This window comes from Phoxinus phoxinus (genome assembly GCF_949152265.1).
Source record: "Phoxinus phoxinus genome assembly, chromosome: 4".
Classification (NCBI taxonomy): Eukaryota; Metazoa; Chordata; class Actinopteri; order Cypriniformes; family Leuciscidae; genus Phoxinus; species Phoxinus phoxinus.
The window spans coordinates 5,365,100-5,497,062 of NC_136879.1; the positions used below are offsets into that span (position 1 = coordinate 5,365,100).

General features: G+C 41.5%; 4 protein-coding genes and 1 long non-coding RNA gene across 8 annotated transcripts; 2 read left to right on the plus strand and 3 right to left on the minus strand.

The window, feature by feature from the left end:
- Positions 1–2,055: 2,055 nt before the first annotated feature.
- On the minus strand, positions 2,056–43,860 carry stx1a (syntaxin 1A (brain)). 2 transcript variants are annotated; one of them, XM_079608891.1, is made up of 10 exons: positions 43,816–43,860; positions 25,920–25,994; positions 24,919–25,018; positions 20,684–20,758; positions 19,933–20,009; positions 19,729–19,837; positions 12,297–12,367; positions 11,057–11,194; positions 8,590–8,700; positions 2,056–3,574 (listed from the first exon to the last, which is right to left on the minus strand). In XM_079608891.1, the coding sequence occupies exons 1-10, from the start codon at positions 43,843–43,845 to the stop codon at positions 3,497–3,499; spliced, it is 864 nt and encodes a 287-aa protein (XP_079465017.1). In that variant the 5' UTR covers positions 43,846–43,860; the 3' UTR covers positions 2,056–3,496. The 2 variants fall into 2 exon arrangements, with proteins under 2 accessions (XP_079465017.1, XP_079465018.1); XM_079608892.1 differs by lacking the exons at positions 2,056–3,574; positions 8,590–8,700; positions 11,057–11,194 and adding an exon at positions 11,196–11,743.
- Positions 43,861–44,497: 637 nt separating this feature from the next.
- Positions 44,498–53,000, plus strand: LOC306996532. Of its 3 annotated transcripts, none has more exons than XR_013797111.1 (7): positions 44,498–45,270; positions 45,520–45,695; positions 46,124–46,191; positions 49,511–49,575; positions 50,348–50,383; positions 50,520–50,617; positions 52,649–53,000. It is a non-coding gene; the product is annotated as an uncharacterized lncRNA (long non-coding RNA). The 3 variants fall into 3 exon arrangements; XR_013797112.1 differs by having other exon boundaries at positions 44,500–45,270; positions 45,567–45,695; XR_013797113.1 differs by having other exon boundaries at positions 44,502–45,270; positions 45,589–45,695.
- A 10,445-nt stretch (positions 53,001–63,445) lies between these two features.
- bud23 (BUD23 rRNA methyltransferase and ribosome maturation factor) lies at positions 63,446–83,241 on the minus strand. The gene is made up of 12 exons (XM_079611331.1): positions 82,844–83,241; positions 81,525–81,562; positions 81,072–81,167; positions 72,686–72,768; positions 66,812–66,908; positions 66,605–66,701; positions 66,447–66,497; positions 65,515–65,600; positions 65,360–65,405; positions 64,477–64,538; positions 63,917–64,006; positions 63,446–63,698 (listed from the first exon to the last, which is right to left on the minus strand). The coding sequence occupies exons 1-12, from the start codon at positions 83,003–83,005 to the stop codon at positions 63,644–63,646; spliced, it is 963 nt and encodes a 320-aa protein (XP_079467457.1). The 5' UTR covers positions 83,006–83,241; the 3' UTR covers positions 63,446–63,643.
- A 122-nt stretch (positions 83,242–83,363) lies between these two features.
- Positions 83,364–84,988, plus strand: dnajc30b (DnaJ (Hsp40) homolog, subfamily C, member 30b). The gene has a single exon (XM_079610687.1). It carries the CDS (start codon positions 84,301–84,303, stop codon positions 84,958–84,960), a length of 660 nt encoding a protein of 219 aa, XP_079466813.1. The 5' UTR covers positions 83,364–84,300; the 3' UTR covers positions 84,961–84,988.
- Positions 84,989–92,542: 7,554 nt separating this feature from the next.
- On the minus strand, positions 92,543–117,455 carry sh2b2 (SH2B adaptor protein 2). Its single transcript, XM_079610489.1, has 9 exons — positions 117,316–117,455; positions 112,150–113,044; positions 109,329–109,430; positions 109,128–109,219; positions 104,129–104,229; positions 103,438–103,569; positions 101,113–101,318; positions 98,979–99,150; positions 92,543–93,009 (listed from the first exon to the last, which is right to left on the minus strand). Exons 2-9 carry the CDS (start codon positions 113,011–113,013, stop codon positions 92,672–92,674), a joined length of 2,007 nt encoding a protein of 668 aa, XP_079466615.1. The 5' UTR covers positions 113,014–113,044; positions 117,316–117,455; the 3' UTR covers positions 92,543–92,671.
- Positions 117,456–131,963: the final 14,508 nt, after the last annotated feature.

The window sequence follows — 131,963 nt, forward strand, 5'->3', positions numbered from 1 at the left end:
TATCAGAGGTCTTTGGGACTCCCGACTACATCGACACAACGTCGAAGATAGGGAACTGGAATTATACTGTGTGATGAGTGAATATTCTTCCTCAAAGTATATCAGTGACAGACATTGGGTACCTTGTGTTTTGTTCAGGGGCACCTGTGTGTTTAGCTTTGAAGTCTTATAATAATAAAAATCTATTGTTTGTATATAATGACCTACAATATCCAGAGTAAATGCTGGAATACACTACATGATTTTGCCCAGATTCGACAAGTCAGCCTGCCGATTTAGCGCAGTTGGAGTTGACAGATTTAACAGAATATCTGGTAATGTATGATGGGCATTTTGAGCAGATTGCAGAACACATATTGTTTTCATCTGTCATGTGTCTCCTAGCAGAGGTTCGTGTTTCTACATGAGATTGTCAGTCTGCCAGTGTATGATGCCCAGTTTTCCCTCTGCAACCATTTCGTGCAAGTATATGATGCCAAATCTGTTCAGATTTTTAAAAGTCCTGTAGTGTGTTCCAGCCTTAACACATTGCAGAACCAGTCTCTTTATTATCCGGTCCAAAAACATCAGAGCATGCTCAGCGTGTGTCATTCAGGCCAACACACCACCAATGATGACAGCAACTACGACTCCAAGCAGCACACAACAGAAAATAATCACGGTTTTCTTCTGTACTTGGAAGAGTTCAAGAAAGAAAGAAAGAAAAACAGTCCAGGCAGCATGAAAAGTAGAAAAAAAGAGTTACTGTAATGACCCAGACAGACATTTCATTGCATATTCAAAGATTCGTGGAGAGCAGTTTGAGGATGTTGGGGTTTTCCATTAATTTATGACATGCTGTAGATGAATTTACAGATAATGGGACATGCCACGACTTTTATACTGATGTAATCTGTTGCAGTTATAATGTTAGAGATTAAGATGTAAGAGAAAGCAGCCATTAGCTCAACACTGCTCTCCTCGATGGCATCATTTTGAATGTAAGGAGTGTAGCAAGTGCGTAACACTGATGATCCATCATCACAGCTCTCTCCCCAATGGATTACAAACATGCCACAACACAGACATGAAACACACATCAATGCAAAAACACAACACAAACAGAAGTTGGGAAATAAATAGTGCCTATTAAAAGTATTCACCCTCAGTATGAATGGAGCACCAAAATCACAATCCCAAAATATCACTGGGACAAGCAAGCAGTTGATGTATAATCAATCACATAAACAGATCATTTGTGTGTAATAAACTAATCTCAGTAAAAATGCACCTCAGCATAGAGGCAGAACATACAGTGTCCCCCTGAAAGTTTGTATTTTTTTTAGGGCTGTCCGTTAAACGCGTTAATTTAAATTTTATATAGTCAATTTTTTTATCGCGAGATTAACGCCTAGCAAACTTTGTAGTGTTTTTTCACATGCTTTTGCAACAACTAGTAACGTTATTAAAACTACAACACCACACCGGATCTAGCTAGACCAGAAACAAAACAACAGGCGCCGCACACACCTGTTTGGGCTTGCGAACCGGCCAAAGAGTGAACGAGAAGCGCAGCGCCGAGCCGTGTCTAGGACAACTGAGCGCGTCTAGCACATCGGACGCGCACTTTCTCAGTCTATGGCCAGCAATAAAAACGCTAAATGGCGCCGCCGGTGTGTGTACACTTATAGACAATAATGTGTTAGAATTTGAAATACGAGCCGCTGCGCGACGCGGCGCTTCTCGTCTGAACGTTACGTTTTGAGTGGATGAATGATGAGCGCGAGACGCCGAAATGGAGGCCAATAAAGATTCTGAATGGAAAGTTTACTTTTAAAAAGTTGCCAAATGGTTCAATTGACAAGACCAAAGTAATCTGTGTGTTTTGTCGTTGTGAACTGAGCTATCATCGCAGCACGTCCAGTCTGAAATACCACTTAGTCAAGCACACACACACACACACACCGCTGATGCGTTTCTACGCCCACTCGTCAATATCAGTAACGTTACCTCGTCAGTATTTTTTTTCACCCTTTTATTGATGGACAGTGTTACATTGTGTGAGAGATTATTTGCTCCAAGTGAGAATGTTAGTGTGAAATTGAACACATATGCCAATGTTGTTTTCAATAATAAAAAAAAACATTTGCACAAAGCAAGCCGATCCACTTTTCCATGTTGATAAGAGCATTAAAATGAGAAAAAAATAATGGGACAAAAAGAAATCAAGAGACATTTAGAATAGATAAAAATGTGCGATTAATCGCGAGTTAACTATGACATTAATGCGATTAATCGCGATTAAATATTTTAATCGTTTGACAGCCCTAATTTTTTTTTGCATTTGTTCGTTTGGTTGGGAAGTCGTTGGTCAGAGCAAGATGACAATGTACCTTCTCTACAAAACATTCAGATTTTAACTTGACTTCTACAAACTAATGACTAAAGGAAGTGTATTAGTTGTGTTTTTGGTTGTGAATGTCTTTATTTGATGTCTACTGTATATTGATGAAGGTGTTGTAAACTGAATCGTTATACATTCTAATGTAAAGTACTACTAATGTACATAACTATTGTATTTTGTACATGCAACTTAGTTTTATTGTAAATGTAAAAAAAAATATAGCATGCATTGTGTTTATCATGCAATTTATACGTGAAAATGAGTTTTTACGTGCATATGATATGCATGGGTAGGTTTAGTAGTGGTGTGGGGTACACATGTATTATACGTTTAGTGGTATGGGGTGCGTGTGTATTGCACGCAATAAAGTGTGTATCAAATGCACGTAAAAACTCATTTTCGCGTATCAATTGTACGATAAACACAATGTGTGCTATAGAGACACATTTTCATGAGATCAGGCTGAAAAATGAGATGTCATTCATTCCAACAAAATAACCAACAATACAGATCCTGCACTGCACTTACCATATATTCCCATTGACACTTTATGGGAGACTGTGACCACTGCTAAAAATGTCTGATACAGCGAGACCAAGACTGAGCTTTGTGACCATCAGACTAATTGCCATGTTTGATGTACTGTACGCATATAAACCTGATGGAGTCATTGTCTTGCTGGAAAATAAATTTGTCCAAGCATAAAGACAGGAATGGCTTGATACAGCAATGGCAATGTTCTGGAGAGCCCAAGTTCAGTCCAGATCTCAAATTCATTGTGTTTGAGCTCGACGAACAGTGAAGCAAACAGCAGTGGCCAGACATGCAAAATTACTGCAAACGATTGATATGGGTATAATTACTGTAATAAATGATGACAAATGTCTGTAATATAATATTTTTCTTGATCAAAGTAAAAAAAAATGAGAGTGAATACTTTTCCTAGGCACTGTACACTATAGCCCATCTCACAAACCTGCTTTTTTCATCCCATTACACACTTTGTCTTTATTCGACTGAATCTATTGGCTAAATCACAAATAAGAGAAGATGAAAACAGATGGTCCTGAGCTCCAGCCTGGCACAAGCTACTCCCTTAGTAATGTCTCTTGGTTAGCTCAATCCAATGGCTAGAGAGATGATGAGGATGAGAAGACAGACGGACACACAGCTGCCTATCAGGATCAACTTCTGTGGAGGACATGGACAGAAAGCAGAGATCTTCACTTTAGCCCATCAATTCATGATATCTTAGTGATGAAAGGATTACAACCCTTCTCAACCATTTGCCATTCAGGTTTAGTTCACCCAGAAATGAAACTGGACATCAATTACTGCCCCTCGTGTCCCCATTCGATTATAAGTACTGGCACTGGTAAACCACTGGTACTAGTTCCAGTAGGTTGTCGCTCTTTCCTTAAATGTGAAGATCTTTCTTCTTCCAAGCAGGAAACCCAGGTTAAATCTCATCCCAGATTCAATACTCGCATATCTTCAAATGGATAAGGATGTTGGATTACCCAGGGTAAGGTTGCACCAGCGCTTAATAAGTTCTTGCTTAAACTGGAATGTAAAGGCTTAGTAACTGGTTGCACCATTTGTTCTCAAGGCAGAACGTAGCTAGTAGGTCCGTTGCATAATATGATCAAATTATCAGCAGCCTTCAAACACGTGAGCGGAAGTTGAGCAGAATGATGTGAATGTATTAGTGAGCTAGACTGAAACTGGCTAACGCACACAAATCTCATCCAGTCATCAAATTATTATCTGAACTGTTCGTTCATATACACAGGGGAAACAAATGCCATTCCAGAAATCATGGCAACGGACGTTGGTAGGTTTACATATATCCCAGCCACTGCGCTCACTGGCCATTATTATTAATAGACTGAGACGTATGTGTGTGTTATCCAAGCATTAATGGCAAGGAAAGACCCTTATGCTGCGTTACCAAATGCGAATAGAGTGGCAAATTCGCGTCTAGTTTGACGCTTGAACATTTTGAATGCATTCGTGTGTCCAAACGCGGAATGGACGCGCGTAAAAAGCAAGCGTTTGAAGCGAAATTGACGAAATCCGCTTCTTCTGGGAGGGGCAAGTGCTAGGCGGTTCTGTTTGCAAGAAAGGCCGCGGAATTTAAAAATACTACTGTTATTGTGTCACGAAATGTAGTTTTAAGAGTTGTTCAGTCGAGAATGTAGTTGTTTAAAGCTCAAATCGTTTATTTATAAAGATAGCGCCTATTTAAAACATTTGATCTGACGTTTCGGAGTTGTGAGATCCAGGCGATCACCGGGCGCTCAGCGCTCATGTAACCCGCTGGAGCAGCCTTACCTCGGCTAGTCCTCCTGACGTTTGCCGCTGGTAAACGAGAAATGTTGAAATTTACAATCTATAGCTTCGGTTCTATTATATGAAACATATAAGTTAAAATACATTAATGACTCGTTATAACGTAGGTCAAACGACTTCTTTAATTATGTGAGTTTTTCTTCATCTCATTCAGAAATGTAGCCTATGACTGCAAGTGTTCAGTGTCACATTCATAGTTAACATCTGAACAATGTCATTCCTTCTTTCACGCAGCCATTTAGTCATATTACAAAATAATTTATTGAGGACAAACATATAATAAGTTATTGAGGCCAAACATTTAAAATGACATTATAATCTGAAAAGTGGGCCTTCCCCCAGTGAACACGTCACTTCACCACGCGACAGCAGCAAGCGGGCTACGATTGGTTAACGCGGCGCGAATTGAAGAAGTTCAGATTTTTCAACTCGGGCGGCAGACGCGAATTCGCGTCAAACGCGTAAATTCACAAAAAGCACTACATAAAAACATTCGCGTATAACGCAGCAGACGCTATGAATATGAGGCGTATTCGCGTCTACCGCGCCGCACTCTATGCCTCATTCGCACCGCAGGAATTTTTTACGCGCATGACGTGTCTTTGCATTGACTTAACATTGAAAGCACTCACGCCTGACACTCTATTCACGTCCGGTGTGAACGCACCATTATACTTGTGAGCAGCATATACTGTATGAGGAGTTTCTGGGTGTGTACATTTACATTACATTTAGTCATTTAGCAGACGCTTTTATCCAAAGCGACTTACAACTGAGGACTACAGCGAGCGAGTCATCGTGAAGAGGCAAAAATAACGCAAGAAGTGCTCAAAATACAAAGTTCAGGCATTGCTCAGAGTAGCATAAGCCAAAACAAGGGAGGGTTAAAGGAAGAGGGTTTTATTTTATTTATTTTTTATGTCAAGTGCTCATGGAAGAGATGAGTTTTCAGTTGTGTTTTGAATGTGGTCAGGGATTCTGCATTCCGGACGAGGGTAGGGAGATCATTCCACCAGCATGGAACCGTGAATGAGAATGTTCTGGAGAGTGATTTTGTGGCTCTCTGTGATGGTACCACGAGCCGTCGCTCATTGACCGATCGCAGGCTTCTGGTAGGGATGTAGACTCGTAGGAGCGAGTGAAAGTAGGAGGGAGCTGAGCCTGTGGTCGATCTGTAAGCAAGCGTCAATGCGAGTGGTAGCCAGTGCAGAGAGGTGAACAGAGGAGTGACGTGGGCCCTTTTGGGCTCGTTGAAGACAAGACGAGCTGCAGCATTCTGGATCATTTGTAGAGGTTTAGTTGCACATGATGGAAGACCGGCCAGAAGAGCATTGCAGTAATCCAGCCTAGAGATAACCAAGGTCTGGGCGAGAAGTTGTTTTGCATGCTTTGTTAGGAAGGGCCTGATCTTCCTGATGTTGTGCAGTGCAAACCTGCATGATCGAGCTGTCTTTGTGATGTGGTCTGTGAAGGTCAGATGCTCATCAAATGTTACTCCAAGGTTTCTGACCGACCTTGATGGGGTGATTAAAGTTGAATCTAGCTGGATAGTGAAGTCGTGCTGTAGAGACGGATTGGCAGGGAGATGAGAAGCTCAGTCTTTGCCAGGTTGAGCTGCAGGTGATGTTCCTTCATCCATGCCGAGATGTCCGCCAGGCAGCTTGAGATACGTGCAGCTACTGTGGGATCATCTGGTTGAAATGAGAGGTAGAGCTGGGTGTCATCAGCATAGCAATGGTAAGAGAAGCCATGTGCCTGTATGATGAGTCCCAGTGATGTGGTGTAAATGGAGAAGAGGAGCGGTCCAAGAACTGAACCCTGAGGAACCCCTGTAGTCAGTTGATGTGCTTTGGATACCTCGCCACTCCAAGCGATCCTGAAGGACCTACCTGTGAGATAGTACTCAAACCAGTGGAGAGGAGTTCCTGTGATGCCCAGTGATGAGAGGGTGGACAGGAGGATCTGATGATTCAGTGTCGAAGGCAGCAGACAGATCCAGGAGAATGAGAACATGATTTGGAGGCAGGTTTTGCGATCCGTAGGGCTTCTGTGACTGACAGCAATGCAGTCTCGGTTGAATGCCCTTTCTTGAAGCCAGATTGGTTTACATCTAGTTGGTTGGTCAGAGTGAGGAAAGATGATACTTGGTTGAAGGCAACTCATTCAAGTGTTTTCGCAATGAATGGTAGGAGAGAGACAGGTCTGTAATTATCTAAGAGTGATGAGTTTAATGTGGGTTTCTTAAGCAGTGGAGTTACCCGAGCCTGCTTGAATGCTGTAGGAAAAGTGCCAGTGTGGAGGGATGAGTTGATGATGTGTGTGAGTGCTGGTAGAAGTGTGGGAGAGATGGCTTGTAGGAGGTGTGAGGGGATGGGATCTAGAGGGCAGGTGGTGGGGTGACTGGAGAGGAGAAGTTTAGATACTCCTTCGTCGGTTAGTGGAGAGAAGGAGGAGAGAAGGTTTTTGGGAGTGGGAGGGGTTGGACTGGGTTCCTGTGTGTGTGGAGCTGAGAACTGACTGCTGATAGTTGTTGTTTTGTTGGTGAAGAAGTTAGAAATGTTTCTCCCTCACTTCTGCTTCGAGGTCTTGATTGTGGCATTTCTTTGAGGTTTAGAATCCAGTATTCCTGTAATTCTTTTGTCTTTTATGAATTTAATAAAGAACTGTCTCGTATTCTGTCCAAACACACCGCATCATCTACGTCAGGTGACTGTAAATGCGCAAAAACTGTTTCCATTGCAGCTTTGCTAAATATTTCTTTTTCGAATTGTCTGAAAAACACCTCATGCGAGCGTAAAAACTATTTTGCGAAAAAAATAATTTTCAATTCGCAATTTGAAGGGTTATGGAAACGCGGCTACTGTCTCATGTGATGCTGCTGCAGGTTGGGCCACGTGTGATCTGACAACTGATATGATGTCAGGTGCAGGGGGCGTGGCTTCTGGCAGTGTTGAGCCCGCCCTCAAGGAGGGGCCTAGTTTAAATGTTTACAATCAGTAATAAAAATCCTGCATAGTGCACCTTTAAACTCGTTCAGCAAGTTCAGACATGATAGGTCTGCTTGTCCATTTTTTTACATATTCTGGCCATCTTACTTTACGTCGCTCACTGAAACACTGCAGCTTGCAAGAATTAACATTAAAGGCATCTGTCATTGTCCTACTGGACCTTTCCTCTGCTTTTGACATGGTGAATCATCACTTCCTCCTGTCCAACAACCTCACTGATCTGGTCAGCATGGGAATAGCCCTTTGCTGGCTTGAGTTGCTCCAGTTGTAGATGTATTCAAGCCTGATGAGCCTCAGCTCATTGCTCATGTCTTTGGATGAAGGAACATCCCCTTCTGCTCAACCCTGCAGATCATGGAAAACTGGCTGGTTGATTTTCATGTAAGATTGTCTTTTTGCGTATGAGAGGTGGCCAGAGAACGTCGAAGAAACTTTTATACTTTATGTTTATTATTGTGCATTCAGAAAGCTTTTTGCGAATGTGAAAACAAATCTGCATTTGAATAGTGTTGCCAGCACACAGACAAAGCTTCACATACCAGTATAAGGAGTGGGAATGAAAAAAGGCGGGAAGTGAGACAGACGTGCAAATGCTCATGCAGGACGGATGGGCAGGCACTGGCGTATCTTTCACTCACCCTCCGTGTATTACTCTGGTACTTTACAGCCTTTGTGGTCTCTTGCACTGCGTCCCTAATGAAATCCACTGTAAGCTCCACATTATACTCTATACAGTCTATCATCTCTCCCTGACCAGAACAGAAGATGGACGGCACCAGAGAAGGAGGAAAGAAAAAGAGAAAGGTGATTTCACAGGAGTTTAATGGATTGTGGGCTATATCTCACCGTCCTGCTAGTCTTCTGGACTTTGACAGCTGCTTTGGTTTCCTCTTTTGCCTTTTCCACATATTCCTGAGCATTGCAGACATTCTTCTCTATATTGTTTATTAACTCTCCCTAAAAGAAGACAGGAAAATACAGCTCACTAAATCATCGATCTAGCAAACACTAAACACTAAATACAACTTTTGATTTTAATAATATATTAGTAAATGTTGAAATTACCATTAACTAAGATTAATCAATTCTGCAGAAGTAGGCTATTGTTCATTCTTAATTCTTGTTATCTTAAGTAGTTAACTAATGTTAGCTAATGAAACCTCATTGTAAAGTTTTACCAAGCCGCTTCTGCCGCTGCCTCAGAAGACGCAGTAGTCCAGCGCAGCGGCTACACAGTGTCATGATGGAAATAAGACAACATCTCTATTGCAAACCCCTCTTTGTTGCAGTTGTTGTTGTTTTGCCGTATACCTACTAACTTCATTGCCATAGAAACCAATGCAGATATTCTGGAAAAAGGAAGAGCAGCGTGTAAGCCCGGCTCAATCGGCCTAATGGCGGCATCCAATCAGCGGGGAAGGTCTCTGCGGGTTACTGTCTTTCCTCGTGGCAAAGTCATTTGATTAAATGAAATACATTTTCTCAGGTATTAACTCGTTATTTCATCTGACGCCATAAATGAAAAGGTTTTAATGATATCTGTGCATCATCAAATGTGAGCGAGTCTTAGACTATTCTTTTTAACTCTTTACTGAAAATAATGTCCAAGCCAGTTAGAATAAAATCAAATGTTTACAATTTATTATGTCAGGTAAATGTATCAATTCCATAATCAATTCAAAGATAATAGATACAAAACATCAGTTGCTCTGGAATAAAGAGAGAAGATGTGAACCTGATATTATGAAATACATGATGCGGAGTCTCGGCATCCACTCTGCATCACGGCTAATTTGAGTTACAAATCGCCCTCTTGCTGCATTTCATTATATAGACAGTAACATCTTTTCACATGGAAATTTGCATTCAGAGTTTACACCTTTTGAGAGCAAGAGGTCCATCATATTATACTGATTCATGAAGGATCATGTGACACTGAAGACTGGAGTAATGATGCTGAAAATTCAGCTTTGATCAAAGGAATAAATTATATTTTAAAGTATATTAAAATAGAAAATCATTATTTTAAATTGTAGGCTAATAATATTTCACAATATTACTGTTGTTTCTCTATTTTTTATCAAATAAATGCAGGCTTCTTTCAAAAATAGTAAAGTGTTCAAACTTTTGACCGGTACTATTGGCCTATGTTTATATGTGTGTAGCACTGTGGTCTTGTGAGGCACAACATTTACAGTAGTTCCTCCTCATAGTGTCAGGGTTCTGTCACTTGTGTCTAGTTCACTTCTTTGTTTTGTGACAGAGCTCAGACACTCCTGGTTGTGTCTTGTGTTTGTATGAGTGTGCAGTTTCGAGCGTGATTTAATGCACCTTTGAACTGCAGAGAAAAAGTTTTTTGCGACATTTGAAGTATCGACTTGCTAAAGTTATACGGAAATAGATTGTGTCAACATTAGCATAAAAATACAGCTAATTGATATTTCCATCAACTATATCAGTAAACTTTGTGGTGAGCTAAACTTTTTTTGCCATTTTTGCCAAAAAAAATTATTGGATGGAAACCTGGCTTATGTTAACGGTTGTGTTTCGTTTGCCTGCCTTTTTGGATTACCTTCAGAGTGAATTATTAAAGACTTTTGATCCTTATTTCTTATCTTCGTGCATTTTTATACAGCCGAGTTGTAACACACTCGCCTAAAATTATCCTAGCTCACCATGTTATCTTCCATAGAACTGCATAAGTTACTTTTGACAAGAAATGCAACAAGCAATCGGCACAGTAAGTTAGAGAGCTATCACCAAAATAAAACAAAATGTAATAAATCCTCATTACAAATAATTACATCATCACAAAATCAGTCTGAGCATTTCTGCAGAATATGATACGGGCACTGATGGTTCCCCTCTGATATAAGCATATGTTTTAATCAAACTTGTCTGGTAACAATATTGTACTTTTATATTATTATTACATGTCGTATTTATGTAGACTATAGTCCAGAAGACATTTTTTACAGTTTTAAAGTAGGTGTTTAAAGTAGGTGTTACTTGGTAACATTAAACATATAATAGTGCTAAACCATGTCTACAGATGCAAGCAGCTCATCGTAACACGTCAAGAACATTTACCTGTCCAATTAGTGATTATATCTACATATTTTAAGTAAATGTAATGCATGTCTTCAAAGACTTGTCAATAATCATACAAAATAAGTTTTTGCTACAATTCCAAAATAAGTGAACTACTGAAATTATCCAAGTAAAGTAACAAACAAATATGTAAAAATATACACGTGTTTATGTTACCGCCTCAATGGTTCATTTGTATCAGTGTGATCAGCTCTACTCTCACCTGGCTTTCTACCAGCACGGCCATATCCATGAACATATCATGCAGCTCACGGATGTTGGTCTCCAGTTTGATGATTTCATTGTGTTGCGTCTCAATCTCGTTCATGGCCTGTTCAGTGATGTTGCAGTCCATGATGATCTGTGGAGAATTTTAAGATATTAGAAAGTGGCGATGCTGAAGTTTTCCAAACTAAGTCTGCTTCAATCACTAGCTGGTTTACTGAGAGCGCAAAAACAACAACTAAAAACTGCAGTATGTTCTGAGAAGGTGATTGAAAACTCATATCTTACAAAATATGAACTTTTGCAGCTCTAAAGACCCAGCAAATGTGTAAGTGTCTTAGTGTCCTGTAAGGGCCACACAATTGGTCCAATGACTGAACCCAATGGTGTGGCTGAAGGTTTCCTGCGCGTTCTGTCTTTTCAGTGAGCAAAGTATTTAATTCCAGTTCTACTAGAAAGACTCGGGAGATAAATTGATATAACAGCGTATATTTATTAACAGCCCAGCAAGCATGAATTTATAAAGTTCTTTGGCGTAGGCCCTGTCCTTAGAGAGCAATGCGAGGCTAGCGGAATCTGCATATCTGAAGACGAAGGCAGGGGCGCAGCCGACCCCCCTGGAGGTAAGGAAGGGACCATCCTGGTGGTGGTTGGGGAGGATGGAGGTAATTGGCAGCGTCAGCATCTGCGAACTCAGACGAATGTAAGTACCAATCTTTTATACTGTGAGTGTTAGCACATGATTGGTTAGAAGTGAAGTATTAGGTGGCGCGCTGATTGAGTCTTCCTGGCAGAAGCTTTCATTTAACATTCTGATTCCCATGTTATCTTGACCTAGAATTTAGACCACTCTAGGCCATGCACACGGATCTCACGGTCACAAACTCGTTAGTCTGGGTCATTTGACAGAGGTAATTGACTAATATTATTTAGATGGATGACCATGCTTGCTCTTCCATAAAAGTACTTAAGTTGGTCCCAATAGATCTGTCCTCATTTAAAGCAAGACTATCTCTGGCCAGAGGTCATGACCACTACCATAGATATTAGCCGATATCTATAGCCGGTCTCCTAGACCAATATCAATAACTGGACCGTGGCTCACCTTCAGCGAGCTCATAAAAGTAAAGCCATCCATTTCAGCCAATCCGACAACAAGATTATTCTACCTTTTTATTATTCCCAATGACTGACATAGTATCTTTGTAATGACAGTTAATGATGCTGTGTCCACTCACCCCTGAAGTGAAGATGGGGTTGTCACTTTCTAACACGCTCTCCAACTCCTCATTTGTTGTATTTCTTCCGGCTACACAGACAGAAAACATGATATTAATAGCTTGTTTGTGCTATAGCACATAAAGCAGCATAGGTGTAAATGTTTGTCTTTATACTAGATGATGTAAAATAATACTTTCACACACATACAATGTATATTGGAGGATTTTTGTGAATATACTATCTATAGCCGCTCTTCCACTGTGCGGCCAGTGCGAGCCCCGGCTAACAGCGTGCCGGCGGGGCCAATAGCCTCGGATCTCAAGTACCAAGCCCAAAATCAAGTTGCGTTTCCACTGTCGGGCCAGTAGCGCCACAGCGCTACCATAAAACCAATAAACCATAAAACCGCAAAATAAGCATGACGGAAGCAAATGTTTGGTCCTTACATGAGACTTCAGCATCGATATTTGACCAATGTTTTACAATAAACAATGATACAGTGACAGTAAATTTAGTTACAGCCCGACAGGGGAAACACGGCTAATGTGTGGCCTGGGCCTGCTGTGCCAAATAGCTTAATATCTAGTAGTGGATTGACTAGACTTATGTGTATCTGTATCAGAGTTATTAACTAGTGACTTTAGCAATGTGAACCTAGTTTGAGTAACTATTGACATAAACCAGTTCTTTGTGCCTGAGCCAATGTGACTCAAAAGTACCTAATTAGAATGCATGACTCTAACAAATTACATCTCATCGCATGCTGCTAGATATGGAGAAAGTTACCTCCATGCAGCATTAATTTATATTTTCCTGAGTTTGAACAGTCTATCCAAAAGTAAGGTCATGTGACAAACAGGGGTGGGTATTGGCAAGGACTTCACGATACGATACGCATCACGATACATGGATCACGATACGATTTCATCACGATACATCACGATACGATAAATATTGCGATATTCCACACAGTTAACTAAAAATGTAAAACCAAAATAAAATACAAGTTACGGTGTGTGCCATCTGAGTAGTCTTACATCAGATTACATTGATAAATCAGCAGAAGAATTGAGTCAAAGCAATATATTACAAAATTTCCTTTCCAATTTATTTTTTAGCTGCCATAACAAAATAGACTTGAACTTTTAACAATGGACACATTAAAAACGTTAAAATAAAGTGCATTAGATATTTAAAACTAAATTAAAGTGTAGTGCACACACAGTTATGGTAAGTTAACTCACTGAGGTTATGTGGGGCTGAGCTGAATAAAAAAATAAAAAATGGAAATAAAGTGCAGATACTCAGGTACTGTCCATGTAAACAATGAAGTGAAATATGCAGCTTTCACTACCGAAATTGGCGCTCTATGGTGCCCGCCCACGGCCACACCCAGGACAGCAAGTTGAAGGAAACTAATGCCTGGTTCAGATTACACGATTTTAGCCCGATTTTGGCACGATTCATTTGACGTATAGGGTGTCGTGGGGATTCGTAAACGACAATGGGCGTCGGGACGCAAGATTTGATCGTGTGTGTGCACTACTGAGTGAGCGTGCGTTTGTGTGTGTGAGTGAGCGCGAGAGAGTGCGTGTGTCAGTGAGTGAGTGAGCGAGAGAGTGTGTGTGCGCTACTGAGTCCACCCCCGGTGCCTTGCCACCGAGGAGTTTTTTGACTACCCCGGTGACTTCAGCTTGGGTGATGGACGAGTCCACCTCTGAGCCCTCAGCCTCCGCTTCCTCCATGGAAGACGTGGCGGCGGGATTGAGGAGATCCTCGAAGTATTCCTTCCACCGTCCACTGTAAACAGCGTTGGTGGGGCACTGCTTCCCTCTCCTGAGTCGCCGGACGGTTTGCCAGAATCTCTTCGAGGCCAGCCGATAGTCCTTTTCCATGGCCTCACCGAACTCCTCCCAGGCCCGAGTTTTTGCCTCCACAACCACCCGGGCTGCAGTTCGCTATTTCGGTATTTCGAGATTAAAGTCTAAATATTTTGAGATTAAAGTCTAAATATTTCGAGATTAAAGTCTAAATATTTCGAGATTAAAGTCTACATATTTCGAGATTAAAGTCTAAATATTTCGAGATTAAAGTCTACATATTTCGAGATTAAAGTCTAAATATTTCGAGATTAAAGTCTAAATATTTCGAGATTCAAGTCTACATATTTCGAGATTAAAGTCTAATTATTTCGAGATTAAAGTCTAAATATTTCGAAACATTACGAGATTAAACTCGAAACATTACAAGAATACAGTCTTACGTAGAAGTTGCGTGTGTGTGTGTGCATTCACAAGCGTGTGTGTGTGCATTCACAAGCGTGTGTGTGTAAATGTGCTTGTGCAGTCGAACTGCCTCGGACATGGATGGATCTATACAAAATAATAGCTTTTTACTTTTATCTGGGCTTTCAACAAAAGGAAATTCAGGTGCCAATCTACCAACCTGGCATTAGGCTACCATTATAGGACGTTATCAAATATACTGCGCCTGCCCGGAATAGACTACCAGGCGAAAATATTTTTCAGACTGGATGGAGATATCCAGTTTTATGAATGAACAAATTGAATGAAGGGATTTCAATGATTGAATGAATGAATGAGACATTTATATAGCGCTTTCATATGTCTACTGTAGGCCTACACTAAAGCACTTTACAATTATATCATAGAATCCCTCTTCAACCACCACCAGTGGTTATTATATCTGAGGAAATCCGGCCAAATGATTGGATACAGAATGATGCACATAAAATGTATCAAGAACGTATTTACGGTGAAGAGGGAGACAGAACGGTTACTGTTAATGTTCTCGACCTTGATGGTGTTGCCTATAGACGAGCACGAAAACACCTCAAAAACACTGCCACATAAAGTTTGGACCAGATTGTGATACATAATCCGGAGGAGTATGTTTCACAATATCGAGATATTTCGACTTTAATCTCTAAATATTTCGACTTTAATCTCTAAATATTTCGACTTTAATCTCGAAATGCTAGAAAAAAAAATGTTTTTACGTTGCGGTTCAGGGCTTCCGTAAACGTTCACACAAACCAAGAAAAAAAAAAAGTTCAATGTCCAGAAAACATTCAGAAATAACATTTTCATAATATTTACAAAATGATACCAAGAAAAAAAATTCTAAAAAAAAAAAAAAAAAAAGTGTTATTCAAATGTTTACAATGTTTAAAAAACATTCAAAAATAACTTTTTCATAACTTAATGGGAATGTTAGCAGAACATTCTAAGAACATGTTTTTGTTATCTGGGAATGTTGTTCTAAAAATGTATTCTCTCAATATTATGAGAACATCAGTCAAGTACAAATAACATCATAAAGATGTTCCAAGAACGTTGTTGTTCTAAGAACATTTTCACTCAACATTACGAGAATGTGTTTTAACTATGAAAACATTGTAAGACTGTTCCAGAAACACATGGAACGTTCCCTGTTAGCTGGGCTGGAGCATCAACATCTGGGAACTCATTGTGATTTTTAAACAGACTATCCTTTTAAGAACAAATAATCTTTCATTTATGTGTTTAATGCAGAATAAAGTTCCTCACTGTATAATTTACAGATAAACATCAGTTTATCTTTCCTTATGATACTGTAATTCTGCTATAGCAACATCAATCATTTGCATCTTATGCATTTTATTTCTTTATCCATTCATGGTATTCATTTAGTAATTTTCTTCATTGTATTAGATAATTGTTAAGGAGAAATTCCTTAGCGGGTGCCCCGAGATAAAATTTGGGAGGGATAATCTGCAACTCTCACATTCACCGTAAGTGATGTGTGACCAAAACTCACAACATAATTTGATGCCTTAAATCACTAAAATGGGAACATCAAGCTAACAATACTATAAGATCAAGATCAGAGTTTATATGCAAAGGTCAAATGACAAAAAAACTACAAATGGAGCAAATGTTTGCCTAAGACTGCAATTATGGATAATTAAACAAATAAAAAATCTACTGATGAAACTGCTGCCCTTTTTGAATTAAGAACAGATAATCACTAGCCTGAGACAATGAGGTGACGTACACCATTGTTAATCCTCGACAATCTCTAATTTAGTAGCTCACGGAGTTAATAATGAACAGTCTGACGTGATCACAGATCTCTGATCTGTATGTCCCATGACTCAGATTTGATTAAACACTGAATACACTAAATACAGACCTTCACTGCGGACGTTGTCATGGCATGTGTGTTTTGAGAGCCGGGCGACCCAGCTGGCCAGCTTTACTACATTATTCTGGTAGCCAGTAACAGACTGAAAACACAAGCAGTCTTTCACCCAAGCTGGCAGGATGATTATGGTTCCAGCTTGAAGCCAATGACACAGAAAGGCCCAGCAGACAGATGGGGTCAGCTGTTTCCAAACTGGGGGGCTCTGGGTAATAAAAAGGGGAATGGGATAATTGCGAGTGAGGATTTGGGTGGAGGAGGGATGCTGGAAAACTGCTGTGGAACAGAAGTCAGTCAGCTATAATATATATAGTGATGCTCCAACGCAGTTTTCAGAGCACTATTGTATCACACACTTACTGATGCTTGTATTGAAATGACAACACCTCGTGATAACATAACGTTTGAAGCTTATAACGTCATTCAGTATTAGAAAATGGGGACAGCTGGTTTGAAAAAATTGGCACTTCGCGACCCCATCTGATGCTTAAAAGAGGGTTCACTTCGAGATTAAGACAAGCAAATTACTGTATTTTGAGAGAGAGAGAGAGAGAGAGAGAGAGAGAGAGAGAGAGAGAGAGATCAATGGAGAATGGTGGTACACAAGGAAGAAAGAGAGAGAGATCCATTTCGACATTGGGAGCATTTCGACATGAATACCCTACTAAGGCTAATCATTATAATATTTCTTCTTCAATAATTGTATTGATGTTGATATTTTTCCAGGTTTGATGCTAGCTTTGTACCCAACAATTGGCGTACAACATCTATACGTCCCAAATATTGATGCACCTTAGGGCTAAGTGGGCAGATAGCCCTACACCCCCACCCTATGGTGCCGGTGCTGCAGCAGGGCCAAGCCTAACTTTTAAAGAAAAGGGAGCTGCATGGTCACTGTCGCTGATGGTGCAGCAAACATGGTGGCTTGAGTTGAAATCCTCCTTGTGCACTGCTTCGCCCAACTCCTGAGATAGAAGACCTCTGTACCCTAGGGCGCAGCAGGATCATGGGTCACTTCAGATTCAGCACCATGGCCAAGGACAGACTGTCACCGTTCCAAGTGCCTTGTGATTCTTGGGCCTTTTCACCAAGCCACGGTGGAAATGTCAGAGGAGAAAATGGTGTCAGGATCCAAAGTGATCCCAAAGATGAGAATGTTGAAAACATCCATTCGAGAGATGAGTACCCAAATGACATCAGATACGGGCTCACGACTGGCTGCAAACCTGCTCAAACAACTGAATGAGAGGTTTGTTACACAAAAGAGCTGCCTTGTTCTGGCAACACTTTAAGACCCATGTTTTGAAATTGTTGTTTTTATTAATGATACCTGTGCCCAGACTGCGATATCAATAAGTGAATCCATTGACCAGGCTACACATGACACGAGTTGTGGTCTCATTGGCACAAATTGAAATGAAATCAGGCATTTAAATAGCGCTTTACTATGTGCTACTGTACACCCAAAGCACTTTACAATCATATCAGGGGATCTCTCCTCAACCACCTCCAGTGTGAGCTCCACTGGGATGATGCGGCGGCAGCCACAGTACAACGGCGCCAGTGCACTCACACACACCAGCTATAGTGGAGAGCAGAGAGAGTGATAGAGCAATTCTGTGGATGGGGATAATCTAGAGACCATGATTGGTAAAGGCCAATGGAGGGAATGTGGCCAGGACACCAGGGTTCCACCCCTACTTTTTAGAAAATGTGCCATTGGATTTTTAATTATCACAGAGAGTGAGGATCCCGGTTTAATATCTCATCTGAAGGATGGTGCTCTTTGACAGTATATTGTCCCTATCACTATACTAGGGCGTTAGGACCCACACAGGTCTCAGGGTGAGCGCCCCCTACTGGCCTTAATAACACCTCTCCCAGCAGCAACCTGGTTTTCCCAGGAGTCTCCCGTACTGACCAGGCTCAACCCTGCTTAACTTCAGTGGGCAACCAGTCTTGGGCTACTGGGTGATATGATCAGATAATGTAGATGAGTTTAGATCAGATTAGATAGAACTGTATTGATCCTAGATTTGGTCACATGTTTTTTTCAAACCGTATATCCTCTGCGCCACAATGATTTGTTAGATATGGTGGAGAAAAGAAGTCTGACCACAAGATGTCGCTAATGTGCATTGTGTTAAAAGCTTAGAGCAATGAACCGTTTTTCGGCACAATTTCTCAAATGCTCCAGAAAGCCTCAGTTTCCAATCACTAAATATTTCTACGCCTCCTCTTGCACTGATTGGTTAGATTATCTCAATGTGCTTCTCCAGAACTTTGTAAAAAAGGTCTTGTGTCCTGTCACGCACTGTCTTGCTTTGATAGATCCAAAATAAAGAGGGTTAACGCAGAAGAATGATGAAATCACATTTAATAAACACTAGGAATAATACAGATGAAAAACCAGCCTGAAATGTTAGCACAAGACAATGAACAGAAGATAACTGAGTAGTAATATACACAAGATGACAAGGGGCTAATGAGAGACAGGTGAAGGTGATTAGTTGTCATGGAGAATAACAAGGGTTTCTATGGAACAAGACAGCAATGGAAACCAGGGACTAAACAGGCACATCAAGACAAAATAATATAAAAATAAAGTCCTTGAACATAGACACAGGGTAATTGCAACACTAAATCTGTTCATCATATAAAGCAACCATGTCTCTTCAATTAAGCCACTCCATACATATAGTCACATTTTTTTTCGTGATCTATCTAAATAATGATATATTGTTAAAGTAAATATAGCTAATAACTGAGGCGCAAGATGGCAGCAGCTGATTTTGAATGAAACCAGAGACATTAGCATTCAGCATTCTGTGGTGTGATACAAGACACATGAAAGAAGCAGCAGTATCAAATACTCAGATGAGCGGTTATTATGCAGCAATATTATATATTATCGAGGTATAACTGACCTTGGAATTCTGCAATGTCCGAATCAAGCATTTCTGAGTGCCGTGTAATAAACAGGTTTAAAGGAATAGCCTGTTAATATTATTTAAGACAACGTCTCCTCAATCTCATATTGCATAATATTAATTTTGTTTTATTTTTTGTTCCGTTGATTTTTTTTTCTCATCCAACGTTTTTGAGGAGGCACTTCCTCCCTTGCGTTCTCAGAGAAAACGCACCTGGCTCACGTGTGTGTGTGTGTGTGTGTGTGTGTGTGTGTGTGTGTGTGTGTGTGTGTGTGTGTGTGTGTGTGTGTGTGTGTGTGTGTGTTTATTTACTCACTAATCTCCAGCTGTCTCTGTATCCGTCTTTTACAGCGTTCCCTGTAATCTGATTGTGTTGCATTATATTCAGACATCACCTCCACAAATTTACGTGACAAGGTGGAGTGCTGAAAAACAGAGATATAATAATGTACACATAAGCACATGCATCTGGCAGTCATCAGTGAGCAGCAGACTGATGTGTTGACATGCAGAGTCTCACCTGTGTTTTCCGTATCCTCAGATCAGCTGATGGGCATTCACTGTTTACTGCCTCCTGCTCTATGGTCAGCTGGATGCCTTACAAAAGAGGAGACATCCCTGTGGTTATTCATTTACATGCTCTAAAGACAGTAAAACGTATGCCAAATCCCTCAGGAAAGTGTTATGGTGTGTATTGCTATCAGTGCCATGATGTTGTGGGAGAGATGCATCAAATGATGATACCACAATCGCTGAATGCTAAAGATATGACCGGCTCTCTGTTTCTAATGCCAAACAGCTCATTCATGTGTTCAAGACTCAAGATTAGATTATTGTAACGCACTACTTGGAGAATTTGCTTCAGGGTTATTGAATTAGCTACTGAACCAGCTGAAACTTCACTAAATTAGCTGTCTTCTGCGTTTCAGACACATTCAAAATACTGCTAATTACTTATAAAGCTTTAATATGATACCCAGAATATCAGGAAAATCTACAGTAGGGGCAGACCCTCTTCTGTCTGCCTCATAAACTCGGAAATAGCCTTCCTATAGCACGGTTCAGGATTCAGAGAGTTTAGCTTTACACCAAAGACTCATCTCTTGAGTAAGTCAGCTCACAAGTTGTAAGAACAAAGCCAGTGCTGTGTGTGGCTCACAGGTGAAGAGAGACTGCACTGAGTCATGTGGTAACTGTTTCTCTGATGCTTCTGTGTGTAACATGACTATAGCTGCAGTTTAAATGCATGTTTTTGAGGATGAAGGACTCACTCTTTAACTTGGAGCGCACTTTATTAGCCAACTTCTTGATATCTGTCATCAACTCCTCCAACTCTGCTTTTGCTTCTGTTAGAAAATAAAAGAGAGAGACACAGGAATGTTTATATGCACATCATGTCTGATCTTTAACTACTGAAATATTCCAAAATTACTGTATGTAATAATTTCTTGTTGAAATGTGCGATTTGGCTCAAACTTGGTTTTGTGTAGTTCCCCTCGTGTGGTTAGAAAGGTGTGAATGTAATCATTTTTCCGTGTTTTGGGTGAAAAATTCTTGTTGCAATGTGCTATGTTGCATGTGTCTTGTGTTTAAACACACATATGAAGACAGTTACATTTGTAATCACACATTTGTTTGTGATTAATCATGATTAATTGCACCTGAAATTAAATTTTTATATATATTTTTATATTGTAATACTTTCACTTTGAACCTCCAAAATTATGTAGAAACAACATAAAGACAGTGTAATAGCAGGGAGCTTGATTGACAGGTGATCTGACCAATCATACTTCGTCATCCTCCATTTTGTCCGACAAAGCAGTCAGGAGAGTTAGTAGATTAACATGGGAGGATTTGATCTTGAGAAGCGGAGTGTACTGACATCTCTCCGCGGTTGAAACAACATTCCTTCTGATGTTCATTCATGTTTATTTGATGCTATAAATGAACTAGAAGGAAGAGATGATCGGTTCACGAGCAGCTTTAACTGAGGTGACACAGCAGTGGTTCCCAAAGTGGGTGCCATGACAACTGGCTAGGGGTGCCGCAGAATCTCAGCTTTATTTTCCAATTTAAACAGCCTAAAATAACTATCGTACCATATAATAACCTTTTACAGCATCATTTAAAATCATATCAAAACACCAACATATGCATGTCCAAACGAAAAATGAATAAGCGAAAAAACACTGATATATTTCATACATTTAAAGTTGAAATGTTTATTTACCGCTAATTGGATTGTTCTCGGGAGGGAATCGTCCCGCTCGCTCCGCCCTTTGTAATGGTGCGCGCTCAATTTTATATTTCACGTAGATTTACAGGACAGGACAAATTTATAAGTTTAAACAAAAGAAAAGCAGAAATGTCACAGCCCAGAAGACCGACGGACATCAACCCGGGACCACCACCACCAAAAAAAATTAAATTAGAGGGGTTAAAAATTATAATCGCATTCAGGCGTGGGACAGCTAGCATCTCCGATCCATGTAAAACCGTAAGCCAGGTAGCTTTCAGAGTACTGTCTAATTTTATTAAACGAATACCCATCTATCTCAGAATGAAGTAGGCTAATTTATATTAAAAAAACAAATATTCTCAGTTAATGTAGTCTGCATGAAAAGAGAGAGATGTCAGGCGTTCTCATCTCGGCTCATTAAGTGTTAATGTGACCACGCCCACGGAGAGCTCGCACTATTCAAACGCAAATGATCTGAGGCGATCCATGCAAACGTGTCAACACCCACATCAGCTTGATAAAACACACTGAGTTTAATCAGACTTTGTGTGGAATAATACTCCTGGAAAATGTACCTTCAGAAGTGCTGGTATGCAGCTCATTTGCGGGTCATTGTCTTCTCAGGTGTGAATCACGCCCCCATGCATATTGCCTTTCTAAACAAAAAGTGTTTTACAAAATCTAAATCAATGTATTGTTTTATGTGAATGATTAGGCAGGATGATTTTCAGATCATTTTGAAGTAAAAACTCTAGGCGAAAAATCCCATTAGTCAAAAGTCTTCTGGACACATATTTAGTATGTGCTTTGTGGCCTTATTTCAGAAACTTAAATTTTTCATTTTAATTTTTTTTTTTTTTATAACCATGCATAAACATTATTCTCTCAAAATTACAATGTTGCTCACATATTATGGTAGCCCTGTTTGTGATAAATAGAGTGTAATTACACCTTTGCCATTAATATGTTTATAAGCAACTGAAAAAAGCACAATTGTCAGGGCATGTCAGAACATCTCAAGGACCCCAGAAACACCTTAGACCCCAGAGGGTTAAAAAAATTAATATCATAAGTAACCTGCACTGTCCTGTCTGTCAGCGTGTTGTCAGTCTCCTCTCTGCTCCGCTAGGATAACAGGAAAATGGCGCATTAATTGCATTAAAGCATTAAAGGGGTGGTTGAGTATGATTTCACTTTTCTAAATCGAGCAGAGCGTCAGTTCAGATAGGCCACGTAGCCATAGGCTGCGATCAGCTGTCAAATCGCTCCAACCACTACCTTTCTCCTTTTAGACGGGAGGATATATATATGTGGCATTACTGCTCGGTCAGAAGCTCAAACTGCTCGTAACCCTCCCACCCTCACCACTATAATATCAAGCATTTTTCTGTGCACCTTCTGGCTGTCATCTCTTTGTTTCAGATTACCAAGGCTTCAAGTCCTAGCTGTCATGGACATCATCGCCGAGAGTCAGTCATCCTCCTAGCCAAGCTACAGTATAGACGTCCCAGGAATTACTGCTACGTCTACATGTTAAAACCGCTTTGCTTAAAGTCATTACTAAACTGTCTTAATCATCTGTATATCACTCAAGCTGATGGTTCCATAGGGGGTTAATGCTAAAGCTCTGTATGTCATTAATTATGGAGCAAGAACCCCCATAAGGAACCATACTGCCAAAGATAAATTGTGTTCAATAAACTCAAGTAAACTTTTAATTTTAAATAGCATTTATTTTTGTATTGTATTATATTTTTATGCTATAAGTGGTGTTAAAAATTATTCTGCACATTAATGTGCCAATGTGTTATGATGTGGGATGTGGTGGGCTGCTGTTGGCCAGAAAGTCCAGGGCCACTTTTTGGTCCCAGTCCGCCCCTGTCTCTTGCTATTCTGTATTATGTATTAAAAGAAAATGCAATACACCCTGAAATGTTCTCATAATTTATGCATCTTTTACATTTACCCTCATGCCTTGTGAGATGTATACAACTTTCCTGCTTCTGTGAAACGAGCGTGAGACTGAAGTGCTATGCTATCCATCAACACTTCCTGAGTCAGGACAGAGTACAGTCATTTACTGTGGGTAAATTAAAGAACAGAGTAGTCCTGCTGTGATTGTAGGAGAACACTGGAATTTAGTGTGTCAGTCACAAGAGCACAACCCGACCAGACAAGAACTCAGTGTGACGTCTACAGTTGGAGCACATCTGCTTGCACAGAGAGTGTTTTGGTGCAGTTGTGGCTATAGAGCAGTGGTTCCCAACCCTGGTCCAGAAGCAATCCACGGTTTAGATGTGTGAACATGCTACATTTAGGTACATTTAGATTTTTATGTTAATTTTAAGGGGTTAAGAGACTGAACGCCAGTGGGCGGGGTCTATTGGTGTGATGTATAACTATTGTTCCATGTCTTGCTCTGGAGGCGGGCATATACAAATATGTTTCCCCAATGTGACATCACAGATCCCACAATGTCAAACAATCTGTATTGGGAGCTTTATTTAAAAAAAAAGCTATGTTTATAACAGGGAGGGCATTTTAAGCTATGAAACTTGCAGGATATTTTAATACTACAAAGATCTCTTATATGTCAAAATATTAAGGCACATTTTATTTCTCATGCTATGACCCCTTTAAATACAGCTGTCTTGCAAACACGTCACAATATTAGAAAGGCAAGAGAATGATATAGGAAATTATGTAACCAATGTAGTAACAAAATCTGCATACAAATGCACTAAACATTGAGTAAACATTGTACAGACTTTAACACACACAGAAATTCAACTCGTAATATCTGTTGTTGTTAGACTGGGAAAACCCTGACAAACGTCCAGCAAATTTGAGATTTCCTCTGCAAGTCCGTCTGTCCAAGAGCCCATTCAAGCCCATTTCCAATTTTTCCAAATCAAGGCACCAATCACAAACGTTGATGCGGGCTTTACACGATTACGATCGCTCTGGTTGGTTTTAGGTATATCAAATTGCGCCCAGAGGCATTTGAGCGATGTCCGTTGGTGACGCCCCTTTGGAAATGGGCTGTGAATGAACCTTCCCCAGACCCACAGTTACAACTGAGAAGGGTCTGGTGTCAACCAGGCTATGTTGTCTGAAACCGAGTGAAAATTTCACTTCAGTTCTTACTGAGACACACAGATGTTTTGTAATGGTGAAGCTGAATGACAGGACTGTGATCTTTTCCATGTGTGTTTCTGACTTTATGAAGGATGCTGGTGAAAGACTTTATTGTGAGTGTCTTACTCTCATCTGGGTTTGTAGAGGCCAGGATGGTGCTGTGGTTTCTTTTCACTTCTTCTACTTTCTCTGTCAGAGAGTCAATGAACCCTCGAATCTCCTCTACCTGAGAGAGAAGAGGGAAATCAGAACTGATCAAACTCATGTTGTCATTAACACTCAATTAACTCCCACGTCTATACAAGCCAATCAGACACCCACGTGGTGCTGAGCAATCGTAGCACATTATTTCTTCAACCAATTTCCAAGGATTTAAACTTCTACCTCAGCCTCAATGTTTACTACGGTGAAGGAATAAGACCCAGAGAAAGATCCCATTTCACAGAAACTCAGACACAGAGATGCAGTGTGCCTCCTACATCAAACACAAGTAATCATATGTGAAACCAGACTATCCACTCAATTAAATCTTAGTATGCAAATGTATGCATGTGTGTCTTAAATAGGCTATAACATGTATACAAAATAATAATAATAAACTAGTATATTGAAGCTGCCAGCAAACCCACAGAACTGATATTCATGGCACAAGTAAAGTGGCAATCAGTGTTATTTCATAAACAGAACACAACTGCAGACTTGATTTAAACTCTTCTGTGTGTCTGTTCTATAGCAGTCTTGATGTGTCTAATGTGATGTGTGGTCTTCATTTTGCATTATTATTATTATTATAGTCTTTCTGTGTGTGGCTGATTAGGAAACAGAACCCAGCAGAACTCAGGACATCTGTGTCATGTATTGTCTGTGCAGTTTTGGTTCTTTGAGATTGGTTTCAATCTCTGTGTTTAGTTCTGGGTTTTCTGGAATACCCCCGTTTATCCTGTGTGCCTTTAGTTAGTTAGTAAGTTAGTAGGCTAAGTTATTTAGTAAATACAAAAGACTAAGGCCGTTTGCGAATAGTGCCTCACCTCAACTCTCTTTCTTGCAAACCTAGCCCTGATAGTCTGGATAAGTTTGAGGATTTTCAGTGTATTTCATTAGTAAATAGGCAATGTAAATATGCAAACCTGCTCAAAGAACTCGTCCATGAAACCCTTTTCAATAACAACGACCACCTCATCCGCCTCTTCCGGGTCTTTTCCCTGATGAACAAAAATACAGCTAGTAAGTGAAGTAGTTCAGGAAAATTATGAGAAGAGTGTTGGAGTGTGGAAATCTGAAGTCACTTGTACTTTTGAAACAGCTAATATTGGTGATAAAAGTAATGATCGCTTTTTTGTTTCACAGACAGAGGAAGAGGGAATTGGTCATGGAATTGAGAAAGGAGGTGAAGATGATGATATTCAATTCAATTCAAGTTTATTTGTATAGCGCTTTTCACAATACATATTGTTTCAAAGCAGCTTTACAGAAAATGCATTTCAAAAATATACATACAAAAATACAGTTAGTTAATCATAAAATTTAGGGCATAACATATCGCCGGCGTTGGGTCGTCTCTTCACAGGCGTCGAGTCGTTCACAGGCGTCGAGTCTCCATGAGAGGCTGGATACATAACTGGAGCTGACGAACTCTATTTGAGTTATAGGGACAGGCGTCCCGAGATAACAACAAAAAGGGCAGATGGGAAATAATTAGCGTAGCTGCTGTTCATAATATGAATGCATTTGATCTGATTTAACTGTAGTATAAAAGGTATGAGATGCATCATGTGAATGCTTGGCTAAAGAGATGCGTCTTTAATCTAGTTTTAAACTGGGAGAGCGAGTCTGAACCTCGGACAATATCAGGAAGGCTATTCCAGAGTTTAGGAGCTAGATGTGAAAACGCCCTCCCTCCTTTAGTGGACTTAGTTATCCTCGGTACGACCAGAAGCCTCGAATTTAGCGATCTTAAAGAGTGCGACGGATTATATGGCGATAGAAGATCTCTTAAATACACAGGAGCTAAACCATTTAGGGCTTTATAGGTCAGTAACAATACTTTGTAATTGATACGGAACTTAATAGGTAACCAGTGTAGAGATGATAAAATTGGTGTTATATGATCATATTTTCTTGACCTAGTAAGAACTCTAGCAGCTGCATTTTGGACTAACTGTAGCTTGTTTACGGAGGATGCAGGACAACCAGCTAATAAAGCATTACAGTAATCTAGGCCGTTTCTCAATACCAAGTACGCAAACTTCGGACTTGCGTCCTTGGTAGTTCAGACTTGCCAAGTTCGACTTAGGAGAACGAACTCCCGAGGACGAGAGGACGCAAGTCCGGTTATTCTGCAAATGGGACAGCAGCGTTCTTGATCGCGTCACTCAGCACGCTCTGGCTACTCCGGTTATCTCTTTATGTAGGCTATTTTAGGCAACAAAAACGAAATCTGGTATAAAACAACACTCTGCCTCTTTTCATTTAAAAAAAAAAATCTTAAACACATTAAATGGCCACACAAATGTGGTTCAGGCAACGTGTACATTGATTATCTTCACTGCATATATTTATAACAACACGAAATATAAAACGCAACCCTGCTTCTTTTTGTTTTCATTTTAAAAATATGAAACATTATTGAACATTAAAACTGACATTTAAAAAACAGAGACGGGGTTGTGTCATTTTATTTTATTATACATGTACAGTGAAGAGAATGTATAATTAAATAAATATAAAAAATATTATATATATTTTAAAATAGGCTATATAACTATCAGCCTAAAATAAAATTACACAATTGACTCTTTTTGTTAAATGTCAATTTTAATGATCTGATATCCAGTATAAAAGTATAAGTAAATAAAAATAAATAAAGCAAACAATTTAGTCAAACATAAGTCAGCTTAAAATAGCCTATAGCTCAAGTTAAATAGCCTAAATATATACAATTATGAAACTTCACTTTGCCCTCAGCCAAAACGAGTTGCCATGGAACAAATTATAGATTAATGAGACCAAAGATCGCCCGTTAGATATACACAAGACAAATAATATCTCATGTTTAACCACTAGACTAGAGACACCAGAGCCAGCGGCAAACACCAGAAGCACTAGCCGAGGTAAAGTTGTTCCAGTCGGGGTTATTGAGCGCTGAACGCCCGGTGATCGCCTGGATCTCACAACTCCGAAAACGTCAGATACATTTTTCAAATAGGCGCTATCTTTATAAATAAACCACAGATTTGACCTTTAAACAACTACATTCTCGACTGAAACACTCTTAGAATTACATTTCGTGACACGATAACAGTAGTATTTTGATATTACGCGGGTTTTCTCCTCTGCCATTGACGCTTGCTGGTGGGACGAGATGCATTCTGGGATACCTGTCTGTCTCAAGTCTGCACAAGTCACCTCTACATGCATCCTCGGTAAAAGGGGCGGATCAAGAACACATCCGGGGATTTGAACTGGACTTGGCTAGATGTGAACTTTTGAATTGGGACAGTACTTGGGCAGCGACTGATGACGTTTCACAAGTCCACAAGAACACAAGTACAGACAAGAACGCATATTGAGAAACGGCGCTAGTCTCGAGGTCATGAATGCATGAACTAACTTTTCTGCATCAGAAACTGATAGCATATTACGTAGCTTAGCAATGTTTCTAAGGTGGAAAAAGGCTGTTCTTGTGACATTTGAAATATGATTTTCAAAAGACAAGTTGCGGTCTAGTATAACACCCAGGTCTTTTACTGTAGAGGATAAAGTAACAGGACGTCCATCTAGATTAAGGTTGTATTGTAAGAGGTTTTGTGGGCAGTTTTTTGGACCAATCAGTAATACCTCCGTTTTATCTGAATTTAATAGAAGAAAATTACACGTCATCCAATATTTTATATCTTTAACACACTCTGTCATTTTAGATAATTTAGTGTTATCATCTGGTCTTGATGAAATATATAATTGAGTGTCATCAGCATAACAGTGGAAACTTATTCCATGTTTTCTTATAATATTACCAAGTGGCAGCATGTAAATTGAGAATAGCAGGGGGCCTAATACAGATCCCTGCGGCACTCCATAATTTACTGACGTTATCTTTGATTTTTCCCCATTTAAATGGACAAAATGGTAACGGTCTGATAGGTACGATCTAAACCAGCTTAATGCCTGTCCCTGAACACCAGTGTAATTTTGAAGTCGATCTAAGAGTATTTTATGATCTATAGTGTCAAACGCAGCACTAAGATCGAGTAAAACTAGTATTGAGATACAGCCTTGGTCAGAAGCTAAAAGTAAATCATTTGTAATTTTAACCAGCGCAGTTTCTGTGCTATGATGTCGCCTGAATCCAGACTGAAACTTTTCATAGATATCGTTTTCTTGCAAGAAAGAGCACAGTTGAGCAGACACAACTTTTTCTAGTATTTTAGACATAAATGGAAGATTTGAAATGGGTCTGTAATTTGCTAGGTTATTTGGATCTAATTGTGGTTTCTTAATAAGAGGTTCTATAACTGCCAGCTTGAATGTTTTTGGAACATGTCCTAAAGATAGAGACGAGTTAATAATATTGAGAAGAGGCTCTTCCACTACAGGTAACACTTCTTTCAGTAGTTTAGTGGGTATTGGATCTAATAAACATGTTGTTGTTTTAGATGCAGTGATAAGTTTATTTAGCTCTTCCTGTCCTATAGTTGTAAAGCGCTGTAGTTGTTCTTGAGGGGCGATAATTGAGGCTGAATCATAAGACGCTATCAAAGATTGTACATTTACAATTGTGTTTCTGATGCTTTCTATTTTCTCAGTGAAGAAATTCATGAAATCATTACTATTAAAATGTAACGGAATATTTTGTTCAGGTGATGTCTGTTTATTTGTTAATCTAGCCACAGTGTTAAATAAAAACCTTAGATTGTTTTGGTTATTTTCTATTAGTTTGCGGAGATGCTCAGCCCTGGCTGCTTTTAGAGCCTTTTTATAACGTGACATACTGTCTTTCCACGCGATTCCACGCGATATGTCAGATATCTTTTCTCAGTGTACAGATGAACAGCTGTACACTAAAAGAAATCAATGCTTTTCTGGATGAAACCTTTGGCAGAACATTTTAAGTGAGAGAGTTTTTCCCAGATGTTAACAAGTTCTTAAATGTAGTAATGAAAATACAGAAATCAGTAGGTTTTGATGAACTTTGCAGAAGAAAAAGGTTTAGAATAGAGAAAATTGTAACAAAATTAAGGAGAGGAAAATGTCCAATTAAAGGACTAGTAATTGTCCAATGTTTAATGTCACAAAGTGTGAATCTTCTCTTCTATTGTAAATTGGTTTTCACTTCTTGTCATGGGTGCTGGGATAAAAAGGGATCCAAGAGCAGATTCGCATATAACTCAATTTATTGTGCAAAAAGCAAAGAAAAGAAACAAAACACAAATAGAAATTACAGCCGAGCAACCAAGCGAAGGGCAGGACAGCGGCAAAATCCAAGGGGAAGGCAGGGGTCAAAACCAGAGGTAGATCCAGAGCCTCGGGGGTAGAGGCAAGTCAATAGTCCAAAACAAGAGCAGAAGATCAAAACCAGGTGAGCAAGCCGAAACAGGATTGAGAACAGGGACTGGGCAAATCAGAGGGGAAAAAAAACAAGATTAAATAAACAGACAAGGAATGTTTGCTAGGCACAACTAGATCAAGGCTGGTTTTAGGACAGTAGTAAAACGGACGGACACACTGACAGAGAAGCAAAGAAAAAGAGAAGCATAAGTAGTGGAGAAAATCAATGCAAAAATGGGAGACAGTTGTGTGTAAGAAGAGCACAAGCACTGATTAGAATGAGGTGCAGCTGTGATGGCAGAGTGAGAGAAACTGACAATTAAGACACAAAAGAGTCCTGACAGTACCCCCCACCCCAGGAATACCACCAGGCTTCCCATGATGACGGGCAGATCAATGGTATTCCTCAATAAGAGAGCGGTCCAGAATGTCCCGAGTCGGGACCCAACATCTCACCTCCGGACCGTACCCCTCCCAATCAACCAGATACTGGTATCCCCTGCCCCGACGCCTGGATGCGGGAGCAACCGGGCTGATCACCTTAACAATGGGGTATGGCCCAATGAACTGCGGTGCCAACTTCTTGGATGGCACCTTAAGAGGCAGGTCCTTGGTGGAGAGCCATACCTTTTGTCCACAGATGTACCTGGGTGCCTCAGCCCTACGACGGTCCGCCAATCTCTTGGTGCGTTCGCTGGTTCTCAGAAGTGCTTCCCTGGCCCTCCTCCAGGTCCGTGGATCAGAAAGACGTGGCCCACGATTGCCCGGGCCCTGGCTGAGGGAAGTTTAGGGAGAGGAATGAAGTGGACTTGGCAGCCAACGTGTCACCCAGGAGGACAGACCAGCCTGGATGAGTGACCCCACTCCAGAACCCCTGGCCGAACTGACTCCGGAACAAACAGCAGACCTGCCAGGCCCCCTTTCGGTACCTCTGCCCCCGACTGAGCCTGCCTGACGTTCTTCGATGCCCCAGGTGATGGACCCCACCACACAACCAGGAGAAAGGATGGTGTCTGGCGGAATTGGGTCCTCCGGAGCAGGAAACTAATGTGAGAGCGCGTCAGGCTTAACGTTTTTGGAGCCCGGCCGGTAAGGCAAAGTAAAATTAAAGCGGCCGAAGAAAAGTGCCCAGCGAGCCTTCCTGGAATTCAGTCGTTTGGCTGTTTGGATATATTCCAAGTTCCGGTGGTCGGTCCAGACCAGAAATGGCTCTGCCGAACCCTCCAACCAGTGGCGCCACTCCCCCAAAGCCAGCCACACAGCCAACATCTAAAGATTGCCGATGTCGTAGTTCCGTTCTGTGGGAGACAATCGGTGTGAGAAATATGCACAAGGATGCAATTTGTCGTCAAGAGAGGATCGTTGAGACAGAACCGCTCCGACACCTACCTCTGACGCATCTACCTCCACAACAAACTGCTGGGTAGGATCCGGAGTTATTCAAATAGGTGCAGATGAAAACCGCCTCTTAAGTTTATCAAAGGCCGCCTGAGCGGCTGAGGACCAGTAAAACTGTTTCTTTGTGGAGGTTAATGCTGTCAGATGAGCCGCCACCTGGCCAAAATTACGGATAAAACGCCTGTAGAAATTAGCAAATTCAATAAAACTTTGCAGTGACTTTCTGTTGCCAGTTGTGGGCCAGTCGGAGATGGCCTCTACCCTCGCAGGATCCATGTGGATCCCCTCCACCGAGACGATCTGTCCTAAGATTGGAACTGACTGGTTGTGGAAGGAACACTTCCCCGCCTTAGCAAACAGTTGGTTCTCTAGCAGCCGCTGCAATACTCGTCTGACGTGCTGAATGTGTACCTGGAGGGAACGAGAGAAAAATCAAGACTTCATCCAGATACACAAAGAGAAATTTGTTGATCATGTCTCTCAGCAGCAAGTTATTGAAGAGTGCCTAGAAGACGGCTGGGGCATTAGTCAAACCGAAGTGAAGGACCCTGTACTAAAAATGCCCCGTGGGGTTATTAAAAAGCCGCCTTCCATTCGTCCCCCTCCCTGATCCGGACCAGATGATATGCATTGCGGAGGTCCAACTTCGTGAAGTACCTTGCCCCCTGCAGGATCTCGAAGGCTGATGACATCAACGGCAGGGGATACCTGTTTTTAATGGTGATGTCATTCAGCCCCCGATAATCAATGCAAGGGACCATCCTTTTTCTTCACGAAGAACCGCCAGAGAGGAAGAAGGACAAATAACACCGGCTGCCAGAGACTCCGACAAATACTTCTCCATTGCTGCCCGTTCGGGAGCAGACAATGAGAACAATCGTCCCTTGGGCGGAGAAGTGCCAGGGAGAAGATTCATGGCACAATCATAGGGACAGTACGGAGGAAGAGATGCGGCCTTGCAGTGACTGAAGACCGCTCACAAATCATGGTAGACCTCAGGGACTCGGGAGAGATCAATCTTCTCCTCCTGCAACACAGGGAGGGAAGAGACAGAAGACAAGGCAGACACAAGACAATGGGCGTGACAATAGGGACTCCATGATATAATAGTGTTTTCAGACCAGTTAATGTGTGGATTGTGATTGGTTAACAGGAGTGAGAGGTGAGTGACAAAGAATACTATTTCCTCTCTATGATTACCAGAGTTAAGTTCTAGTTAGTTCTAAAGGAACTGTGGTCTGAGAAATGGTGGTAAGTTCTCTACCATCTAAAGCGTGAGCAGTAAGGACAGGAGAGAGAGACTGAAAAGAAATGGCTCTTTTTAAAGCCCAAGAAAAATCAATAAAATTCCCTTCGGCTCCCGAGTCAATGAGGGCAGAGAGTTGATGGACAGCACCTTTATATGTGACTGAGACTGGGACCATAGAGCGGGGACCAGTAGATGGGGTAGTGGAAGTAGCGCTCGCCAGCATCCCCTTGCTTACTAGTGAGCGTTGGCTTTTGCCGGACAGGAAGAAGCAAAATGTCCAGATCGACCACAGTAGACATAATCCTTTGGACAGACGTTTATGTTTCTCCTCTACAGATAAATGGCACCTGCCCAACTGCATTATGCTTTATCTCATCCTCCAGCCCCTCCACAAACCTGGCCACCAATGCTGCGTCATTCCACTTACTTTAATGCAGCAAGAGTGCGAAACTCAATGACGAAATCCGCCACCGAACGTATCCCCTGATGCAGCGGTGCCAACAACCGCGATGCCTCTTTACCGAGCGTTCAAATATCTTGATGAACTCTGCTTTAAAGCTGGAAAAATCCTTACAACATGCTGCCTCTGCAGCCCAAACAGAAGTGGCCCATTCCCGAGCCTGGCCGGCGAGAAGGGAGATGACAAACGCCACTCTGGCTGAGTCTGATGCGTAAGTGAGGGGTTGCAAAGAGAAAAATCACCTCACACGGTATAATGAATGCACGACACACTGTACGCTCACTGGAATAATTAGAAGGATTGTTGATGCATGGTTTAGGGGTCACAGTAGAACGTTCGGTGGCTGGCGAAAAAGGATTACGTTCAGTCTGCATCTGGCAAACAGTCTCTGTAAGCTCAGTGACTCGGCTGACTAACGTGTCCATGGCTTGATGAGCAGCCGCCAACTCGCCCTGATGCTGTCCCAGCAGCGCACCCTGCGCTTCCACAGCCGAGCGTAACTGCGATTGATCTGCTGGATCCATCCTGGTCAATGTGTACTGTTATGGGTGCTGGGATAAAAAGGGATCCAAGAGCAGATTAGCAGATAACTCAATTTATTGTCCAAAAAGCAAAGCAAAGAAACAAAACACAAATATAAATTGCAGCCGAGCCACCAAGCGAAGGGCAGGACAGAGGCAAAATCCAAGGGGCAGGCAGTGGTCAAAACCAGAGGCAGATCCAGAGCCTCGGGGGTAGAGCCAAGTCAATAGTCCAAAACAAGAGCAGAAGATCAAAACCGGGTGACCAAGCCGAAACAGGATTGAGAACAGGGACTTATGGGCAAATCAGAGGGAAAAAACAAGATTAAATACATATGCCGAGCCACAGGAGAAGAAATCCTCATCGCCAAAAAAGTCCAAAATAGACCGTAAAATGAAACGTGACTAATGTCGGGATAGTGGATCCCCTCCACCGAGACGATCTGTTCTAAGAACAGAACTGACTGGTTGTGGAAGGAACACTTCCCCGCCTTAGCAAACAGTTGGTTCTCTAGCAGCCGCTGCAATACTCGTCTGACGTGCTGAATGTGTACCTGGAGTGAAAGAGAGAAAAATCAGGACTTCATCCAGATACACAAAGAGAAATTTGTTGATCATGTCTCTCAGCAGCAAGTTATTGAAGAGTGCCTGGAAGACGGCTGGGGCATTAGTCAAACCGAAGTGAAGGACCCTGTACTAAAAATGCCCCGTGGGGTTATTAAAAAGCCGTCTTCCATTCGTCCCCCTCCCTGATCCGGACCAGATGATATGCATTGCGGAGGTCCAACTTCGTGAAGTACCTTGCCCCCTGCAGCATCTCGAAGGCTGATGACATCAACGGCAGGGGATACCTGTTTTTAATGGTGATGTCATTCAGCCCCCGATAATCAATGCAAGGGACCATCCTTTTTCTTCACGAAGAACCCCGCCCCCGCCAGAGAGGAAGAAGGACAAATAACACCGGCTGCCAGAGACTCCGACAAATACTTCTCCATGGCTGCCCGTTCGGGAGCAGACAATGAGAACAATCGTCCCTTGAGCGGAGAAGTGCCAGGGAGAAGATTCATGGCACAATCATAGGGACAGTACGGAGGAAGAGATGCGGCCTTGCAGTGACTGAAGACCGCTTCCGTTCTCCAGTTCCGTTCTCATCGCCAAAAAAGTCCAAAATAGACTGTAAAATGAAACGTGACCAGAGATTTTAAAAAACATGAGTTAATGTCGGGATAGCTTTTCCCAGGTGGAAAGACTTAACGCAGGAGAAAGATTTCAAAAGAGACGCTGAAGTTGCCTGCGTTCTTCTCGACAGGTAAGTCAATGTTACAGTCTTAATTAAACAGGCTCTTTGATGAATAGCAGCTATTAGGGGTGGGCGCTATACCGGTATGAACGTGACAACCGGTATTATGTTGTGCCATGATATGGATTTTGCGATACCGAGAATACCGTTTGATATTCATAAATAAAAAATTTGTAGTTATATTGTTTTGTTCAATTTGGTGCTCTTTTACAACTTTTAACACTACTAATGACGACACAGAATCGAGGCTGTACTGAACGTTTAACCTTCTCCTCTACTGTGTCCAACTCGCGGGATGCACAGGCATTAATAATCAAACACCGAGAGCATGGTAACAGTCCAAGTTAATAGAGCACAAACCCGCCTCCTTAAACACAACAGCAAGAAAAGGCGCATATTTGCAAACGCGTGAGATTTAACAGAGCTGCCAACGCATTCCACGCGCCGCAGGAATTTTTTACGTGCGTAACGCGTCTTTGCATTTACTTAACATTGAAATCACTCGCGCCTGACGCGCTATTCGTGTCCGGTGTGAACGCACCATTACACACCACGTAAATGTGACATATCCTATAGCGCATCAGTTCAAGCGGCACGCGAACCGATCATCTCTAGGCTACTAGTAAATAAATACGAATGAACAATGTTGAGAGATACATACAACTTACCGAAATGTATATTCCTCATATAATATCGATCAATCAGTGTTTTTCAACTGCGAAAAGAGGTAAATAACAGCTGGAGAACAATTATGTCACATAACAGTTACCTCAGGAAAGCCAATTAATGACCATAGCCTATATAGAAGGTTAGGTGGCTTGAAAAAAAGAGCTATATAGAGTATTTTGCTAAATATGTGCACTATAATACATATTTATTATATATTTTTTTACTTCATTAAATAAAGTTGTTATAATAAACGCATTATATTTAATTTGAGTAATTCTTAACCTTAAATGATAGGCTACTACCAGCTGATATAGGGCTATCTGTGTTTACAGCATTAGGTTAGGGTTTTTTTTATTGAGAAAATTATCACCCATCTTGTGTACCTAATATTTATCCAAATGAGTCAATATTATCAAATCACAAGAATTTAATTGAAATCGTGAAATTTGTGTCAAGCAATAATACAAAACCAAAGCTTACCAGAAATTGTAGGTACCATGTAAACATTGTACCCCCATTAAATTGTAAAAGATTTTTCATTTCTATGTCCAATGTAATCCCTCACCTTTTTCTAGTTATGTAGGGTTTAAATGCATATTATGCCTGTCATTTAACTAAGGTGGAAATGTGATTCCAAATTTTTTTCTCATATCGCAATATAATATCGATATCGTCCGGACATCGAAAAATATCGTGATATGTATTTTTGCTCATATCGCCCACCCCTAGCAGCTATTGAGTAAAGTAGAGAAGGCGCTAAACACATCTAGCTTCTCTTTTCTGCCTTTGGAAACTTTCAATTCTATCAAGATCGTCTCTTGTAGCTGCCGGGCATCTTTGTCGTCGTGGTATTGACTCTCGCTCTCCTCCTCTTCCTCGTCGTCCACCTCCTCGCCTAGATCCCACCGATCCACTGCCTCTCTGTCCTCTTCCTCTTCCTCTCCCTACTGTTGAATCATCTGATGATGATATCTAACAATGCACGTACTTCAGAAAATATAACGAATAAAGAAGGCATAACTACTAATTACAATAGTTCATGTTTTTCACATTCAGTAATTCATACTGTAAAATTTGTTTGTTCGTTGTGTCAAGTTGCAGTTTGTTTGAAATAACAAACCTGTTCACCCGAAGGATAACTCGATGAAGTGCTATTAGAAGACATCCTGTCATAGCTTTTTGGTACATAACGGCTATAAGCAGTCTTTCTATATGGGAAAGAATGGTCCACCAACAGCATATAGTTCATTGTTTAATGAAGGCTGTGCAAACTCCCCCACACTGATGCCTCTCCTAAGATGCCTTATTTAGATTTTAGCATGCGATAAATTCATTATAACTCCCAAAGCCCCGTTACATGTTTCTGGTTACAAAAACACCTCGAATCCATTTTGATACAATCCAGCATCTCAGCAGATCACTTTTCCAGCCATTTATTCAAAATACAGAGCAAGGAGCCCTCTACTCGGACAGCACGCAAAATACGCATACTCTTTACTCTGTCTGATTATTTGTAAACTCGTGAAATTATATTTTATTAAAAAAGTTTGTGAGGAACATGTTCAAATGATCTCTCCAATCAGCACGAGAGGATGCCTATATGTAGCCGACTCAGCAATGTTCCTCGACAGTTTTCTGCATACCCTGACTCCTCACACTTGGCTGTTTTCCTATCCCAGCCCAAGTACTCTGGGTTCGGGACAAAATACCCAGTTCAGAGCCCTTTCCTCGGACAGCATGCCAGATACACATACTCTTTACTCTTTACTCTGGCTGATTATTTGTAAGTGTGAACTCGGGAACACCATCTAGTGTCCAAGCTGTGCACTTGTATTTGTTTTTTTTCTGTGAACATCTTCTTAAAACAACAATATAAATACGATTCAGAAAATAATTGCATTAGGAGTAGAAAAAATAAAAGAAGAAAAAAAGTAAAGAAAAATAAATTGATGCATGCCGTAGAATCACAATAGCAAAAAATGTGAATGCACAGAATTTCTGCAGCAAATTGGTGTGTTTTAGAAGAGTGTTTGGAGAAGAGAAATAGAGTTGTTAGCAGAGCAAAACCACAAACTACACGCCCTTATGCACCTTCCATTTATGATTAAACTAATCCTTCAAGTGTGTAAATGAATAATCATATCTTGTGCATGTAGTTTGGATCTGCCTTTCCTTTTTTGTGGAATTTAACCTTGTTTCCTTCTCGCTGATTCTCTTTTTGAGTTGTGATCCTCATTCTGGGCCTCTGTCTGATCTGTGACTGAAGACTTCACTTCAACAGGATTCATCTTAGGTAAATGAACTTCGAGTTACTATAGCTTATCAGACTTAACTACTGAATGGACACTGACAACAGCACCAATCCCACATCAAAAATAAGGAACAGTGTGAAAGATGCTCGGGACAGCTGACAGGATTGCTGTCACTTGGGTCATCACAAAAGTATATCATTTGAGCACATTTTGAAGTCTTTCCAATGTAGGCTACACATTCAAGCACAAGACGACACGTTAGAGAACTCAATCCATCACTCACGCAATGTGTGACAATTCAGCTGTGCTTTTTATAATATTAGACACTATGAATATTAGTGGCCACAACCAAAAAGTGAAATGTTCAAATTAAAGTAGGGACTCCAAGGACAGCGAAACAAAGTGAAGAAGCCAAAAAGGTCTTAGACAAACTTTCTACCAGATCACCCTTCAGGAAAAGACCAGAAAACACTGGAACACGAAAGGGAACTGATATGCCTGGAGATGAAAACGAGGAGTCCAGACATGAGCGTTGTGAATGCAGCACATATTCTCTCCGGAGACAGGAGATAGTTGAAAATGAGCCTCCAGTTTCTGAAATGAAAAAGAGGTGGCCGGCTATTTTTTGTGAGAGACAGGTAAAGTCGCACACTGCTGAAAATGGTGTTTAGATGAATATGTAAATACTTTTTTGCAGTGTTGTTTAACATGTTGCTGTTATGTTTGTGTCATTTAATGTAATTACTTTAGATCAGTGCAGAATTCAACAGACTAATGTCGCTGGACCTGAGCAAGTCCTTTTATGAGGGTCTTTATGAGGGTCTTGACCGGCATCTACCAAAACTGCTGTGCCTGTACCGTTCAAAGCGCTGTGCTGAGATTGCAGAAATGAGGACACACCCACCGCTAGCCTAGCTTAGCACAAAGACTGGAGGTAAATGGCTCCAGCTAGCATACTGCTCCCAATAAGTGACAAAATAACGCCAACATTTTCTTATTTACACAGTGTGTACAAATAACAAGGTCACATGAGACACAGCCATCTTCTAACCGTATACTGGGAACTATATTCTCAGAAGGCGAAGCACTGGAGCCGTTTACCTCCAGTCTTTGTGCTAAGCTAGGCTAGCGGTGGGTGCGTCAGACAGAGTTACGGCATGCACGGAGATTAAAAGGGTGTGTATGGACTTATCTAACTCTGGGGGATACGGGGAATAAGCTAAAGTCCCAAAAAGTCAGCGTGTTCCTTTAAATATAATGTAATATCAGCAATAGCACTCTACGGACTGTATTTGTTTCCCTTGGGGACATCTTAAAAATCAATTTGCATGGACTCTCAGTGATAAAACCCATGCATTTGGATGATGATTTATTCATAGTGGAGGAGCAAGTTCATCACATACTAGCCCTTGTAAATGTTGAAATTTCCGTACATCCCCATGAAAAACAATTACTGTCCAAATAAAGTTGATGCTTGAGAGATATTCTCAAAGTGATTGAAATGGGTATTCGAGCACCACTTGTCATAAAAGACATGTTGGTAGCACTTTACAATCGATACTCATGTTGTGTTTAAGTCTTTGAGCTTCAGGTTTGTATGTGTGAAAGCACATTTTGAAGTTTGTCATTTTTTATACAGCACACAGATTCCGAAGATGATGTGATCAAGGGCATGACTCTAGGAATCATCACAGTGGTGGAAGATGTGGCAGACCCCATTCCAAGCAACCCAAGTGATGTGGCCCGTGTACTCCAGGAAGCAGTTGTTCTGCGGGGACTTGGTGACATACCAAATGCGTATGTGAATATGATGGGATTGCTTTATACTCTCAATATAAAATATATATATATGTATAAATATATATATATATATAAAAAGCCGCCACCCCGTTGCCTTTCGGGTTCCTGTGCACGACGGGCAATAACGTAACCCGCTTTGACTGTCGAGAGGGCAATACAGCCCTATGTATCACTCGATTTTATTTAACCAAATGTTTTTTTAACAAAAAATGTTATTTATCTGATTCATCCAACCCTATACTGCACTCTTTTACTAATACTATATTATATTTCATGAGTTTCGTGGTCATCGGATGAATTCTCTAGGAGAAGTGTTTCAAATGCCAGAACATGCGTTTCCATACAACCCATAATAGCCGACTTCCTGTTGGACTGGCGTAGAACTTAAGAGCACGAAAGTTGTTCGGCCCGATGAGATCTATATGTGTACCGAGTTTCATATTATTACATGCAAGCGTGTTTGATGTACGGACAAGTGTTTGAATCCCATTCCAGGGGGCCCTGCCGAGCCCCCCTGCCACGCCCGGGTACCAGCTTCAGCGCGGCCCTGATGGCCGCAGGTTCTGACATTTGTGCAAAGTTTCAAGAGTTTTTGAGCACGTTAAGGCCCCCAAAAGTGCCCAAAAGGTAGTAAAATAATAATAAAGAAGAAGAAGAAGAAGAATCCTAAGAAAAACAATAGGGCCTTCGCCTTTTCAAGGCTTGGGCCCTAATTACCCCAAAAACCTCAGATACTCTTTAAGCCGCGTTTCCACCGCGGGAACTTTCCCCAGGAACTAGGAACTTTGGGGTGGTACTCGGTGTGTTTACACCGCAGGAACCAGGGTCTAAATGAAGTTCCGGGTAAATATTTCCCCCTCAGAAAGTCCCTGCTGGCGAGGTAGTACTTTTTCAAAGTTCAGGAACTTTCGGGGGTGGGACTTGTGCGCTGAACATGCTGATTGGTTGTGTTCACGATGCATTTTGACTGGATGACTCCACGCAGCATTCTATTTTAACCGGCATTTTTAAAAATCTATTGCGGTTCGTGGTTTCATGCGCGAGAGTTGTCCGTCTGCAAATATGGAATTTAATTATTTTTTTTTAAACACAGCTGGACCGACGACGAGGTTACGTATTTGTGTAACAGGAAATTTTTTGCGCGTTCGTCCCAGCCATCTCACATTCATGTCCGCAATACATCACAAACACAACTGCAGCACAATTTTAATCTCCTCCATACTTATTATAAATGTGGCGCTCAAAACTGATTACTGTGCGTCGCAGACTGGGAGGAGCAGACGCGCGCAGTTTATAATCTTCCCGGTACTTTAGACCGCGGTGTAAACGCAGAAAGCAACCGGTCTGGGGCAAAAAAAGTTCCTGGGAAAAAAGTTCCTGGGACAAATTGTTCCGGGTAATTTCGGTGGAAACGCGGCTTTAGAGGTGATTCAGAGGCTGCTGATGAACATTGGAGCTGATACCTGCAGTGCAAAAGTGCACTCACTTAAAAATACTTTGTTAAATTAAAGATGATGTTGAGGTAAGGTGTTGTGTATTTCGACCAAAGGCCTGTGTTTGTGGTGTATTTAACAGTTTTTTCACGTTTCTACAAGTTCTATGTATCAATGGCCTGACATCAATTTTCAACAAGATTTCATGTTTTAAAGTTATTTCACAGTTAAAGGTGTATTATTGATGTGAAAAATCTTAGTGTTAGTTTACCCAAAATGAAAATTCTTTATTTTAAAATACATTTTAACCTCTAAACTTTATGAAATTGCAATATCATTTTATTTGACAGATGAATTATTGTTTTATTTTAAAATAAATGTTCACCTCTAAACTTTATGAAATTGCAATATCATTTTATTTGACTGATTAATTATTGTTTTAATTTAAAATAAATGTTCACCTCTAAACTTTATGAAATTGCAATATCATTTTATTTGACTGATTAATTATTGTTTTATTTTAAAATAAATGTTCACCTCTAAACTTTATGAAATTGCAATATCATTTTATTTGACTGATTAATTATTGTTTTAATTTAAAATAAATGTTCACCTCTAAACTTTATGAAATTGCAATATCATTTTATTTGACAGATTAATTATTGTTTTATTTCTAAATTAAATTATTTTTCTGTAATTTCTATATTCTATATAATGCTGTTTTTAGTTTGTATTTACAAATATTCAGAATTGTTTTGCCTTTCTACTAAGAGAAGTATAGCTATTAGCTGTATTTTACAGTTAAAAAGTTGTAACAAAGAAAAAAATCATGGTAATCCTTTGAATATGTTAACTGAGTTTGCCCTTAACATTTATTGATTTGCAAGGGACAATAAAATCGTTTCTATGGAAAAATCTGTTATTTATTTGGTTGAATGTGCTATTGCAAGTTGAGAAAATATGCCTAATTGAGTTAAATGAACATACATTTTAGTCCAGAATACTTGAAATAAGTTGTTGGGTCAACTATTTTAACTATGTCAACTAAACTTTTTAAGTTGAAAATACTTAGTAGATTAAGTAAATAAAACTTAACTGAGTCAAAGCAAAAAGATAACTAAAAAATGTAAGTTGAGTGCACAAATTCTTTTTTTACAGTGTACTGGCGGTTTTAGTTTCATATTTGAAGTATTATTTCTTTTTATTATTATTATTTCTAATTTCAATATTCAAAATATAGGTTTTAAAACATTAATCTCGTAGCATTATTTATGCAATTGTAATTGCAGTGTAAATACATCTAAATGCTTCAGATGCAACTTCTGAATTTGGCTTAACAAATGATGCATATATCTAATAAGATTAGAAAAAAATGGCCCCTTATTAAAGATAAAAATAAACCTGGAAATCAGTTTAATGTGGCAAATACTGCCCCTTAATGAAAAAGTTCATTTCTGTCACTGCTGTGAACTGACCGCCGCACAGAATATGAAAATCTTTGGGAGTCAGTTGACCACGACCAGCCTAAACCAGCACAAAACACACTCAGAAGAAGAGCCGTATCACAGCGTCTGACACACACTACACACGGTCAGTTATGTCATCCTGCTGTCCTGTAATTCACACCCAGGATCCATGGACAGGTCATAGAGACTCCACGGGATGGCCAACAGCAAGTGTTAATTTATACAATGTGTCACATATGTAATGATACTAGCAGTGACTGCGGTTATAACCCTGAGATGAACTACAGAAGTAAAGCCAGTGTGTCAATACATGAGACACAACCAGATTCACAACAGGACAGAATCACTCTCTAGTCCACTGTTTGTTCAGTGATAGTGAGGAAACACTGGTTAATGATTAATGCGCTCTACTAGATCAATCCATATAGAAAAACACACAGATGAAGCTTCATTTATCATAAAGATCCAGTCACATCTGCTGAGTGAACTTTATTATGTTAAATCAGTTTTCAGCTCTGATGGCGTGGTTCAGTTTTCTACTAGCCTACACATACCAAAAAATATATATATATATATAAATTAACATCAAGGTTTAAAGAACGTGGTAAATAAACATCTCGGCTCTCTTCACATGCAGCAGACTCAGGAATTAACATCTTTCTGTTCAGCTCAACGCCATAAATGAAATCAGTCAATGTGTGAATGTGAAAGTACATAATACAACATGTGCATAGTGCTCATTGTCATATTTACCAACACAACGATTTACCAACTTAATTTTACCAAGTTAAACATCACTATCGATCTAAAAGATTCTGAAATATGAAATCTTCAAAAAAGCAAGTAGTCGACAGAATGAGATATGCGTGTCTGTCCATCACAGCACCAACATAAAGTTCAGTCTGACTGAATAAACTCAACTCATACTTACATGTCTGAGCTCTTGCGTGCGGTCCCTCATGTTTCATTCAGTCAGTCTGACGCGTTTATCGCTCGCTGAGAAGAGCGTCATTATTAAGTGAGGCGAGGCGCGCCCCCTAAACCCTACAGCGCGCGACGCGTCACTCCGCGTACAGAAGCATCAACAATCTATTGTTTTAATCATTTTCTTTCATTATGCAATTATAACATTGAGAAATTACCTGGAAAGCTCTCTTCATTCCATAAACAAATGCTTCTGGCTTGGTCTCTTATTTATAAACACAACTTTTCCCCACATTCATATTTCATATGGAACAATCATAATATTCTCTATAAAAACAAGTCCATATTTTTTCAAAACTGGCATGATAACAATATTACATTAGTACGTGATCTTTTTAATGAAAATGGATGTCTATATACATATGGTGCATTTCTGGATAAATTTAATTTTCCTGTCACGCCTAAAGAATTTGCTATCGTTTTCGATGCTATTCCCACAGGTGTTATTGCATTGTTTAGAGGTTTTGATAGGACTTTGTTTGCCCCCTTACGAAAATTAACCATGGTTTTTTTGTAGTTACTATGGTTTTTTTGTAGTAACCATGATTTAACTATGGTTTTTGTAGTAAAACCATAGTAACTAGTAAATGAACCACGGTTTTACTACAATAACCGTGGTTTAACCATGGTTTTTTTGTAGTAACCATGGTTTGTTTTGTAGTAACCATGGTTTTTTTGTAGTAACCATGGTTTGTTTTGTAGTAACCATGGTTTGTTTTGTAGTAACCATGGTTTAACTATGGTTTTTGTAGTAACTACAAAATGAACCATGGTTTTACTACAATAACCTTGGTTTAGACATGGTTTTTGTGGTAAAACCATAGTAACGATAAAATTAACCATGGTTTTTGTAGTAAAGCCATAGTAACAACAAAATTAACCATGGTTTTACCATAGTAAAAACCATGGTTAATTTTGTTAAAATTCACTCTCAGAAAAAAAGGTAGGCTACACAATGGTACAAATAATGTTCCTCAAAGAACAGTTTTGTACCTTTTCAAAAAAAAACATGATTAATTTTATTAAAATTCACTCTCAGAAAAAAGGTACACAATGGTGCAAATAATGTTCCTCAAATAACAGTTTTGTACCTTTTCAAAAAAACATGGTTAATTTTGTTAAAATTCACTCTCAGAAAAAAAAGGTACACTGAAGTGAAGGTACATAATTCATAGGGACATAATATTGTTCTCACATCAAGGGTACAGTGATAGGCAATTACTGTTTCATTCATGATTGGTTGCTGTGTTGAGTATTTGGCATAGCAACAAGACGCTGATTGGTCGAAATCACTTCAGCTATAGAATTTTCCGAGCTGACAGCGGGAAGCAGGCTACACGACTGCAGCGGTCCAAGCAGGGTTTATTTTAAATATCAAACTTGAAGAAGACCAAATTTAAAGGTGAGTTCTGATAATTTATGTTTATATTTAGTTCACAAGTCGAAAATATAAATGTTTCAGCCACTTAACGTTAATTTAGCGAATTAAATTAGCTTCGCATCAAATGCTTTTTAGCCATTTGACTTGTACACTTTTTAATATTTGTAATGCAGTTATTGACTATGACTAGTATTAGTCATCGCGTATACATAATATGGCGTTTGTTCTCCATTGTCCACTATAACTGTTAACTGTTAGCTTTGCTATTAGGTATAACTTAGCAAGCAACATGAAGCTGATTGCCCGGGTCGCTGCAGCTGTTACTGCATTTTCAAATAGACCGAGAGCGGGAAGCCGAGCACGAGCACCACCATGGCGTCGCCCTCTTTATCCAGAAGAACTTTGGAGCTTGGACTCGAATTACAAGACAAAGAGAAGATTCAAAGGTGGGTTTTATGTTTAACCAAATAAAAAAAAGTAAAAAGCGTTTTATACAGCCACTCAACATGACATTAGCGAGTGTAAATAGCGTAATTAACGTTAGGTAACTTACGAATCTAGTGATATTAGCCGTCTGCAAATATATTTTAAAGCTATTGCATTTCTGTGTCATAAGTAACGTACACATTTAATACGTAATTATTGAAAACGAATGCTTAACCAGAGGTGCCATGTACTTTACATTAGTCCATAATACTGTATATGCAGTTGTTGAAGAACGTGATTGAACGCCACCGAACAGTGCACTGTTCTCTGTGTTTACATGAATGCAATTAACGTTAACGTTACCTGATTCTGCCCTAAGTCATATACATGTCATTCATTTGATCAGAAAACTTTGTTGAAACTCAGCAAATGTGTTTTTGATTTTTAGATCATGAAGATGATGGGGTAAACTGTCTCACTGATCACACATCTGAAAGTCTGACTGCATCCTCAGCTGTGAGTCAAGTATCAGTAAGTTACTATTTTTGCTATCAGTTATTTGAGTTTCTTAATCTTATGATATTATTTTTTTCTGATGAGGTAAAATTTTTAGTCCTAAGAGTTTGTTTGCCATAAAGATGTGATGTAAATCTTGATAAATCACAGTAAAACTGCACTTCAAATGAAATCTGAAAGATTTCTGTCACCTAATTATATTCACATAAAACTCTGACATTTATAAAGTATATAAATGTAACATGCACAATGGCAATGTATTTCTGTATTTTCATTTACATTTTCCATTCTATATGCGCAACATCTGGAGCAAAAATAATAATAATTATAAATCAATAATATAATAATTTGCATTACTACACTATAGCTTTAACATATAATTGAAACATACATCTGAACATTTTTATACGTTTTTAAAAATTACATAAAAAATGTGTTGCAGAAATTAGATGTTTAACATGTTCAAGCAAATATTGTAGCAAAATGATAATTAAGTTATTTTTCCTAGTTGCTTTTACACTCAAAGTTAAGGCGCTTGATGCAATGATTGCATTTTCAAATCCACATTGAATTTTGCTACGTGGGTATTTAATAAAAATTTAATCGTAAGTGTCTTAACTGTGAGTGTAAATGCAATTAAGAAAAAAAAGCATTTAAATTATCATTTTGCTACAATTTTAGCTTGAACATGTTAAAGGCATAATTCACCCAAAAATGAAAATTATTTCATTAATATTCACCATCATGTCGTTCCAAACCTGAAAGACTTTCGTTCATCTTTGGAACACAAATGAAGATCTTAATAATGAAATATGAGAGCTTTCTGATCCCCCATAGACAGCTAAGCAACTACTACTTTATCACTTTAAAAAGTTCATAAAGTGATTGTAAAACTAATCCATATGAATTGAATGGTTTAGTCTAAATTTTGTGAAGACATGATTGCTTCCTTTATGATGAACAGGTTGAATTTAGACTTTTATTCACATAAATATTAATACATTCACACATCAGTTACGGTAAACGGAAGCTCAAGCATGTTCGCTTGACATGCGAGCGCAAATGAGGTTCACTCTCGTGTGTTGCGCAGCACGTTTGAGGAAGAGGTTTGTTCTCACTTGTCAAGCATGTTCGGTTGAGCTTCTGTTTATGTTCGCTGATCATTGTTTAAAAGTGAAGAAAAGACTAAATTAAAAATATGTTCATCATATAAAGCGATCGTGTCTCTTCAGAAAATTTTAACTAAACTGCTCTATTCAAATGGATTGGTCTTACTATCTCTTTCTGAACTTTTAAAAGCGTTAAAGTGGTAGTTGCTTAGCTGTCTATGGGGGGTCAGAAAGCTCTCTGATTTAATTAAAAAGATCTTCATTTGTGTTCTGAAGATGAACGAAAGTCTTACAGGTTTGGAACGACATGAGGGTGAGTAATTAATGACAGAGTTTTCATTTTTGGGTGAACTATGCCTTTAAACATCTCTAATCATTTTTGTAATACATTTTCGTTTTAATTTTACAACTTATAATTTTTTTTAAATGTATGTTTAAATGATATGTTAAAGGATAATTCTGGTATTTAACACCTTGAGTCTATATTGTAGTTTGTTTTGGATGAACAAGAGTGATGGACAACATTTTTTTGACAATGGTTCCTCTCTCGAGTTTTTGACTATAATAGAATTGGCCATGGACCCATTTAACATTGGAGTCAATGGGCATGTCCGAAAATGTCATTAAAACAGCCAATAATGTTCGTTTACAAAACTGTTAAACTCACCGAGTGGTTAGTGGTGTTCGTTGATGATTATAAACAATATATCGTCGCAATATATGATTCCAATCCGTTTATTTTGCTATTGTGGAACTATTTTTTCAACAATGGGATTTTACAAAATGACGAATAAAACACGACAGAAACTGTATTTCGCAACACTTTTTGTTTCTGGAACATCAACTAACATCACTAATCACTCGGTGAGTTGCACAGTTTTGTAAACGAACATTATTGGCTGTTTTAATGACATTTTCGGACATGCCCATTGACTCCAATGTTAAATGGGTCCATGGCCAATTCTTTTATAGTCAAAAACTCGAGAGAGGAACCATTGTCAAAAAAATGTTTTCCACCACTCTTGTTCATCCAAAACAAACTACAATATAGACTCAAGGTGTTAAATACCGGAATTATCCTTTAAAACAAGTGTAGGAAATGGCTAATTTAATTATATTATTGAATTTGAATTGTCACTTTGCCCTAAACATTGCATAGTATGGAAAATTCTAATTTAAATAATACATTACCATTTTACATATTACATTTCAAATAGTCTTTTGCTACCTGTATGCTACCATTCTAAAGAGATTGTAAAATAATTTAAATCAAGCAGTTAAGTCAACATTTTTCTGTAGAGATACGATCGTTTTATATGATGAACAGATTTAATTTAGGCTTTTATTCACATATACATATTCATCAATTCGCACATATACATGTTGTGGTAAACGGAAGCTCAAGCGTGTTTGCTTGACGTGTGTAAACTGATGAGGTTCACTCTCGTGTGTTTCACCGCTCGTTTGAGTTCAGCAAGAACCAATGAGGTTTGTTCTCGCTTGTCAAAGCAAGTGCGGTTGAGCTTCTATTTGGGCAATGTTTACATGTGAATAAAATCCTAAATTCAATCTTATATTAATTCAATTATATAAAGCTGTATAGTCTCTTAATTCAAATGGATTAGTTTTACAATCTCTATGAACTTTTTGAAGCGTCAGAGTGGTAGTTGCATAGCTGTCAATGGAGGGACAGAAAACTCTCCCATATCATTAAAAGATCTTCATTTGTGTTCAAAAGATGAACTAAAGTCTTACAGGTTTGAAACTACATGAGGGTGAGTAATTAATAACAGAATTTCCATTTGTGGGTGTACTAACCCTTTATTAACCTAATTTAAATTTTGAAAGTATCAAAAATATTGTCCATGTGACTTGTTTATCTTATTTTTTAGTGAACATCTTGCCTTTCACCATACAGTAGCCCTAGCTCTACTTTGCACATTGATAAATCCTGATATGATGTGATAAATCCTGTTCACATTGGCCATGCTTAAATTATGCTAAAGTGAAAGCAATATATTTGTGTAAACACAATTTCTCAAACATGGGAACAAGCGTCTATCATAGAAGTGCAAAGTATGGAGGATTTGCACTGTAAAACAGGGCTGTAGCTAACATTTTACTTTTCTGGGTACTTTATATGAAGCTTTAAGTGAATCATTTAAAAATGTTTTTTTTTTTTTGTGAAACTTTTTTCTTCTGCATTTCAGTTCTTCCAGAAAATGGACGTGTGCATGCTGTGGTTGATTTAAGGTGTTTCCAGGATTCCTTAAAGGTATAGTTCAGCTAAAAATTAAAACTCTGTCATTTAATTATTCACCCTCATGCCCATTTATCTTCGGAACACAAATGAAGATATTTTTGATGAACTCCAAGAGCTTTCTGTTCCTCCATTGGGAGCCTACGCAACTAATAAATTCAAGCCACAGAAAGGTAGTAATGACACCATTAAAGTAATCCATGTGACTCCAGTAGTTTAACCGCAATTTTATAAAGCGATGCAAGTGCTTTGTTTTGCGCAAAAAACATCAATATAATTTACCTCTATGTACAAATTATTATTATCTAAAGCACATTCACGGAACAACTTCCGGTCTTTAGTCAACACAATCCACAGTGCTCCTACTGGATTGCAGGTCAGTATTTTCCTAAATAAAATGGTAAAAAAAAAATGTTTTTGCAAAAACAAACAAAGCACCCGCATCGCTTCATAAAATTGGTTAAACCACTACAGTCACATGGATTACTGCAATGATGTCTTTCCAATCGTTCTGGGCCATGAATGGGTTAGTTGCATTGCTCCCAATGGAGGGACAGAAAGCCCTCAGAATTCAAAGCCCTCTTCATTTGTGTTCCGAAGGTGAACCGAAGTGGGAGAGGGAGTGCGCTGTGATTGGCTGGTGTGAGAACCTAGCAGATCTATAACCAATACAAGTTGAATTTGAATCTAAAATCTTCTTCTGTATTGTTAATATATTTTGACATCCACACAGAATTGTGGATAAATTACAAAAATGTAATTTCTAATTATATCTTCTTTAATACAGACAAGAGAGAGTGTGAAACCATCAGCTGTTTGCCAGGTAAATAGTGAAGTCGTAGTGAATACCATTAATAAACATAATGATTAAATGGTATGCACTGTATATCTCAATTTGTTTTCTTTTAAAATCGTTTTTGTGTGTGTGTGTGTGTGTGTGTGTCTGTGTGTGTGTCCAGCCTGCCAAAAAAGACCTGTCCTATCTATACCAACAGGAAAGAAATAATTATTGGACTGGAAGAAAGTGAGTTCTATTGGCAATTCGAGTGTATTAGTGGTAAGTACATTTACAAACCAATTAATCTTTGTCTAAAAAAAGTCAGTATAACTCCCCAAATAAAATATGGTAAACATTAAAGGGATAAATAACTTACCAAAAAATATTTTATATCTGTCGTCATCTACTCTCATGTTTTTTCAGACCTTTATGACTCTGTGGAACATAGGGCTGGATGATATGGGCAAAATTTATATCACAATATATTTATTCATTTCGGTCAATACGATATAATTCCGATATCGATATGAACAATATAAAAGCCTCAGAAAAAACTGCCAAGAACGTCCACAATTAATGTCTGTAGGCCTACCTACAAACTTCTGAAAAATGTATTTGCCAAGTCTCTGAAACCTATAAAACTTTATGATAAAAAAATGGTCCAAATAAATTATTGTTAATATTTTATTTGTATTTAGCCTTCATACAAGAAATGTAAAATCACTGTCAAATAAACATAAGTTAATTACTCATAAGTTAATAAGCTATAGGCTAACATTGATTATATTATTCTTATAGATTGAAAATAAATATTCTTATATAGAGAATATAGAAAATAAATATTCTTATAGATTGAAGTGCTTCAGCCAGGATAAAGAATATGAAATGTGCTCAGAGTTGCTGCAGAAAAAAAAAAAGTGAGCTACAACAAACATGTTGCTGAGGGACATTGAGTGTTGATGACGCACTGAATTAATTTTGATTGATGAATCTGAATGTAGTGTTTACATGAACGCTAAACACGTGATCGGATTGTTGTGCGCGTTTGTCACAAGCTTCAAATCAGAATAGATTTTTGTTTACATGCACACACTGCACAGATATAGTTTACAGCTGTTTGCACATAATAACTCCATTCCCGAATCCACCATTTTTGTCCGACAAAGCAGTCAGGAGAGTTAACTTAGTAGATTAACATTGGAGGATTTGAACTTGAGAAGCGGAGTGTACTGACGTCTTTACGCGGTTAAAACAACATTCCTTCTGATGTTCATTCATTTAATGTTTATTTGATGCAATAAATTAACTAGAAGGAAGAGATGATCGGTTCACGAGCAGCTTTAACTGAGGCGACACAGCGATCTGTCACACACATTAAAGAGCCACAAAACGCTATTTATTGTTTAAATTTCTTGCCAAAATTGTCAAATTTGAAAGTTGAGACTTCGTTTAATATCAAAAGTATGCTGGTCTGTCGGTGTGTTGTCAGTGTCTCTGCTCCGCTATGTGTTTTTCACTGCGTGAGAACATGGAGTAGTGTGAGAGAGCGGCCGGCGTGGCTTGTGGGTCTTTGCAAACGGTCAATTTGGAGACAATGAACATATGAACTGCTGTGCCGTGCTGCTTATATTTATCACGCATAAAAAATGTAAATGTAGCCCATGCCTGTAATCTATATAGAAAAATCGGAAATGTGTTTAAAAATCATATAACCGTTATTTAGAAAAAATATATTGCGATATATATTGATATTGAATTATTGTCCAGCCCTAGTGGAACACAAAACGTGAACTTTGGAAGAATGTTCTGATCTGTTCTTTCCATGTAGGGAAATTTAACAGAGCCAATATTTTTTTCAACTGTAAACGGAATAAAAAATAACCCTAAAATAGGTCCACATGACTCATGCACTGTTTTCCAGGTTGAAACAATACAATAGCTTTGGGTGAGAAAAACCCTTTCTTGATTATCTGTCTGGGTATTTCTCAATTCTTTATTATTATGTATTTAAGATTGTATTGAGTGTCTAGAGCTCTATGCCTTGGTTTGAGTAGAGACATCTGTAACCAACAAATACATTCTCCATCTCTTTTGTCCTTTATTCCAACCCATTTTCTCTTTCGTGAAATTATGTATATATGAGACTAGTACTTTTTGCTAATAATGTATGGGTTATTTATGAAAACACTGGCTGAATGGACATTATTGCACTTGGACATTATTACATGGCTACTCGATAGTGCAACTGACCAATAACAGTTGAGTATTCCAGCTTGTGTGTTAATGTGGTGTGTGTTCTTCTCATTTTAGCTCCTGCGTCCATTTGGGCTGAAGGTCGAGACAGAACCAAACCAAAGCTGGACTGTAATCTACTGGCCATATGACAGACTTCACACTGACAACTACCGGCGTGGATGCTGCATCACATGCTTTTCAACAAGAACTTTCACCTAGAATTTAAAGTGTGGAGTATTCATCATGAGGAGACTCAATGTCTTCATCTCTTGTGAGTGGATATCATTTAAAACATTCTTGAAAGAACTGCTCATTTCTTCTGAATTTATAGTATTTATTGTTCTTGTGAAGTAATATTGTTGTAATTGTGGTAATGTATATACAGTATAAATTGCAAACATGCTTGTGTCGGACACGTGTTCACAGGTTATAGATGACATGTGTATTTAAAGGTGCTCTAAGTCATGTTTATTTGTACAAGATGTTATTTTTGTATCTAAATCATTATTGCAGTGGAACAAATTGCTATTTATTTATTTGTAAATTAGAAACTGAATTTTTAACCATTGCACAGCACCACTTTATCACCAATCATTTTTTATAACTTTGTAGTTTATTGTTTTGTCACATGTGAGAACAAATGCAAGTTTATATTTTCTTTCAGATTATGTAATTTTTGTAATAAAGTCTATATCATTGAATGAGAACTTCTTTCTGTTGTTATTTTGTAGATGTTTGTTGTGACAGAATGGCTTAAATGTAATTTCAAGATAATTTGGTAAAACTGCAGTTTTACTATAGTATTACTACAATATGAACCATGGAATCAAAACCATGGTTTTTAAAAATACCAGTTACTACAGTCATGGTTACTATGGTTTTATTGTAGTAAAACTATGGTATCAAAACCATGGTTTTTAAAAATACCAGTTACTACAGTCATGGTTACTATGATTTTATTGTAGTAAAACTATGGTATCAAAACCATGGTTTTTAAAAAATACCAGTTACTACAGTCATGGTTTGGTTACTATAATTTTACTGTAGTAAAACCATGGTATCAAAACCATGGTTTTCAAAAACCATGGTTCGCACCAAAATACCACGAAATACTACAGTCATAGTTAACTACAGTTTTACTGTAGTAAAACCATGGTTAATTTTCGTAAGGGCCACTCCTCCTGTTCTAGATCCCACTCAAACAATGGTGGGCAAGATTTGTCTAGTTCCATATTCTAATAACAGGTCTATTCGGGCTCTCTTTCAGAAAGATATAGTAACCAAATCGTATGCAATTGTCTATTGGAGCAATTTTGTGAATATTGTGGATTGGAGAAAAGTTTGGTTATTGCCACATAAATATCTTATTGTAAATAAAGTCAGAGAAGTCTCATTTAAATTAATTCATAGATTCTATCCAGTGAAAAGTTATCTAAAAAAGTTTAAACCTGACATTGACATACAATGTGAGTTCTGTAATGAACAAGATGAAACTACTGTACATTTGTTTTGGGACTGTAACTATACAAAAACATTTTGGAAGAGCTTTTGCAGGTATGTTACTGATTTTGTGTACCCTCATTTTTCTTTATTTTGGAAATATGTTTTATTTGGTTTTATTAAAGGAACACTTCACCCATTTGCATTAGACTTTGTATCTTTAGAAACCCAGTCACATTTTCTAATGGTCATGGTTTATTCCCTTATTTTCCCCTGAGATGGGAGAAATAAGGATTTAAGTGTTCCACTTCCTGCTTTTTATGACGCAAAAATCGTCAATTTGCGTCATAAAAAGCAGGAAGTCAAATTTCTTTGAATAAGGGTAAGACTACAAACACTAGCTCATCATTTATCCAGTAGAAGGCGCTGTTCCGCATGTTTTCAACCCGCCCATAGAGGGATCTCACTCACAGAATGTACATATAGTGTCAGCCATTCTTTATTTGGAAGCTAAGCTAAAAGTTTCTTATTCTGTGGAGAAAGCTGAGTAGTAGCGGTGACCATCCTCTTTTTCCCGGACATGTCCGGCCGTCGAGATCGTCCAAAATGTCCAGGATTCGGCTTTTGCTTTCTGCAGTCGCATTCATAACGTTAGTTTACATGCACACCTTTTGTTTCAATCTAACTGAATTCATTCCGATTGGTGAATCTGAATGTAGTGTTTACATGAACGCTAAACAAGTGATCGTTTGATGTGCGTTTTAACATTGCTAGGAAAATTCCCGCTCCTCCGTGAGAGATACGAGACCGGTGCGTCTCACAGGCGCCGGCGCCACTCATCAGTAATCACGCCACCGGGCTCGCATCGTTCTCCGCGGCCGTCAGTCTCGTTCCTGCTCGTCACAGTAAACATGAGGAATGGCGACTGAAGAACGCAAAAGCCGAATCCTGGACATTTTGGGCGACATCAAAATACTGGGCAGACTCACGGAGACTCACTAGTAGCATAGCCTTGTTGTTTACTGCGATCTCTTACCGGTAGGCGTGGCCTACTAGGGCAGCAAAGCAAGTGCATTCTGGGAGTTGTTGTCTTTCATCCCCATAAGCCAAAAATACATTTTCTGGCTTTTCTCAGTCTAGAAGGCTCCAAATTCAAAAATAATTTCACATTTCTTCTTCATAAATGACCCATTTTAAATACACATTCATCTTTCCAGAGGTGAAGTGTTCCTTTAATACGGAGAAAAACTTTGAGAAAGAATTTTACTTTATAAATTTATTACTTCTCCTAGCAAAATTTTATATTCATAAATGTAAATTTTCCAATCAAAAACCTTTATTCAAAGTTTTTCTCATCGACTTTCACCAGTACCTTCAAACGCTTTCTGTTTCAGAGAAGACCAAAGCAAGGAAAACATTGTCCTGTTGTGCTCTCTTCAAAATCCCCCGTTAAATATTGTCGCGTTTTCTTGTCCTAACATGCTCTATTTGAATGTATAACCTTTTATTATATGATTTTATATATTATTTAATATTATTTTTATTGCAGTTGTATGTATATATATATAGTTTATTTTAGTTTTTTAGTTTTTTTTTTTTTTCTCTTCCTTTTCTCCTCTGGTATTTGTTCTGATTATTGTATTTCATGTTGATAATAAAAAAAAATAAAAATAAAAATAAAATAAAAAATAATAATTTAAAAAAAAAAAAAAAAAAAAATCTATTGTTTTAATGCTCGAATAACAATTACATAAAGAACATTATCCGGGGACTACCCGCAAGTCAATTTTACTTTATTTACATGGGACGGGTAAGTCCAGTCCAAGGAGGCTTCCATGTCGCTCAGAGCAAGCGTCACGTGACTGAGACGGACACGGCGATCAGTGAGAGGCACTGGTCACTGTCCCGGCAGATTTGAAAGGCTGCACTGCACGATACTTCATAATGCAAGATCATACTCATGCCGAGCCACAGGAGAAGGAATCTGTGTAGCCAAAAAAGCCCAAAATTTAATGTAAAAGGAAACGTGACCGGCGAATTAAAAAAACAAGGGTATATATCGGGATAGCTTTTCCCAGGTGGAAAGAGCTAATGAAGGAGAAAGACTCTGAAAGGGACGCTGAAGTTTCCTGCTTTCTTCTCGAGTGGTAATGTTACATTTCAAGCTTTTTTCATTGCTTGGTTGTGTAATTCAAGGCAGCATAACAGTAGAACATGTAGCGTATAGTTAAACGTGATGAAGGGCTATTGTTCATAGTTCATCGCTTCTTGGCACATAACGGCTACCGTAGTTGCAACACGCGTTTGAAAAAGCGAGGCGCTAGAGAGCACTATCCGCTTGAATGCATAATACAATTTCACCGCTAGATGGGAGAAATTCCTACACACTGTGTAGCTTTTAGTTTTCTAAGAAAAAGAAAGCTTGTTCTGTAAAGGGAACTAAAGTTCCAGGGTGACACACGGACTGTTTTTGGAAGGTGACACATATGTTCCCAGTAAAGGTTCCTGAAACGTATGAGCTCGCTCTCGGTGTCTTTATTAAGTGCATACACCCGGCATACCTAACAAAACATGGTGTCAGAAGTAAAACGGAGAGGAGAAGGAAAGTAGAAAGACGAACTAAACCTGTGAAGCAAAGCAACGTCCCGAAAAAGGAAGGAAGATGGACGGAGAAGCAACGGCGCAACAGTTAGCTCCACAGCTAGCGCCGCCAGGCAAGTTCAACTTCTCCAATGCTAACGAATGGCCGAGATGGTTTAAGCGATTCGAACGCTACAGAATAGCGGCAGGATTGGATAAACAATCGTCCGAGTTTCAAGTGAATGCCTTTATGTATGCAGCCGGCGACGATGCCGAAGATATCCTAAAAGTGTTACCCCTCACAGACGAACAAAAGAAGTCCTACGATGCGGTTACAGAGGCTTTCACGGCGCACTGTGTTAGCAAGCGGAACGTTATTTTCGAAAGAGCACGCTTCAACAGACGAAACCAAGAGCCCGGTGAGAGTGTTGAGTCTTTTATAACAGCGGTGCACATGCTGGCCGAACACTGTGAATTTGGGGTATTGAGAGAACAGTTAATAAGGGACCGAATTGTGGTTGGCATTAGTGATGCTAAATTATCAGAAAGTTTACAGTTGGACGCTGATTTGACACTAGCTAAAGCCATGACAAGAGTGAGACAGAGCGCAGCAGTAAAAAAACAGCAGCCAGTGTTACGAGGGACAGAGCAAGCGTCCGGACAGGTTGAAACAATACAGCAAAAACACACAAAATGGCGGAAAGCGGCCAATGTGAAAGATAAACCAGAGTCAAAGACATCTGGATGTAGCAGGTGTGGATTTTCAAGGAAACATCTGTGGAAGGACTGCCCCGCCCGTGATGCAGAGTGCAGGAGTTGTCACAAAAAGGGACACTTTGCAAAAAAAAAAGCAGATTGACTGGGGGGGTCCATGACATCTCAGAGGCACAAATGGGGAACAAAAACGAGGAGGATTTTGCTTTCCTAGGAGAGGTGGGCTCTGAGGGGGAGGACGAGTGGATAGAGACAGTGCAGTTAAATGGAGAAGCAACTGTTTTCAAACTGGATACTGGAGCAAGTGTTACAGCAATTCCAAGCAGCAGCTACTCCATTAAAAAGTATGGGACACTGCAACCGCCACTCAAAGTGCTGTATGGACCAGGAAACTACAGACTGGAAGTAAAAGGACGCTTTAAAGGGGAGCTGAGTCACGAAAAGGTAACAACAGAACAAGATATTTATGTTGTTAAAGATTTGACTAAGGCGCTACTGGGCCTTCCTGCTATAAAAGTACTCAAGCTAATAAGGCGTGTCCACACTGTACAAACCCAGCAAGAGGATTTTAAGGCGCAGTACCCTACAGTGTTTTCAGGCTTGGGAAAATTAAAGGAGCCCTACAAAATAGAACTGGAGCCAGGCGCTGTTCCGTACACTTTGTCATCGCCACGCCGCGTGCCTCTACCACTGCGAGAGAAGGTACAGGCGGAGCTGAAGCGTATGGAGGACATGGGAGTGATTACAAAGGTGACCCGGCCCACACCCTGGTGCGCAGGCATGGTGGTGGCACCAAAAGCTCAGCCTGGAAAGATTCGGCTGTGCGTAGACTTGACGCACTTGAACCAGTGGGTGCGGAGAGAGAGACACATTCTCCCAGCAGTAGACCACACACTAGCCATGCTGGCCGGGGCAAAAGTGTTCACGAAGTTGGACGCAACCTCCGGTTTCTGGCAGATCCCGTTGTCGGAGGAGAGCCAGCTCCTCACCACATTCATCACCCCATTTGGGCGATATGCATTTAATCGCCTACCATTTGGGATCTCATCAGCCCCGGAGCACTTCCAGCGTCGTATGTCACAGATGTTGGAGGGGTGCGATGGAGTGGTGTGTCATGCAGACGACATAGTCGTGTATGGGGAGGACATACAGCAGCACAACGAGAGACTGCACCAGGTGCTGAAGAGACTGAGGGCGGAAGGACTCACGCTGAATGAAAAATGTGAGTTTACAAAAGATAACATCATGTTTGTGGGTCATCGTGTTACAGCAGGTGGCGTGACGCCGGATCCAGATAAGGTCAGAGCCATCATGGAGATGCCCGAACCAAAGGGAGTAGAAGACGTGAGGCGAGTGATGGGGATGGTGAACTATCTGGGCAAGTTTTTACCCCACCTGGCGTCATACACCAGGCCAATTAAAGACCTGCTCTGTGGGAAGAATGAGTGGTTCTGGGGAGCGCCACAGAGGGAGGCGTTTCAAAGACTTAAAATAGAACTGAGCTCGCCACGGGTGCTGGCCTCGTATTCAACAACCGCAGAGACGTGTGTGTCGGCGGACGCCTCATCCTTTGGTCTGGGCGCCGTGCTCAGCCAACAACAGAGTGATGGAACGTGGAGGCCCATCATGTTTATCTCCAGAGGCCTGTCAGAGGCCGAAAAACATTATGCACAGATTGAAAAGGAGGCTTTGGCTGCGACGTGGGCATGTGAAAGGTTGACGCCTTACCTCATGGGACTGAAGTTCAGGTTAGAGACAGACCATAAACCTCTAGTGCCACTCCTGAGTACCAAGGCGCTAGATGAACTCCCTCCCAGGGTGCTGAGATTCAGGCTGAGACTGATGAAGTTCACGTTCGACATTGTGCATGTGCCAGGCAAGCGGTTAATAACAGCAGACACATTATCAAGAGCCCCTGTAGAACAAACACTCACACAGGAGGAAAAGGATAACGAGGCAGTGGTTAAAGTTTTTGTGGATGCTGTCATCCAAAGCCTTCCCGCCACTGAAACAAAACTGCAGGTAATACAAGAACGACAAAAAACTGACCCTGTGTGTGCAAAACTCATCAGATACTGTAAGATAGGCTGCCCGGAGAAAAATGCCCTTTCTCCAGAGCTGAGGACATACTGGCCTGAAAGAGCGACACTAACGTTAGCAGGTGAGCTGCTTGTCAGGGGCCAAAGAATTGTCATTCCCCATGACATGAGACAGGATATCCTCAACAACCTCCACAGTGGCCATCAAGGTATTGTCAAGTGCAGAGCGAGAGCACACCAGTCTGTCTGGTGGCCAGGACTGTCAGCACATATCAGTCAGCTGGTGGAGAACTGTAACATATGCTCACAGCACAGGACAGAGCACAGGGAGCCTCTGCTGACCACCCCGGTACAGGAGAGACCCTGGCAAAGAGTGGGCACCGACTTGTTCTTCTGGGAGAAGAAGACTTATCTCCTTGTAGTGGACTATTTCTCACGTTACATTGAAGTTGCCCACCTCAATATTGCCTCAGCAAACACAGTCATTGCAGCTCTGAAAGAAGCATTTAGCCGCCACGGGATACCGGACACAGTTGTGTCTGATAATGGACCACAATACAGCTGTGGGGTGTTCAGAGACTTTTCCATGGAGTATGGGTTTACACACATCACGAGCAGCCCAAGATACCCACAAGCGAATGGAGAGGCAGAGCGTGCGGTGGCAACTATAAAAGGACTGTGGAAAGGAGGTGGTGAGAAACTAAAAGCTTTGATGGTGTATCGAGCCACACCACTGGGGTGTGGTTACTCCCCTGCACAACTCCTTATGGGCCGACAGCTACGCACGACCATACCTCAGCTCCCAGCATCCCTGCTGCCCCGCTGGCCAAACATCAGAGGGTTCAAGAAGGTGGAAAAGCGGTCGAAAGAAAAACAACAACTCCGCTACAACCTGCGTCATAGAGCCCGCCCCCTGCTGCCTTTGCAGCCGGGTCAAAATGTGTGGCTCCCAAGAGAGGAGAAACAAGGGACAGTCGTTCAGAAGGCTACAACACCCAGGTCTTACATCATTCACACAGATGAAGGACAGATCAGGAGAAACCGAACACACCTACGTATGGTGCACCAACCACAACCTCAGGTGCAGCTGGATAAGACTGTTACAACTACAGAGTCAGACAACCAGGGCACACACCAAAATGAGAACACTGACACAGACAATCACAGACAGACAGTGACATCCAACACCCCGTATGTGACAATCTCAGGAAGAGTGTCACGGCCGCCAGAGCGTCTGAATTTGTGAGAGACTGGGGGGGGGGAGTGTAAGAAAAAAAAAAAAAGTAGTAGTATTCTAGAAATGTTCTGTTGTGAAAGGTTCTGTTGGACAAGAATTTCCCGATATGTGAGTAGTGCTTTTAAGGGCTGTTGTCAGAAGTTAGAGGGGGGGATTCTTACTTAAGAGGGGAGGTGTTCTGTAAAGGGAACTAAAGTTCCAGGGTGACACACGGACTGTTTTTGGAAGGTGACACATATGTTCCCAGTAAAGGTTCCTGAAACGTATGAGCTCGCTCTCGGTGTCTTTATTAAGTGCATACACCCGGCATACCTAACAAAACAAAGCTTAAATGCAAACCGTATCCACGCTTGTGCTGGACCAAGAGCTCGGGACATCCACGATGCACACCGCCGGACCAGAGTGAGATTTTGGGCAAATGCAGGTGTGTTAGATGACACACTCCTCCATCTATGTGTTTTTCTGACTCCCACGCTATTTTGCATCATGTAGGGAAAGTTGTTTTGTATTAGGACAGATAACTACACAAATAAATCCCCTAGACGGCTGTGGTAGTTACAGTGGTGGACTGGCCATCTGGAGCATATCTACTATATAAGAGAAGTATCATTCATGTTCAATTTCAAGAGTTTAATGTTCAAGAGTTTAATTAAGAAGTCATGTTTAATGTGATAGTTTCATCCATAACTACAATATATTATTAGTCCTGAGATACTGGAAGAACTTGTGTTAAGTGTGTGAGAGGTTCTGGGTCCTACTTCGCCCTCGTGTTTTCTCTCTCTCATTAAAACCACAGATGTTCGTCAGTGATAGTATACCACGAGCAGGGACACGTTCGAGTGCAGTTTGTTCTGTGATTTCACTAAACTGAGAGTCTCTGCAACAGTGTTGAGCAAGCTGTGCATGTGAACTGTGCAGAACAGCATGATGGAAAGATAGCCCTCTTGTTTAACAAACGAACAAAAGGAATATCCAGCTAGTCAACTGGAGATGTTTCTTTTATATTAAGTACATCTGTACCACAAGATGTTTCAATAATGGTGGGGACAAATTATAGCCTGACCACCTCAGACTTCGTACTTCCGCTCAATTTCATTTCGCTTCTGTACTTAGTCTGAGACATCGACATGTCTCTCAGTTTTCCTCCGGCCTGAAAACAGCCGGCCAATCAACGAACAGAGGGCGGGCTGAGAGCCGTGACGTAGACGCTAAGCGCCAAGTTTGAGATTGGGGAAATCGAAAACGACCGCAGATATGGAGACAAGGGATGAAATTCGCTCTGTTGTGGAGAATATTCCCGGCATTTCCAAACTGAAGGACGAACAAGAAGAGTGTTTGATAAACATTTTGAATGGAGGTGATGTCGATATGTGATATCTAGGTCTCTTTTATCTGTCGAGCTCGAACTGGCACACTTTTGACAGGTCAGTGTCTCCTTTTTTTCCAGTAAATATTGGCCATGTCATCCTGTAATCTTGCAATTAAGTTGCAGCATTTCCGACAGACTCGAAATGAACAAAGAGCTGTGTTTGACAGAACTAATCCTAACTTTGACAGTTGGCTACAAATATTTTCCTGTTTCTCTTTACTGTCAAATAATAGTTTAGAGGCCCCGATTGTGCCGTGGATGCGTAGATTTACATCACATAATCTACAAAAGTCGTTGACAGCCATGTTCACTCCGGTATTTCTCTCGATGGTTTCGTTTTCGCATTATTTATAATGTGTTTACAGTGGCAGTTCGATGCTGCTGATCTGGCGCATAACCAGACGTTATGTGATTGGCTTACGGGTAACCAATGATTTTATACTTCAAACGAGCGCCTCCCCGCAATAAAGAAAACACTTTTCAATGATGCCATGCCAGACTCTGTCTATGAAGCAAAGCGAAGTAGCAGAGTTTGGTATTACCAGGCTAGACAAATTACACATGATCGCGAGAAAATCTTGAGCCTTGTGAATGTCACTGGTGTGTATCACAGTTAATGTGCACATTGACGTCTTTGAAATAGTCATCATAAATTACCAATTCCAGAGAGAGAGAGAGAGAGAGAGAGAGAGGGGGAGAGAGGGGGAGAGAGAGAGAGAGGGAGAGAGAGAGAGAGGGAGAGAGAGAGGGAGAGAGAGAGAGAGAGAGAGAGCGAGAGAGAGAGGGGTGTCCCAGAGGAGAACCTGACAAAAATGGAGGAAGACAAGAAATGTCACTTGCTAGATGAACATGAGGTTTACTGTTCCGGTTTTATGGTGAACTGGTCTCACCAACGCTGCATGTTTCATGTTTCACAAACACACAACGCAACCAGTAGACTAATGTCTGAATTGCAAATCAATGGGCTTTATGCACACCTGCACTACATCCTGAACTTTAGCCAACTTTACTTCCTGAACTAAAGTCCATTAGCCACAAATGATGCTTCAAACGCTCCACCATCATCATCCCCATCCCACAGAAACAGGACTAAATGACTGCAGACCAGTTCCCCTATTTCTGTGGTTATGAAGTCATTTGAGAGACTGGTGCCGAGGGACATCACTGCAGTTTCTTATCGGGCAAACCGTCTGTGTGATGCAGTCAACATGTGTGTGTACTCATCCTGCAACAGCTCGTCTCCATCATCCCAGATCTCCTCCTGACTAAACTAACCAGCTCTGTTCTACTGCAATATCATCGTGTTAACATAATGCAACATCTTATAAATCAGGTCCCACGTGTACAAAGCATCAAACCTTAAACCCCAAATCTCTTTCATTCACACAGTGACAGTTTGTTGTTAGTGAACTGTGAGCTGTTTTTGACAAATATCTGCTGGATAATGCACCACAATGTTTTACATGCACATTTATTAAGGAATCAACAACTGAGAAGATGAAATCTGGTTTATTAAAGCTTCTGTAATCCAGATAGTGATCTTATAAGACAAAGAGTCCATGAATCGTCTCCACGTGGCTTTTCCACTGTTTTGCGCTATATTTCCTCAAAGCACATAGTTCTGGTTTCCTCTGATTGGTCAGAGTGTGTGACTGGATTCAGCGGCGACGCTCGTATGAAGCCGTTGAGGGTCAGAAGTGAGGTCTCCTGTGACGCCCGGTGTATTTAGTGTCGGCTCGAACACCCCTGAGAGAGGAACAACACAACATCCAACAGATCAGACGAGCAACAACCGCTGAACTCAATCAGCACTTCCTAAAAATCCTTAATGACGTGTCTCTGTCAGCAATGGAGGAACAGCCCTGCAGATAAGAGCCGATATATCCAGCACGACGGTGAGAGTAGCCGGTAAATAAGGGTTGAAACAGAGACACGCATTTAAAATAACTAAAGCTGAGACATACTTCCCCTGCCGGCGCCGCCTTTCCTTCTTCTCCACGATCCAGTCCTTACTCTTCTTCACTGACTTTCCTTTCATATTTTTGAAGCGGGACCTTTCATGAGAAAGAGCAGATGGTGAGGAAACACACATCTGGATCACATGAGTACAGTGAGGTCTGAATGAACGCATGGGAACCGGGATTTATAGCGCTGATGAAAATGTGTGAATTCAGCTTCATCGGATTCAAATCAGTAAAGGAACATTTTTGGATGGAAGACATATTAAATATATTTCTACTGGGTGGTTGCCCCGCACGCTTAACAAACAAACTACAGCTAGTTCAAAACTCAGCCGCTCGAGTTCTTACCAGAACCAGGAAGTATGACCATATTAGTAAATATAAATGGATGAAAACATTATAATTACGATAATAAAGAGCACACAAAATTAATACAGTGTTAAACCACAAATTGTAAGTTTGAGAGTGTTTTGCATCATGTTACAGAAGTTTGAGAACCTCTGATGTGTGAGTGAAACATGGCCTCATAAATCATCATGTACATTCAGAGATGTGTGTTTTACCTCTGTGCCGTAAACTGAGCCTGACTCGATACACTTCTGTCCGTCGCCTCGGACTCTAAACCCTGGAGAACAGAGACAAGCTCATGAAGAGAGTCAGTGTGTGTGTGTGTGTGTGTGTGCAGGGCCGGGTTAAGAGTTCAGAGGCCCCTGGGCACAATGACTTGTAGGACCCCCCCTACAGAAATTAATACATGTATGGAACAACATTAGAGAGTGAGTAAATAATGACATCATTTTTATTTTTGGGTAACTGTCCCTTTAAGGACAAGCGGCAGCATGTTTACTATTAGGGCTACTGTCACTTTAAGATCTGCCCGCAACGAGTCTAATATACACGCATTTGACAAGCAGATTTTTTTCTACTGTTCTTTCACTTTAGACATAACCAACTTTGTTTATGTAAACCTTGTGTGTATTTGACAGTATTAGCACAATAAGACTCGAAAGATAACTTAGTCCAGTAACAGGCGCTGTTATACAGGCTTTTAGTGCATGTGCGCGTCGGGTGTTTGCGCTCAGAAGCGCCCGTTAGAACAGCGCTTCAGCAGCGAATTACATGTTTAACAGGCAAGGCTTTAAAGCACATGCAAATAATATTTTTTTATGAACTACAGTGTCCCGTTCCTCTGCATTTGATGTGAATATACGTCTTGCTGTACAGTATGTTGAGACGGAGGCGCCAGAACTGCAAACTGATAGAACGCACGATCCTACGATATTTCTTCAAAAGCAGATCGTGGAGACATTTTAATCGTAATATTTGACGGTGCCCAGGGCCCCTTAGATGTCCTGGGCAATTGCCCAGTTGCCCTAATGGTTAATCCGGCCCTGTGTGTGTGTGTGTGTGTGTGTGTGTGTGTGTTCATACTGAGGCTGTACACACCTTGGGTAAAACACCTGATACACCAGCAAATAAACACAGGAAAAATCTATGGACAAAAAGATTTGCAGCATCACTCAATATGACACACTGAACATATTCCCATTAAATATGTTTTCTGATCAACGGTGGTGGAAATATCAAGCTGTAGTTGGTACTTTTTGGCTTTGCTGCTGTTAGGATAGTCCACGACCAAACCGCCTGTGAAACCGGCTTTCATGGCCTGAGCCGTTATCAGCTCCAGCTGAGAGGGAAAACACAAAACTATTACAAATGCAAATCATAACCATAACAAATCATAATTTCCATTACGTTTTTTTTGTTTCCATAGCAGAAAAAAAGAAGAGGTGAAAAAGCTTTCCTATCTTTCCTGTAGCTCTAACAGTAGCTCAGTGCTTGCAACGCCAACGTCATGGGTTTGATTCCCAGGGAAAGCAAAAATGTATAATATTGTAAATGTGTATGATTTGGATAAAAGCATCTGCCAAATGCATAAATGTGTAAAAAAAGAAAATATGGCAGACCAGAATAAGAGATAACGCTTTTTTGAAGTCCCCCTGTGGTGAAAATCCAGCTTTTAATGTTGTTTATGTGTCTATGTGGTGTTTTTAATCTGCTTTAAGACACACCATCTGTAAGTTCATAAGTCGACAGCATTGCTGAGTATATTCTGCTTAAAACTGCAGTGAACCAAAGACAGTCTCAAACACACGGTGTGAAACCGCTGGTGTTTCTGACGTCACACACTACCTTGTAACCAATCAGATCAACGTGTGATCGTCAACCAGTGGATCTCTGAGTGAGTGAGTGAGTGGAGGCGGGGCTCATTTGCATATTCATAGAACCACGTTTATAGAACCATTAAGCCAGGGTGTCAAGTTACATTCAAGACATGAAGACATTTTTTCCAAGGAAAAACATTTAAATGTGATTTTGGTGATCAAAGATGAGTTTTAAGGGATACAATGATTTACTGCAGGGGAATTGAACTGTTTGCCTAAACCAGATCTGCAGTTATTGATAGTAAACCCAGCAGCTTTTGTGCAATGAGAGAGAGCAGGAGTAATATCATGAGCGCTGAGATCCTGACCTGCTCCGAGTTCTCAGGGTAAATCTGGAAGACGGCGCGCGCTCCTCTAGCCTACAACAACATCAACAACATCAACAACATCATCATCATCAACATCAACAACATCTTCATCTTCAGTCTGTGAGTTCCTGCCGTGTGACAGTGATGATTAAACTCACCAGTGTGGAGTACAGCGAGCTGAAGAAGCGGTACAGTCTCTTCGGAGGACTGTGTGTTTTCTTATCCGCGTTACACAGCCACTGCAGCGCTGAAATACTGACATAGATACACACACTCACAATGTGACTCCACACAAGCTGCTCACACACACCTCTTCACGAGCTCATACACCTCATACATCACACCTCACACACACGAGCTCATACCTCACACAGCCGTCGAACGTGCCCGGTCTGAAGGGCATCCCCTGACCCATGTCTGACAGCACCAGATCTCCCTCCACCTCCCGCCGCAGTGCCACGTCTGTACACACACACACACACACACACACACGGTCTAACACTGCAGCGCACTGATGCAATTGCTTTGCTACAGATGTAAAATATGAATATCAATCTGATGCTATAATGAGAAGGTGTGTGTGTGTGTGTGTGTGTGTTGTAGCACCTCTACATATTACCATTTAATTAATGTCGGTAATATATGTAAAGTGAAAAGAATTAAGGTTGTCAAGTCTTTATCTCTTGACTGATAAAACGATGATGTTATATTAACTCCATATCCCATAATGCTGTGCTGGACTTGGACAGTTGTGTTCCCGAAGGCGTCATAATTTATTTAAACGAACAAAAAGTGAGTACGCTTTCTGAGGCGGCAGTTGTAGCAGACGAGGTGTGCCTTCCCTTCTGTGCGTTCTGTTAAAACTTTCTCATCAGAAGAGAAAACTAAGATTGTGTCAGTGGACAAGAAATGTCCCATATATAAATAACCCATGCTAACCCTGTTTAACCCATTTCCCAAGGCTCAAAGAAAAACCAGGATAAGCAGGTATGTTTTCACTGTCTCGACCCATGGCATCTCCTTTCAAATTGGAAAGCCTGGAAACAGAAAAACTCTAAGAGCGTGGCGTTCGTCAATGTCACTCCTGAGAGTAGTGCCATGAGCTTACAATCTGGCCCGAATACTTTCAGTCCATTTGTAATGAGAAGTTTCGTAGCTCTCTCAGAGGACTCTGACTTTTAAAGGAGAACTCCGGGCAATTTTTAAGTTAATCTTGATTGTTATACCTTTGTGAGTTCTGTCCATAGAAGAAAACCCGAACCGGATTGGTGCTTGCAACACGGAGCTGCTACCGCTAATGCCCAGAGCTCACGCAGCTAACGGCAGTTATGGGTCATATTCATAAAGAGTGTTTCTGTGCCTCTTAACAGACACAACATGCAGTTATAATGTCTGTCCAACATGAACAGTGTCCTTACATGACAACAAGACACGTTTAGCAACTTAGCCATTGTTTAAATTCACCTAAATAGTGTTTTAGACGGCTAGCTGTAGTCTCGCGCTGAAGTCCCATGGGAACGCCCGTTGCAGCCGGAAAAGGTAAATAGCAGTGTGCAGTCATCCTTGTCAAAGTGTTCGCTGCAAAAGCGGTAATCTTTAGTGCGTAGTACTCTTATGGGAGTTTGCACATCAAGTCGAAGTACAACTAGCCACAACTGCAGAATCTCGAGGTCATGGAAAGGAAGGCGATGAAAATGTAAATTCTTGTATTTTTGCATTCTGTTGCCACAATTCGGAACGGCACAAACGCGAACCATTTCTTCTTCATTTGTGAGCAACTCCGATCATCACTCTTCACACACACGACGCTCCTCCACCTGCACACTTCTATTTACCTTTTTCCGTGTGTTAAGAGCTCGCTCAAGTACTGCGGAGCTAAACCATTTAGTGCTATGTAAGTAATCAGCAATATTGTATGTATTGTTATGTATACGATGTTTAATAGGCAGCCAATGCAGTGTTGACAGAACGGGGCTAATATGGTCATACTTCCTGGTTCTAGTAAGAACTCGAGCTGCTGCGTTTTGGACCAGCTGTAGTTTGTTTATTAAGCGTGCAGGGCAACCACCCAGTAGAGCATTACAATAATCTAGCCTTGAGGTCATGAACGCATTAACTAATTGTTCTGCATTATTCATTGAGAGCATATGACATAATTTAGATATATTTTTAAGATGGAAAAATGCGGTTTTACAGATACTAGAGACGTGACTTTCAAATGAAAGATTGGTATCAAAGAGCACACCCAGGTTCCTAACCGATGACATTTAGTTCGGTTGAATCGCACAAGAGTTTGTTTTCCCCCTTGGTGCGGTTGGTTTGGGTAGGTGTGAATGCAGCAATCGCACTCGGCTGCGCACCAAACGAGGAGGTTCAAATGAACTCTGGAGTGCTTCGTTTGTGATGAGAACGTGATCCGACATCAAACAGACCCAATTGCCAAAGAACTGCGCCTTTTTGGACTAAACCAGCTGCCGTAGTCAGCTGCGCTGTGCATTATGGGATGAGGACTAATGTTTGTTGACAGTTTGCATGGCAGCATGGCAGCTCGCGGACAAACTGGAGTTGTGAGGAGGTGCGGAGCCTCATAGAAATTTGGTCTGATGACCATATTTTCCCGCACGTTACTTCTGACCAATCGAAGTGCAGTTATGGAAATACGTTCAAGACACATCTGGCCAACGAGTGATGTGAATGTTGTCACGTGACTGCATTTTGGTTCGTTTCAGCAACTGATTCGGACCAGCGCAATCAGTGTGGTGTGAAAAGGAAGCAAAATGCCTGAAAAATGCTACAGAGATTCATGTTTCGCCCTTGGTCCGTATAGTTGTTCTAACGATCCGTCCGCGGGATCGAATAGGGCATCTAAAGTCAGATCTGGTTTTGAGTCTCGTGAACATTAGCGTGCGTTCGCAACTGCCTGTCGAAGGGGTAAGCATGATTTTAGGAAATGATTTAGCGGGTGGAAAAGTCTTATCTACACCAACTGTTTTCTGCCATTTTCCCAGCGTGAGCCGTAACTCGTGCTCAATCACAAAAATTGAAAATGTGATCGATCTCTCTGATTCCTTTTTATCTTCCCCACAGACTGTATAGTGAACTCTACATCAGTCCTGTGTCGTCAGAATCAAATGGCACGGGCAGCGAAAGTAAACTTTCTTTAAAAGTGAAGAAGATTTATTTTTGTTATGAATAATGCACCAGTAACATCTCGGCGTTTGATGCTGAAGGTACTGTCAGGTGTGCCAAACTGTGAAGTCTATTTAGAAGACCGTTATTTACTCTGCAACTTGGGAGAAACATGTGCAAACTCTCGAGTTGGTGTTCAGGCGATTGCTGGAAGCCCATCTTACCGTAAACTTGGCCTAGTGTGAATTTGCTAAGGCAAGAGTGACCTACCTTGACAAATTAGTTGACCAGTTTAGGCTTGTGCAAGCTAAGGTAGAGCAGTGTTTCCCCTACAATGTATTCAGATGATCAGTAATATCACGCCATTCACTTACACACCTAAAAACACTGAGACATGGCGACCGGCGGCGCTGCTAATGCGGTGGCTTTGAATCCACTTGTTGACAAGGAGGAAAGAGCCACGTGTGGAAATGTTTCAAGTAGGCTAATGTCACGTTGCCATAAGGGGCCGTTCACATAACAAATTTGCACGTCCAAAAAAATGCGCTATTTCGAAATGTAGGCACGCGCTCATAATAGAATCGACGCGGTGCTCTCGTTTTCCCAGGCGCACCTCTGTTCATGGTTGCATAGCAACGACAGACGTCACTGGAGATCAAGCGCTTGTGGAGAAAGCGGTACGAACTGCGCTCTCCATGAGGACGAGGAAGTATCAGCAAAGAATTAATTGATTTCTAGCCCTTGCATTAGCTTTACTACTAGATATATTTATGAAGATGAATATATATAAAATGCCGCCCAGATCAGCTTTTCGGCAGAGCTTTCGATGTTGTTACGGAAAGGCCAAAGCTGATCGGTTGGTTTTTGTCACATGATCTGTTGAGATGTTTTCATCTTGCCACGGCATAGCCGCATCGCTTCTATTATGAGCCCGCTTGCTGCGCGCCTACAATTGAAATAACGAATTTGCGCGCAAAAAACGTGATATGTGAACGGCCCCTAAAGTGGACTCGGTGCGGTTGTATCGGGGGAACGTAGTTTTACGAGTAGCCTACATGAGCACAGTATCGGACCGACACCAGAGTATTGGGATCAGTATCGGTGCATCCCTATTTATGTCATTAATATTAGTCCGTCAGAAAAACAGTTCAAGGCTTATTCTTGGCAGGATAACTCTTTAAAAAAATTAATTTAGTTTAAAAAGCCCTTTATGATATGAACGCAGTTTTGGATTACATAAAAGTACAGTCAAGTCAAATAAAACACGTTTTATCTCCTTTAATTAAGTGCTCACAGATTGGGTGTGGCCTTGCCATGAAGATAAAGCTTTCAATAAATTGTAAATAATCTTTTTCAGGGTTGTGCCGTTTAATTTTTTCCCCTATCAATTTCTACCTTAAAGCTGAAAATGAACACATTAAGGTTTCTGTTTGTGACCAGTTCAAGGTACGTGCTGCAATAACCATGCCTTGAATCTGTTGATGGTATGTCATATTTGTTTGTCTCAAAATGTCCATTCTATCCACAAAACTTGCCAGAAGTCATAGTCACCCCCCGCGCGCGGCTTGGTAACAGCACCGCTGCTGGAAACATTTCTAGGGGAAACACTGTAGAGGCTATTGTAGAGTTTCCAAGGCCAAGTAACATGGGAGCTGCGCCGTTTTCTGGGGATGGCGGGATACTACCGTGGCTTTTGTAAGGACTTTGCTACTGTTGTCACACCCTTAACTGCTCTTCTTAAAGCAGAACGGAAATCTGTGTGGACTGCTGAGTGTGAAACCGTGTTTAATCCTGCTAAAGATCTGTTATCATGCACCTGTGCTGTCTGCTCCACATTTTGCCATGCCTTTTAAGCTACAGGTGGATGCTAGCGGGATTGTGCTGGGGCAGCGCTGCTACAAGAAGACGAGGCGGAAACACCAGGTATGCTACTAATTCACCAGGTGCCAAAGAAACTATAGCAGCATCGAAGAGGCTCTAGCCTTGTTGGCACAGCTACATTTACCTGTCTACCTGTGTATCTAGTCTTCCTGTCCCGCATGGCAAACTCAAACCAGAGATGAATGAGAGGAGGGTCACTGATTCTGCAAGAGTTTGTTCTTGATATAAGGTATGAAGTGGAAAATGTAGTAGCGGATGCTTTGTCAAGAGCTCATCGCGACGACTAACCCACTCATGTAAGACATGTGGTCAGTTCTTTCTTTGCAAACTAATAACTTGGAAAGTTCATAGTTCATATCTACAGGTGGGGGTGTTACGTCCAGAGGCGTATTATTATTATTATTATTATTGTCATGGTCCATAAGAAGAGCTGTTGTTTAATGTGTTGTTGTGTTTCCCCTTTGGCTCCTCCTACTCAACCCGTCTGGACCCGTCAGGCTGGACCTGCTTACCAGTCACGAGTGAGCCAGCGTGAAAGCAGAGAAGACACCTCAGACCGGGAGACACGTTCCCCAAGAGCTTCCTCCAGAGCGCTGTCCTGTCCGGCCTGTGCCTGCAGTTTGCAATCTTGTTGCTGAACCTGATATTTGCTTAACTTGCTACTCTGTGGTATTGTAGTATTATTTTATTGTTGTAAGTGTCTCCAACAGTTACTCTTTTCAATTTAAGTCGGGAGATTACTTTTATTTACCTTTATCAGTTCTTATCTTTGTTTTTGTTGCTGTTAAAGTTAAGTTTATTGTTTGTTTGTTTATTTGGAAGCTGTAGGGAGGTGGGCGCCACTCTTGTTGAACCAGGAAGGGAGATCGGGTACGATTCAGTTACTGAATGTCTTTTCTTTGGTAGTTTAGTCAGAAGTTTAATTTCCCCAGTTAGATTGCTTTTTGTTTGTTATTTTGGCCTTGCCCTCTCCTGAAGCCATGGCTTCCCTTAAAGTTTAATTTTTCTATTATTCCGTGTCTTGTTCCATGAGCTAATAACAATAAAGAAACCTTATGATGATTTGTTAGCATGTGGTGCTGTGGCTGGACTCAGATCAGTGCTCTTAAAACCCCTGGACTCATGCGGGACGTAACACCTGTAACTTCCTGTTTCCTCTTGGTGCCTGGTGATTGTATTTAGTCCCCAAGTGTGTGTGTGTGTGTGTGTGTGTGTGTGAATATATTCACCCAGCATGGCTGTGCTGATGTCCACACCGACCCAGAAGTGTCCGACCTCAGATAAATGATCTCCACTGAGTCCAGATCCACAGCTGACGGGTTCAAGCAGGAGAAACCAGGTCAACATGTTACCAGTGTAATAACAGTGTAATAACTAATAACAGCGCGTTACCAGTGTAATACCAGTGTAACAACAGTGTAAAAACAGTGTAATAACTAATAACAGCGCATTACCAGTGTAATAACAGTGTAATAACTAATAACAGTGTGTTACCAGTGTAATAACTAATAACAGCGCATTACCAGTGTAATAACAGTGTAATAACTAATAACAGCGCGTTACCAGTGTAATACCAGTGTAAAAACAGTGTAATAACTAATAACAGCGCGTTACCAGTGTAATAACTAATAACAGTGTAATAACTAATAACAGCGCATTACCAGTGTAATAACAGTGTAATAACTAATAACAGCGCATTAACAGTGTAATAACTAATAACAGCGCGTTACCAGTGTAATACCAGTGTAAAAACAGTGTAATAACTAATAACAGCGCGTTACCAGTGTAATAACTAATAACAGTGTAATAACTAATAACAGCGCGTTACCAGTGTAATAACTAATAACAGTGTAATAACTAATAACAGCGCGTTACCAGTGTAATAACTAATAACAGTGTAATAACTAATAACAGCACATTAACAGTGTAATAACAGCGTAATAACTAATAACTAATAACAGCGCATTACAAGTGTAATAACAGCATAATAACTAATAACAGCGTAATAACTAATAACAGCGTAATAACTAATAACAGTGTAATAACTAATAACAGCGTAATAACTAATAACAGTGTAATAACTAATAACAGTGTAATAACTAATAACAGTGTAATAACTAATAACAGTGTAATAACTAATAACAGTGTAATAACTAATAACAGTGTAATGCGGTCACAGGTGTGTGTTTGTGTAACACTAATGTAATGCGCTCACAGGTGTGTGTTTGTGTAACACTAATGTAATGCGGTCACAGGTGTGTGTTTGTGTAACACTAATGTAATGCGGTCACAGGTGTGTGTTTGTGTAACACTAATGTAATGCGGTCACAGGAGTGTGTTTGTGTAACACTAATGTAATGCGGTCACAGGTGTGTGTTTGTGTAACACTAATGTAATGAGGTCACAGGTGTGTGTTTGTGTAACACTAATGTAATGCGGTCACAGGTGTGTGTTTGTGTAACACTAATGTAATGCGCTCACAGGTGTGTGTTTGTGTAACACTAATGTAATGCGGTCACAGCAATGTGTTTGTGTAACACTAATGTAATGCGGTCACAGGTGTGTGTTTGTGTAACACTAATGTAATGCGCTCACAGGTGTGTGTTTGTGTAACACTAATGTAATGCGCTCACAGGTGTGTGTTTGTGTAACACTAATGTAATGCGCTCACAGGTGTGTGTTTGTGTAACACTAATGTAATGCGGTCACAGGTGTGTGTTTGTGTAACACTAATGTAATGCGGTCACAGGTGTGTGTTTGTGTAACACTAATGTAATGCGCTCACAGGTGTGTGTTTGAGTAACACTAATGTAATGCGGTCACAGGAGTGTGTTTGAGTAACACTAATGTAATGCGGTCACAGGTGTGTGTTTGTGTAACACTAATGTAATGCGCTCACAGGTGTGTGTTTGTGTAACACTAATGTAATGCGCTCACAGGTGTGTGTTTGAGTAACACTAATGTAATGCGCTCACAGGTGTGTGTTTGAGTAACACTAATGTAATGCGGTCACAGGTGTGTGTTTGAGTAACACTAATGTAATGCGGTCCCAGGTGTGTGTTTGTGTAACACTAATGTAATGCGGTCACAGGTGTATGTTTGTGTAACACTAATGTAATGCGGTCCCAGGTGTGTGTTTGTGTAACACTAATGTAATGCGGTCACAGGTGTGTGTTTGTGTAACACTAATGTAATGCGGTCACAGGTGTGTGTTTGTGTAACACTAATGTAATGCGCTCACAGGTGTGTGTGTGTGTGTGTAACACTAATGTAATGCGGTCACAGGTGTGTGTTTGTGTAACACTAATGTAATGCGCGCTCACAGGTGTGTGTTTGTGTAACACTAATGTAATGCGCTCACAGGTGTGTGTTTGTGTAACACTAATGTAATGCGGTCACAGGTGTGTGTTTGAGTAACACTAATGTAATGCGCTCACAGGTGTGTGTTTGAGTAACACTAATGTAATGCGCTCACAGGTGTGTGTTTGTGTAACACTAATGTAATGCGCTCACAGGTGTGTGTTTGTGTAACACTAATGTAATGCGGTCACAGGTGTGTGTTTGAGTAACACTAATGTAATGCGCTCACAGGTGTGTGTTTGTGTAACACTAATGTAATGCGGTCACAGGAGTGTGTTTGTGTAACACTAATGTAATGCGCTCACAGGTGTGTGTTTGTGTAACACTAATGTAATGCGGTCACAGGTGTGTGTTTGAGTAACACTAATGTAATGCGCTCACAGGTGTGTGTTTGTGTAACACTAATGTAATGCGCTCACAGGTGTGTGTTTGTGTAACACTAATGTAATGCGGTCCCAGGTGTGTGTTTGAGTAACACTAATGTAATGCGCTCACAGGTGTGTGTTTGTGTAACACTAATGTAATGCGCTCACAGGTGTGTGTTTGAGTAACACTAATGTAATGCGCTCACAGGTGTGTGTTTGTGTAACACTAATGTAATGCGGTCACAGGAGTGTGTTTGTGTAACACTAATGTAATGCGCTCACAGGTGTGTGTTTGAGTAACACTAATGTAATGCGGTCACAGGTGTGTGTTTGTGTAACACTAATGTAATGCGGTCACAGGAGTGTGTGTGTGTAACACTAATGTAATGCGGTCCCAGGTGTGTGTTTGAGTAACACTAATGTAATGCGCTCACAGGTGTGTGTTTGTGTAACACTAATGTAATGCGGTCACAGGAGTGTGTTTGTGTAACACTAATGTAATGCGCTCACAGGTGTGTGTTTGTGTAACACTAATGTAATGCGCTCACAGGTGTGTGTTTGAGTAACACTAATGTAATGCGCTCACAGGTGTGTGTTTGTGTAACACTAATGTAATGCGGTCACAGGAGTGTGTTTGTGTAACACTAATGTAATGCGCTCACAGGTGTGTGTTTGAGTAACACTAATGTAATGCGCTCACAGGTGTGTGTTTGTGTAACACTAATGTAATGCGGTCACAGGAGTGTGTGTGTGTAACACTAATGTAATGCGGTCCCAGGTGTGTGTTTGAGTAACACTAATGTAATGCGCTCACAGGTGTGTGTTTGTGTAACACTAATGTAATGCGGTCCCAGGTGTGTGTTTGAGTAACACTAATGTAATGCGCTCACAGGTGTGTGTTTGTGTAACACTAATGTAATGCGGTCACAGGAGTGTGTTTGTGTAACACTAATGTAATGCGCTCACAGGTGTGTGTTTGTGTAACACTAATGTAATGCGCTCACAGGTGTGTGTTTGAGTAACAATAATGTAATGCGCTCACAGGAGTGTGTTTGAGTAACACTAATGTAATGCGCTCACAGGTGTGTGTTTGTGTAACACTAATGTAATGCGCTCACAGGTGTGTGTTTGAGTAACACTAATGTAATGCGCTCACAGGTGTGTGTTTGAGTAACACTAATGTAATGCGGTCACAGGAGTGTGTTTGAGTAACACTAATGTAATGCGCTCACAGGTGTGTGTTTGAGTAACACTAATGTAATGCAGTCACAGGTGTGTGTTTGTGTAACACTAATGTAATGCGCTCACAGGTGTGTGTTTGTGTAACACTAATGTAATGTGCTCACAGGTGTGTGTTTGAGTAACACTAATGTAATGCGCTCACAGGTGTGTTTGAGTAACACTAATGTAATGCGGTCACAGGTGTGTGTTTGAGTAACACTAATGTAATGCGCTCACAGGTGTGTGTTTGTGTAACACTAATGTAATGCGGTCACAGGTGTGTGTTTGAGTAACACTAATGTAATGGTGTGTGTTTGTGTAACACTAATGTAATGCGCTCACAGGTGTGTGTTTGAGTAACACTAATGTAATGCGCTCACAGGTGTGTGTTTGAGTAACACTAATGTAATGGTGTGTGTTTGTGTAACACTAATGTAATGTGGTCACAGGAGTGTGTTTGTGTAACACTAATGTAATGCGCTCACAGGTGTGTGTTTGTGTAACACTAATGTAATGAGGTCACAGGTGTGTGTTTGTGTAACACTAATGTAATGTGGTCACAGGAGTGTGTTTGTGTAACACTAATGTAATGCGGTCACAGGTGTGTGTTTGTGTAACACTAATGTAATGTGGTCACAGGAGTGTGTTTGTGTAACACTAATGTAATGCGCTCACAGGTGTGTGTTTGTGTAACACTAATGTAATGAGGTCACAGGTGTGTGTTTGTGTAACACTAATGTAATGCGGTCACAGGTGTGTGTTTGTGTAACACTAATGTAATGCGCTCACAGGTGTGTGTTTGAGTAACACTAATGTAATGCGGTCACAGGTGTGTGTTTGTGTAACACTAATGTAATGCGCTCACAGGTGTGTGTTTGTGTAACACTAATGTAATGTGCTCACAGGTGTGTGTTTGTGTAACACTAATGTAATGCGGTCACAGGAGTGTGTTTGTGTAACACTAATGTAATGCGGTCACAGGTGTGTGTTTGTGTAACACTAATGTAATGCGCTCACAGGTGTGTGTGTGTGTGTGTAACACTAATGTAAGGCGCTCACAGGTGTGTGTTTGTGTAACACTAATGTAATGCGGTCACAGGTGTGTGTTCGTGTAACACTAATGTAATGCGCTCACAGGTGTGTGTTTGTGTAACACTAATGTAATGTGGTCACAGGAGTGTGTTTGTGTAACACTAATGTAATGCGCTCACAGGTGTGTGTTTGTGTAACACTAATGTAATGCGGTCACAGGTGTGTGTTTGTGTAACACTAATGTAATGCGCTCACAGGTGTGTGTTTGTGTAACACTAATGTAATGCGGTCACAGGAGTGTGTTTGTGTAACACTAATGTAATGCGGTCACAGGTGTGTGTTTGTGTAACACTAATGTAATGCGCTCAGGAGTGTGTTTGAGTAACACTAATGTAATGCGGTCACAGATGTGTGTTTGTGTAACACTAATGTAATGCGGTCACAGGTGTGTGTTTGTGTAACACTAATGTTGCGCTCACAGGAGTGTTTTTGTGTAACACTAATGTAATGCGGTCACAGGTGTGTGTTTGAGTAACACTAATGTAATGCGGTCACAGGTGTGTGTTTGTGTAACACTAATGTAATGCGGTCACAGGAGTGTGTTTGTGTAACACTAATGTAATGCGGTCACAGGAGTGTGTTTGTGTAACACTAATGTAATGCGGTCACAGGAGTGTGTTTGTGTAACACTAATGTAATGCGCTCACAGGTGTGTGTTTGTGTAACACTAATGTAATGCGCTCACAGGTGTGTGTTTGTGTAACACTAATGTAATGCGCTCACAGGTGTGTGTTTGTGTAACACTAATGTAATGCGCTCACAGGTGTGTGTTTGTGTAACACTAATGTAATGCGCTCACAGGTGTGTGTTTGTGTAACACTAATGTAATGCGCTCACAGGTGTGTGTTTGTGTAACACTAATGTAATGCGCTCACAGGTGTGTGTTTGTGTAACACTAATGTAATGCGCTCACAGGAGTGTGTTTGTGTAACACTAATGTAATGCGGTCACATGAGTGTGTTTGTGTGTTTGTGTAACACTAATGTAATGCGGTCACAGGAGTGTGTTTGTGTAACACTAATGTAATGCGGTCACAGGAGTGTGTTTGTGTAACACTAATGTAATGCGGTCACAGGAGTGTGTTTGTGTAACACTAATGTAATGCGCTCACAGGTGTGTGTTTGTGTAACACTAATGTAATGCGCTCACAGGTGTGTGTTTGTGTAACACTAATGTAATGCGCTCACAGGTGTGTGTTTGAGTAACACTAATGTAATGCGGTCACAGGTGTGTGTTTGAGTAACACTAATGTAATGCGGTCACAGGTGTGTGTTTGTGTAACACTAATGTAATGCGGTCACAGGAGTGTGTTTGAGTAACACTAATGTAATGCGCTCACAGGTGTGTGTTTGTGTAACACTAATGTAATGCGCTCACAGGTGTGTGTTTGTGTAACACTAATGTAATGCGGTCACAGGTGTGTGTTTGTGTAACACTAATGTAATGCGCTCACAGGTGTGTGTTTGTGTAACACTAATGTAATGCGGTCACAGCAATGTGTTTGTGTAACACTAATGTAATGCGGTCACAGGTGTGTGTTTGTGTAACACTAATGTAATGCGGTCACAGGTGTGTGTTTGTGTAACACTAATGTAATGCGCTCAGGAGTGTGTTTGTGTAACACTAATGTAATGCGGTCACAGGTGTGTGTTTGTGTAACACTAATGTAATGCGGTCACATGAGTGTGTTTGTGTAACACTAATGTAATGCGGTCACAGGTGTGTGTTTGTGTAACACTAATGTAATGCGCTCAGGAGTGTGTTTGTGTAACACTAATGTAATGCGGTCACAGGTGTGTGTTTGTGTAACACTAATGTAATGCGCTCACAGGAGTGTGTTTGTGTAACACTAATGTAATGCGCTCACAGGTGTGTGTTTGTGTAACACTAATGTAATGCGGTCACAGGTGTGTGTTTGTGTAACACTAATGTAATGCGCTCACAGGTGTGTGTTTGTGTAACACTAATGTAATGTGCTCACAGGTGTGTGTTTGTGTAACACTAATGTAATGCGGTCACAGGAGTGTGTTTGTGTAACACTAATGTAATGCGGTCACAGGTGTGTGTTTGTGTAACACTAATGTAATGCGGTCACAGGTGTGTGTTTGTGTAACACTAATGTAATGCGCTCACAGGTGTGTGTTTGTGTAACACTAATGTAATGCGGTCACAGGTGTGTGTTTGTGTAACACTAATGTAATGCGGTCACAGGAGTGTGTTTGTGTAACACTAATGTAATGCGGTCACAGGTGTGTGTTTGTGTAACACTAATGTAATGCGGTCACAGGAGTGTGTTTGTGTAACACTAATGTAATGCGGTCACAGGTGTGTGTTTGTGTAACACTAATGTAATGCGGTCACAGGAGTGTGTTTGTGTAACACTAATGTAATGCGGTCACAGGTGTGTGTTTGTGTAACACTAATGTAATGAGGTCACAGGTGTGTGTTTGTGTAACACTAATGTAATGCGCTCACAGGTGTGTGTTTGTGTAACACTAATGTAATGCGGTCACAGGTGTGTGTTTGTGTAACACTAATGTAATGCGGTCACAGGTGTGTGTTCGTGTAACACTAATGTAATGCGGTCACAGGAGTGTGTTTGAGTAACACTAATGTAATGCAGTCACAGGTGTGTGTGTGTGTGTGTGTAACACTAATGTAATGCGGTCACAGGTGTGTGTTTGTGTAACACTAATGTAATGCGCTCACAGGTGTGTGTGTGTGTGTGTAACACTAATGTAAGGCGCTCACAGGTGTGTGTTTGTGTAACACTAATGTAATGCGGTCACAGGTGTGTGTTTGAGTAACACTAATGTAATGAGGTCACAGGTGTGTGTTCGTGTAACACTAATGTAATGCGGTCACAGGAGTGTGTTTGTGTAACACTAATGTAATGAGGTCACAGGTGTGTGTTTGTGTAACACTAATGTAATGCGCTCACAGGTGTGTGTTTGTGTAACACTAATGTAATGAGGTCACAGGTGTGTGTTTGTGTAACACTAATGTAATGCGGTCACAGGTGTGTGTTTGTGTAACACTAATGTAATGCGGTCACAGGTGTGTGTTCGTGTAACACTAATGTAATGCGGTCACAGGAGTGTGTTTGAGTAACACTAATGTAATGCGGTCACAGGTGTGTGTTTGAGTAACACTAATGTAATGCGCTCACAGGAGTGTGTTTGAGTAACACTAATGTAATGCGCTCACAGGTGTGTGTTTGTGTAACACTAATGTAATGTGCTCACAGGTGTGTGTTTGTGTAACACTAATGTAATGCGGTCATAGGAGTGTGTTTGTGTAACACTAATGTAATGCGGTCACAGGTGTGTGTTTGTGTAACACTAATGTAATGCGCTCACAGGTGTGTGTTTGTGTAATTTACAACGGCTTTGAACGCGGCTCAACCAATCAGAATCAAGGACCAGAACTCTCCGTTGTATAATGTGATTTATATATATACACATTGGCTACAGCACAGCGTTACATTCACTGTATGTGTTCAGCCTTTGATGACAACATTAGGCAGGATAATGAATGCATATTATTGTCTTTATTGAAACAGAAGTGTGTTATTTACCCCACATCCAGCAGATAACAGGCCTGATCCTCCGGCAGACTGAGCAGCTCGACCGCTCGCTCCGACATCTGAGTCTGGATCTCGATTATCCGGGAGCTGCCGACACACACACACGCACACACACACACACACACACACACACGCACACACACACACACGCACACACGCACACACACACGCACACACACACACACACACACACACACACACACACGCACACACACACGCACACACACACGCACACACACACGCACACACACACACACACACACGCACACACACACACACAAACACACACACCACACGCATGCACACACACCACACACACACAGACAGAGAAAGAAATGAATTAGTTAAATATGGACACAAAAATAAAATGTATAATGTGCACAAACTGCTTATAATGCTCATTGTGTGCAGAGAGTGAATCCAGCCGGTGGATTATTGACTCACTTCTGGGAGTATTTTTTGGCCTCCTCTTCATTATAATACTGTAGATGTGAAAACAACAACAAGCATTGGTATAAATTATACACACCGGCACATACAGTACACACACACACACACACACAGAGATTAACCAACATTTATGATTGGTTGTTGTTAATCTACTAATTTGTTGTTTTGTAAAATCTGATCGGCCAACTGGCTCCTTTTATTTTTACTTTTATAATGGCTTTTTCAACACCTTATGTTATTAACAGCATGATAAGCATCTTTTGAGTCAAGTTTTTATATGATGTATGCATCTTCCTACATTTAATGGATTAATACAACTCTGCTATCAATCAAATCAAATCAATAAATCCATCATGGAAAGGCTTATCCTGAATGAACTTTTAAAAATGTAAAAGTTTAAAAAAGAAAGAGTCTGCCTTTATTCTGTAAAAGTGTTGATATGTCTTCAAATACTGAATGCCAAGATCATTCGCTTAGTTAGAAACCCAAACTGTTTCTTTACAGATTCAATCATTGATCATTGTTATTGATCAGTTAATCATTACACTCGTGGAGAAGAGCAGAACACAGGAATGACGGAGATATGTACAGCAACATAGACACAGAGATACAGAATAATAACTCATCGCTAGTGTGTCAGTATCGCAGATATTAGAGGACAGGTCGTCAGGCTCGACTGTGTGTGTTACTGTGTGTGTGTTACTGTGTGTGTGTTACTGTGTGTGTGTGTGTGTTACTGATACTGTGTGTGTGTTACTGATACTGTGTGTGTGTTACTGTGTGTGTGTTACTGTTACTGTGTGTGTGTGTTACTGTTACTGATACTGTGTGTGTTACTGTTACTGTGTGTGTGTTACTGTTACTGATACTGTGTGTGTTACTGTGTGTGTGTTACTGTTACTGTGTGTGTGTTACTGTGTGTGTGTTACTGTGTGTGTGTTACTGTTACTGTGTGTGTTACTGTTACTGATACTGTGTGTGTTACTGTGTGTGTGTTACTGTTACTGTGTGTGTGTTAGTGTTACTGTGTTGTGTTATTGTTTGCTGTTACTGTGTGTGTAACTGTTACTGTGTGTGTAACTGTTACTGTGTGTGTTACTGTTACTGTGTGTGTTACTGTTACTGTGTGTGTTACTGTTACTGTGTGTGTTACTGTTACTGTGTGTGTTTCTGTTACTGTGTGTGTTACTGTTACTGTGTGTGTTTCTGTTACTGTGTGTGTTACTGTTACTGTGTGTGTTATTGTTTGCTGTGTACAAAAGCACATCTCCGTCAGTCAGTCAGCATTAGAAGAGTAAGTTGAGTTCACTCACCACCTCTGGAGGAGCCATGTGCTCAGGTCTACGGCAGGACATGATGAAACTGAGTGAAAACAAACCTGTAACCAGCAGCAGCTTCAGATCACAACACGACTGTAACTGTATCAACACATGTGGAGTACAGCAGCGGGGTCTGGCGAGCGCTGATGACGTCATCCCCCGGCGACCGACAGCGACGGCACAATCCTCCCTCGAGCTGACGTGCGCTGTACTCGATACTATAATATTTTACTTTTACTTACGAATTGGTATCTGTTATACAAATGAAGATCTTACGCACATCTTAAGAATACAAATAATTACCTAGTAATCACTATCGACTGTGATTCGTCCGTTCTGAAACGCGCTGAGAAAAGTAACAGTTGCGACGTGACCGCGCATTACGTCACTTCAGATATGCGTTATTTACATCGAAATCATGACAAGGGTGAACTATTATTTAGACCAAACTAAAAGACTATTGCTATTTAGACTTAGACTTACCTGAAAAATTAAAGACAACAATCGAGCCCTGTTGATCATTTATTTAGACGTTTTTCTTGCAAAACATTTTCATACAAAATGACATGTTTAGGAGAATTTTGAATAGAATACAAAATACATTAATAATATGTACAATGTCGCCAGAATACACACGAGAAAAGGAGAGTTAAAGAGCTGACAACTAAAAAAAATAACAATGAAAGAAGACGACTAACCTATGAATATACATTGTCCTTACAAACTGAAGATGTTCTACTTGCTTTCTTATTAACTGAAGATGTAACTGTATGAAGATACATTTTAAACTCTTTCAAAAACACACACAAACATTGGTTTGTTGTTGGTAAACTTTATGGATATAAAATTCCAAAGAAGATTGTATAACAACGCAAGCATTATTTTTAGTAGGGTCAGAATCAAAGTATCCAAAAATAAGGTTTTTAAAAGTTATGGATAGCCTATATGTTGTTGGATATGATCTATAATAAATGTGTCAATATTTTTCTAAAGTTGTCCAGTATAGAAACAAGGCCAAAATAAATGATTGACAGTTTCTGTGTTTTGCAAGAAAAAAAAGAAAGAAACTGTAGAGCACATTATAATGATATCTAAAGTATAATAATAATGAAAGCAAATGTTTGATCTCCGACTTTAAAACAACAAACATTTTACAAAATAATTCACATGATGAATGAAGCAATATCTGAGAATGATTTTTTATCGCAAATTTAATAAACAGAAGATACAAAACAGACAAACTTTCAGAAAATAAACAATTTATAGCTCAATGGTCAAATGATTTGCCATTGTGCGATCTTGACCAGCAGGAGGCGGCAATGCGCCTACAATCTCTGCATTCAAAATCAAGAAGAAGATCTCTTTAGCCAATAGTACGCCTTGTTCACTGTATCCTGTCTCTGATTGGTTGACATTTTCATTGTTTGCCGGAAGTGAGGTCAGGTGATATTATGGTGATGGCGGAGGTCAGCGGCTGTGTGAGGAGTGGCGCTCACAAACTCTGCGTTATTAAAGCACTACGGTCGCATTACTGTCATTATCACCCCGCGCCTCCGGGAACACGCGCGCACAGCACAGCCGCTGACTCGGACTCCTCCGCGCCGCTCCACCGCAGCCGCACCGCGTACTACGACATCCTGAAGGTTTCCCCGAACGCCACGCAAGCGCAGATCAAGAGCGCCTATTACGAGCAGTCGTTCCTGCATCACCCGGACCGGAACCTCGCGCGCAGCGAGGAGGCGGCGCGGAGCTTCGCGCTGGTCGCGGAGGCCTACAGTGTGCTCGGCAGCAGCGGCCTCCGGAGGCGGTACGACCGCGGCACACTCGAGCAGAGCGCCGTGCAGAGCGCCGGGAGACCGAGCTCCTCAGACGCGTCCAGACAGCGGCCTCGACGCGCCGCCAGCGCGCACTTCGACTTCGACGCGTTCTATCAGGCGCATTACGGCGAGCAGTTGCAGAGAGAGAAGCAGGCGAGACACCGGGAAGAGCTCCGCCGGAAGCTGCAGCAGGAGAACTTCCGGAAGTGGAAACAGGGGAAAGTGACGGAAGTGACGGTGGCGTTCCTGCTAATCTGTGGAGCTGCTGTTGTCATGAGCCTGAGGTCCTCCTGAGAGTGTGTGTGTGTGCGTGTGTGTGTGTGTAAGAACAAACGAGAATTACTGACTGATTGACAGATGGATCTGAACTCTTTTAACAGTGAAAGGGTTTCTCTTCTGTCAGAATGTAGGTTATTTATTTCCAGGGATGGATTTAATATTCATGGTGCTTTTGGAGGAACGGTACATTGAACATTATTATTCACATTTCCTGTGAATGTGCGATGTGTTAGCTTTAAGCTAAAACCCAGAATAATAAACCACAAGCCACTCTGTTTATGATTATGATCATGTCCAGTATGATGGACTGGACGCACTTGACAAGTTAAAGTCTCCATGAAATCAAAATGGACCATTCTTGTGTTTATTTGGCAGAACTCAACGCAGTGTTGGGGTTAAAATACTGCTTCACTCCGGACCGATGTCAAACTAATGTCTGCTAATTGTAGCAAATCTACTGGAAAACCAGATGATGTGTGTGTGTGTGTGTGTGTGCAGCTACAGAAGTGTATTCATCCGCTTTAGTCACGTGACGTCTGCTCCTCATCCCCATGTTTATGAGCGCAGTGAATACAGCAACAAATGAACAGGGACACATGTCGCCCCATAGCTGGTCTCATGAGACGTGTGTGCACATCTGAAGTCCACACAGAGCATATCTAACATGACAGACTCTTGTGAAAGAATACACGGGGTTTCAAACCTTTAAAGTCCCCCTGTGGTGAAAATCAAGCTTTAATGTGGTGTATATGTTACACTTACATCTCTTTTTAGGAGCACCTCCTGATCAATGCAGAAATTAATCTTCCCGTTATGAGGTGATGATGACTTGCTGGGGCATTTTTTAACCTTATTAAAGGTTCCCAATAAGTTACAAATCAAATGAAATCAATATCTACTAAAGTTATGTAAGAATAGGTATATTTACAGACTGTTTAATAAGGCTCGGAAGTGGCATGAATGTATTTAAATTAATTATAACAATGTTATGAAATTGTTGTTTTAAACAGAAAGGTTTGAATATATAAATATTAAATAACTGAAATGAGACTGAACCCGCCAGTAGGGGGCGGCAAGTCACCGTCTTTGTCACTGAATCAATTATTCAAGCGTTTTGTTCAAACGGCGGATTCAATCAGGATCAAATCAAGCGACCGGTCATGATCAAACTCCAGCGCTTCGAGCGGCGAGGGGATTTGAACTGAAACGCCTCTGATTGGCCATTGTGTCTCAAGATGTCGACAGATCTGTTTGTGGACTACATTTCTCAGCGCTGCAAAAACACCAATACGCACTGGTGCTTTTCAGACTCTGTTTGGCCAATATTCTGTTATCAGTTTTAACTTGAGAGTGCACCTCATAGAGCCGGGCCTGATCGGGTCGGTCGCACCGGTGCGCCTAAATACTTTTACTCAGTCGCATGCAGTAAGTTTCAGTCCTAAGTGTGACTTGAAATGATCGCACTGTAGAGCAGGGGTCACCAAACTCGGTCCTGGAGGGCCGCTGTCCTGCAGAGTTTAGCTCCAAACCCAATTAAACACCCCTGAACCTAATCAAGGTCTCACTAGGCACACTAGACACTTCAGGCCGGTGTTGGGGCTAAACTCTGCAGCACAGCGGCCCTCCAGGACCGAGTTTGGTGAGCCCTGTATGTGGTGTTTTTAATATGCTTTAAAGGGGCGGTATAATGCCATTTTCACAAGATGTAAAGTAAGTCTCTGATGTCCCCAGAGTGTGTGTGTGAAGTTTTAGCTCAAATACCCCACAGATATTTTTATATAGCATGTTAAAGTTGGCACTTTTTGAGGGTGAGCAAAAACACACCGTTTGTGTCTGTCCCTTTAAATGCAAATGAGCTGCTGCTCCCGGCACAGGGGGCGGAGCTTCAAGAGCTTACTAAATGAGGCAATTGGGTGTCGAGTTACATTCAAGATATTTTAAGGCATTAAGACATTTTTTTCCAAGGAAAATACTCGGCAATGGTGTTTACTTTATGAATTTACACATGGTTTGTATTAAATCATATTAAAAACACCACAGACATAAACATTAAAAGCTGGATTTTCACCACTTCAAGTGTATTTCTAAGAGAGTCTGTTGAGTAATGTTTGAGGAGATCTAGTCCTGCTTCAGTCAGTGTGTGATCTAGTGTTCACCAAAGACAGAATATCTCTCTCCATTTCCCAGACTGTCTCGTCAGTCACTTTATTCACAGAAATATAAAGTTTAATGTGAAGGTCATCACTTCATACAAAAGCTCAGAATGATCAAAACTCATTCCACTACTAGCATAAAAACTCAATATAAAATCAAACTCAGCAGTAGACAATAAATAGTGACTAAATAAAACGAGGGAAAATGTATGCGAACTAATACAGCAATAATTCTCAGTTATTAAAATGATGATGATGATGATGATGATTGGCGCATGTACCAGCCTGTAAATGTTGAGCAAGACATCGAGCTCAACATACTCTCCCCCCAAATGTGCGATTCAAGCACTCATAAATGTGAAATATGAGTATATCAGCAGGGGACAGTGCACTTCTGATGGACAGTTTATTCCAGTGAACACGTCTGGATGCTTCCCTGAGGCTGGAGTGAAGACGAGCTGAAGCTGATGGACACACACTCTCTGTCCTCGGAGAAATGAGCAACACACCCGGCAAACAGAAGTGGGTTTCCACTGGTGCTTATGAAGATCTACCTCAAGAGAACGAGTCCACAAAACTACACCCATTCTACTTCATGTAAAAAATATATATACCCACTCTGAAGCAGTCACTGTGGTTTAGGGGTCACTCAAGGGGTCATCCACATCTGTGCTGCAAACGAGACGTATCGTGGCTCAACAGCTACAGTGAAAAGCTACTCGGCCACCAATGAAGAGTCACGTGACCACTAGGCCACCAATGAAGAGTCACGTGACCACTAGGCCACCAATGAAGAGTCACGTGACCACTAGGCCACCAATGAAGAGTCACGTGACTGAACTCACGTTTACTGACAGAAACTGATATGGCTCTCGGCAAATAAAATAATCCCAGCATGACGGGTTAGACCAGGCCTATTTTACGTCATCGTGACAGTATATCTAGCATGTCACATTGAAATGTTTTTTTTTTTTTTCATATGTAGTCAATTTAAAACTATACAAAAACCTCTTGATGCTTGACCTAAATATTCACCAAAAAGAAAAAAAGTACAAAAAAACACCATAGTTTTGGATGAAAAGTACAATAGACTCTGTGTTTTGGACTCCCCCTGGTAAAACCACGTTGACATTTAGACATGTTCCACAGGACCTGCGGTGTGAACATCAGTTACTCGGCTGTGGGAAGTGGCTATTGTTGGGCTGATACTGTTGAAACCAAAAAACATTTATATTTAAATAGTGTGCTACTGCATAGAGGTCGACCCATATATTGTTTTTACTGCTTAATCTGCACAGATCGTGGTTTATAGAAACTGTTGACTCTGGAGAATCTCCTGAAGTGTGTGGGATTAGAGCGAGAGCTGTGAGTCCCTGGATCAGGCCTGGTCTACAGCAACAGAACAACTAGAAACTAAACTAACTAAACAACTAGAACAACACAGACTCCACTGAGCCACGGGACTATACAGACCCAGTGCCGGATATTAAACATCCACCCATCCATCTATCAATCCATCCACCCAATGATCCATCTATCCATCCATTCACCCACACATCTATCCATCCATCCATTCACCCACCCATCTATCCATCCATTTACCCATCTATCCATCCATTTACCCATCTATCCATTCACCCATCCATCCATCCATCTATTCACCAACACATCTATCCATCCATCCATTCACCCATCCAACCATCCATTCACCCATCCATATATCCATCTATCCATCATCCATTCACCCATTTATCCATCCACCCATCCATCTATTCATCCATTTACCCATCTATCCATCCATCCACCCATTTATCCATCCATCCATTCACCCGTCTATCCATTCATCCATCCACCCATCTATCCATCCATTCACCCATCCATCTATCCATCCATTCATCCATCCATCCATCCATTCACCCACCCATCTATCCATCCATCTACCCATCCATCTACCCATCTATCAATCCATCCATCCATTCACCCACCCATCTATCCATCCATTTACCCATCTATCTATCCATCCATCCATTCACCCACCCACCCATCTATCCATCCATTCACCCACCCATCCATCCATCTATCCATCATCCATCCATCCATCCATCCATCCACCCATTTATCCATCCACCCATCCATCTATTCATCCATTTACCCATCTATCCATCCATCCATCCACCCATTTATCCATCCATCCATTCACCCATCTATCTATCCATTCATCCATCCATCCATTCACCCAACCATCCATCCATCCATTCACCCATCCATCTATCCATCCACCCATCCATCTATTCATCCATTTACCCATCTATCCATCCATCCATCCACCCATTTATCCATCCATCCATTCACCCATCTATCTATCCATTCATCCATCCATCCATTCACCCATCCATCTATCCATCCATTCATTCATCCATCCATCCATTCACCCACCCATCTATCCATCCATCTACCCATCCATCAATCCATTCATCCATCCATCCATCCATTCACCCGTTTATCTATTCATCCATTTACCCATCTATCTATCCATCCATCCATTCACCCACCCACCCATCTATCCATCCATCCATCCATCCATTCATCCATCTACCCATCTATCCATCCATCCATCTACCCATCCATCCATCCATTCACCCACCCATCTATCCATCCATCCATTCACCCGTCTATCCATCCATTCATTCATCCATCCATCCATCCATTCACCCACCCATCTATCCATCCATCCATCCATCTACCAATCTATCCATCCATCCATCCACCCATCCATTCATTATCCAAACCGTGGAGGATTTTAAACAGCGACAGAGAAAAAAAAGCCAAGTTATGAATACAATACATGTTATCATTTGGCATGTTCGGTTTAGCTTTAATTTATAATGTTAAAATCTGCCAATGAATCAGTTATTGGCCCGTTTACCGCTTGTTACCGTGTTGACAGAATCCACTCTCGGTCGACCTCTGTAGCTGCATTGATACGTTTTGTTTAGCCCAATTTTTCTTCTTCAAAACTTCCATTTAGCAAATGCTAGAGTCTGAAGCATGACTCCTCTGTGTAGACAGTATAAGTTTAGGTTTGGTGACACTGAACTGCGGGAACACAACTAGTTCACATTTAACAACAAATGATCCGGTTAAAGGGGAAGTACATGCCCTCGTGCTTCGGTCATTATTAACAGATGGAGGTTCATGAGCATGAGGACTGCCGAACACATCCGAGGTTCAACCACACGAGTGGAAGAGCTCTGACACCAACCAAACACACGAGACACAAACCAGCCGTCTCCAACGGGCTACAGTTCACGAGAGCAATGACTCATGGGAACATGTACTCAAACAGATGTGTTACTCACTGGTTAAAACTGACAATATTGTGATGGTCTGTTGTTTTATTCATTTTACGGATGATGGGAAGAATGGCGTATGGTCCGCAGACAGTGGGACTGAGTTCAGCACGACGACACACACCAGGACAGGAAGCAGTGGTCAGGCTTTACACTCAATGGTACTGTAGAAGTCAACAGAACATCCCCAAATACATCCATGTCCTGCATTACATGATATTAGAATAGCACGTGGTGAATAAAAGACGGACATAATTAAAATATGATTAGCAGTCAGTTTGATAATAGACACCTCAAGAATAAAAATGAAGAACTGACGACAGCCGATGGCTTATGAACGCATCTTAGTTACTCAACTCTGTTGTCTACAGACTTCACACGGCAATCCCAGCAAGATCATCTACAGGTGACTGGGAACCAGTCCGACGCATGAATCCTGATGATGATGATGATGATGGGTGTATGTCGTGAGACTATCAGAAACTCCCTGGTCAGTTGTGTGATGTGAAGACATGTATCATCACTGAACGGAGAACATGAACATCTGTCCACCAGAAACACACGCCGCCCGACTCCGGCTCTCCGACGCTCGTTTCTACTTCATTCCCAGCGATGTGTGTGTGTGTGTGTGTGTTGATGACTGCGAAAAACAATGTTTACTGTGTTGGTCGATGAAGTGAAGATCCAATATACACTACTAATCAAAAGTTTGGAATAATTAAGATTGTTTAATTATTTTGAAATAATTCTCCTCTACTGTATTCTTGATCAAATGCAGCACTGGTGAGTAAAGACTGTGAGATACTATTCCAGTGTAAATCTGCTGTTCTCTATGTGATTATACAGTAAAGTGTAATTTATTCCTGTGATCAAAGCTGAATATCCAGCATCATTACTCCAGTCTTCAGTGTCACATGATCCTCCAGAAATCAGTGTAATATGATGATCTGATGCTCAAGGAACATTTAGGATTATTATCAATGTTGAAAAGAGTTCATAAAACAGTTTTATTTTACAACCATTCAAAGCTTGGGGTAAGAATAATTAAATGAAAGAAATTAAATAATCAAACACTTAAATTTATCAAGGACACATTAAACAGATCAAAAGTGACACTAAAGACATGTATAATGTTAGAAAATATTATATTTCAAATAAACGCTGTAATTTTAGAACTTTATATTCACCAAAGAATCCAGAAAAATTTAAATGTATCACAGTTTCCACTAAAATATGAAGCAGCGCAACCATTTTCAATATTGATAATAATCATAAATGTTTCTAGAGCAGCACATCAGCGTATTAGAGTGAATGATGAGCAGAAGAGATCTTTATAAAACCCAAACTTCTGAGCGCCAGTGTACATACATGAGGTGTGTTTGTCAGCACTGAACATGGTCAATCGAGTCCGAGCTCATTGTGACGTGAGTGTGTGTGTGTGTGTGTGTGTGTTGATAACGGAGCAGGACAGCAGCAGTGTGTGGCTCTCAGCATCAGTAGAGTGTGTGTGTGTGTGTGTGTGTGTGTGTGTGTGTGTGTGGATAACGGAGCAGACAGCAGCAATGTGTGTGGCTCTCAGCATCAGTAGAGTGTGTGTGTGTGTGTGTGTGTGTGTGTGTGTGTGTGTGTGTGTGTGTGTGTATAACGGAGCAGGACAGCAGCAGTGTGTGGCTCTCAGCATCAGTAGAGAGAGTGTGTGTGTGTGTGTGTGTGTATAACGGAGCAGGACAGCAGCAGTGTGTGGCTCTCAGCATCAGTAGAGAGTGTGTGTGTGTGTGTGTGTGTGTGTGTGTGTATAACGGAGCAGGACAGCAGCAGTGTGTGGCTCTCAGCATCAGTAGAGAGTGTGTGTGTGTGTGTGTGTGTGTGTGTGTGTATAACGGAGCAGGACAGCAGCAGTGTGTGGCTCTCAGCATCAGTAGAGAGTGTGTGTGTGTGTGTGTGTGTGTGTGTGTGTATAACGGAGCAGGACAGCAGCAGTGTGTGGCTCTCAGCATCAGTAGAGAGTGTGTGTGTGTGTGTGTGTATAACGGAGCAGGACAGCAGCAGTGTGTGGCTCTCAGCATCAGTAGAGAGTGTGTGTGTGTGTGTGTGTGTGTGTGTGTGTATAACGGAGCAGGACAGCAGCAGTGTGTGGCTCTCAGCATCAGTAGAGAGTGTGTGTGTGTGTGTGTGTGTGTGTGTATAACGGAGCAGGACAGCAGCAGTGTGTGGCTCTCAGCATCAGTAGAAGGAGTACTGGTTCTCCACAGCTCTAGTTCTCCGCGAGCCGTCGGTGTCGTGATAGTCTTCAGTGCCGGTGCCGCTGGGATCCAGCAGTCTCTCTGCGCTGTTGCTCCGGCTGTGAAGACCTGCTCCTCCTCCTCCTCCTCCTCCTCCTCCTCCTCCTCCTCCCGCTGAGGTCGGCTGGGCCATCGGGGACGAGGACGAGCTGGAGGACAGCGGCGGGTCTGAGGGCGCGCCGGCACCGGGCGCCTGATGCGGAGACTGGCCCGGTTCTGCCCGACACACAGCAGCGTCACACCGCGGGACAGCAGCAGGGACATGAGGAGACGCCACATCTGTGCACACACACACACACACAAATAATACCTGCACAACTTCAGGAAACTGTTATTGGTGCATTTCAAACGGTTGACAAAATGTCAGTCGAAATTTAGTCACAAAATAGAGAAAACAGACAGTGACAAAAGTGTATTTTAATGCATACATTTAAAAAAATTCTGAACTCTATGTGAGATCAGGGCCGGATTAAGAGTTCAGAGGCCCCTGGGCACAATGACTTGTAGAACCCCCCTTAACTTAATATACAAATGAAATAAACAGTGCTTTATTTTTTCAGCTACAGTATGTGTATTTAACAGCTATTTGCACAACTTTAACAGCTACCACAACATAGACTTCACTGTATAAATTGTACATTGATTCTTATTAAAGCGACTATTAAAGTTCTCAGTCAAGAGTGAGGGATTTACTCTTTGTATTTTGTTGTTTTATTAACAGGGACATTTTTAATTGTCATCATTTAGCCTAATCTCTCAAGCCGTTTCAAACCCAAATAAGTCTCCCTCTTCTGTTGAAAATAAAAGTTATTTGGAGGAATGTGGGTAACCAAACAGTTGATGTACCCCAGAGACTTCCATAATAGTTTTTTTCCTACTATGGTCAATGGGGACCAGCAACTGCCCGGTTAGCCACACTCCTTCTTTTGTGTTCAGCACAAGAAAGAAATTAATACAGCTATGGAACAACATTAGAGTGAGTGAGTAAATAATTACATCATTTTATTTTTGGGTAACTATCCCTTTAAGGACAAGCGGCAGCATGTTTACTATTAGGGCTACTGTCTCTTTAAGATCTGCCCGCGACGAGTCTAATATACACGCATTTGACAAGCAGATTTGTTTCTTATTTTTTTTCTACTGTTCTTTCACTTTAGACATAACCAACTTTGTTTATGTAAACCTTGTGTGTATTTGACAGTATTAGCGCAATAAGACTCGAAAGATAACTTAGTCCAGTGGCAGTAACAGGCGCTGTTATACAGGCTTAGTGCATGTGCGCGTCGGGGTGTAACGTTATTGCGCTCAGAAAAGTGATCGTTAGAACAGCGCATCAGCAGCGAATGACATGTTTAACCGGCAAGGCTTTAAAGCACATGCAAATAATTCATTTTTATGAACTACAGTGTCCCGTTCCTCTGCATTTCATGTGAATATACGTCGCGCTGTAGGCTACAGTATGTTGAGACGGAGGCGCCAGAACTGCAAACTGATAGAATGCACGATCCTACGATATTTCTTCAAAAGCAGATCGTGGAGACATTTTAATCATAATATTTGACATAATATTTGACGGTGCCCAGGGCCCCTTAGATGTCCTGGGCCCCTGGGCAATTGCCCAATTGCCCTAATGGTTAATCCGGCCCTGTGTGAGATGTGTTTGTTTGAGAAAGATTAAACTACAGTGTTGTGGGTGGTTTCGTCTTGTCTGGTGTCTGTGATCATGTGGTCACTACATGTGATTTTAAGGTGTTAAGGCAAGTAACGTCCGGCACACAATACTGGAAAATATAAATTTTCTCAGCACAGCTATAAGCCCCATTCACACCACGGACAATAACTATAATGATAATGATAAAGATATAGTTTTAGAAAATCGTCCTGAATATAGAAGAATAGCAGAGTCCACAGCACAACTATCAACGGCAGAGAGGAAGACTGCGGACACTCGGATCATTGGGTTCCCAGATGGACTTTTAGTTTTAACTACTAGACTTTTAACTTTTCGGCGCCTCCGTTGAGATGGTGGTAGAAAAGTCCAGAGAGGCGAAGGCGCGCTTGGCTGCATTTAAATAATGCATTCTGCTGCGGTCCGAATCCACGCCCAGACAGCCAAAGGGTCCTGGCCCATCCCGATTTGATTATCGGAGACAGGGCCAGAGGTTCAGCGTCGCCTCTCGTGCTCCTCCTCCTCCGGCAAGGAGTAGGTCCAGCACAGGCGCTCTGAGCGTTAGTGAGGTATCCCCTTCCTCTGAGGGGAAATAACATCCACCCTCTCCTCTCTTCTTCCTTTCCCCCCGATTTTCTTTAACCCAGGCACTTCTTACATCAGGCCTGAGGCTTGGACCGATGATGATATTTTCCCATTAAACAGAATGCTTCTGAAGGTCTGGAGTCGGGCTTGGTAGTGAGCGCGCCCTTTCTAGCTTTTAGGTGGTAGGCCTTCATTCAAAGAATAGAGGTCTTTATGTAAGGTTCTTAAACTTTAGACCTTGGTTCCCTGTTTAGAAAGTTTTAAGGGGGAAGTTTGATAGGAAAATATTATAATTAGGAATTGGGGCCCTGAAGTTAGGGCCTAGGAATTAGGACCCTCACTCTGACCAACCAACTAGATGTAAACCAATCTGGCTTCAAGAAAGGGCATTCAACCGAGACTGCATTGCTGTCAGTCACAGAAGCCCTACGGATCGCAAAACCTGCCTCCAAATCATCAGTTCTCATTCTCCTGGATCTGTCTGCTGCCTTCGACACTGAATCATCAGATCCTCCTGTCCACCCTCTCATCACTGGCCATCACAGGAACTCCTCTCCACTGGTTTGAGTCCTATCTCACAGGTAGGTCCTTCAGGATCGCATGGAGTGGCGAGGTATCCAAAGCACATCAACTGACTACAGGTGTTCCTCAGGGTTCAGTTCTTGGACCGCTCCTCTTCTCCATTAACACCACATCACTGGGATCCATCATACAGGCGCATGGCTTCTCTTACCATTGCTATGCTGATGACACCCAGCTCTACCTCTCATTTCAACCAGATGATCCCACAGTAGCTGCACGCATCTCAAGCTGCCTGGCGGACATCTCGGCATGGATGAAGGAACATCACCTGCAGCTCAACCTGGCAAAGACTGAGCTTCTCATCTCCCTGCCAATCCGTCTCTACAGCACGAATTCACTATCCAGCTAGATTCAACTTTAATCACCCCATCAAGGTCGGTCAGAAACCTTGGAGTAACATTTGATGAGCATCTGACCTTCACAGACCACATCACAAAGACAGCTCGATCATGCAGGTTTGCACTGCACAACATCAGGAAGATCAGGCCCTTCCTAACTGAGCATGCAACACAACTTCTCACCCAGGCCTTGGTTATCTCTAGGCTTGATTACTGCAATGCTCTTCTGGCCGGTCTTCCATCATGTGCAATTAAACCTCTACAAATGATCCAGAATGCTGCAGCCCGTCTTGTCTTCAACAAGCCCAAAAGGGCCCACGTCACTCCTCTGTTCATCTCTCTGCACTGGCTACCACTCGCTGCTCGCATCAAGTTCAAGGCATTGACGCTTGCTTACAGATCGACCACAGGCTCAGCTGCCTTGAACGGGCCTTGGTGTGAACGGGCCTTTAGTGGACGGTTTTTGACCAGAATAAGATGCAATGTGCTATATAGTCAAGTCACCTTCATTTACACAGCGCTTTTAACAATATAGAGTTTCAAAGCAGCTTTACAGTGATAACAGGAGATTACAGTAGCAGAGATTGTTCTGGCTTTACAGCAGCTCTAGAATAAAGTTATTGTCCAGCTAAAGTTAGTTTGATTGATTCACTTCCGTCGCAACGATCATTAGTTATTAACTTAGGGGCCGCTTACACGACGCCGCTCTCACAGAATACCCTCAACACACTCCGCCGCTCATCCGCTCAACAACAGTGCCTGGTGTCTCGAGAACGCAGACCATGAAATAGGTTTCAAGATGCAGGCGTTCACTAATTTTGAAAAACGTTATCATCTCCGCGTAAACTAAAAAAACGTGAATCTGTGAAAAGATTGAAAAGATCCGGCGTGCACATGCGTTTTACGTGTTCAGTCTATAGGGATGCACGCTTGAATATATATGTGCGCACTCTGCGCAGGCGTGTTGTCTTTCTCTATAAATTGACCTCAACAAATGACTTGTCTGGCCTTAAAAGTTCATAATACAGAATTTTTAAGTAAGTAAGTAAAATGTATTTGTATAGCACATTTCACAGATAAAAATCACAAAGTGCTTCACAACAAAAGGAAGAATTCACAACTCTTATAAATACATTACAGCACATAATCAAAATAAACAGATGTACACATTAGACCAGCCTAACCACCTAGTTAAAAGCCTCTTTAAAAAGAAGAGTTTTCAACTGGGTTTTAAAATTTTCCACACAATCCAAGCAGCGTATGGAAGGAGGCAAAGCGTTCCACAACCTAGGTGCCACAACTTGAAATGAACGGTCCCCTCTAGTTTTAAAATGTGTAAGGGGGGCAACTAAAAATCTCTGGCCTGTTGATCTCAGACTACGTGAGGACTAAGCAGCTGTATCAGGTCAGAGATGTATGGTGGGGCCTGTCCTTGTAGGGCTCTAAAAGTTAGAACCAACATTTTGAAGTGCATTCTAAATTTCACTGGTAGCCAATGAAGTGAAGCTAAAACAGGAGTAATATGTGCCCTTTTACTCGTGTGGGTTAAAAGCCTAGCAGCAGAATTCTGGACAGTCGGGAGACGACAAAGATCCTTCTATTAAGGCAAATAAAAAGACTGTTACAATAGTCTATACGAGACGAGATAAAAGCATGAATGATCATCTCCAACTCGGCTTTTGACACCAAGGCTCTTATCTTAGAAATGTTCCTTAATTGAAAGAAACAGCTTTTAATAAGTTGTTTCGAGTGTTTCTCCAGAGACATGGCCGCATCAAAAACAACACCTAAGCTCCTGAGACTCGGCTGAACAGACGAACCTAAGGCACCGATATGCTGATTTATCTGAGGGATGCTCTGCTCAGGGGCAATGATTAAAGTTTCAGTCTTGGCTGAGTTCAGCATTAAAAAGTTATCATTTAGCCACTGCTTGATCCTACTCAGACAGTTGATTAAAGATGACAGTTTATATAACTCAGTAGGCTTAAAAGAACAGTATACCTGAATGTCATCTGCATACAAGTGATAAGAGACATCCTGAAACTGGCTGATTATCTGTCCTGGAGGGAGTATATACAGAAGAAAAAGAATCGGTCCCAGGACAGAACCCTGAGGAACACCACTCGATAAACCTGCAGTATCTGACATGATCTGATTTATAAAAACACTAAAACTTCTACCAGTAAGGTAAGATGAAAACCATTTCAAAGCTGATCCAGATATCCCTAATAGATCCTGAAGTCTGACTATGAGGGACTCATCATGGTCAGCTTGAGCAATAGTGCTGGTGATCAGTGAACAGAGCCGTGACGGACAGACAGTAATCTACTCCCGCTGGTCGTTCAGGTGTCAGTGTGTGTGTGTGTGTTGTGCTGGTCACACACCTGTGGGCGAGCGCTGGACCTGCACATGTCAGTGTGTGTGTGTGTTGTGCTGGACACACACCTGTGGGCGAGCGCTGGACCTGCACGTGTCAGTGTGTGTGTGTGTGTGTGTGTGTCTTGTGTTGGTCACACACCTGTGGGCGAGCGCTGGACCTGCACGTGTCAGTGTGTGTGTGTGTGTGTGTTGTGTTGGTCACACACCTGTGGGTGAGCGCTGGACCTGCACATGTCAGTGTGTGTGTGTGTGTGTGTGTGTGTTGTGCTGGACACACACCTGTGGGCGAGCGCTGGACCTGCACGTGTCAGTGTGTGTGTGTGTGTGTGTTGTGTTGGTCACACACCTGTGGGCGAGCGCTGGACCTGCACGTGTCAGTGTGTGTGTGTGTGTGTGTGTTGTGTTGGTCACACACCTGTGGGCGAGCGCTGGACCTGCACGTGTCAGTGTGTGTGTGTGTGTGTGTGTTGTGTTGGTCACACACCTGTGGGCGAGCGCTGGACCTGCACGTGTCAGTGTGTGTGTGTGTGTGTGTGTTGTGTTGGTCACACACCTGTGGGCGAGCGCTGGACCTGCACGTGTCAGTGTGTGTGTGTGTGTGTGTGTTGTGTTGGTCACACACCTGTGGGCGAGCGCTGGACCTGCACATGTCAGTGTGTGTGTGTGTGTGTGTGTGTGTTGTGCTGGTCACACACCTGTGGGCGAGCGCTGGACCTGCACGTACGAGCGCAGCGTGATGTCAGTGGAGCCGCCCGACTCCAGAGGGATGGGGTGCGCGTGGAAGTGCCGAAGCATGTCGGACACCGTCTGGAACCACAGGTGATGCACGTGACACTGACCGCTGTCGTTCACAGACAACCGCAGGTGCTGCCAAACACACACACACACACACACACATCAACTCAACAACAGGCTTCACAATCCTCAATATCACCACCACACCGCTCAGGCTTTCCAGACAGCAACAGTGTCGGCCCCGATCCGGGACATGTGGATTCAACACGGATCTGGCCCGATTCGATGTTGCTGTCCGGCTTCACAATCCTCAATATCATCACCAATAAATAAATAACCTTTAATTAACCAAATCAATCATTGATAAACTACACTAGTGCTATATAACCTTACCCGGATACACACAGCACATAAAGCAATACACACACGAACAGTCAAAAGTTTTGGATCGGTAAGATTATGTTTTTAAAGAAGTCTCTTCTGCTCACCAAGGCTGCATTTATAGAAAGTTCACAAGAACAGCATTTATTTGAAACAGAATCTTTTGTAACATTATACATGTCTTTACTGTAACTTTAGATCAACTTAATTCATCCTTGATGAATAAAAGTATTGATTTATTTTATTTATTTCCCCCCAAAAAATGAAATAAAAATTCTTACTGATGCCAAACTTTTGAACAGTAGTGTTTAATGTTACACAAGCTTTCTATTCAGATAAATGCTGTTCTTCTGAACTTTCTATTCATCAAAGAATCATGAAATTAAAAAGTAAATAACAGTTTTCAACATAGATAATAATCATAAATGTTTCTTGAGCATCAAATAGTTTCCACAAAAATATTAAGCAGCAAAAACTGTTTTTAACATTAATAATAAGTTACCATTAATAACCAAGAACCATTATTAATAACCGAGTACGTAATAATAATTGAGCATCAGATCATCATATTACACTGATTTCTGAAGGATCATGTGACACTGAAGACTGGAGTAATGATGCTGGATATTCAGCTTTGATCACAGGAATAAATTACACTTTACTGTATAATCACATAGAGAACAGCAGATTTACACTGGAATAATATCTCACAATATTACTTTTTAATCAAATAAATGCAGCCTACATTGTCACAAAATGTAAACTATATTAACAGCCAGCAATATATTAACAGTTGTAATATATACAGTGGGGAGAACCAGTATTTGTTATTAAATATGTGATTTTCTGGATTTTTGTAGATTCCGTCCCTCAGTTGAAGAGTACCTATGATAAACATTACCTATGATAAACATTACCTATGATAAACATTACCTATGATAAACATTACCTATGATAAACATGACCTATGATAAACATTACCTATGATAAACATTACCTATGATAAACATTACCTATGATAAACATTACCTATGATAAACATGACAGACCTCTACATGCTTGGTAAGGAGGAAAACCTGCAAAATCGGCAGTGTATCAAATACTTGTTCTCCCCTATTACATCTTTACTTAACTTTACTACATTAAGCGCTATATACTGTATCGTACATCTTGGCTGCTTGATTGTTTATATTGTAGCAAAATGTAACTATCATCATCCAGCTCTAATCAGCTAAATATGACTATAATGCATGAAGGTATTAATACATTAACATTATGATTTTCTGTAAAGCTGCTTTGAAACTATATGTATTGTGCTATACAAATATATCTGGAAGTGTGTTTATCTGCTTACAGGACAAACAAACTTTAGCTGGTTTAAAGTGTTAGTTCACCCATAAACGGTGTGTGTGTGTGTGTGTGTGTGTGTGTGTGTGTGTCATTCACGGTCACTGTACACACATCTGCTTTTGTGTTCCCTTGAAGAGAGGAAGTCACATTTGAAATGACACGTGATGACACCATTAATGGGTGATCTAACCCTGTAAGGTTCATTCCCAGCTCTCCTCAAATGATCTTCAGAGCCACAGAAACCTGCTCATTATATCCTGTTCATTCAGACATGGAGGACAATACTCTGAACAGCAGAGCAGATTCATGAAGATCACTATGTTTCAGTGAGGGGTCAGGGGTCGTGACCCCATGAAGGCTCACCTTGGCTTTGCCCTGGAAGTTGAAGGTGAGGACGTATTCTCCGGGACGCGTCTCGCTCTGGCGGATCACGAACAGCCCGTGACTGTGTGCTCCCCCGGCGAGAACGAGCTGGGCCGCCCGCACCCGCGGCAGGGTCCCGTGGAACCATGGGTAACCCGCCAAACTGGCATCTCCTTCCGCGTCCCTCGGCGGTTCACCTGGACTTCCTAAATGACAGAAGCAATGAGAGTGTGTGTTTACACCGTCACGCCGCCACGTGTTTTCAGACCTAAAGCCTGGAACACACCAAGCCGACGCCGACGCACTAGCAGACGAGAGCCGAGAGAACTACAGCTGGCAGCGAGAATGAGCGTTCTGCGCCTGTACATGAGACGACTGATATATTCATCATTCAGAAAGGGAAACCGACGCTGCAGATACACACACCGTAAACAAAGCAGTGCGTGCTTACCGTTTTGAATATCAATCCTGCTAAACACTTTCTTTATACCCTCCGCTCAAGTTAATATTGAAATATTCGCCAAGGAACACTCTGGTGAGATGACGTAACATTAGAACAGCTTCTATCTGTGCCGGTTTGACTTCTCCGCTCGCTGTTTTGCTATTATTCTCGTGCACAGACTCGTTCAATAAGCTGAACAGCCAATCAGAGTTCCCTGATTCACATCGGCCCAAAGAAAGCCGACGGCGCGGAACACACTGAGAAAACGTAAAGAAAACCGAGCGTTGGCTTGGTGTGTTCCAGGCTTAAGACAAAGTGGTTCTAGCTGGGTAAGCCAGCCCCAAACCTGCTGGTCTTAAAGCTGCAGTACGTGATTTCTGAGAAACGCTGTTGAAAGTGGATTGGACCGAGCACCACAACACACTTGTAGCCAATCAGCAGAAGAATCAGCAGAATCAGCACTCATGATGGGGGAGGAGAGGGAGTGGCGTGATTTCCCCCCCAAACCACTTCCCCAGAAATCACATCCAGCAGCTAACTTCATTGGTTAAGGTTACAGTGGCGGGTAGGTTTAGGGATCAGTGTTTGGTGTGGGCAGTCAGTACTGTGATTGACATGTCCAACCAATGAAATCTTAAGAATCGGCTGCAGGGCGGAGTTTCCACTGAACTGGGGAAACAATTTTGCGAGAGAGTGAGCCAATCAGCAGTAGGGGGTGTGTCCACTCATGATGGGGGAGGAGAGAGAGTGAGCCAATCAGCATTAGGGGGCGTGTCCACTCATGATGGGGGAGGAGAGAGAGTGAGCCAATCAGCATTAGGGGGCGTGTCCACTCATGATGGGGAGGAGAGAGAGTGAGCCAATCAGCAATAGGGGGCGTGTCCAGTAATGATGGTGTGTTCAAAAATGTAAAAAAAACAAAAACAAAAAAAACCATACTGCCCCTTTAAACCAGGTACCGATTATTCAGACATTAAAAAAAAGCTATATTTCCATGTGGTGATATTTGCATGAGGTTACACATTTCTGACACTTCACCTCTCTACTCGCTCACAGACTGTGCTCTGCTCTCGAACTCGGAGGTCCTATGTTTGCAGTTACTTTTGCCTCAGTAAACAGTGTAAAGTCAGCATTTCTTTTAAAGAATCCTTTGAGAAGCATCTAAAAAATCCTCATGAATTTTAACAAGTTGAAATTGAATCACTGAATCAAACCACTGTTCAGTGGACTCGACTGGTTGGCACTGTTGCCTTGTCCAAATACACACACACACTTGCGGTCTCGGCCACTTGAGAGCGTGTACAAGACTGTCCTGTCTTAAAAATGCCAAAGTGCAGTGCCCTTAATGCACACTAAACCCACACTAGCTTCGGAGCGGTATTCGAGGCTAAGCGTATCGCATCATGCATTATGTTCGGGAACTGATGTGCCCCAAAATCGTGAGATGTCAAGGAAAACATTCCACTGTAATCTAAACTATTTAGATGCATATCATTTGGTAGTAAAACATAAAGTGTTGCACATTTTATTGGTGCAAAGATGATTATTGTGTGTGTGTGTAGGCCTATTTTGTACAACATTTGCAACTGTTTTTATCTCTTTAACAGAAGACACAAATTTAAAATGGTGGTGCTTCTAATTGTCACATAGCGACTACTGAACAGACATGTAGAAGTTTATTTTAAAATGCGAAGTATTGCAAATATAATAAATAAAATCCCTGTAAACACTTGCATTTTCTGTAAGACTATAAGTGTGTCCCATCGAGTAACCAATAGATCTACACACACTAGCAGTCTTTACGTCTTTACTTGAACACTTGGGCCAAAAGAGGAAAGTGTAAAGGCCGCAAGTGGGGTTTTTTGGATAGGGCATGTGTGTACCTGATGGTGTGTCCTCTGGTGACTGCAGGAAGCGCTCTAACGGCACATGTGAGGGATGCTGGGTAACGGGCGGCTCCTGGCAGAGCTGATCCGCAGCGATAGAGCACAACCGCTCAGACCCCCGATGAGAACCTGAACAACACATCCAGAACATCAACACAAGCCTCCTGTCTTCAGCTTAAAGGTGCACTGTGTAATTTTAGCGCCCGACAGGAAGTGATGTCGTCGTCAGAGACGGCAAAGAGGAGCCAGTTCAGCAATGAGGTTTCTTTACAAAGATAAATTAAGAAATTAGGTTTACTTGATTATTCAGTAAAACGATATGTTATTGCGAAAATTACTTTTACTTGTTCAAGAGTGTCAATATTTTATTTGCTTTTTTGCCCGCAGCACACAGTAACGAAACGCGTTTGTCCGTTCAGGGCCACTGTAGAAACCTGTCGATGTGAGCGGACCCGCGGTGTGTGTAGATAGAAATGCTCATTCTAAGGTAATAAAAACATAACGGTTCATTATGTAAGGTCTTTATACACCACTCAAAACACAGTTATGTATATGATATTGCATTTCTGTCAACAGATCCTTCTAAATATTACACACTGCACCTTTAAGAAAGAGAAACAGAGCGGGTTCTGTGGGCGAGATGGGAAAACACTGCTGAGCTGTATTGTGTGTTTATGCTGAGTCGTACCGTCACACAGCAGCTCGCAGCTGCAGGACGACACCAGCGTCAAGTCTCTGGGCGGCTGGACGAGAGCACACGACGCCAGCTCGATGTCATCGCCACTGTCCCTGAAACACACACACACACACACACACAGAGAGAGAGAGAGAGAGAGAGTCACACGAGTGTTTCTTCTCTTAAAACATGAATCTGACGAGTATTGTTTTTGCCATTTTTAACATTAATGATGCAAAGGAAAAACGGTAAAACTTTGCGGTTCATTAGTTAACATTAGTTAACTACCTAGGTTAACATGAACAATACTTCTACAGCATTAATTTAAATTAGTTAATAACTTTGACATTTATTAATACATTATTAAAATCAAAGGTTGTATTTGTTAACATTAGTTAATGCACCGTGAAGTAACATGAACAAACAATGAACAGCTGGATTTTAATTAACTAACATTAACAAAGATTAATAAATACAGTAACAAATGTTTTGCTCATTGCTAGTTAATACATTAAAAAATGTTAACTAATGAACCTTATTGAAAAGTGTTACTGGAAAAACAATATAAGAATATAAAATATATGATTTATTGTAATATATGATTATAACTTTGTAATTTATTTTGCTTCCCATGTTGAAAGTAGCAGTGAAAATTAATTGTTTTCGTTATGATTATATTATTAATCAATGTCATCCGAAGTTTTGAACAAACTAGTGAAATGTTTAAGAGGATGTGTCTCCTGTTTCTGTACACAAATCAGTTAAAAAGAGTTTGTGTATATTGCAAAACAAAAACATTTAGAGATATGAAAACCAAGAAAAAAAGCATAATCATAAGCAGTTTGTTCAATAACAGGGGTTGTGAGAAGAGTGGTACAGTTAATATCAACTTGATAGTGAAAATTCAAAATGATACGTTTTTAAAGAATTTCAAACTCAAATGGGAAGTCACGTGTCAAAATCCAGCTGTCACTGATTCCAAAAATGCACATAGGAAAAGATACGTCATTGCAGTCAGGATGATGAGATATTGTAGTCAATAGTGATTTGGTGATCAACAATTGCTGAAAGGGAATTAAATGAACCAAAGTCCCTGGCCAAGTGCCCAACTATAATAATGCGTTTAATTTATATAGTGCAATAAGTGAGGAGACAAGAGACGGAGATGCGTCGAGTCAGCTTTACTCTCCACTTCAATAATCAATCACACTGTATAGCGAGTGAGATCAAAACAGCCACACAACGTTAACCCGGAACTCGTAACACCTCTCCATTAAAGGTACAGTCCCTTGATGAATGGCTATTTCAGTCTTACTTGTGGGTCACCAGTCACCACACAGCCCCCCCCCCAGAATTCAGCCATAATAACAGGGCCAGACCGAACAGGTACCCCAAATAGAACATAGGACACTATTCACTAGTGCAAAACAGAACAGTCCCTAGAAAAGTCAACGTGTAGGGGGGCGGACATACCGGCTGCGCTTAACATGAGAGGGGCAAAGGGCAAGGGGCGGGGCAGGGTTTGAGGCTGCCGCAGGGGGGCACCCTCGTCGTGGGGGCAGGGCCAGCTGAAGCGATTTGCCAATATCCACAAACTGCTCGCAAAGTCCGTTGCTCTGTGGGTTATAGGCTGTGGTACGGTGGACCTTCACCCCAGGACCTCGGCGACCGCAGTCCAAAGCTCCAATGTGAGCTGCGGACTTCGGTCCGAGGAGAGGTCGGACGGTGTGCCGAAACGGGCCACCCAAGCCATAATGAACGCCCGGGCCACTTCAGCTGATGTAGTGGAGGACAGGGGAACCACTTCTGGCCACCTTGTGGTCCTGTCCACCATGGTGAGGAGGTAGGTGTAACCACGGGAGGGGGGGGAGTGGGCCCATCAGGTCCACATTCACATGATCAAAACGTCTCTCTGGCACTTTGAAGGGTGCCAAAGGGGCCTTGGTATGACGAGTCCCCTTTGAGCGTTGGCACGCCACACAGGCCCGACGTCCCTCCGCAGGCCCGGCCAGACAAACTTGGCCCCCACCAGCTTGGTAGAGACCTTCACCCCCGGGTGGGAAAGGCCGTGGATGGCGTCGAAAACCTTATGCATCCAGCCAGCAGGTACCCTGGGGCGCGGTTGGCCAGAGGAGATGTCACAGAGGAGTGTAGCGTTGGCCGTGTCAAACATCAATCCAATCCAACACGTCCGCCGGCCTCCCACCCCACAAGGCGTCGTACAATGGTTGCATGAGCTGGGCCGCATGGGGGAGGAAACGGTTGTAGAAGTTCACCATGCCCAGGAACTCCTGCAGGGACTTCACAGTGCGTGGGAAACTGGCGACGGCGTCCACCTTGGCAGGGAGGGGGACGGCCCCCTGCAGGGTGACGTGGTGGCCGAGGAAAGTGATGGACGATTGATGATGAGACCATGCTCACTGAGCCGGCCGAACAGCTGCCGGAGATGCGTCAGGTGGTCGTCTGCGGATGCGCTGGCCACGAGAATGTCGTCCAAGTAAACAAACAGGAACGGCATGTCCCACAGCACAGAGTCCATGAGGCGCTGAAACGTCTGCGCTGCACCCTTGAGGCCGAAAAGCATCCGTAGGAATTCAAAAAGGCCAAAGGGTGTGATGACTGCTGTGGTAACCGCGCACCAGGTCCACCTCGAAGGTGCAAAAATGGTGGCGCCGGCTAGGTGGGTGGAGAAGTCCTGAATGTGCAGCACTGGGTACCGGTCAGGGGTGGTGGCGTTGTTCAAACGACGGAAATCACCACAGGGACGCCAACCGCCATCAGCCTTGGTCACCATTTGCAGGGGGGAAGCCAACGGGCTGTTGGAGTGGCGCACGATGCCAAGGTGCTCCATGGTGGCGAACTCCTCAATGGTGATAGCGAGCTTGGCAGAGTCGAGGCGCCGGGCTCGTGCATAGACTGGGGGGCCAACCGTGGTGATGTAGTGCTCCACGCCATGCTTAGCCACTGCTGATGAAAACGTGGGCGTGGTGATGTCAGGGAACTCTGCAAGTAGGCGTTCATACAGGTCCTCGGTGGCAAGCGTGTTCGACAGACAAAACCCCCCATCCCTCCCAGCGTGCAGGGGTACGAAGCAAAAGAGAGGGTGTCGATCAGGCGGCAGTTTGTAACATCCACCAACAGAACAGGAAATCCGCCCCCAGGAGCGACGTAGACACAGCGGCCATGACTAAGTCCCTGCCGAAACACCGCCCGCCGAAACGCACTTCCACATTCCTCGTGCCATAGGTACGAATGGGTGTGCCGTTGGTGTCCACAGGCTTCGCTGGCAGGATGCTGCGCTGAGCCCCAGAATCTACCAGCAGCCGCCAGCCAGACAAGGTGTCAGTGATGAGCAGCCCATAGCTGCTAATGAGCGCCGGCCCTGGCATTTCCCTGGGCTCCAAAACTGCAAGGATGGCGACACTGCTGGGCTTTGGCCCCAAACCTGGAATGGTAATAACACCACCCGTCCTCATTCTGTCGGCAGGCCGTCACAGCAACTGCGGTGTCCGGGTCTTCCTCCGTGGGTGGAAGCGGGGCAGACGTGTGCTGGGGGGGCAGCAGTACATGGTCAAACTGATGCCGGTTGGCGAGGGAAATCCTGTCTGCCTCCACAGCCAGTGCCTGGTAGTCTCTGGAGGAAGGGAGGGGGGTACTGGCCAGTGTGGTGCGCACAGGTGCTGGAAGCTGCCGCAGGAAAATGTGGGCGAAGAGGAATGAGGGATCCGCCACGCCCAGCACAGCCAGCATCCTCTCCATACTCGGACATCTTACTGTCGCCCAAGCCGTTCAGGGACAGCAGGCGGACTGCCTTCTCCAGCTCCGACAGTTCAAAGAGGTTCAACAGGAATGTTTGGAGTGCGTCGTACTTGCCGTCAGCCAGAGGAGCCTCTAACAGCGCCATAGCCCTGGCTGTCGTCGAGGCATCTAAGACCGCTACCACGTGGAAATACTTTGTAACGTCCTGTGTTATTCCTCTCAGCTGGAACTGGGCCTCGATGTGTTGAAACCACGGCCGTGGATTGTGCTGCCAAAAGTCCGGTAACTTGATGTTGGCAGCGTAGATAGCACCGACATTAGCCCATTTTCACCACCGTCGCTGTGTGACATAATTCAGCCGTATCCAACTCGCGTCGGGGTCACCAATGTGGAGTGCAATAAGTGAGAAGACAAGAGACGGAGATGTGTCAAGTCAGCTTTACTCTCCACTTCAATAATCAATCACACTTGTACAGCGAGTGAGATCAAAACAGCCACACAACGTTAACCCGGAACTCGTATATAATAACACCTCTCCCTTAAAGGTACAGTCCCTTCGTGAATGTCTCTTTCAGTCTTACTTGTGGGTCACCACAATAGTGCTTTTCCCAAACTAAAGTGCTACCACAACCTTTTTATATGTACCATATGACAGAAATAAAGCCAAACTGGTTTGCAATTAATGAATATGGTAATGCTGTTTTTGGAGTCATTTAATAATCCTCTGTTGAGATATTGATTTTATTTGCAGTTGATTTCATCTAAGGCTGTGTGGCTGTGAGTCAGTTGTTGTGTTTCTGTCTCTTCTCTTTTATCCGGTTATCGTTGTTACTCTTATCCTCAGTGATTCTGCTTGTTAACAGCAGGTGTTCATCACTAATGTTCAATTATCACTTATAGAATCAATCTACTTTATTTTACTAACTGCAACACTTATTCATTACTTACTTTTCTCTATAGACTGGGACCAAATGAAAACTGAACAGTGTTTGTTTAACAATGAGGATTTTACTACGTACCAGTAAACATGTTTTTCTTTTTAACTCTTATCAGAGGAAGCAGTGCGGCTTTAGTGTTAAACAAATGCCACATAAGACTCAGAGTTGTCATGCCCAGTCAGTGAGCCTCTTGTTACGGTTTGTGATTGTGTCCCGTGATTCAGATGTACTGTGTAAATGTACCCCATGTGAATTTCTTAGATTGAGAAAGGTGTGAAGTGAAGGTGTGTCAGGACGCTGATAACGCTTTTTACCCGGGGTCTATGCAGTCCTGGATGTCTGCGACCCACGAGTTCTTCTGCAGAGAGTCGATGGTCTCCAAAATGTACTCTGCACCATTTTCTACCTGCAACCCACAAGACAACACTGATCTAGATCCAGTAGGCAACATTCTTGCATTTCCCAGAGGACAGCTACATATATGATGTGTGTATGAGAGTATGAGATGATGGTACCTTGAGCACAAACGTGTTGTCTTTGTCGGGCATCTCCAGAGGCATGGTGGTCCTCACCTCCACGATAGCAGACAGAGGGACGCTCACTTTGGGTTTAGACGACTACAAACACACATCAACACAATCAATGCCACACACACACACGCACACACACACACACACACACTATCTCATTGTTATTATGTATATTAAGTAATTTTAAAGTATCATAAGCAAGTAATCATATGGTTTTATAAAACAGAGGCGCCAGTGGCCTGGTGTTGTTACACTTTACAGCAGATCAAATCCTGGTTTAATATTAGCCAAACAACGTTTAATTCAATTGTTCACTCTTCAATCTTTAATATTTGGCCACTTCTAGGCCAAAGATAGAAATACTACAGCCACTGTAATTTCCTGAACACAAACATGTTTTGACGTCCACATGTAACACTCAGAGCGAGGGTTTAAACGTTTATTTTGAAATCGCGATGAACAGTTCGCATATTTAGAAACATATAGATGTATTCACATAATAAAGATTATTGCAAAAAATATTTTAAAAACGAACAAATCACAGCAGGCATTTCAACTGGCCTGAAACGGGACATGCGTACTGTGAGCCCTGCATTTGCTGTTACACAATCAACCATCACTTCTAAAACTTCTAGTGTGCTGGTTTCAGTGATTATAAGATGAGGTCTCATGTAGGAAAAAAGGGTGTTGTTTTGAAAACACTGAACTGGTGAAACTGGTGCTGAGCGTGATCTGTACTGCCTGAAAACACAAAGCATCTCTGGACGGGCTTCTGTATCTCACAAACTTCTGACTGTTGAGGCGATCTCACTGACCGTCATGATCTGCTACACTGTAAGCATTTATGAGGACAGACAGGAGCTTGACTCAGCTCAAACAAAGACTGTTTACATTATAGTTAGCAAGGATACTCACTCACCCTCTATTTTTACCCTATCTCTAGTTTGTTCAGGAAGAGGAAGTTATTAGTACCGTCTTGAGGGACTAAAATTGCTCTGAGACCAACTTCCCAAAATCCCTTTAAACACTTCTGAACCCAAACCAAAATGTGGGAATAGGAATTTAAGAGGCCGGATCAGGGGAGGGTCTGACTCATTTTAATGAAGAAAACATTTCGCCAAATATATGTGTGGTTCATCTGTTCACTCATGAAGCCATCTTATGCCTGATAGCATGGTGAAGCTACACTTGATTAAGTCAGAGTTAGAACAATAAACTCAACTATTATTGAACCACAGAAATTGTCCTCATTCCCAGTGCAATCAAACGCCTCAGTCTTCAAATACTGAAGAGTTGCCTGACGAATATATCACCACCTCAGCCTCAGACGGCATGTCAAAACTGGACTTTTGCTAGCTTTACTCTACTTCTGGCAGTAAGAGCACACAAGTGTTTGAACCATCAGTTCTTTTAAAGAAAAATTGTTCACTAGAGTTGAAGTCCATCAAATCTTTGAAAGATATTAAAACAAACACAAAGTTAATTCATTCTTTCACACCAGTCTACGACTCTCCCTGTCAGATAATCGCACACCTGAACAACACCATAAGTCTTTTCCTGGCAAAGTGGACGGTTTAGCCAAAGGTCTGGCTACATGAGAATACCCTAAAACTAGCCAATCCCTAAACCTTAACCCAGTGCTTCTCACATTTATTGGATGATGCTAAAATTGCTCAGACATCAGCTTCCAGAAATCTCATCCAATCACGGACAACCAGACTGACGATCAGACTACAGAACAGCCAACAGTTCTTCATCTAACACAGCGACACTTCACACACTTAGACACTACTTGCAGCATTTAGGCCTACCATTTACAAATCAGTTCTACTATTTTGGTTGTATTTACTGTTCCGATGATTTAATAGCACACTACTTTTACTATAGCTGCATTTCCATTACAGATTTGCGCAAAACTGTTGCGATATTTTCTAAATGTTGATAAAAAACTATTGCGAAATGACGCCGTTTCCATTAACCCATGTTATGCGACTAAAACGTTTTTTTTTTTCTCGCGCAATAAATCATTCCAAAAATCATGGCGACGGATGTTGGTAGGTTTACATATATCACAGCCACCAAACTAAACTAGCCATTATTTTTAATTGAAGGAGACGTAATTATGTTTTCCAAGCATTAATGGCAAGGAAAAGCCCTTATACTTGGAGCGGCACATACAAGATGTTTCTCTTTCTTGATAAGTGGCATTTGTGTGTTGTTTAGAATCCAGTATTCCCATAATACTTTTGTCTTTTATGAGTTTAATAATGAACTCTGTCTCATCTTCTGTCCAAACACACCAAGTCTTCTACGCCTGGTGACTGTAAATGCGGAAAAATGTTCCCATTTCCATATTCCTTTTTTGAATTGCCTGAAAACCGACCTTATGTGAGCGTAAAAACTTTTCAGCAATAAATGGGAGTTTTTGCGAAATTGACTAATTCTAAATTTGTTTTTGTTCAAATCTAATACGGGCCTGTACCTTCATTGTCTGAATCTGAGCCTCATCACAAGCTCTGCGATGGCCAGTGTACCCAGTGCCAATGACAAATAAGTGACTCACTCAATATTCGCTTTGCCCATGCAAGTAACAGATTAAGATATATCCCAGACAGCAAACAGTGTCGGCCCGATTCCGGCAATCCACGTGTACCAGATGTGGGCCGGATCTGGGCCGACACTATGGGGATGCTATAATAATTATCTGGTTATTCTTCCCCCAAACCATACGCTTGCTTGCTAATGACACACACACAGTCACACACACACACACACACACCAGGGCTTTATCAGAGAGCTCTTGTACCTTTGGTGGAACGTAGAACTCGAGCTGGAACTTCTCTCCCGTGTCCAGGTAGGCGCCGGCCGTCTTCCTCAGCAGTAACCGGCACTTCTGCCACTGTCCCGCCCCCATGCAGTGAGTGTCATCGGCCACCATGTACCTGAGCGCGCCCTCCCTCTGAATCTCCAGCAGCTCCGCCCGGTGGCCCTGAGAGGCCCGCGGCAGGCGTAGCTTCTGGCTCCAGTGCTCGGACCCCATGGCCTCGGCTCCGTTGGTCCTCCTGGAGCCCCCCGAGGGGTCCGGTTCTGGGGAGGCCCTGCGGTGCCAGATCTCCTTCACCCCGTCCACCACGCTCAGACTCATGTTGCGCAGGGAGAAGCCCTTCTTGAAGCGCGCCTTGCGACGCCCCAGCGACACGTCTTCCGAACTTCTGGACTGGCTCACGGATGGCGTCTTACGGGTTGGCGTCTGCTGCTCCTGTCCGCTGGCTCCGCCTCCTCCGCTGTCCATGCTATCCAGCGACTCGCTCGACGCCCCCACGTCTTTGCGGCGCTGGTAGAGGTTGTGGATGAAGGGTAAGGTGCAACTCTGTATTCCCACGAAGGGCACGATGCTGTACTGAGGAGCAGAGGAGTCTCCCGGAGAGCCGAGTCCTTGAACCTGGTCGAGGGCCGCAGAGAAGCAGGTCAAGAAGTGTTGCGCGAAGTGTTGCGAAAAGCTGGCGTCAGCACCGGGCGAGTCGTAGCATGGGTTCTCGCTGATGAAACGGCGGAACTTGTAGGCGAAATCTGCGGCGGAAGCTCGAGCGTGAAGCTCACAGAACTCCTTCCAGTCGGGCCGCGTGCAGGAGTTATGCTCCGGGCTGCTGGGAGCCCCGGCGCCGTTCATTACTAGGCCATGCCAATGCCCCGGCAAACCACTGGCACACAGACACAGAGAGAGACAGGTCAGTAAACCAGCGACTGTCACTGATGTCTGAGAGCAACTGTAGTGGGACAGTGCTGACAGAGTCTAAGGCCACGTCCACACGGAGACGCGTTTAGCTGTATACGTAAACATGCTGTATACGCAAAAATGTTGTATCGTATCAGCGTTTCGAGAGCCTGAAACCTAATTTTTTTTAAACCTTGCGTTTTCGTGTACAGCCAATCTGTATTGTGAAGAGCTGATGTCATCACCCCACGTGTCGACCGTAGTCAGACACCGCTACGTCACGTAACAGAAACAACAACTACATGCTAGTGTTCGTGCTGCAGACGCTACTGAGCCTCTTTATTTAATATTTACTTGAATGCATTTTTATTTTATTTCTTTATTTTACTTCTTCATTTAGCCTATTTAGTTCTTTCTTTCTTATGCTATGATGCTTGTCTGTTGTCTGATTAAGACATTTCATATTTTGTACCAGGCCATTTATAGTTACATTTATTCATTTATCTGACGCTTTTATCCAAAGCGACTTACAATTGCTATATATGTCAGAGGTCGCACGCCTCTGGAGCAATTAGGGGTTAAGTGTCTTGCTCAGGGACACATTGGTGTCTCACAGTGGATTCGAACCCGGGTCTCTCACACCAAAGGCATGTGTCTTATCCATTGTGCCATCACCACCCCGTTGTTAAATATTGTTTAATAAAGTTCTTGGTAAACAGGAAGAAGCTACTGAGCCTATTATTATTGTATACAGCGTGCAAGGTTTATGACAAGGTTTAGACGACGCAGTGTTTACGGATTTTTTTTCAGAAAGCTCTGGCTTCGTGTGGATGTGGCCTAAATCTGGTCAGCACAATCAAATCACAGTTTTTGTAGATCAACATGTATGTAGCTTTTACACAAGGATAGTTCTTGCATGGGAAAGTGTTCCCCCCCCCCCCCCCCCCCAACCTTCAGAAAATCTAATTCAGGGCAATGGTTTATCGCAACGAAACTTGGTATTTGTCATATCGTTAGCCTCATAGCATAATTGCCTAAGTCATTTTTTAGTTTTTTCTTGTTTTCCAAAAACATTGAAATATGACTTTGTGCTATGAGGCTAACGATATCCACCATGCCCTGAGGGTATCTGAGCAGTTTGGGAACAGCGCCACCTACTGGTCAAGAACTATAACAAATGTCAGAATATGGCTGAATCCGAAATCGCCTCTAAACCCTCATTCACGATTCCCTACGTTTGTAATCTAATCTACTAATACTGTTTACTTGAAGGAGTGAATAAAAACGAGTGAGTGAATTCGGACAGCTGTTGAGCGTACATCGGTTGTACACTCGTTATTGTAGTGCATTGTGGGATTGAACAAGTGCACTCAATTACGTCCACTATGGTTTCGGACACCACTACTACTAATGGCTGTTCCCTTAAATAACGCCCTATTCGAGGGTATAGGGGGCGATTTCAAATTCAGCCTATGTTTATAATAGATTATGTTTGTGTTTTAAAGAACATTTAATCAACCAAATGTGGAAAGAAAACTATAATCAGAGAAAATTCATCATCACAAACACACATGAGCATCTTTACTATATGCATGAGGGTAATTTTCCATGCAAGTCAATTTAATGTGGTTTTGAAACATTTTGTTTAAATCATAATTCACACCAGCAAGATTATTTTTTTATTACATTTTTGCAAGTAGAAGCACTATTGTCATGGATGGTCATAGCCTTGGTTAATATCGACACCCGTATTAATGTCACTTTTAAAATGCTTCAAAACTGAGAAAGGAAAGTTCAACATCAGTGAATGAAGCCATGAAGCCAAATATGAACATGATCATATAAGATCTATTATATCTGAACATACTTACGACTGCCAAAGCAGGACTGTATTTCTGCACTGATCAAAAACACATTTTATCATCTTGGACGCTTGGAAGTGTACAGGAAATGTATGCAATATTTGAAACAACATCATGCCGAACTCACACTACCGAAATGTATCAACACGCATTGCCACAGAACACAACACTTACTCAACAGCACACATTGAGTAAATGTTACAGCAGAAGAAGAGCACAAGATGTCAGCCGACTGAAGCTACTGCGAGATTATTCGTGTTCACCAAAGCTCTCTCGGCTTGAATGACATCTGGGTTTTTTTTTTACATCAAAGCAAATTTGTCATGCTAAATAAATACAGTATCTGCCTATCTCCACTATTGTAATGAGTTTCCTGTACTGGCCATGTGTGTTTCCAACTATGTGCCTTAGCCACATATAGCCTGTGTTATAAATGCCTGTTCTGACACAGACACACAGCGCTCTCTTCTCTCTGGACAGTAGATTTGTTTTCCAATCATAAAGCAGAGAATGCATCACACACACCAGCATCTGTGTGAAAGTAAGACAAGTGTGTTACACTGATATAGAGCCATACAGCACCCTCCACCAACACTGGGGAAATTATCTTCTTGAACTTTTCAAAATATTCATAAAAATCTAAACTTTAATTACAGTAAAACATTTGGAAGAATAAATATCACCATACAAATGTTGCTAACACTTTATTTCGATGATCTACTTTAGACATGAAGTACCTTTGCAGCTCCGTGTCAATGTCTGATTAATATCTGCCAACACTTTATTAGGATGCTCCCAGCAGACGATCAGCAGTGTATGAACTGTGCCAAAGCTCCAGCGGGACACATCCTAATAATATACACTTTCTAATGGCAGCGGCGGCTATTTACACCAAGTGAAAATAGCATTTTTTCATTTTTTATTCAAAAATATTTTAAATATTTACATTTTTTCTAGGCGATATATTCTATTTACACTATGTAAAAATAGTATACTATTTGCACCTCAGTATTTTCCATATTCATGGTTCTGTATATTAAATAAAGTAATGTTGGTGATCAAAGACGAGGTTTTAAAGCATCAGAATTTATGGTGAAATATATCAGGTTTCATTTAAAATATCTTCATTTGTGTGCTGAAGATGAACGAAAGTCTTACGGTTTGGAACGACATCAGGGAGAGAAATTAATGACAGAATTGACATTTTTGGGTGAACTAACACACCAACATCTCCAGTTGATTTAAACTTCCTAATGATTGGCTATACGGAGGAAACGAGCATTTGACTGAACAGCATTGTGGTGTTGATGACTGTATGAATCTGGCCTGGGTGTCTCCTCATCTTTACAGAAACAGGAAGTCATGGTCACCAATAAAGCGAACTCAAAAACACACTTCAGCTAGATTTCTACTCAGTACTCTTTTAGGTTTTTGTGAATACTCTGAAAGATTATTAGGAGTTTGTGTACACACTCATGCTCGTCATGTTTAGTGGATATTCGAGTTTACTGTTGAACTTTGAAAACGCTTTTGGAATAATACGAGGAAGGACCTCAGATGCATTGATTTTGTTGCACTGGTCTAAATTAATATAACACACATTTTATTTACAGAAGTGACACATTTTCATTCACTCAACATACCGGTAAAATTCTTACACACGCAGTTTCTGTTCTCGTATTATTAGAGAGACTGCACTGTTTGTGTATTCTTGTAATAAACTGCGAAAGCTAAATGGTGATAAAATGGTGAATAACTAAAAAGAAATAGCAACCAGTTATAGCGCATATCACAGACACTTTTTCATATTGAGCATAGTGTCAATTTAACCTGAAATCTTGGTGCTGAAAAGCATCCTTGTGTGCAGCGGTGTGATGGATGTTTATGTTATGGCCCCTCAAACCCACAGAAGGGCCTTGTGTGTGTGTGTGTGTGTGTGTGTGTGTGTGTGTGTGTGTGTGTGTGTGTGTGTGTGTGTGTCACTTGATTATTCCAGGTTGTCTGTTATTGGGTGGGTGATGCATGATGCTGTGGATCTCTGTGAATGAAGCCGGTGCACGAGGCCTGAATCAATAACACACACACACACACACACACACACGCGCGCGCGCGCAACACTAACGTCCAGATGATGACCGACACTGAACCAGAACCAGAACCAGCGACTGTGACCCACTATAACAGATCCAATCATCAGTTGCTCCACGTTAAAGCGCTTAACGCACACTGAACACGGGTACAGCAGCGCGTAATGAAGGAGTGCGAAGGGCCGTTCATTCAGGACGCGTTCTTCTTGCGCTCCGACTCGCGTTTCTGAACGCGTCCTGTGAACGCTGCGCGCTGAATCATCATCATCATCATCATCATCATCATCATCACACGTGTCCATTCTCACCTCCGTTAAATGCTTCACTGCATGTGAGGCCAGTGCTGTTAATCCAGGTCCATCGCCGCGGGTCTGTGGAGGAGTCCAGCACATCGCATCGCTATATCATCCATCTATGGAGACTGATACATGACGCGTCAGGCGCGCGCATCTATTCTCCAGGCAATGCAGCTGCTCTTAAAGGGGAAGAGCGCGATTTCTGATTGGTCCTTAAATGGGCCACGTCATGAAGTCATCGGTCACCACTGAGTGAAGGTGATTCAGAGCATCCTCCTCCTCCTCCTCCTCCATCAGGCCTGAGACACACTGGGATCACATCATGAGTGGATACACACACACACACACACACACACTGCAGCTGCTGTAGCCTATGTTCATCATGGAGACCCAGACTGGAACACCATATGCTAATAGGCTACTATACTGTATGCTCTCACTATAAAATACAGTAATTGTAAGAGAAATATTTAACAGCAATGGATGTGAGTGGTGTCCAAGTCTTCTTAAAATAATGTGGTCACTGCATGATGTTTCATTAACAAAGTTTGGGAGGAGCATGTTCTGATATATCCAATCAACTCGTCATCAGCAATTATCAAAACTAATCATATCATGAGAGGAAGCCTATATTCACTAAAATGGCTGGGTTAAAAACAACCCCCCATTTGGCAAACCAGCGCTGAACATAACACATGCTGGGTTAAAGTAACCCAGAGCAATGGATTATACATTTTAACCCAGCAGGTTGGGTTGCAAAATTTAACCCAAATTCTGCTAATTTTGACTAAATGCTGGGCTAATTTTTACCTCATTAATGGTTATTTATATTTCCTTGCAGTAAATGCTATTGTAACGAAGTTAGATTTTGTGGGAAGAAGGAGGCGGGAACCGGCGAACATTTAAATACTTTAATAATAAATAAACAAATACAAAAATGAAAGTATAAGGCAGCAGCCCCTCGCGGACGACTGCTGGCCACACAAAACAGAAACACAAAATAAACTCAGGCCTGTTCCTCTCTCCATCTCCACTGGCGTCGCTCCTCCTTTATGCTCCCGCTCCTCCGTGAGAGACACGAGACCGGTGCGCCGCGCAGGTGTCGCTCATCAGTACACTCTAAAAAATGCTGGGTTGTTTCAACCCAATTTTGGGTCAAATATGGACATTTAACCAGTTGGGTTAAATTTGTAAATTAAAATTTTAACCCAACGTTTGGGTTTGTCCACATTTGACCCAAAATTGGGTTGAAGCAACCCAGCATTTTTTAGAGACGCCACCGGTCTCGCGCCGTTCTCTCGACCTCGTCCTGCTCGTCACAGATATGAAATTTAAGCCAGTTACACACAAAACTACCCAACACTTTGAAAATAACCCAACAAACTGACCCAACAGGCAGAACCCAGTAGTCTGGGTAAAGTGTTTATACACAGATGTCTAGATTTCTAGGCTAGCACCAAAGACAGTCTCAAAAACACGGTGTGAAATCGCTGGAGTTTCTGACGTCACAAACTAACCAATCAGATCAACGTGTGATCGTCAACCAGTGGATCTCTGAGTGAGTGAGTGGAGGCGGGGCTCATTTGCATATTCATAGAACCGCGTAAACTAAATGAGGCAAGGGTGTTATAATATTTTAAGGCATGAAGAAAACATTTTCAAGGATAAAACTTTAAATATGTAATTTTGGTGATCAAAGATAAGTTTTAAGGGATAAAATTACTGACTGCAGGGGGACTTTAAGAATTCCTCTTAATGAAATGCTTAAGGGTGTTTCCCATATAGTGCATTTGAAATGAGTCAAACCCAGATCAGTTGAAGTAAACCAGAAAGGAAACCCGCTGCAAGGGGCCTCAGTGTGTTTGGTGTCGATCAACAGAAGGACCCCAAACAAACTCTGAGATCTGAGATCACACACGCATGCTATATCGGCCCAAGAGCGCACACACACACTTATTATATTACAGTCTGCCTTGAATCTGAAACACTGAGCCGCAAAGGACTGTGGGAGGAGAGAGAACACACACGTGCTTTTCTCATCATACAACATGGGAATGTGCTCAGTGTCTCTAACACTCGCCGTACTCTGTGTCGACTGGAGACTGTTACTCATTCTCATGTGAAATGTGTTGTTTGAGATCCATTCGCTGAACCACACAAGACTAGAACAGAGAAGAACAGAGCGTCTGAGAGGTTCATCGTCACACGTGTTTGTTTAGACACGCAGAATCAAAGTTATAATCATAAATCTGTGGTTGTGATAAGCTCAGCATTATTCTCTGGAGTTTGTTCTCATTAACACATATTTTTCTGACATATTCTTCTAATGCCATGTCCACACTAATACGTTTTCGTTTGAAAACGTATATTTTTCTCACTGGTTTGGTCTTCCGTCCACACTGCGCGTTTTAAGTCAACGAAAACTTTTGGAAAACGCTCTCCAAAGCGGATAAATTTGAAAACGCTGTTTTCGCGTTGTAGTGTGGACTGGGAAGCCGGAGGTATTTGAAAACGATGACGTAAGTTTAGTCATGTGATCCATTACAAAATAATTATCGGCGGCGACTTTAATTGGTATTTTGATCCGATATTGGATATTTGGTCCGTGGCCCCATTAGAGAAGGCCGATAAACTGCTCGCTAGGCAACTGAAGGGCATCATATCTGATAGGGCAATACATAACATGTCCTCCTCCACCGGTCAGCTATTAACTGATCACAAGCTGATTAATGACAGATTTTTTAGTTTTCACAGCCAGCTATATTTTTCCAGATCTACTGCCATGAATACAAATATTGCCAATTTTCTCCATACTTTAGACATTCCAGTCCTTTCTGAGTTCGCAAGACTAGAACTGGAATCTGAATTTACACTGGAGGAGATCAGAAATGCCATTCGTTCTTTTCCCGGTGGCAAAGCAAGCGGTCCAGATGGATTTGGGATAGAATTTTACAAGACGCACATTGACGTTATCGCCCCCCTCCTGCTTCGGATAGTCAATTCGCCTTTGGCTAAGCCACACCCCAGAATGTAGATTGACCAATCACAGCGTAGCCAAGAACGAGCTCCCACACAGAGGGTCCGACACTTTTTCACAGCGCTCCATTGACTTTAACACCGGCGTCTCATATGTTTGGTCTCGGCAGGCTATTACCGTCGTAGTTTTATCAAAAATATGGTTAACCGTTGTGCCTGGGGCATTTGTAACACAGATACGCGTTTCCCAGAGAGGTTGGAGGGGGGTGTCCGTTTTTTCCCCTTCCCAAAACCGAAGTAAAATACTGACAAGTGTTGTTTTTGGATTAAACTGTGTGGACGTCCTCAGTCAGCGAAACCCCTCAAGATCAACAAGCTCACTTTTGCTTTAAGATACATTTAGCTTTTAACCTTACTGTGAAGTTACACTAGTTAGACAGTTTTATGCTGGTTTATGCTATGATTTCGGTTCTCTACCCTAATTGTTGATACGCTAGCACACGCTGCTAATAAATACAACTTTATACTCGCGTAGTCCGTTTGCTTTGCAATAACGATTATAGAAGTGAGAGACCCAGCTTTGCCTGAACAGTGTTGCCCTTTGATATTGTGAGTCCCAGCCTCCGTCTCCATTAGGATATGCGGTGGGTCATTTTTTGACTGTGACCGTTATGCTTTTGCCTCTATTTGGATGCCTTGTTGTTGCTTGCGTTTCACCGGTATGTCTTAAATATAGCCTTCGAACGCACATTCTGTCAGGTCCATTAAGTCAAGAACACACAACAATAAAAATAATTTAGAATTTTTATTGAATAGATTGCAAACAGGTTGATGTTCCTGAATTGAAATTTGGCGGTGTGGCTCTGTTCAGTGAGTCCTCTGACCTTTCATGAGCACCATGAAATAGCAGAGAGTCAGAGGACAGCAGCAGCAGCAGCATTAGGGAACGCTCACAGTTTAGGACTGTGAGAGTTGAAATATCCCCCCAAACAAACCATACCTGCAATCCTCTGTGGTACAGCCGCTTGTAGGGATAGCATAATCAGCATGAGGGATGCAGCAGCAGCATAAGGGTGCTCACGTTATTTGACTAGATGAGCTATCCCCCCCCAAAACAGAAATGGAGTGTCTCGAACGGTGTCGTCTGAGCTGCGATAATTTAGCGATTTATATTGTGGTAACATATTAGTTAATTACTGAAATGACTATTCAAGACCGCAATAGTTAAAACATGGTGTTACCTAGAATTATCGGTTCGACTTTTGACAGTCTACAGTGTAAGCGCTATGAAGAGATGACTAATCCATTCTGAGAAACGAGCTAGATGAAGATCAAACAGTTGGTTAGGGGACCAGGGGCGTTACACTGAGTAGAGCGCGAGCAAAATAATAATCAAATGTGTTTATTATCAAAACAAATCAGAGACTTGAGCTCATGGCTTTCTGGGCGTCAAGAATAGCTCGAACGTCGGGGCGGAGGTATCGTTCGTAAGCAGCAGAAGACCACCGCCCCATGGCTTTGAGGGTTAAAACCGGAGCGGATGCTGCCGCTGTTGTTGCTGCGTCAATTCCCAGAGAATGAGCCGTATAGCGGTCCGGGGGCAGTCCACAGAATTGGCAAAGGAGGCGTAGGAGACAAGAAAACCAGGTTCTGGACATGGTTTTCCCTGCCTGCGTGATGAACAGCGGCTCCTGCGGATCAGCACTGGGGCGGTACCTCAAATAGAACAGCATGGAAATCAGAGGACAAAAACCAGTGTTAGACTCAGATATGTACACTATCACACCTTTACGATTTTTATCAGTTTTTGAATGTTTTAAAAATAATGTAAAATGGTGATCATGAAATTGAGACATCAGAAATTGTTAGATTGAGATTTGGGTCAAATGAACAAGTGCGTGAAGAAATTTCACCACCCCTTAGAAAACCAAAAAAGGCTGTGAGAATGACTGTTTCTAACAACTGATCGGTGTACGGGCCAAAACACCCATCCCGCAATTTTGATATGATTTGTTTAATCAGAGGTAGAGTAAAAGGAAGACGTTTATCATTGCCTTGTGGAGATTGTCTTTTGATCCCGTTCAGCAACAGGCGGATGGAAGGATTTTTCTAAATACTGGAGGCAGATGGATCCAGGCAGCACATGTGGAATTGAATGCCAGCGACCGTACTTTTGATGGAAGAAGGCTGCAATTTCCGATCCTCGAAGCAGTGGACTATAAACGCACTAATGTGTGATATATTGACAGGCAGAGCAGCTACAGATAAAGAAGCACAAAACTTAATGAAACAAGACAATGCGGAGTCATACGATTTTAATGTAGAACTGGCCAATCCCCCACAATTTACCCCACAGAATGCATGCAACGACGATCGGATACAATTCTAATAGGGCTGTCGAGGAATCACCTGCAGGTAAGGAACGCAATTATTCCGGCCAGGCAGACGCAAACCATTCGTTTTTGAAAATCCCCCCGAACCCTACGGAAGGTGCAGCATCAGTATGCAGGTTAAGAGCTAAAGATGATTCCATGAAATCATTAAGAAAAAAGGAAATGCCATTCCATTTATCTAAAAGGAGAGACCAAAATTTTAGCTCAGATCCACATCCTGCGTCTAAAGTAACTATGTCACTGAGAGCTTTTGCAGATTTAGAGAGGTCAAGAAGCCTGGAAATAAATGATCTGCCTTGAGGAATTACTCTCATCACGAAATTAAGGTGCCCCAAAAGAGAGAGCAAGTCCCTTTTTGAAAAAGATTTAGAATTTTTTGCGACTTTCATAACTTGTCTTATTCGGGATAATTTCTCGAGGGGGAGTGAAGCTTGCATGTGATTTGAATCGAGAGAAATGCCTAAAAATTCAATGACTTTGACTGGACCCGCTGTCTTTTCTTCCGAGAGAGGAACGCCTAATTCAGAAAAAGTACGTTTTAGAGTCGAGATAGAGAAGTCTGATTTTTTGGAAGGGAAATCTACCAGGAGAAAATCATCTAAAAGATGAAGGACGAATGATATTTTCTCGTTATTAAGAAGAATCCAGCACAAAGCCTCAGACAAGGTATCGAATATTTTTGGACTGCTACGACAGCCAAAAGTGAGTCTGACCGCAAAATACAATTTTTTTCCTCCACTGGACGCCGAACAAATGCCACTGTGAGGGATGCAATGGCATGACTTTGAAAGCATCAGAAATATCTGCCTTTGCAAGCCAAGCTCCGCGTCCTGCCTTTTTAATGAAATTGATGGCATCATCGACAGTGTTGTAAAACAGAGAAAATGGGGCTGAAGGAATAAGGCTGTTGATGCTGTCAGCCGAACCGTTGTGCGGTGCAGAAAGGTCGATAATTAAACGTTTTTTCCCTGAATATTTTCGAGTGGCTACCCCTATAGGACTTATCCTAAAAATCGGGAAAGGAGATTTATCAAATGGGCCTATCATGAATCCTTTCTTAACCTCTTTCTCGAGCAAGGTATCCACAATTTCCGGCTCCTGAGACGCGGACAATAGGTTATGGCACTGAAAAGATACAGCGGGAAAATGCAGCAGGCCAGCAAAAAAACCTTGAACAAGACCAGTCAATAAATAATCCACAAAACAGCGGTCAGGATGCTTCCTCAACGCCTGTCCCAGTTTGGGGACGTTTATGGGAGTTGATGGTTTTATTTCTTCCGCTCCATTTTTATGAAGCGGGTTCTCCTTGGGCACACAGACTTTGGGTGGGCGTTTCCACAGTAGCTACAAACATGAAAATATTTACAATTATGCATCCTACAAATATTTTCTTTGAAATTAAAGCAAATTGGAGTACCAAAGTTATTCACCTGGGGGCCAGTTTGATGGCTCGGGCCAGGATAAGACATGGAAGAAATAGGCTTTGATTTAGAGCATAGATTAGTAGAATGCGAGAGAGAGCCGCAAACAGAGCAGGACAGAATTTGGTGACCTGTGAAATGTCTACTTATTAGCGCGAGATCAACCACGGACCAGTCTAGTCTCTGATTGAAGCGTTGAATGAACATAGCTGCCTTTGCCGAAAAAGACTTGTGATACTCGTAGAACAGAACCCCACCGTAATAGAGAGCTAGGTCAGAAATTATGATAGGTATCTAGTTCGGCTCTGCGTGCTGGTTGGACCTCACAAATAACATCCCAATAAACTCCAAAAGCGGTAACGAACTCGGGAAAAGTTAGAATTTTTGAAAGTCTAGGGTCCCCATCTTTTAGCTCGACATATACGTCACCACAGTCTACTATACGCCGTTCACACAGCTCGGAGCCCAGCAGGAGTTTAACGAGGTTAATGTCATTACCTGCTACTATCTGTCCCCTCAGCTGATGAGAGATGGCAGCAACTGGTGGAAAAAAAGGCGAGCCAGTGGAAAGAGGTATGGCGGTTGCTAGGGTCCTTTTAGGTATAAATTCCGTCGTGACGTCATCAACTTCAGGCTGGCGCGGATGGTGATGCGGGTCGAAGGCAGCAGCGGAGGTTGAAGCCGGGGTGGATGTCAGTTGAGCAGAAACGGGGTTCGAGGAAGGTCTGGAAATGGAGCCGTCTTCCAGTGTTGATATCCTAGCAGACATGTCGAGGAGAGAAGATTGGATATCAGAAAGTGCCATGAGCACTGGATCTTCTGCTGAAAAAGCACTTGGGTCCGGACGAACAGAGCAGCTGGCCCGTTTTTGTGCTGGGTTTTTGCTGGCCGTCTCAGGTTTTTTGCGCTTCGAGGTGTGCTTTTTTTCAGAAGACTGGGGAGGAGGCACCGGTGGAGATTCAACAACTGGAATAATTAGAGAATCTCAGAGAAGGACGAAAAGGTCCTCGTGAGAGGCGCTACGTGGAGGCTGAATATCATTTGCAAATAGGGTTTCCAGTATTTTTGGAACGGGCCAATCGCCGATGCATGGTTGGGACGAAGATTTATTCGCCAACCGCCGAGAACTCCTACGAACGGTAGCGTTATCTTCCGGGCAGGCATCCTGCCCCTGCTCCGGTTGGAATGGTGATGGCCGGGTTTCCTCAGAAGAGTCTTGCCATTCTTCCTCGACAGCAGCGGAAGTCATAGCCGAAAATAGGGTGAGTAGAATCAATATTTTTGCGCTTAACGGCATGAGTGCAGCATGAATGAGCAAGCTGAATAAGCTTTAAATAGGGCGCCTTGTTTGAGCTTGGCCATTGAGCAGCGAGGGGAGTTAACCAGCTAATGCAGCTCAGCTGGAGCAGCTCAGCTGACGGGACGGTGTTGTTAGAAAAGCATTAGCAGCGTCTTGACTACCTGGCCTGCCAGAACTGATGCTGACGCTCAATTTGCAGCCCCTTTTGCCTACTTCTAACGGACACTTTATTTGCTGCTTTATAAAAGTTTGATAAAATTTATCGAACGTAGCAACAGTAACTAAGGGGGGCGGGGCTTAGTGAAAAAGGATACTTTTCCTCATACTCTCTACGATGCCCATATCTGTGTCCTCTTAAAAAAGGACAGAGACGAAAATATATTGTCACTTTAATTCATCCTGATCAACCAGGTTTCCTCCCCGATAGACTTTCCTTCTCAAACACGAGGTGTTTGCTTAATTTAATGTATTCAACTAAATTCCCCCACTCTGCTGTGATCTCACTAGATGCCCAGCAGGCCTTTGACCAGGTGGAGTGGAAATACATGTTCGCTGCTCTTGACAAATTTGGTATTCGGCCAAAATGTATGAATATATAAAAAATGGTGTATGCTGGTCCCCAATCTTCTGTTCTGACCAAGCACGAAAGATCCCCTGTTCCCGCTGCACCGCGGCACCAGGCAGGGCGGCTGCAGAAAACAATCGGGGTTATCGAAATTTGGGGTGTAAATGTTTAAGAAAACTAAAGGGACTGAGTTGACCGTACCCGTGACAAGTACGAAGCTCCCACCTGCATCGGGGGGGAGCGGGGTATGTTGTCACACTTTTCACACTGTCTAACATTTACTGAGCACCATACATCAAAATGGTATAAATCTCATACCAAATGAAAGAAGGAAGTCTTGGGCACATATGTTGTATTCATAACATCTTCATATCTTATCTCATTACGGAGTTGTAGACTGTTGAATAGCGAGTGTGCACTTGTGACAATTTGCCCCATCGGCGGATAAGTTGTCACACTAGATTATCTAAAAATAAGAACACAACTACTTAATTGTGAATATTGATTTTAATTTTTAAACTCAAACCAGAACTGGAAATATAAACATTTGTGCCTAGAGAATCTGGAAAAACAATTATTTCTATCCAAACAATGCACATTTCAATCAAAGCGCATTAAGTGGCAAGACTTTCAATTTCTGCTCTGGTAATCTTTTGACAATACCGAGTCAGAGTACGGTAACTTATGTCAAAATCCTTTGCTGTACTTCTGATGGATTTGTTCTGCAACTTTACGGCTTTTAACATTATGTCAGGTGGTGTACTGCCATGCTCGGTCTTTCGTTGATCATTTCGAACCATCTTCCTTCCTTCCTTCCTTCAAACACCTTATTGCAATTAGAAATAAATTACATATCACAATTTATCATGTTTTTTGAGCATGTTCTATGTGTTTATTTGTACAGGGGCAAGTTGTCACATGTGACGACTTGCCCCAAAGTCATTGAGACAACTTGCCCCATACTGACATGTGTGCTAATGTTGGCTTAATCTCAAGTTTAGCTCAACATATTACTTTCACGAGTTCACACTTACGAATGATCAGAGAGTAAAGGTTTATGCGTATTTGGCGTGCTGTCCGGGGGGAGGGCTCCGAGCTCGGAAATTGGGCCCGATTCCAGAGTACTCCCCCCGTCTCTGGTTTAGGAAGATAGCCATGCAAGTGTGAGGAGATGGGGTGGTGGAGGGATGCTGAAAACTGTCGAGGAAAAAGGGTGAGTTGACTGTGAATATTTATGGGTTTTACTCATGCTGATTGAGTGGATCTGTTGATTACTGATTGATGACAGCTGGTTGGAGTTACTTGATTGCTTGATCATTAGAACGTGTTCCTCACGAACCTTGTTAATAAAACATCATTTAGCTAAAGTATCAAAAGACACGTTACTGTCTCCTCTATTTTGTGCAAAATAATCATTTTAAACATTCATACCTAACAAAGTTGTATTGCATAAAACGTAAAGTGCATTTTTTAACTTTTTAAGCAGAAAAATAATAAAATTGTGCTAACCTCAGATTAGAGTTATCTTGACCACATGCGAACAGGAAGTTGACTATAGGAGAAAATGGCTATTTGATGTTTGAGATAGAGCCTCCAGTGTTGGAGTTATGAACAGTGTGACAACTTACCCCGCTCTCCCCCTAGTCTGCGGACAAGAATGGCAACCCCCCTCGCTGATGGATTTGTTCTGCAACTTTACTGCTTTTAACATTATGTGGTGTACTGCCATGCTCGGTCTTTCGTTGATCATTTCGAACCATCTTCCTTCCTTCCTTCCTTCCTTCAAACACCTTATTGCAATTAGAAATAAATTACATATCACAATTTATCATGTTTTTTGAGCATGTTCTATGTGTTTATTTGTACAGGGGCAAGTTGTCACATGTGATGACTTGCCCCAAAGTCATTGAGACAACTTGCCCCATACTGACATGTGTGCTAATGTTGGCTAAATCTCAAGTTTAGCTCAACATATTACTTTAGCTAAAGTATCAAAAGACACGTTACTGTCTCCTCTATTTTGTGCAAAATAATAATTTTAAACATTCATACCTAACAAAGTTGTATTGCATAAAACGTAAAGTGCAATTTTTTTACTTTTTAAGTAGAAAAATAAGAAAATTGTGCTAACCTCAGATTAGAGTGATCTTGACCACATCCGAACAGGAAGTTGACTATAGGAGAAGAAGTCACATAAAATGGGTATTTGATGTTTGAGATAGAGCCTCTAGTGTTGGAGTTATGAACAGTGACACCTGAGACACCACGCAGAGCTTAAGCGCCTCTGCTCTGAGGGTTGGATATGGGTCTCCTGCAAAAATACAATCTCAGATGACGGACTTCAAATGTGAGAATACTTCAGCTCGTTTAAGAGCGCTGCCCAGACCCTACAAGTCCAAGACTCATCCCTGACCTAAGTGAAGAAATGACAGGTCTATGCGGAGGGACATAAAGTGAAGTTTGACACCGACATACAAAGGGCTGGCAAAACAACGAGTGACAAAAAAAGACAGATGAAGAAAAACAAATAAAAACCCCACAAAGCCCAAACCCGCTAAAAGAACTAAGCGGTACATCCACTAGCTAACAAGGAGGTGCTTGCCAAAAAAGGAGGAGATTTTGGTATGTTTTAGCTTACCTAAAGTGCATCCAAGATGTCGGTGTCTTTGTCTCCGCAGTAGTTTCAATTTTGATATTTTTATGTCAAACCGTTCTTGTCTGTCAGTCATATAATGCAGGTCTATAGGCACTGTCTCTAATAGCATGCAGAGAAAAGTCCAAATTACACAATTCCCCATCGTAAGTGCACATTGATGGCCTAAGACACGAAACAAGCGGTTTGTGTGATAAAACGAACAGTATTTATATCATTTTTATCTCTTTTACACAACCACGTCCAAGTGATCTGTTTACTTAGTCTGCGCAAGCGCCGGAAGTGATCTCTCGCGCGTGTACGTCACTCATTGTTTACACCAGAACCTATGCACAGAACAGAGATTGTAGGACGGCTAATAGAAATGGTAGTTTGCGCTTATCCGGGATGTTTAAACCGATGTAAAAAAAATACATTTACGTAAGCTCGCGCAAACTCATCCGGGAGACCACTTCCGGAGCATTCCGGCGCTTTACGGCGCACACACACATATTATATTATTATACACACACATGTATTGTCCATGTGCAAAGATGTTGACTTTTCAGTATCAGAGGAGCAAGCATAGGCAGTTGAGGCCGCTACAAGGGATCAAGCTTCCTCTAAACTGTGGTTTCGATCTCGTGCTGGTCGAATTACAGCATCTAAAATGTAAACTGCGTGTTGCACTGATCCAAAACAACCATCACAAAGCTTCCTCAAAAGTGTGTGCTATCCTGAGTCATACACATTCACATCAAAAGCCACTACCTGGGGATGTAATCATGAGAAATTTGCACGTGACATGTTTATAGATGTACATAAGGAATCTCATGAAAATGTGAAAGTACACCTTCATGAATCCAAGTGTGCCATTCGTGGGTGCTTCTCCCGATGGCTTTGTTTCTCGTGATTGTTGCGGTGTCCGTGTAATTGAAGTGAAATGTCCATTCTGTGTGAAAAGTGACAAGTTAGAGAGTGTATCTTACTTGGAGGACAGTGAAGGGAAGCTGACACTTAACCGAAACCACCAGTATTTCTGCAAACTCAACTTGTCTAACTGGTGTGCAAACTGGAATCTGCCTATTTTGTTGGTTGGACAGAAAAGGATTTGCATGTTGAGCAAATTGTATTTGATGAAGAGTTCTGCGGTATGATATGCCAGAAAAGCAAGAACATTTTTGACACATTATGCCAGAGTTAGGCCCAGTTTACAAGAACGCTGGCGGGTAAAAACGTAAAAATATTTGATCGGATGTGCCTTTCGTTTACACGGCGACAGCGTTTTTGGGGCTTAAAAACGCAAAAAAGTGAAACCCCCCTCCAGAGTGGAAATATAAAAAATGCTCCACCGTCGCGTTCCCGTCTAAAGGGTAAAAACTGTAAAAACGCAAAAGTCTGCTAGACAGTGAAGGCGTCGCGTACGCGTTTACGTCACAGGCATGCGCCAGTACAGGAAAATAACAAAACATTATCAAACTAAAATATAGCATTAATTTCATTGACAAAAATATATATATATTTTTTTTTTTGCAATTTTTGAGCGACAGTGTGAGGACGCCAGCGCCAGCCTAACAGTCTGATGCCGGAAGTGGGCGGAGCAAGGCGTTATTTTAAAGATTTTTTTAAACGATTTAATGGAAAATATATATTTTAGATATATATATCAAATATTATAAAAGATACGAATTATGTTTTGTCCTATTAACAAAATACAATATACTAGCTAACTAGGCCTATTAAGAAATATGAATAGTTTTTTAAAAGTTAAAATTATACTTTATCCATTTGTTTTGTTGTTTCAAATGATTACAAATATTCAATAGTAATTAAATAAAAATACAAAATCGAACTAAAAAAAAGAAAGATATAAAACAAAATCAAACCAAAGAAAATAAATCTTATAAAAGTTATGCAGGCACACATTTAACAATAATTGTCAAGTGACAAATAAATAAAATAAATAAAAACTCCATGCGTTAATCCTGAGGCGCCCTTTTTGTTAGCGGTTAGCAGTATTTTTAAACCGTCAAGATGGGACAAATTGAACAAAAGAGCCTTTCATGTGTTGTTTCGTTTCTAGTTGAAAGAAGACATGGAAGTTTTTCTTTACCAGTGTCATGACGAAAGGCGCCTCAGGATTAACGCATGGAGTTTTGATTTATTTTATTTATTTGTCACTTAACAATTATTGTTAAATGTGTGCCTGCATAACTTTTATAATTTTTTTTTTTTAAACGATTAAAAATAGAGATTCATTTATTACAAGTTATGATAAGAAAGAATAATATTATTTTTAATAAGTTCAGTTCAGAATTGTTTATTTATTTATTATTCAAAACAATTATGTTCTTAAGAAAACTTTTATAAGTTTTAATAACTTGTATAAGATTTATTTTATTTGCTAGAATGAGTCAAAATAAATCTTTTTTTTAAACGATTTAATGGAAAATATATATTTTATATATATATCAAATATGACAAAAGATACGAATTATGCTTTTAGATTTATTTTCTTTGGTTTGATTTTGTTTTATATAATTTTTTTTTTTAGTTCGATTTTGTATTTTTATTTAATTACTATTAGGCTAATTATTTCGAGCAGGTACAGCTAGTGTGTGATGCTTTTGCTATTTCGAGGAAGAAAACAAATTTTATTTAAATTAATAATTTTAGTTTTTTCAGTCCATCATAGAATTATGTCATGTATGGTCTAAACATGCTTTTCAATTACCGTAAATCAAATGTTCAAACACTCAAGCTTTGTTGTCATTTTTTTAAGCTTTGTTAAATTTATATTTGTAATCATTTGACACAACAAAACAAATGGATAAAGTATAATTTTAACTTTTAAAAAATATTATTATTATAGGCCTAGCTAGTATATTGTATTTTGTTAATAGGAAGCTACCCCAGTAGCCAAAAAAAGGAAAGAAACCTCCAAAGTAATAAAACAAAAAATAAAACTTTTTTTAGTTGGCTGCTGTGAAGTTTTGCACTTCAGACACTTTGTTTTAATGCAGGTTAAATTATATTTAATTCATTTAGAATTGTGCACCTTTTTTGCAAATGTGACATGTTCTTTAAATATTTTTGGCATTTGATTTCAAGTTGGTGAGATTTTTGTAGTGTCATTTTTGTATTCTGACAAAAAAAAAATATATACTCAAGTTACATACAAAATTGTGTTAACAGTTTGTGTATTGCACTATATTATAATGTATAATTGTAGTAGTGTATAGTTTATAAGTGTTATGATAAAAGTGTGTTTTTCCTTTAATAAATCTGTGTTCTGATGATAGTGATATGCTGTTGTCATCCACAACAAAACTATAACAATGACTGTAAATTAACAATAATTTATAGATCATTT

Coding starts and splice junctions, on each gene's coding strand:
- stx1a (XM_079608891.1), bottom strand. CDS start 43,845: ATGAGGGACCGCACGCAAGAGCTCAGACAT. Junction 25,995..43,815: donor GCACGCAAGAGCTCAGACAT/GTAAGTATGAGT, acceptor TTTGTTCATCAG/GGAAAAGACCCGGAAGAGGC. Junction 3,575..8,589: donor TCCAGAAGACTAGCAGGACG/GTGAGATATAGC, acceptor TGTCCTCCACAG/AAGTTGATCCTGATAGGCAG.
- dnajc30b (XM_079610687.1), top strand. CDS start 84,301: ATGGTGATGGCGGAGGTCAGCGGCTGTGTGAGGAGTGGCGCTCACAAA.
- bud23 (XM_079611331.1), bottom strand. CDS start 83,005: ATGACGTCATCAGCGCTCGCCAGACCCCGCTGCTGTACTCCACATGTG. Junction 72,769..81,071: donor TGTTATCTGCTGGATGTGGG/GTAAATAACACA, acceptor TGAACCCGTCAG/CTGTGGATCTGGACTCAGTG. Junction 66,909..72,685: donor CATCAGCACAGCCATGCTGG/GTGAATATATTC, acceptor GTGTGTGTACAG/ACGTGGCACTGCGGCGGGAG.
- sh2b2 (XM_079610489.1), bottom strand. CDS start 113,013: ATGAACGGCGCCGGGGCTCCCAGCAGCCCGGAGCATAACTCCTGCACG. Junction 104,230..109,127: donor CAGGACTGCATAGACCCCGG/GTAAAAAGCGTT, acceptor TGTGTGTTTCAG/GGACAGTGGCGATGACATCG. Junction 99,151..101,112: donor ACTTCCAGGGCAAAGCCAAG/GTGAGCCTTCAT, acceptor TGTGTTTGGCAG/CACCTGCGGTTGTCTGTGAA.